At 29.8% G+C, this 144,179-nt stretch overlaps 12 protein-coding genes, 4 long non-coding RNA genes and 1 pseudogene across 17 annotated transcripts; 8 read left to right on the top strand and 9 right to left on the bottom strand.

Moving 5' to 3' along the window:
* The first annotated feature begins 11,081 nt into the window (after positions 1 to 11,081).
* Positions 11,082 to 14,403, top strand: LOC132935403 (uncharacterized). The gene is made up of 5 exons (XM_061001951.1): positions 11,082 to 11,197; positions 13,022 to 13,132; positions 13,336 to 13,592; positions 14,008 to 14,167; positions 14,285 to 14,403. Exons 1-5 carry the CDS (start codon positions 11,110 to 11,112, stop codon positions 14,401 to 14,403), a joined length of 735 nt encoding a protein of 244 aa, XP_060857934.1. The 5' UTR covers positions 11,082 to 11,109.
* Positions 14,404 to 26,984: 12,581 nt separating this feature from the next.
* LOC132932880 (uncharacterized) lies at positions 26,985 to 27,578 on the bottom strand. The gene has a single exon (XM_060999229.1). The coding sequence runs from the start codon at positions 27,576 to 27,578 to the stop codon at positions 26,985 to 26,987; it is 594 nt and encodes a 197-aa protein (XP_060855212.1).
* Positions 27,579 to 31,323: 3,745 nt separating this feature from the next.
* On the bottom strand, positions 31,324 to 32,338 carry LOC132932879 (uncharacterized). The gene is made up of 2 exons (XM_060999228.1): positions 31,861 to 32,338; positions 31,324 to 31,763 (listed from the first exon to the last, which is right to left on the bottom strand). Exons 1-2 carry the CDS (start codon positions 32,336 to 32,338, stop codon positions 31,324 to 31,326), a joined length of 918 nt encoding a protein of 305 aa, XP_060855211.1.
* A 36-nt stretch (positions 32,339 to 32,374) lies between these two features.
* LOC132932878 (uncharacterized) lies at positions 32,375 to 33,766 on the bottom strand. Its single transcript, XM_060999227.1, has one exon. The coding sequence runs from the start codon at positions 33,764 to 33,766 to the stop codon at positions 32,375 to 32,377; it is 1,392 nt and encodes a 463-aa protein (XP_060855210.1).
* Positions 33,767 to 39,263: 5,497 nt separating this feature from the next.
* LOC132932877 (uncharacterized) lies at positions 39,264 to 39,845 on the top strand. The gene has a single exon (XM_060999226.1). It carries the CDS (start codon positions 39,264 to 39,266, stop codon positions 39,843 to 39,845), a length of 582 nt encoding a protein of 193 aa, XP_060855209.1.
* Positions 39,846 to 53,867: 14,022 nt separating this feature from the next.
* Positions 53,868 to 54,938, top strand: LOC132932876 (uncharacterized). Its single transcript, XM_060999224.1, has one exon. It carries the CDS (start codon positions 53,868 to 53,870, stop codon positions 54,936 to 54,938), a length of 1,071 nt encoding a protein of 356 aa, XP_060855207.1.
* A 3,833-nt stretch (positions 54,939 to 58,771) lies between these two features.
* Positions 58,772 to 59,275, bottom strand: LOC132932875 (KRAB-A domain-containing protein 2-like). The gene has a single exon (XM_060999223.1). The coding sequence runs from the start codon at positions 59,273 to 59,275 to the stop codon at positions 58,772 to 58,774; it is 504 nt and encodes a 167-aa protein (XP_060855206.1).
* A 21,683-nt stretch (positions 59,276 to 80,958) lies between these two features.
* Positions 80,959 to 82,329, bottom strand: LOC132932874 (uncharacterized). The gene has a single exon (XM_060999222.1). The coding sequence runs from the start codon at positions 82,327 to 82,329 to the stop codon at positions 80,959 to 80,961; it is 1,371 nt and encodes a 456-aa protein (XP_060855205.1).
* Positions 82,330 to 84,428: 2,099 nt separating this feature from the next.
* LOC132935406 (uncharacterized) lies at positions 84,429 to 87,068 on the top strand. Of its 2 annotated transcripts, none has more exons than XR_009663235.1 (5): positions 84,429 to 84,578; positions 85,025 to 85,208; positions 85,285 to 85,433; positions 86,418 to 86,573; positions 86,932 to 87,068. It is a non-coding gene; the product is annotated as an uncharacterized LOC132935406 (long non-coding RNA). The 2 variants fall into 2 exon arrangements; XR_009663236.1 differs by having other exon boundaries at positions 85,025 to 85,212.
* On the bottom strand, positions 84,847 to 85,642 carry LOC132935407 (uncharacterized). Its single transcript, XR_009663237.1, has 3 exons — positions 85,354 to 85,642; positions 85,060 to 85,228; positions 84,847 to 84,976 (listed from the first exon to the last, which is right to left on the bottom strand). It is a non-coding gene; the product is annotated as an uncharacterized LOC132935407 (long non-coding RNA).
* Positions 85,741 to 88,475, bottom strand: LOC132935404 (uncharacterized). Its single transcript, XM_061001952.1, has 8 exons — positions 88,392 to 88,475; positions 88,099 to 88,326; positions 87,786 to 87,956; positions 87,614 to 87,710; positions 87,440 to 87,541; positions 86,953 to 87,153; positions 86,792 to 86,878; positions 85,741 to 86,595 (listed from the first exon to the last, which is right to left on the bottom strand). Exons 1-8 carry the CDS (start codon positions 88,424 to 88,426, stop codon positions 86,299 to 86,301), a joined length of 1,218 nt encoding a protein of 405 aa, XP_060857935.1. The 5' UTR covers positions 88,427 to 88,475; the 3' UTR covers positions 85,741 to 86,298.
* LOC132935408 (uncharacterized) lies at positions 87,092 to 88,327 on the top strand. The gene is made up of 3 exons (XR_009663238.1): positions 87,092 to 87,203; positions 87,793 to 88,086; positions 88,160 to 88,327. It is a non-coding gene; the product is annotated as an uncharacterized LOC132935408 (long non-coding RNA).
* Positions 88,476 to 98,884: 10,409 nt separating the features above from the next.
* On the top strand, positions 98,885 to 101,839 carry LOC132935402 (uncharacterized). The gene is made up of 9 exons (XM_061001949.1): positions 98,885 to 98,889; positions 99,658 to 99,714; positions 99,888 to 100,034; positions 100,116 to 100,265; positions 100,349 to 100,507; positions 100,595 to 100,642; positions 100,718 to 100,950; positions 101,367 to 101,526; positions 101,609 to 101,839. The coding sequence occupies exons 2-9, from the start codon at positions 99,705 to 99,707 to the stop codon at positions 101,740 to 101,742; spliced, it is 1,041 nt and encodes a 346-aa protein (XP_060857932.1). The 5' UTR covers positions 98,885 to 98,889; positions 99,658 to 99,704; the 3' UTR covers positions 101,743 to 101,839.
* Positions 101,840 to 105,403: 3,564 nt separating this feature from the next.
* LOC132935405 (uncharacterized) lies at positions 105,404 to 107,181 on the bottom strand. Its single transcript, XR_009663234.1, has 4 exons — positions 106,948 to 107,181; positions 106,667 to 106,855; positions 106,381 to 106,580; positions 105,404 to 106,314 (listed from the first exon to the last, which is right to left on the bottom strand). It is a non-coding gene; the product is annotated as an uncharacterized LOC132935405 (long non-coding RNA).
* Positions 107,182 to 110,011: 2,830 nt separating this feature from the next.
* Positions 110,012 to 112,821, top strand: LOC132935401 (uncharacterized; annotated as a pseudogene).
* Positions 112,822 to 114,040: 1,219 nt separating this feature from the next.
* LOC132932872 (uncharacterized) lies at positions 114,041 to 114,548 on the bottom strand (the record flags this gene model as incomplete). Its single annotated transcript, XM_060999221.1, has 2 exons — positions 114,041 to 114,247; positions 114,352 to 114,548. Coding segments are annotated over 2 exons (354 nt in total), but the record flags the coding sequence as incomplete, so codon positions are not given.
* A 28,421-nt stretch (positions 114,549 to 142,969) lies between these two features.
* On the top strand, positions 142,970 to 143,761 carry LOC132932871 (uncharacterized). The gene is made up of 2 exons (XM_060999220.1): positions 142,970 to 143,349; positions 143,419 to 143,761. The coding sequence occupies exons 1-2, from the start codon at positions 142,970 to 142,972 to the stop codon at positions 143,759 to 143,761; spliced, it is 723 nt and encodes a 240-aa protein (XP_060855203.1).
* Positions 143,762 to 144,179: the final 418 nt, after the last annotated feature.

Below are 144,179 nucleotides of genomic sequence, written 5' to 3'. Positions count from 1 at the left end.
TGGGAAGCAATAAAATACTATTTTAAAAGGGGCATTCGAGCATAAAATTTCGGAAAGGACTTTATCAATAGGTTTAAATACGGCACGTATGGCAGAAGGGGAAAGCGTAGCAAAATTCGCGAATAGAATCGAGGAATTATATTACAAATTATGGCACCCAGTACCGTAGGATTGAACAAAGCTGAGGAAACTATAGTGAAAAACCAAACGAAAAAACAGGCAATGATTATATTTATGACGGGGTTACCAAATCACTTATATATAGTACTGAAAGCAAGAAGTCCTAAGTCTTTGGAGGAGTGTATACAAATGGCTCTTGACGAAGAAATCGAATATAATTCTAGGATGAGTATAGAAAATTTGCAGAATAATGCGGAAAGTCAAAATTTTAGTAAAAACGAAAATAAGGGTGTAAATGGGGATAATACAAAGCAACAGAATAATAATGGTAAAAATAATACATTCTACCATTGGTAGTACTAAGTTGGTGGGCATTAACTTTTTAAAAAGTTAAAGTTAAGTTAAAAAGTTAAATTTTTTAACTAGTTAGTTTTTTTTGTTATTAACTTATTCAGTTAAATTTTGTATTGTTTTAACTTAAATTTTAAAGTTAATAATCATAATTGTACAGTTAAGTTAATTAAATTTTTTTTATCATGTGGAACCAAGAGACAAAACTTATTCTTAAATTTATTTTTCTAATAATATAATATCATCAATTCATAATAATCAAATTATATTATAATCTATAGGTAGGTACTATAAAGAGTAATAATTAGTATACTATCCATTGTATGGACTGGCTATTTTCACAAATTCTATTATTTAATGATGTACTCGGTATCTGAATAATCCGATTTTTGTTTTATCTAACTCTCCAATTCCTAAAAACAGGTTTAAAACTACATATCATAGTCTTTAAATGGATATCATTATATCAATAATATATACTGGTTACTGGTAAATACGACAATTCCAATGGACAAAACAAAAAGTCGTCCGAGATATTTATAAATTATAATTTATAAATACAAGCAAACGTATGAGATTAGAAAATAACATTACCGAAATAGATATGGAAACAATTGTTGGTTAGGTATTATACTATTATCATTATTCATTGATTTTATTTTAATAATAGACTATTATGGTACTAAATGACAAATATTTAAAAACAGCCTACCTGCATAATATACAACTGTCAATTGATAAGAAATATAAATAATATTGAAAAATTTATATTTAGTATTTACTATAATATTCATTAATCATTTGCGATTGCTGATTACTGATTATTGATTAGTCTATTCTCATTTCTCGGCGATTGTCTATTTGACTAGTTCTCGTCGGAGTATAGGCATAGAGTATTATAGAAGCGACAGCTAGCAAAATCTACTAATACTCAACTGAAGTAAAATCTTAAATCTTTAAATAATAAAATATTATTAATAGTTATTAAAATCTTATAGGTAAATTATACTCATCAACTGACAACTACTGTTAACTATGTCAGTCAATAATGATGTTCAAATTGAAAAATTGTCATGTATTAATTCTTTTTTCAACAACTTTTCGATGTTAAAGCTAAAAGTGAGACTGGCCTTTCGTTTAAATGTTTGTTATGTATACCCAAACGGAAAATTGTATCTGCATCTCAATCATCCAATGCATACCTCAGAACTCATATTAAGGTTGGTAATACTATGGTTATAATTATTATTTTTACATTTAATTCTAAGGGTAAGTCTACAGACCAGTATTTAACATAGAAGTGCAAAAAAGTTTTAATAAATCAATGAATGTAATTATTTAACTATATTTTATAAATTAAAAAAAAAAAGGCATACAAAACTCAAAAAAAAAAAAAAAAATTTTTATGCTTGGATTTTTTACTTAGTGGTATAAAAAAAAATATCATGAAAACAGAATGTGAAAAAAAAAATTATTTACAGAGTTACGGTGAAATCCAAATATACCTGTGACGTCATTGCATCGGACGTCTCCGCGCGGCACTGGCTGGCGGTCGCAGCAAACCGTATGAAGAATACGTATAATAATATTCTCGCCTGCCGATCGCTGGTTAAATATATATTTTTGATTTCCATAATATAAATTTAACACTATTTCTAAATACTTATAAAGTTATAAATAATACACGTCATTGCGTCGGCCGTTTTCGAGCGGCATAGGCAAACGTATAAAAATTATTATTATTATCGTCGAATGTCGAGTGTCGACACGTCGACTGTCATTATTTTGTCGCAGTTTTATGGTGTGTTTCATTTTTATATGATATAATTTAATTTCGTATATAATACCAAGTGAAATATATTAATAAATTTACATTATAAAACTCACTACTTAAAGGAACAATAGTAATAATATCTTTAATACCATTCAATTTTGATCCTGACATCGAAGGTATAGACCGTTACTTACAAGAAGATGATGACAATTCTGTGGCTGTTAATTATGAAGGTAGATTAAATAATTCCAATTGGTGTTTTTGTGGATACTGTAAAGGCATGCTTAGTGATATCGAGTGTTTATGCTGCAATGAGTTACCGAATTTAGAAGGAATACGAGAACAAGAAGGGAAATGTATTACTTTACATCAATCGTTTTCGAAACTAATATTGGATAAAGAAATACTAAATATTACTAGACACAATTTAATACTAAAAACAAAAAATAGAATTAATAAAAAAAAATTGGGTCAACATCATCCAGAAAATAAAATGTGGAGATTTATTAATATAAACAGTATACGTCTTGGGTCAATTCTTGGATTGCTATGGGAAAAGGAAACCGAGTGGTTTTGCCTGCATGTGTTGTACAGAAAATAAGAGAAGAATATCCAGAACCAAATGGAATATACGTAGGATTCAAAAATTCAAAAAAATTACCGGCTTAATCAAGTTGTATAACTAACAATATTGTGAATCAGAGTATAAAAATTATATATAATAAAAATATAATTATTTTAAACAAGTGAAATAATTTTTTTAATTTTTTTTTTCTTACGACATTGTTATTTATGAATTTTTATATAATAATTATAATGCTTTGTTAATATAACACAATTTAAACACATAAAATGGTTATTTAATAATTAATATATATTACATTAAAAAAGATATTCAACTAATATTAAGAAAACGTGAATGATGGGAATTTCGCATTATTTCCAATGCATGTCGATCAATAGGTGCGATGTTTTTAGGCAGAGTTACATTGAGTGGTGTTTTCAATGGTGACATTTCGACTCCGTTTAAATGATCCAGTATTGAGTTAATTATTTCATCTCTCCATTTATTTGTACCTTTTTCATAAATATTTTTAGTAACCCATTTTCCAGTAGGTTTAGAAAATAAATAATTTAAACCTATTTTTTTTTTATTTAAATTAGAATTATGATCAATTATAGCAATTATTGATTTTATGTACATCGCTTTAAAAGAAAAATGAACACGTTTTGGAACATATTTTAACCTTAAATTATGTTAACTCTAATCTTCCTGTATGTACATAATTTTTTGTTTGCTTTAAATCTGTCAAAAACTTTTTGTTTCAAATTATTTCTTTCAATAGTTCATAAGGTTTAGAATCAGGAAGTAACCATAGTTTTTGTTTTTTGTGATGCTTAATGGTGGATGTTCACAAGTTTTTTTTACTCCATCCTCTTCCCATTCATGAACGTTTTTAACATGTTTCAATTTAGATGTAAATTTTGAGACTAATACTTCAGAATCGCCATTGCATGTTTGTGCCGACCACCATAAATGATTACTTATGGATTGCTTTCATGCCAAATTTTCTTCGTATTTTTTATTAAAAGTTTTAAATTTTTTCATTAGGCTTTTAGATAAATTCCATAAATCAAATTCATGAGTGATTTCTGGGTAAGATGTTTTCAACAAATGCCTTATTCCTACATGGCGGTCGGTTAATAATAAATCAATTTTACATTTATCGGTACCTATTAGTTTATCAATTAATTGTTTACAAGCATTTTTTTCTAAATCTCCCGGCATTATTTTTTTTTTAATTAATTGAAAATCTACTATACAATCAGAATTAATGTCCATAAAAGTGTAAGTACAATATTTGGCACAAAAACCAGGTGAATCGTACTGACCATCTCCAGCATCCATAACCGTCCACTTTCCTTGACATAATTCATCTGTTCTGTTCTCTTTTTCTCCCATATTTTTTCAATAAGAGGGTAAGAATATTTATTCATAATTTTATCGTATGTTGTTCTACTAAACATTACAAGTTTTAAACTTGAACAAAATACTTTAAATGTAGCAAATAAAGTACCAGATAAAAGTATAGATGTAGCAATATGTACGTAACCCTTAGAAAATTGTTTATTAACAGGCTGTGAAAACCATTTTGATGAGTGACCTTCGCTACATTCTGATCTTACACATATTATTGTTGCACCAATTGCGTACCATTTTTTATTTATTATTTTACTTTTACAAATATTACAAACTGTAAACAGTGTTAGTAATGAATTAATAAATACTAAACAATATTTTATATCGGTATTTTCAACATTATCAAATTCTTCTGTGTAGTCTTCCTCTTCATTTTCACACTCAAAATCGGGATCATCATAAAAATCATTATCTGTAAATGACACGTTTTCTTCTACATCACTTATATTATCCTCCGTACAACTTAACTCTTCCTCATTTTTATTATGTTCATACGAATCAATATTTGATTTTTTAGCGATTAAACTCAACCATATCTTTTTTTTCTTGATTTTTTATCTTTTCAGAACGGAATTTTTTAGTTGTTGTACTACCATTGCTATTTTTATCATTATTTATTACAAATATTGTTGGTACCGTACATGATTTTAAGCGGAGTGCTCTTGACTTGTATTTGTCTCCTAATAATTTTTGTTTTAAAATGTCTGAGTCATCAAAATCTTGACTTTTAAAATGATGGGAACATATCACAGAATTATTAGTTGGTTTAAAATGTTTGCACTTGCAAACATTGGTCCATTTATTAAAACGCACAGGTGAATTATCGCGATTAGGAAATCTATGCGTTCCTTTATTGTTACTACATCCAAATACACTACAATACGGCATTATTTGCTTCGAATATTAGTATTTAAGTATATTATAATATTATTGAACACATACGGATCAAAAATAATATTACGCGACTCACTAGTGCACTACCCCACATAGCATTCTGTATGATGATGGCATTTTAAAAATATATTTTAATCATCGTAAGGAAAATATTTCCTTTAAAATATTTTAAAAACATCTTAAAAATATATTATATTTAATATCATTTTTAAATTATTTTTAAAATGCATTGAAAATGATTCTAGAAAATATTTTAAGATTATCACAAAATATAGGTTTTAATGATATTATTAATATATCTGAAGAAAATATTATCAAAAAGTTATTTCTAATTTATTTTAAAAATGTTTACCGGGTTTTCACATAAAAATCGCTTTTTTTTTTATTATGATTTTTGAGTAATTCTCTAATAAAAAATTATAAAATACATTATTTTTGAGGGTTTGATATATATATATCGGCTAGGTTGTATTTTATTTATATTATTTGACTTTGAATTCGACTTACAAAAAAAAAAAAAACTTTTTTTTGAGACATTATTTATGCGAAGCGATATTGTCATACATATACATACACACTCATACCTCAAAAATATATTATTACTCCCTATAATTTTTTTAATAGGTGATTTTACTCCATGATGATTACTCAAAAACATTTTTAAAAAAATGATTCTGCATAAATATGTACGTTTTATCGATATTGTTGCGCGTGAGCTGGAGGGAGAAAACAAAGAGTAGGCACTAGGCATCTTTTCTTAAGAGTTTTCATATTATTATAAAAGCGACAGTATAATAATGATCATACTATTACAATTTACAATATATAATAAAATATTATATTATTATTGGCAAGCTAATAACCTTATTTGTTGATGCTGTGCCAATAAAAATAAAATATATTACCTATATGATATAATATTACTGTTTTTATATTATATATTATATACATTTTATATACCTTATAGTGTGTCTTTAACTAATAATATAGGCATATTAGTTAAAATTATAATGCGTATTTATATATAATTATTAGCGGATTGGGAACTGGTAAGTACCAGTGGCGTATTTATGGGGGGGGGGGGTGATGGGGGTTTCCACCCCCCCCCCCCCCCAAAGGCCAAATTGAAGATGTCAAATTTTAAACATATTATCAATAATATAATAATAAAATTATTTCACTATTATGACACCCCCCCCCCAAAATTAGTTTGTAAATACGCCACTGGTAAGTACTAATAAGGATCGTTAGTACACAATTATTGCTATAATTTCTATAAACATTAAACACGCTATTCGTATTATTATTTATTAGCATAATTTACATAGGATTTGGCACTATATAATAATAATAATTGTATCTCTCGTTGATATTTTAAAGTACTTATTTTACAAATAATTTATAAAAATTAAAATGTATAATAATTATGAAGTAGGTACGTAAACAGTAAACACTTAGTGGAAATAAAATAGTGTACTATTATAAGAATTATCGGACGACCGCGGACCGCGGGCTTCAGACAAAGACGCACAAAGGTTTAGCCTGGTTATTAAACTTAATCGCAGATTTTCGCAGAATCAGTCATCCGCCAAGAACCAATCGCATATCAGAAGATATGCCTGCTAATACCGCGGTTAAGTGTGCACGATAGAATAGAATCTGCGCTGTTTCGCTCGAGGTTTTGCCTAGTTGTTCATTCCGCAAACCGCGACTACTTTATTAAAAGTTCACTGTTCACTCTCATAATATATTTCCTTTAGTGGTCTAAAACTAAAGACAAAAGCTGAAATATTGTTTTCCTGTTCGTTGTTTTGTTTGTAAATATAAATAAACCAATTTTAACAATTTACCAAATTGTTGGTGACCTACGTATAACATTTCTGTAAGTATAACATAATATAAATTTATTTATGTATGTTTTAATTAATTAAGTTCAAAAACGACTTATTAATATTATGTTAAATTATTATTTAATACTAATCACAACAAATTTTCAATTCAATGTAGTAATAGTGATTAATATTATTATATATTATTTTATTATATTGATTAATTAACCATTTGAGTGTCTAATTAATTTTTACCATTTTTAATTTTTTCCTCCTGGACTTAATTATTATTTTTTATTTTTCGTGTTTCATAATTTTATTATTATGGATTGCATAAATTACTAGGTAATTAGTGATTAAAAATAAATAAAAATGTATCCAATATTTGTCCAATATGTTAGATTTAAATATCAGCTATACTAAAATTAGCAGTCTGCAGATACTTAAATATAAAATGTAATTATTTAAGTAGAATAGTAAAATATTTTATGGTGTGCATTATTTTATTATACAACTAATATTTTATAATTTTTTTTCATTTCACTATGTGTACAATAAGTTATATAATATATATATTATACATACCTAGTTACTTACAACATTTAGATAATATTAGAGTTTTAAATTTATAAGTAGCTGATCATAATTTTTTTATAATAACTTTAACTAATAATCATAATAATAATTCTTTATTCGTGGAAAAAAAATTCCAAATACATAAAATAAAATATGACAGAACTGTATACATGTATATAAAACAAGTAATTTTATATTAGCAATATGTTTATAGAAAGAATAAGAGACAACTTAAAATAATAAATACATATTAAATAAATATGTTTATATTAAAATATAATGTGATAGGTATGAATAACATAATTAATTATGAGAACAATATAGAGTAATATATAGTAAGAGAAAGAAGAATAATATGTGTCAATATTAACATGAATAATTATATGAATCTATCAAATTCATTTTGAGGTACCTACATTGCCTTCATTAATAGTAATACTGATATTTTTCATTTTTATTTTTAAATTTAAACATGAAAATCAACATAGGAATTATGGCAAGTAAACGAACAATACAAAGGCGTGTTAAGGAAGAGCTAGACTCTATACTTGGATTTGACACTTATACTAATAAAGTAGTAAAATTTAGACCAGATGATATAATGCAAGTAGATAATAACAATACAGAAGAAACTATTCCTGAAAACTATGCTCAAGAACTTTTAAGTGATAGTCCTCAGTTAACTCCTGATCACACATTATTCAAAGTATAAATGCAGCATATTATTTAATAATTATTTATAAACATTAAAATTTATAAGGGCTTACATTATATATTTTAGGTTTCTGAAAATATATTGCCCATAACAAATAAACCAACTGATGTTCTTGATGAATTTAAACATAATTTAGTCAAATGGGTAACAGACTTTAATATTTGCCGAAATGCTTTGGATGGTTTATTGGAAGTTTTAAGAAAAGTGCCAGTATTATCAAAACTTCCCAAGGATTCTCGGACTATACTACAAACAAGAACAATGAATGAGACAGAAAATTTAACTACGATAAAACCCGGTCAATATTATCATTTTGGCTTGAGTAATGCAATTCAAAATCATTTCAAAATAAATTCCACAAGTAATATTGATATTATTAAAATTGTTATTGGAATTGACGGTTTACCAATCGCGAAAAGCAGTTCAAGCCAGTTATGGCCAATTTTAGGATACATACGCCCTAATCGCAACTCGGTGTTTCCCATTGGAATTTATTGGGGCTACCAGAAGCCAGATGATTCTAATGATTATCTAGATCAATTTGTGTCAGAAGCTAAGTTATTATTAACAAATGGTATCAATATAAATGGATTAATTATGAAAGTGATTATAGATGGGTTTTCTCTAGATTCTCCAGCAAAATCATTTATACTTAAAATAAAAGGTCATGCAGGTTTTGATTCATGTACGCGATGTTTGGAAGAAGGTGAATACCTGAAAAATCGAACATGCTTTCCATTTACTAATAGTAGTTTAATAAAACGTACACATAATGACTATGTCACCAGAAAATATGAAGAACATCATACTGGAAATATAATTTCTATATTATCTGGTCTACCAAATATTGATATTGTTGATACATTTGCACTGGACTATATGCATCTTGTTTGTCTTGGTATAGTGAAAAAGTTAATCCATTTATGGCTTGATAGAGGTCCTTTAAATGTAAGAATACAAAGTTCAGTATCAAAAAAAATATCAGAACAACTTATATCTTTGAAATCAAGTATACCTTGTGAATTTGCACGTAAGCCAAGATCTTTGAATGAATTAGCAAGATTCAAGGCCACTGAATTCAGACAAATTCTATTGTACACAGGGCAAATTATTTTCAAAGGTTGTATTAAAGATGAATGTTTCAAACACTTTATGTCACTAAATATTGCTATGACTATACTATTGAGTAATAATATGGAAATTAAGTACATAAATTATGCAAGAGATTTACTTAAATATTTTGTACAAAATTTTGAAATAATTTATGGAAAACATTTTATTTCTCATAACGTTCATGGCCTACTACATATTGCTGATGACTACATCAATTTTGGTTCTCTGGATAATATAAGTTCCTTCCCTTTTGAAAACTTCATGAAATCACTTAAAAAGATGATAAGAAAGTCAGATAAACCACTTCAACAAATCATAAAAAGGAATTATGAACACAACGAACATAATAATTTTCAGCATAAAAATATAAAAACAGAAATCACTTTAAAAAAAGAACACTCAAATGGACCTCTATTAGATGATTTGACATCACTACAATATAGAAATGTGCATTTCAAAAATATGAAAATTAAGACAATGTCCACAGCTGATCGCTTTATATTGACCAAAGACAATAATATTATGGAAGTTCTCAATATAGGACATACAATGAACACAAATGAAGTTGTTTTGATTGGAAAGTTATACTTAATTAAAATACCATTCTATGAAGAACCAATAAGCTCAACTATCTTAGATATATACATAGTTAAAAATTTATCAAATGAGCTAATTTGGATTCCTCTAAAAGATATTAAAAAAAAAGTAATGCTTATAGAAAAAGATGGCCAAAACATAGCTCTACCAATAATACATTCAGAATATTAAACTAATAAATAAAAATAATAATTATATAGGTACATTTATAAACTGTATTTAATAATAAAATATAATTTAAATAAAATATGATTACAAATTATATGGATTAAACATAAATATAATTATTTCTAACTTAAATTTTAGTGAAATATATTGAAAAATGACTTTTTCTGTCGTTGTATTTAAACATGAAAATGTTGTTGAGGCTGTTCCTTCCAATTGGCTATCAAAAGATGGCATTAAGTGTGCTTGGCCAAAATCAAATTTTAATCCTCAAAAACGGATTGAAAAAATGATGCATCCCAATACATATGAGTACAACTGGTATAATGTACGGGTTTTGGCAACAGATATTAGTAAGTAATAATGTTATAGTTAAACACATCAGTTTATTATACCTACATTTGTTTAGTGTTTTAAATATACAAATTTAAATTAATAGAATATTGATTATAATATAACAATTAATTACTAATCATTGACAAATATCTATATGAAAAATATTTTAAAGTTATACCTACCTAATTTTTAGTAAGTTTAAAAGAAGCTAAGATGAAAGCTACTAAAGCAACATTTACATCAGACTTGTCATCATCAAACGAAGGAAAAGAAACCAGAAAAGACAGGTACAAAAAACAATTTAACAGCGATAATTGTTTAAATACTTCAACACAAAAGACTAAAAAAAACAAAACGTTAGAGGCCGTTCAGCAGAAAGTACCAAATCCTCCCAAGTTTACAGAGAAAGCTGGTAATACAATGATAAACTTAGTTAATTATTTTATAAGTACTTATCCAATACAATACTCGTATTAGATGTTACAGATACTGATGATTTGGATACTGACATGATATATACTCCTCAAAAACTTAAAGGTAAGAAAAACTAGTGAAAAATGTAAGAAGATACTTTAAGTAAACTATGTCTTCAATAATATAATATGTACTAAAAATAGGCAAAAGAAAATTGCCAAATACGTCATTTGATGATGAATGGATGAGGGAAAAAAATTGCCGAATAAATGACAAACCAAATTTGTTATGTGAAGCAATTCAAAAATCATCTCAAAAACAAACTTTTAGTGGTATGAAAAATATAAATTTAAATCTGATAACTTACAAATATAAGTATTATAGACCTGAGTATAGATTAGTAGTTCAGGGGCGTTATTTGAAGTAAAAATAAAATAAATATGAAAATATTTAGTTTATATTAAGTATTTTATGAATAATTGAGGATTTCAAGATTTGTTTTATGTACTTGTACATTACATATTTACATACTATTAATATAATTTAGAATTCCTGGGCTCAATATTTTGAGAAAAAAAAATACAATATTTGTTTTTACAATTGTGTCTATATATAATAAGATTATTACATGGACAACATATAAAGATTTAAATAATTGTTTGTAATAAAAATTACAATACATAATATTGGTCTGCAGAAAATTATTTTGGCCTTCCTAGTTAGTAGCATACCTTTCAAAAAGTTGAAATAACACCCCTGTTGTAGGTACCTTAGTACCTATCGACTATTTTAGTACCTACTTAATATTTATACCTACTTTTTAATAACCTACTAAAATTAACATTAAATACTATGAGTCTTAAACAATATAATTTTGTTTAATAATATTTGATTCAGAAAATAATGTGACATTAATGAACTTACCCGCTGGCATGTGGAACATAACTGATGATGATGATAATGATGATGGCAAAAGCATGACAATAAATCATAACGAATCTTATTTCGACAACAAACTCGACAAAATACAAAAAGAACTTAACGGTAAAATTATTGTAAAATATTATAATATTTTATACACCTATCTACGGTATTAAATATTTATGTTTATAATTTGAATAGAAATATAGAAATACTCAAGTACTAACATAAGAAGTATAATATAATAATATAGAAATACGCTTTAGCCTTTAACGACCTAAACGGAACGCCAGACAACAACAATGACTAATGAGACACGTGCCCACGTGGGTTTGATGTTATCAATTGAATTGGCGGTTTTATTATCACAACTTAAATAATTTGTGAAAAACAATCGATTTCTATGACTTGATAGATAAATATTGTTATGTATTGTTATTATATAATTATAATATAATATAAATATATTATTATAGATAAATAATAGGTATATTACATATAATTATATAATATATTAATACATAGTAATGTAATTATAATAGTAAATTTTATCAAACATTAGGTAATACAATTGATGATTTGAATAAGAATATTCACATTTCTCTTTAATCTTTTACAAAAATAGAGTAGGTACCTACCTAGTTATTATGAATTAAATATACAGCTATTATAGTCGGTAGCAAATAATAAACGTTATGTTTAAAAAAAAAATATGAAACTATTGTTTTCAAATTTTCAATTTAATTTAGTTTTTGAACCACTATTTTTTTTTTTTAAATCGTATCAGTTACCGAGTACCAAGAAAACTTTGACGTGTTACCTATATTATACTTATACTGTTATACTATACAGCTATACTATACTGTACTATACCTATATTAGTATAATATGTAATAAGAAATACTATTTTAAAATGTACATACTACCTAAAGGTCATTACTATATTGAAATACTGTCAAAATATTACTTAAAAACTTAGAAAGTATTGAGTAGGTGGGTAAATTGAAAAATTGCTTATGAGTAGACTGAGATAAAATATTATGTGTTCCTCTCATATTATATTTTGAGAAAAATGTGCACTAATTTTATGCTTTCTCACTAATTATTGTTAATTTAATATTGTAGATTATATATATATATATACCTATATATCACAGCGTTAAATAGGTACCTATATTATGGTATACCTTGTGTCCTTGTATTATATTTTTGTGAACGTATGTTTTTTTTTTAAGATTCAATTAACGAAATTAGTATTGTTTCACCATCAAAATCAAAAGGTAAAAAACGATTACATTTTGATCATACACCAACTCAACCAACGCCTCATAATTTGAAAGATCGAGGTAATAATAGTAAAAATAGTTTGTTAAAATATCTATGAATTATAATTTACCATATACCTACCTAAAAACTATATAATTACCTATATGGCTATATCTAATACATTTTACATATTTATACATATTCCTAAATATTAAATAGGTACCTATAAATACTTTATACTTTATACGTTTTAAATAATATAAATGATGCACATATTTTTCAGAAATTGTCATCAATATTCTTCGAGGAATGACAAATATGAAGTATGAAATTAGGGAAAACACAAAAAAACTCGACAGGATTGAAAATATGTTAAATGATATTATGAAAAAATCAAATAATCTTTTATCTTCATCATTACTACAGACCAACAATGACTATTTAATCGATGAAGATTTTAATCAATTTCCATTAACCAATATTGACGAGTTAACTGTACTTGAAGAGAAGTTGAAGGATAATGACTTCCGACTAAAATTGGTAATACTTATGCAATGTGAATGGATTATACTTATTAGTTATTTACTATAATATTTTGTTTGTTATACTACTCTTATACAACCTATATCTACCTAATTTAAGTAAATGCATACTTACTACTTAGATATACGATGCATAAAAAACTTAAAATGTTTACGCCAATATCAATAAAAAATTCAAGTATCTACAACTATGTAGATATCTAATTTTTAATTATGTATAAAGTGTATAAAATGAATAATAATTGTGAAATTGATTGTTAAAAAATAGCAATTAATTCCTATACATCGAACATTATTCATTAACATTATCTTTACTCAAAATCGTCTGAATATAGTGTAAAAAAATAACTTTTTATAGCTATAATACAAAATAAATATTAAACAATAGACAATAATAAGTATTTGTTTTTCAGCAAACATATTTAGCAAGACTGGAACGGCCATCGGTGTCTGATATGACTCGTCAGATAATGGCGAAAATGTTCCACAACAACCTTTTAGCACAGTTTTCATACGCTGGCCAAAAAAAGAAAAATGTATTTTCTATACTTAATTCTTGTTCCATTATTTTTGGTAATTATACAATTCGTAAAATTTTTTAAAACCTAATACCTAGTACCTGCTAGAATAATTCTAAATAACAAAATAACATATCTACTATATCTTAAGTCTATTTTTTGAACGTTTCAGCTACTGTACGAAGTATACAAGCACACAGAAATTGTACGGATATGGAAATTTTGAAGCCGATGAAATTTTTTATGGCAAACGCGAAATTTAGAGAAGAAAAAAAAAAATCTAAACAATAGTTCATTCAATTAAATTTTTAATTCACAACTGTATTCTCATAATTATATATAAATAACTTAAAAATTCAGTATTACATAATTTAAAATCAATAATTTAAACTCATTAGGTACTCAATAATATTATACACTATCCCCTATATACATACCACACTTATATACATATAAAATAATATAAACACGTGTATGTAATGTATACTATGTATAATTCAAATACTACACTATTGTAGTATATTACACACACTAGCTATATTTCTATAGATACATTTTAAATGTGTTACCTATAATTATTAATATATTGTCTATAAAAATAAAAATAAAAATTACATTAGGTACCTACTAGTAATAACAAATGTGTTAATATTTATTAGTGAATATCAACTACCTTTTCCTATTTCCTATTATTATTTGTTTTTCTTTTTATATTTACAAAAAAAGTATATCTTACAGCAAGTATAAATATGGTAATATAAATCTTTTTATATAGGTACTATATAGGTATTTTTTTTTATTCAAGTTTGTAATTAGGTAATTATAATATAGTAGGAAATTTTAATTTTTGATCTTTTGTACATAATTTATTATACTTGTCATGGTATAATATAATATATATACATAATATATTATGCACTATAGCAGTTTTTGGGAAATAATTTTTTTTATGTATTTATCAAAATTATAATGGGTCCCTTTAAACGTTTAAACATAATATATAAGTTATATTATTATATTATATTGTCATATTGATTTATTTGATGGCCAGAATTAAACGGACTAATAAGAATATATTGCAAATATTTTTAAAAAATATTTTAGATACATACATTACATATGTTTTCAAAATATAATAGAAAATATTTTTGAAATGATTAAAAAACATTTTGATGATTTTTTTTTCGCGACAAAAAATGTTTTAAAAATATTTTTAAAACCTAGGTTGATGATTAGAAAATGATATTAAAATGTTTTTCGTTTTCTAAAAGATATTTTGAAAATGTTTTTAAAATGTAATTTTGCTATGTGGGACGTACCGACTAGGCGAAAAGTGAATACAGACGAATTTGTTATTGAAACACAATATTGTTGTTGTGGACTGTAACGCTTTTTCTTTGTTTTTGGTCCTCGGATAGGAATAATTAGTTTAATCAATATATTGTAACGCGTCTTATTTCGATCGCAAAAATATAATATACCTCTTTATTTATGGTTATTTATTACGACGACGCGAGACGGTGCCGATTACATCGATCGTACGCGACTGACTCAATAGTCACACAGTATAATATAAGTCTACAATAATGTGTTATCGGGATCAGCCCGCGTATCGTCTTTATCAAGACCGAACAATACCGATACAAATTATCGACTCTTAATATAAAATAATAATAATAAAATAGTACAATATAATAATATGATAGCACGCGTCAACACCGCCCGCCTTGAAATATTTTAATATTTAAACAATATATAATTCACATGAAAAATACATAATATAAGTGTAGATAATATAAATATATATATAAAACAAAAATTAATTTAAACAAAAAGTGTAAGTATACATTTGAATTTTACTCCTTACAATGCATGAGAAAATGTCCCTTTTTATTCTTATTGTTTTTTAATTGCAAAACTAACGAAATACAATATACTACAAATATACATAAACAAAACGTAGGAATATAAGTTATATTTAACCCCTTATTATACAAGCGTAAAAAAAAAATTTCCCTTTTTATCATATTCATTTTTATATATAATATACACAATTTTTTTACGATATTACCTTAACCCATGTTATCATCAAACGGAAGCGGGCACACATTTCGTACCGCTCGGTTGTACTCGCCCGTCATAGTTTTCACCAACGCCGTACGAATAAAGGATGATTCACACTGAACCGTGTAACGTCACAGCATTTTTTGCATTAATAATATTATATCACAAACATACCTGTACCCATATTGCCACTAATGAGCGTACCTTAGTTTTTTTTTTTTTTTTTAATTATATTAGCTTTTAGTCAAATACTATTACAGCTCAACAATTATTCGTAATATTATATAAAATTATAGATTAAACATTGTACATTATATATATAGTAACACCGATTAAGAGCCTTGTAAGGATTCGGCACGGCGTACGCCGTAGCCAATACAATAGAGATAAAAAAGCAATTAAGTTTGTTAGAAACATACAATTTAGACATAGAATAAAATACATTACTGTTATGTTAGATAAGAAAAAATTTTTACAGAAATAGCTATGGAGATAAGGAGGTTTTGGGCATTAATGAGTGTAGGACTGAAGAGAGGAGAGTAATTAGAGGACTGATTAGAGAGTTGAGGTTAGTTATAAAGTTAGATAATAGGACGGGGAAATTATCTGTGGAAAAATCTTTGGTCCGGGTAGCTTCAGCGTATGATTTTGGTCTGGAATGAGGATTTGGCGCCGGGACTTTGGTTGTAGAAGCCTTGAAAAGTCTTGGGTTTTTTTGAGCACTTATGAAGGTAGGTACCTTAGTTATATATTATTATGATTATCGCGCGCTAATGCAGAAGTGACCGCAGAATTACCTTATTATAATACAAATTATTAATTAAATTTATTTTTTGTGATCTTGTTTCACGACTGTTAAATTAAATTAACTCCATTATTATTATCTGTCTTAGGACATTTAGTTCACTCTTATATTAAAATATTATATTTCCTTTTTTATAACCCGTTATAGTTAAACATTATTGTGTTAAATTGAAATTGATTTCCCCCTATATTATTTATCTTGTAGTATAACAATTTATGTTACTTTATTATTCTTATTATATTAATCTTTCTGGTACGCTTAGTGCACAACTATTTAAAATATTTTCTTATTAGTAATTATCTTATTTCACTGTTACAGTAATTATATTTTAATTAATTTCCACCTTATTATTACTGTTATATTCTTATTTTGTTTATGAATTGGTGCTACGTATAAAGAGATTTATTGTATAGTATTATTTTAATACTTGGACCAGTATATCCACTTTGTTGCTTAGCAACAATTTTTCATTTTATAATAACTTTAATATAACTATTTACTATTTTCCCATATTTCCCCCTACTATTGTTACACTATTCAAGTTAATATTATTTAAAAATTTATTATTATTTTATTAAGTCACCTTTGCTTTGGTTTCTTGATATTCTCCCTATCATTAAATTATTTTATTAATACAATCTCTTAAAAGATTCTGTTGATTATTAAACAATTTAAAAGATTATTATTATAAAATATTTTAACTATTCTATTACTTTAACTATTATAAATAATTTTTTTTTGTGTGCTCTGCCCACTAAGTTAGCGGTTCTTAACCCAACGTCCCCAGTATTGAAATACTCTGGTATTTATTCGTGACTGATCCATGCATAGCGCTGGTCAACGCCGGACCCAACAGCCTGATAGGTTCAACCCTGCAAATTATTACCCCTCCCCCATACTTCCTGCCACTGATTTTGATATCACCATGTCAGGTACTGAAGAGGCCAATCAATCCCTAGTAGGAAACTCCCCCCTCTCTTTAGAGTCGCTAGCTCAATTAGTATCCAACATGTCTGATGCGTTTAACTCTCAGCTAGACAATGTCTCCCGGAAGTTCAGTGAACTCGACGCGCGCCTTGATGAACTGTGTATTAGAATCGATGACAACGACGCCGAAGTCAACGCTAAGTTCTCAAAGTTTCAATCCTCCGTTAATCAAGACCTCATTGCCATACAAAACGAAAATTCCCAACAACAACAGCGGACCCAAGAATCCCAAAAATGTGCAACCAATTCCCAACGCGCGCTTAGTGACACCATCAGAGCCCTCGGAGATAGGATCAGCCTTGTCGAAGGTCAAAGTGCCAGGCTAGCTGCTTTGGAAAATAAATTTCAAAATTCTGTCCCTCTAGTTTCCCCCCTAATAGTCCCCACCTGTTCTCAATCAATGCCTCAAGTTTCCTTTAGCAGCATCTTAACCTCCACTACTGTTGCTCATCCTATTCCAACACAATCCACTATCCCCTCCAATACTTCTAGTTTTTCCGCCCCTAATTATAACATATCATTCCCTAGTCAAACCACATCCACAATAAATAGTACCACCTTTTCCAACAGCACTGGCATTAGCCTCGATTCTGCAAAGCTTCCCCCCTATGATGGCCAACTTATTCCAGTTCACCCTGAGGAATTCATTGAACAGGCCGAACAATATTTTCTTACCCAGCCCCCAGTCCCAGATAATGTCAAAATTAATTATATAAAGTCTAAATTCGTCGTGGGTGCCCGTCTCTGGTATACCACTCTACTTCCCCCCCCCCCCCCAACAAATTATCAAGATTTCTTAATATTGTTCCGTAATCAGTTCTGGTCACCCAATCAACAGCGCGCTATCCGCAACGAACTCTATCGCCCCTACTTCCACAGAGACTCATCATCTCTGCAGAGGCATGCGATGGATTGGATCAGCAAGGCCCGGTTCTTGCAACCACCTATCGATCAGGCCGAAATGGTTGACCAGATCACTTCCCACTTCACCTTTAACATTTCCATTGCCCTCAGAGGTCTCCGTATCACCACCACTAATGAACTCGTTCAACAACTCTCCCACATTCAGCAAGCTCATTCCCCTCCAAACACTCAAAATAATCAAAATACCCCCTCTTATCAAAATCAAAATAATCAAAATCGAAATTCATTTAGCAATTCTCCTGGCCCCAATCAACAAAATAGGTATCCCCCTCGTCAAAATAACTATCAATGCCCCCAATATAATTCTCATAATCAATCCGCCCCAACTCCCCCTACCACTACCCCTCCTCCAGAAAACTAGGTCGGACCATGCCCGCGAGGATGTGCACTGTGTCCCCCTCTAATGTCAATCCTCATAATATGTTAATACTCACCCACCCATTAGCTTCTCCCCCCGATTTCGAACAAATACCTCCTCTAAATTACCGTCCCGAAATTCCCATCCTCCTCTTTAATAAATCTCACAATGCTCTCTTAGATTCTGGCGCAACTGTCTCTGCTATCTCTGAAGACCTTTTTAAAATATTAAATCAAAATTCTGACCCAAACATAATTCCCATCTTTCCCCTCACAGGCATTCTCTTGACCACGGCACTCAGTCACAAAACAATTAAAATCAAATCCCAAATCAATTTAAATTTTTATGTTCAAAATTACAAAACACACGGTATATTTCTAGTTGTTCCCCAATTGTCCACACCCTTAATTCTAGGTACCGACTGGCTACTTGAAAACGGGGTGACCATAGACTACAATAGCAAGGAAATCTCCCTCCCCTCTATCAAAGATAACATCCCCTTCAAATTAATTCAAGATAATGATCCAAATAGCTTGGTTAATTCGTTAAAAATATTATTGTTACTAATGATCCTTTCACCATGTACGAAGGTCCCTCCCACTTAATAAATCAAACCTACCCATACGAAACAGAAAAAAATATTGCCCTTAATGACATTCCCCTTAATGATTCTCAACACCAATTAATGACCTCTCTCCTTCAAAAGTATGATCACATTTTTAAAGACAAACCCGGCCTTCACACTTTCTTCTCTTATAGATTTAATAACAAACCTCATAATCCCTATAAAATTAAACCATACCTTGTACCCTTCTCTCGTCGTCCCGCCGTACAAAAAGAAATTGACAAGATGATTAAGTGGGGGGTGATCGAAAGATCGGATTCCCCGTACAATAATCCCCTCGTTACTGTAATAAAAGCTGACGGTACACTACGTTTGTGCTTGGACGCTGGCAAATTAAATACTATTATTCTTCCCACTCGAGACGCTTCCCCCCCAATCGATAATATCCTAGCAAAATTTAATAATAAATCTTTTTTTTCTTCTCTTGACTTTTCCTCTGGCTATTGGCAAATCCCACTCGACCCCTCGGTTCGTCAGTACACCAGTTTCCTCTACGACGGAAGGTCCTACCAATTTTGTGTAGTGCCTTTTGGGTTAAATATTTCCAATGCAGCCTTTGGGAAAGGATTAGAAGCCGCCCTCAATAATTACACTATGCCCTGTCCCTCCCCTAATGACATTCATACCTACGTCGACGACATATTATTATCTTCCCCTTCTTTCGATACACACCTTGAGACTCTAGAGTGGATTTTTCATCAAATCTCTCTAGCAGGCCTCACCCTAAAATTTAAAAAATGTCACTTCCATAAAAAACAAATTAAATTTCTCGGTCACTTTATATCCCCTACCGGTATGATCATGGACCCCGATAAAGTTAACGCCCTTCAACATTTTCCCGAACCTCGTAATAAAAAAGACCTCCAATCATTTTTTGGCTTTTGTAATTTCTACCGTAAGTTTTCCCAAAATCATTCTTCCCTATTACACCCCCTTTCTCATCTCATTTGTAAAGACACCCCCTGGATATTCACTGAACAAGATAAAATAGCCTTCCAAAAAATAAAAACTGCTTTCTCCCTTCAAATATCACTAACCCACCCCAATTTTAATATTCCCTTCTGTATCCAAACCGATGCCTCGTACATAGGACTTGGAGCAGAACTTTTCCAAATTGACGCTGCGGGCCAACGCAATACCCTGTCGTTCGCAAGTAGATCACTGTGTGGTGCCGAAAGGAACTACACAGTGACTGAACTAGAGCTGCTGGGTATTCTGTTTGCCTGTCAGAAATTCAAAATTTATATTCTCGGCCACCCAATTAATCTATATACTGACCACAAAGCTTTAACATTTCTCTTCTCTTGTAAATTCAAAAACTCCCGTCTCACCCGTTGGACTCTTGCACTCCAAGAGTTTGATCTTAAAATTATTCACTGTCCTGGGAAAGACAATCCCATAGATACCCTGTCTAGACACCCCCTTGGTCGCGACGATCAACCCACCAAAGACTCCCCCAGCATTCTACATTATACACTCCCTCCACCTATTCCTCCCGACATTATTTCAATATTTAACAATATCCCATCTGAACAACAAAAAGACCCCCAGTAATTTAAACTGTTCAAAATTAATAATTTTACCAAAGTAATGTTTTTTTTTATATCCTAAATTGTATACGAAATTGGTGACCCAACTTGTGCCTTCCGTACTCCATCTAAATGGGGGGGTTACCCAGGATATACTGTCGGTATCATCACCGTTACTATGTGTACATCGTGCTAAAGCACACAGATGTGCTGCGAACGTGATTGTGGAAACAATCAATCCCGGGTCATTTAATTCGTAACTCTCCGCGTTGTCTCCCCCTTATTTCCCCTTAACACCCCGCCTTTTTCTGTCTCTCTTATACCTTCTTTCGAATTCGTTGTCCCCCCAGCTCGGTAGGGCCCCCGTCGTACAGGGAGTACTGATACTACTCTCTGTCCGGCAAAGAGTCTGCGACACTCTTCTTTTAATTAAACCGGTGTTGTAGGGACATCCTAAGCCAGGGAGGATCCGACTTGGGCCGACCAAGTGTGGCAACCTTCGGGTCTTTGCGGTTCATGCTCTACCCACACCCGGGGCGGTCGGTGTAAAAACTGGCTTCCCTGGGAGTGATTGTGTAGGGGTGACCGGGTTGCACTCAGCGGTTCACAGTCGGGTATATCTATGATCTGGAGGGACGACTCTCATTTGGGAGAAAAGGGGCCACAGACCCCGCCTCTTGACCGCCCTTTTCCTATAACATGCAGGAACTTTCTTGATAGCCCCCCGTAATAATTGTTAGGTCCCACCATGGCTTGCCATGTGTGTAAAATTAAAATGTCCAGAGTAACCTACGCAGTGCAAGGTCCGTGTTATCTTGCCTGTACACAATAGTTTTATTTTTATTTTTTTTGTCTTCTCCCTTCCATACTAAGTCCCCATAGTATGGTCGTACCTGTGACAGTCGTGACCCCAGTAAAGGCATAGACTGTCTCAGAGTCCCTTCTCCCTTCCCCATTTAGGTCCCTCGGTATTATAGTGTTCCCCGTTAGGAATATAGTGGTTAGTGGTATCATCATCACTCCCTGAACTAGTCAGGCAATTATATTTGGTAGGTTTTTTATTATTATAATGTGTTCGCACTAATGTGCTGGTTTTTTATTATTATTATATACTGTGTGCGCTCAGATGTGTAGGTTTTTATTATATTATTATTGTGATGCTAGTACCCTTACCACTCATACCCCCTAACCCAACTTTTATTATTCTTTTATGGTTGCAAGTTAAATTTTATTATTATGTATTTGATTATTATTATAATGTCCCTAACTAAAATGCTATATTCCCTCAAATTGCTAGTCTATGGTCATTCCCAAAAAATTCTGCTCTCTTACTCTACAACAAATGGTTTTCAGGTATTCTTGCAGACACCTTCAACAATTTGTTGGGGGGGTTCTGTAACGTCACAGCATTTTTTGCATTAATAATATTATATCACAAACATACCTGTACCCATATTGCCACTAATGAGCGTACCTTAGTTATATATTATTATGATTATCGCGTGCTAATGCAGAAGTGACCGCAGTATTATGTAATAATTGTCCCCTGGCCCCCACAAACCCGCAGTGTACGGTGACCACATGTCGCCACACACGGCCGCCGTTGCTGTCGGCGCTTTCGTCGCGTCCGGCGGCACCGCACCGGCGGAACAATACTGTACACCCCGAAAATCTGATGTATTCCCGCAATATGACGACACTGACCTGCCCCACTCAACACAAAAAAGCTCCGCCGCCGGCATAAGACCACCGCCGGCATAAGACCACCGCCGTCGCCGGGTCTCCGTTTCAACGGGAGGAATACGATTCCGCACGTTTTTTTTTTTTTTGAACACGATTCCGCACACTTTATTGTTCATAGGAATACAATAGGAATTGGGTGCAACGTTGTCAAATTTATTACAAACGGTTTATTATATATATTTATTATATAAATATTATGATGTAAAAAATATATAATAAAAATAGTTATCCCTAGTAAATAGATATACCTAGTGAGCCGTCATTACAATTTAATAAAAAAAATAGTTATCTCATATACCTATAGTGAGCCGTCATTACAAAACAAAAATATGATGTAAAATAATTTAAAATAATTTTTTCCCTTGATACATAAAGCCAATAGATGTTAAATATTTTGTAATATTTTTATGCGTTTTATAATTATTAAAATGTCCTATAACGTTACATATACATTTTAAATCGGATGATCCCATTTTACTGTGCATGTTTCTAGCAATTGAATTGATTTTTGTCATAGTTTCAGCTTGTATTTCCATTAGTACAGATATTACTACATGCGTTGGTGGGTGAGCACTGTGAAATTGTCCGTTGTACATTTTATGAAAACTTTCTGCTCCGTTTGTGGTTCTAACAATACAATTTTTGTCAGTATCCCTAAATAAAATGTATTATAAAAAATAAAATGTAAGTTACCTTGGACTAATTGAAGGTTCACTTGCCCATAATTCAGGGGGGAATAGACAACCAGATTCTATGTACGACTGAAGTATGTAATCAGAAAATATATAGCCATTTTCGTTTGGACACGTACTCATGAGTTCTAAAAAGCCTTCTTCAACCTTTTCCACTGGGAGAAACGGTAATCCAAAAAATGATTTTAACCAAATGCCTAATTCATCTCCATCTATCAAATATGAAGTTCTTAAAATATTGTGTTCTTGTATCTAAATATAAAATATAAAATATAAATATAAAAATTAAGTAACAATATTATTTAATTACCTTACGCCACCATGCCTGACCTAAATGGAACCTACATCCAATGATAGCTATTCCAGGAAACATAGTTTTTGCGGCTTCATGTGCGGCTTTTTCAAAATCCACATGTAATTTGTGGATACATAGTATGGTGGATAAATATTCAAAACATATGTTTTTTAAAAATGTCCACATTTGAATGTAAGTTTCTTCACATTTATCGGGTAAAAAGAAGTATACAAGTGGTATATAAAAACCATTTTTAAATCCATGGATTGTATAAAGTTGTAAAAAATACTTAGGAGCGTATTCAAATGTGCCATCTATAAATATATCATCACACTGTGTGAGTAAATTAATATTTGTTCTCGTCGTAATACAAATGAAGTTTTGATTTTCAGAAACATGAATAAACTTTTCATTTTTAAATCTAAAGCGATCTTCGTTTTGCATTTCTATAAGTTGTGTGATAGCATTATTTAATGACTGTGGAAATGTTGGGTAATCTTTTCGACGTAAATCATACATACTTTTTCGAACTGATTTAATATAATTATGAGGTACTTCATAATCCGATTTTAAAAGCTCGGTTCTTATAATTTTTGAAGGTCTTACTGAAATCGTGTCATTAGCTTTTCTTTTACAATTTTCTCGCAAAGTTTGACGCTGGATTTTTTCTACAGTATCTAATGTATGCTTGTGTTCTCCCAGTATTTCCAATAGAATTGTATGTTTTGAGTCAGTTAAAATACTTGCAGTACATGTTTTATTTACGCACCTCCATTTCACTTTTCCGTCATTTCGTTGACGAATATGCCGATATTTACATGTATTTACCAACGCTAAATCGTTGCCCTTTTCAGATTTTATTATCTCCAATTGATTCTCCATGCCTATCAATATAAATTTTAACACTGTAAAAAATTCGTACACACGCGCTGCGTTTTAACTAGACAGTTCTGACTAGACTAGTATACTTTACCATCGCCATACTGACAACATCAACCAACAACTATATTATGGGTAATTTATCAAAATAATCTCGTCATTACGAGATTATCGTTATAATGTTAGGTCGCATAACAAATATTAATCAAATCATATAGACTCGGATGCTCGGTAAATTATAATGGTTGACATATAGAACACATGTAATTTAATGTATATTGTTATCTTTATCGACTTAATCAAAAGACCCGACCTATCTTATTTTCAATTAGTTTGAACTTGAAATGTCGTGGTAAATATGGAAAAGTTCAGGTCCCTAAATAATATGCACTAATTGTATCAATCTCATGTTACAAGAATAAACGTGTGGAATCGCATTCGTTACATGGCAACGTCGCATTCGAATACAATACGGAGTTGGGTAGAAAAAAAAAGGTAATATAGAACAATGAACGTGCGGAATCGTGTTCTACCCGTTTCAACACACTTTTTCACCTGCGGTCTACCTGACTGGTTCTGTTGGCTCCACACCTGCCCGGTCGAGACCATCCACCCGTCTGTTCGACGACCATCACACAACCACCCAGGAACCACTCGGCACACAGGCCTTTTCGACTCACCAACAGACTTCGTTGAATACACACCAACTGCCGTCAACATTTTTCGACGCCTGTAGTCAACCACGATGATGGGCTAAGTCCGCCATGAGGGCCCGGGCGGCGGCCGACAGCTCCTATCAACATCGACCATGCATGCTGCATGCTCATCACGTCAAAGTCGTAATATACCTAATTTCCCCTGTCCCCCCTTTACCAGCACGTTTTCCCGGTAACCCTGCGAGGACACACCATGAGTGATATGGTGCGTCGCCTCCCGTGGGCCGGGAAAGCATGCGACAAATTATATGATTTTGTATTTGCCATGTGTCAATATATCTTGTTCATAACCTTAATGTCATTCTTATTATTATTTTAATGTTATTTCCCCTAACTAAATAAATCCTCGGCATTCAATTGTCGTTGCATGTACAAAGCCTGTGAGCTCCACCGACTTGGCCCTCGGGTCACCACGCGGTGCGGCTCACAGGTCGCGACAAAAGTGTTCCCCTTTTGTCGTGGGTGGTTTACGGAGCCCTAAAAAGCTCCGAATTCTCTCAACCGACACTCGCAGACCGGCACCGGACCGCACAGACGCGTACCGGACCGACAAATTATTAATTAATATAAAATAATGCTCTAATTTACATCTAACAAACCGTCAGCGCGCAGACACTAACCGCACCGTGCCGTACCGACAAACATTCTATCAAATAATGTTATGTCGGTCGACACGGTTGTCGTCAGGGTGAGGGGGTTGGGGTATGAACGCGATAACGACGTTCATATTCTAAAATAGAATATAGAAAAATATATTTATCACAATATTGATTCAGTATGTTAACATTGTTAACAACCTAGTACGTATTTTATTAGTCAAGTCTACAGATATTTTCTTAAAATGAACAACGAAATTTTAATTGAGCTAGTTAGAGCTAGGAATCGTTTATATGATTTAAGTCACAAAAAGTATAGTGACTATTCGTTTAAGGAATCACTATGGAAGGAAATTGGACAATAAATGAATCAACCACGTAAGTAACACTCTTATATTACTACGGAATATTACTAAAGTTGACTAACATTTCATATTAATATTTATAACAACACGTAATAATAATAACACGTCATTATTAAAAGTTCTATTATTATATATTTTGAGTATTTTTATAATGAAAAAACTTAAAACCAATGAACCTATAGATAAATATTTATGACAATGCATTTAAATTTAAGTATAAAAAAAATCCTTAATAATAATATTTATTTTAATTCCTTACTAAACGGATTTGCATTCAACGATTTTTTAAATATCTTATTCCCACGGCAGTTGTCCTAAACAAATGAAGTCTTTAACTTTTTCTCTAACTTCAAACGCATCTCTATTAGCACTCCCTCCTTGTCTTGGAATTGGAGTTATATTATGAACTGTATTTATCAATATAGAGTTTGATAATTGAGTGCTATTTCCAATATTTCCATGTTGTTTTATAAAATTATGTAAAATACAAGTAGTCATGATAATTTTGTCAGCATTTTTGGGTAATATTTTCCTTCTTCTTGAATAAATACGAAATTTTTGAGTAAGCTGTCCAAAAGTATCTTCTACCACTTTTCTTGCTCTAGAGAGACGGTCATTACATTTTCTTTTAGTATTATCAGCATACGATTGAGGACCCGGGTATGGTCTCAATAAATATGTTTTTAGGGGAAATGCTTTGTCACCAATCATTGTAAACGGGCTTTTTTCACTAGTTCCCGGAAGTGGTTTTCCATCAGGAATATTTAACTTGTTTCGTTCAAGTGCTTTTCCGAAATTAGAATTTGAAAAAATACCTCCATCACTATTTCTTCCGTAAGCCCCGATATCTACGGCAATAAATTTATAGTGTGCATCAACTAATGCCATTAAAACTATGGAAAATGTTTTTTAATAATTATAATACATAGATCCGCTATTTGGAGGTGCTTCTATAACAACGTGTATACCATCTACGCTCCTATACAGTTTGGGAAGTTCCAAATTTCCCAGAAATCATTAGATATCTGCTCCCGATTTTCTTTTTTTAGTTCTGGTATGTATTCTTTTAATAATTATTTTATGATGGCTGTACACACTTCTACTACAATTGAATGAACTGTCGAATGCCCCAATCGAAAACTAAAAGCAATGGTTTGGTAGGAATCTCCAGTCGCTAAAAATCTATGAAAAACAAATTATGAAATATATTTTATTGATTTTATTAAGTTATTATTAGTAGTATTATTTTTTATGAGTTTTATAAAAATTTTAACTTATAACGTCCGTAGAAAATATTTACTGTTTATCGTTCGACATTTTTTTATATTTATATTAATCTCAATAACTCAATAACCCATGTTGTAATTTTGTATTTAATGTTCAAAAGAGTTTACAATGATATGTGGTTTTTTTAAATTTTCTTTTTTTTTGTGTCACGTTTTGGAACAGTAATAGTGCTTCAATTTTTGGACTCGGAAACAAAAATAAAAAAAAATTGAATCAAAAACACACAGCATTGCAAAATCAATATATTCATCACTCTGATCAGAATCTAAAAAATAAAAATAATGTTTTTTTTTGTAGCACAAGAATGTAAAAAGGCATGGGCAAATTTAAGAGACGCTTACAGAAGAGCTATTAAAAAAAGTGCAACAGTGTCGGGTCAAAAAGCCAAGATTTTTAAAAAATGGAAATACGAATCGGAGATGGAATTTTTGAAACCTTATATGATGGAAAGGGAAACAGTATCTTCAGTTGATACTAAAAGTGACGTAGAAGAAAGTAGCTCCGATTCAGAAAACGAAATAAATAAATCTAGCAACATCACAGTGGACAGTATTAATTCACCTGAAAAAAATATTACAAATAGTACACCATCGGAACTATCTCCAAAATTTTCTAAGCCTCAACCAAAGAAAATTATAACTCCCAAAAAAAGAAAGAAAAATGAAGGCCATGCAAGTTCAGAATCTGCGTCCTCGCATTTAATGAGATACATCATAGAAAAAGAAAAGAAAGAAGAAATTAAGGCAAATACAGAAAAAAATGAAATTAATGTGATTGATCAATTTTTTCAAAATATGGGTTCGACGGTGAAAAAATTTTCTCCTTATCACCAGCATTTGGCTAAAACAAGAGTTTTTTCTGTGATTTCCGAGTTGGAACTACATCACATAAATTCTCAAAACCTGCATGAACAACAGTATCGACAACAAGATCAACAACAAAATATATCGGCGTTGCAACCAATATTTCATTCCCCACAAGATACTGATGGTTTAATAAGTCACCACTCAGATTCAGAAACATCATCACAATTAGGTAACTTTTTAACAACATTCAGACCTTAATTAATACCTTTAAAATTACCATTATTTTTTTTAATATTTATAAATATAAAATTGTAATTTTTTAAAAAAAAAGTTGTATTAATAATAAACTCAGTTTCAGGTATGTTTTATTTTAATTGAATTTAATTTTCACGATTGTTAAAATATATTATTTTATATTAATATTTATGAGTCGAAAAAAATATAATGAACAATGTACATTGTCTCACCTTAAACATACTGCCAATTTCTGTTTAGCTGTTATCGCTTCTCTAAAATGAGTGTTTTGTTTAGTGATGTCATTTTTTATTTTTGATAAAAGTATATTAAACTGATATGAACACATTCTAAAATAAATAAAAAATTTTTCTTCGTGATCTTGAAGGGTCTTACATAATGTATAAAATTCACCCTCTACTTTTCTCCGTTTTAAAATGTCATGCACCCAAACACGTTTTGTACCTTTTGTTGTTTCTTGTTCTTCTTCATCTAAAGCTATTGCCATCATGGCCAGATGCTTAGTAGACAAGTGTTTAAACATAGTCTTAGACAACGAAGGCAATAAATATTAAAGAAATTAGTTAATTAAATAATATATAATATATATATATATATATATATATATATATATATATATTTATTTAACTTATATTTAATATATTAGTCCGGTCTGGAATAATTGCACTTGCACTACTTGCACTACTACTAACTGTTGTCTGTCTGTGCACGACGGTATGATGTGAATACTCTATCAAAATGTCGGTCCGGTACGCGTCTGTGCGGTCCGGTGCCGGTCTGCGAGTGTCGGTTCAGTGTGAATCATCCTTAACTCCGTCCGCTCCGTGGCTGACCGACAATACCCGTCCTAGCTTCCAATTACTGGCTTAATATTTTCATCACGCATCAAAACGATTGTTCCGATAGCCAAGGTGGGACCTCTCTCCACTGACCATTTTTCTTACTTGCAATTGATTTAAATATTCGTTGCTCCATCGTTTCCACAAAATTTGCGTGTATTGTCTAACACGACGCCACCGGTCTAATCGATTCGCCGGGATTGTACTTTCATCCCTCTCCGGTATGGCCATCAGAGATTCTCCAATTAGGAAATGTGCAGGAGTAAGATATGTTAAGTCGGAAGGATCGGATGACATTTCGGTTAAAGGGCGGGAATTAAGGCATGCTTCTACCCGGGTAAGTATAGTATTTAGTTCTTCGTACGTTAAATGCGACTCGCTTAGCACTCTACCTATCAGATTTTTCATCGATTTCACTGAGGCCTCCCACAGACCCCCAAAGTGCGGTGATCGCGGGGGAATGAACCGCCATTCTACCCCATCATTGGCCGTTTGTTTTTGTATTTCATTATTATGCTCCGTAGATTTAAATAAATCATAAATTTCTTTTAAATATCGATTCGCGCCCACAAAGTTCGTGATAAGTTCGTAGCGTTATCTGAATAGATTACCGCACTTTTACCTCTTCTATCAAAAAATCTATTTAAAGCATTTAAGAATGATTTTGTGATCAGGTCAATTACTAATTCTATGTGAATCGCTTTAGTCGCAAAACACACGAAAATGCACACGTAGCTTTTTGTAAGTGATGCTCGCTTTTTTAAGCTGTCTTTGATTAACAACGGTCCCGCGAAACCAATACTGATTTTAAAAGGACGTGATGGTTCTATACGTTCACGAGGTAAATCACCCATTATGGGTTCAACGAACACCGGTTTTTGCCTGAAACATGTAACACATTTATGAACCGTCGCTCGAGCGATATTTCGTGCTTTCAACGGCCAATAGTATAATCGCACTAAGGCTAATATCGCCAATGGGCCTCCGTGCGTACACCTTATATGCTCACGCTTAAATAACAATTTCGTGTAAATACTGTCACCTGGTAAAATAATAGGTTGTCATTGAAATACCTCTATTGTACTTGCATTTTTTAATCGACCTCCAACTCTCAATATATCTTTATCGTCTATAAACGGTCGCAATAAAACTATTTTACTTTTTGGTATCGATTTTTTATTTTTTAAATTTTCTATTTCCAATTTAAAAAAATTATTTTGTACATTTTTAATTAGACCAATATTTGCACGTTCTAAGTCTCCTGCACTCAGTGGTCCGACTGAGGCACTAGATTTTTTCACTAAAAAATCTCTAAAGCGTAACCAATACGCCGCAATACGCAATATTTTATTTAACGACGAATATCTTTTGAATAATATAAATTCGTCAGTCACCACAAGAGCTATATTTCGTATTGTTTTCGCTTCGGGTAGCATTTCTATGTTATCATTTTGGCTGGTTTTTTCTGTTATTGGCCACTCCTCGATATTGTTTTTTTAACCATTCCGGTCCGTTCCACCACAAATTAATACTTGATATTTGCTCTGCGTCGCACCCGCGTGATACTATATCAGCCGGGTTTTCCGATGACTTAACATATGCCCAAACTGTTATGTTGGACAGATCCTGTATCTCCCCGATACGGTGTGCCACGAATGTCTTCCATTTTGTCGATGGAGACGCTATCCATGATAGTACTATTTTTGAATCGGACCAAAAATATTTTTTCGCGATATTTAATTTTAACTTCGGAACAATACGGCTCACTAAATGCGCCAATAAAAGTGCTGCACATAGTTCTAACCTTGGCAATGATATAACTTTAAGTGGGGCGACTTTTGATTTTGCACATATTAATTTGGCTGTGTTCTCCTTGTTCATTGGTACTACGTAAAAAAATGCACGCTCCGTAACATTTAATACTTGCGTCTGCGAATCCGTGTATTTGTATATTTGTTAATATTTTATTGCACCCGATATTACGTGGTATGGCCAGCTTGTTTAACATCGATAAACCTTTTCTATATTTGATCCATTCTCTACGTATGTTATCTGGTAATGGCTCGTCCCAACTAATACGAATTTGCCATAAGCTCTGTATTATTAATTTTGCTTGTACTATAATTGGACCGACCAGTCCCATCGGGTCGAATATCGCCGCGGTCTCGGCTAAAATGTGTCTTTTACTTATTGTAGTATTTTCGTCATGATATTCTTTTACCTTGTATTGTAATACATCACCATCCGCATTCCAATACAGTCCGAGTATTTTCGTTATTGATTCTTCTTCAAAAATACACTCGTTCGCATTTTCTTTTTCTGACATACAACTAACTATACTTGGTTCATTTGATGACCACTTTTTTAACGTCATGCCTGCTTTTTTCATTATTAAAATTACTTCGTCACGTAACTTTATCGCTTCTTCCTTCGTTTCCACGCCACTTAGGAAATCGTCCATATAAAAATCGTTTCTAATTGCCTCACAAGCTTTTACTTATGACGATTCTAGTTCAGATATTTTCCTTAAACATGCTGTTGCCAAAAATGACGCCGGTGCTGTTCCATAAGTAAGTGTTGTTAAACGATAAATTTGTATTGGCAATGAGGGGTCCGCGCGCCATAAAATTCGTTGTTTCTCGCTATCTTGCTTCGTCACCAATACTTGGCGGTACATCTTTTGTACATCGGCCGTTAATACAAATTTATGTGTTCTAAATCTTGATATTATATATAGCAGTTCGTCCTGTATAACCGGCCCTTTCAATAGTGTATCGTTTAAACTATATCCGGATTCCGTTTTACAGGACGCATCAAACACTACTCGCAACTTCGTTGTTTTACTGTTCTCATTTTTTACCGCATGATGCGGTAAATAACACGTTTCACCTAACTTTTCTTCATTTTTTACGAGTTCCATATGACCTAACGTTTCATATTCGCTCATAAACGTAATATAATCTTTTTTTAATTTTTCGTCATTTTGTAATCGGCGCTCTAATGCTAAAAATCGACGTTGCGCTATCTCGTATGACGGTCCGATTTTTATATTAACGTCATTTTTTAACGGTAAATGTACGATAAACCTACCGTTTTCATTTCGATTAACCGTCCTTTCGAAGTGATCGACACATTTTTTTTCTTCCGTAGTATATGGTACTGCCGCTTCAAACTCCTCTGTACGCCAACATTTTGATACCATAATTTCCAAATTAGTACTTCTGTTTTCCTCTACTAACGCGGTATGGCAATTTACATTATTTGGTTTGCCATTCGTATATTTTGATGTTACTAAACCGGAAACAATCCAGCCCAATTGAGTTTCTTGAAATATTGGTCCATTTATTGTCAGTTTAATTTTTTGTTTACCCAATATTTCGAAAAAATGACACGCGCCTAACAACAAATCAATTTTTTTTGGAATTTTGAATGAAGTATCCGCTAATTCTATATGCGAGGGTACTATGCATTCACCTCCGATATTTTCTGACGGTAATATATTTGTAATTTTAGGCACAACTAAACAAGAACACGTTAAATTATAATTATTAATGCGCGAACGAATCGTCACTACGACAGCCGCCTTCACGTTTTGACTTTTGCCGTCAATGCCCAATACGGTATGCTGTACGCGCGTCTTTTTTAATTTTAATATTTGTGCCATACTTTCGGTTATAAAATTGCATTGTGAACCTGAATCCAACAATACACGTCCGATTTGCGATTCGCCACTCTCGTTTTGAACTCGTACCTCCGCCGTTGACAATAATACCTGGTCACTCGAGCTAGCCGCTACGTGTACACTAACCGCTACTGTCGTTTCTTGATCTTCAGACAGTTTTTCTGCTTCCGACTTTCTTAACTCTGAACTATTACCAAGATGTAGCATTGTGTTATGCGGTTTAGAACAAGTAAAACAATTCTTACCGTTACACTTTTTCGGTGCGTGCTATCGTAAACACACTTTACATAATTTCATTTCGGCTACTCTTTTTATTCTTTCTGTAACTGGTAACGCGATAAATATCGGACATTTGTAAATGGTATGGGGCGCTTGACAAATATAGCAACCTTTATTATTTCCTATAACTAGTGACGACGACTTTTCATTCAATTGTTTATTATGATTATTAAATTTGTACGCACCTTGTCGAATATTTATATTTTTGCACGTCTCGATTGCTTCTAATATTTTAAATCGCAATTCTAAAAATTCAATTAATACTTCGACCGGTGCTACTTCTTCTTTAGCTGTAATCGTCTCCCACTCACGTCTACTATTTTTATCTAATTTTGTTACTATTAAATGCACTAGTAAGGGCCCCCAACTATTAGGTGTGTGACCTAACGTTTCTAGTGCGCTCATATGACCGGTTAACGCATCCGTAAACTGTCGCAATTTTGCCGACGATTCGGATGTGACTGGTTCTAATTCAAACATTGCCTTTACATGTGTTTGTACCAATACCTTTTTATTGCTATATCTTTTTTTTAATTTATTCCATGCCATTTCATAATTGCTTGATGTAGTCTCTATACATCGAATACAATTTTGCGCGTCACCTGTCACCGCGGAACGTAAATAAAAAAACTTTTCAACTGGAGGTAAATCCTCGTTATTATGGATTAACGATGTAAATATATCGTGGAATGTTGCCCACTCGTTATATTCGCCAGAAAACGTCGGCACATTCAACGCCGATAATCTTATCGGTGGACGCGAGATTTTTCGACCACTATCTTTAATATCGGTCGTCGTTTCTATTGACCGGTAATTTCTTTCGCACGTTCCGTCTTCATCAGTACCACGGTATGGTTGCACTTTTTTTTCATTGAACACTGGTTCCGTCAATTTTTTGGCTATTCCTACTGCCTTAGAAAACATTTTTTCGAACTCTTCTCGATATTTCTCTTGTACGTCCATCTCTACGCCCCCAGTCTCTTCTATTTCAGATTGGATTCGCTCGTATTCGCTCCAGGTTTCTTCTATTTTCTCTTTTCTTATTTATATCTCATCTACGTCTACGTTCTCTTTCGTTACAAAATTTAAAAATCTTTTTACGGCCGCCTTCAGCTGTCCGCGGCACTAAATCAAACTTGATATGTCGCTCATTATTTGTATTATCTTCTATTCGTATAATATTTCTTATTTTATACGACAATAAGAATAATAACTTTTATAATATCGACGCAACGCAATCGCCAACTATAAATTTGATTGTCGACTATTACTTATCTTATATCTCCTTTGCACAACCCGCACTAATTGGTTTACGATGTGAAGCATATACGTTCACTATTTTATCGCAAATAAAATACTGATAGTGACGTGCTAATCGATTATATTGTCGCCTATACTATACTATCTCCCCGGGTATAGCCCAAATATAAGGAATTTTTACCACGAGAAAATATAAATTTTCAAGTACTATGCATTAAGGAAATTGGAAATCTCTTACCTTTTCTGAATTTGACGACGGTGCACGCTCTTTGTCCCAATCAGCCAACATCCAACTCCAATGCTCTAATAACTCGCTTTATTATTAAATCGTTTCTTAACTTTTTGAGTTCGCGTACACGTGGCTTCGCACTTTTTTAAGCCTTTTCACTCCAAATTAATCTAAATTACTCGCTATCCGGCCCGAAGGACCATGTTGTGGACTGTAACACTTTTTCTTTGTTTTTGGTTCTCGGTTAGGAATAATTAGTTTAATCAATATATTGTAACGCACCTTATTTCGATCGAAAAAATATAATATACCTCTTTATTTATGGTTATTTATTACGACGACGCGAGACGGTGCCGATTACATCGATCGTACGCGACTGACTCAATAGTCACACAGTATAATATAAGTCTACAATAATGTGTTATCGGGATCAGCCCGCGTATCGTCTTTATCAAGACCGAACGATACCGATACAAATTATCGACTCTTAATATAAAATAATAATAATAAAATAGTACAATATAATAATATTATAGCACGCGTCAACAATTATTGTAATAATGCATTTTTCGGTCAACAGTAAGTCTTGGGTATCATTTATAAGTATTTATAAATAATTAATGGACATATTTATGGAAATCAAAAATAAATATTTAATCAGCGATTAGCGATCGGCAGGCGACGAGAATATTATTATACGTATTCTTCATAGGCCCATTTCACACAGGACGGTTTCGTCCGTGCGGATTTTATTCGTACGATTTTTCTCCGCACGGACGTTGTTTTCACACAAGACGGTTTTTCCCCCGTGAATCGTCTACGTTTAGTTATATTTTATCTGTTTTAACTCAGTTGGATTTTAACATGAGTCGAAAACACATCATTGCCATGTGGCTTTTGTACCGTCGTTTGCGATTACGTAGAAAACAACGTGTTCGTAAGTACTGGGTGCACCCAATTAATGAACGAAGAAATGTCATGGGCACATTTAACTCGCTATTTGAAGATTTACTTGCAGATGAAAATAAATTTTTCAACTATTTCCGCATGTCTATTTCATCCTTTGACGAACTCCATAACCGGCTGAAATGTAGTATTCAGCGGCAGAATACTAAAATGAGGGACTGAATTCAACCTAAGGAAATGTTAGCTGTGATACTGAGGTAAGTTAAAATGTTTTTTGTTACAACTCGTTTATTGAATAAAAATAAAATAATAACTTTTACAATAAAAAAAAACATATTAGTAAGAAATAACTAAAAATGAAATATTTCCTAATACAACTCATTTAAAAATAACTTAATAACTTTCCTGTGTAAAAACCATTTTATTAAGAAATAAAAATAATGTTTTAAGCTTCTTGCTTAGGTCAAATTTTAAAACTTTAAAACTTTAAAAATTTAAACGTAAAACATAGATTAAGTCTGGCTGTAATTGGTTGAAAAATCTATTTCACTATAACAGGAAGAACTTGACTGGGCTGGAGATATACTTTGAAATGGTCGATTTAGCGGTGTAATAGTATTTGAATTGGAGGGTTGACCATAGTTTGGGGAACACTGGGTGGCAGTTTGTGGAGATTGATAACTAACAGGCATCATGTAATGGTATGGTTGAGAAGTTGACGCATGTTGTTGAGGAAATAAAGGTAGAGAAACTCTTTGTTTTTCATCGTTGATTTGCGAAATGAGTCGTAAAACCCCCATTTGGAACTTCAAAACCTCGTTTTCGTCAAATTTGTCCAATGCTGGCAAAACTCCACGAAAGAAAGACAGATGTCTGTTTGGATTAACATCATTTTCTAAAGCTTTCAGCATCTTCATCTCGATTTCATCAGGCTTATGTTTTTTTGAGCGAGAACCCAAATCTTGACCAGCACGTCTAGTGGGAGTGGCTTGAGTTGAAACTTCATCATCCAAAGTTTTCGACTGTTTGTTAATATTAGTATCAATATCAATATTAGAATTCAGGGTATCATTGTTATCGTTTTCGAAGTTTTCAACTACATCTCGTTCTATATATAATTTTTTTAAAAACAACAGTTGATCATTGTAAACGTATTTTTTGTGTTTGAATGCACCAGAACCGGATTTTTTATTTTCTTTTTCTTTTTTGCAAAACTTTGCAAAGGCATCCCGTACATTAGTCCATCTTCTAATTACTTCTTTACCTATATAATTATAGGAAAACATTTATTAAAAAGGTGGGTAAGTGGATGTCGCTTTGCTGTACTGTAGGTTACAAGTGGGTCACTGTATAATGGATGGTATTAAATTTGAATTCAATGATATAATATCATTGTATAAGAAAAACGATTCTGAGTGGAGACGGTATGTCAGTCTAGGTATAAGACATATTATATACTTATGTATGGTATTAAAAAAAAATTGACCTATAATAGGTACCTATAATAAATTCCAAATTAATCATTAGGTACTTATAACGCGTTATACATCAACAACAAACCCTGATACTATCATAGATATATAATTGTGTACTTAAGAAGTTTCAAGTACCCACAAATAATATTATTCTACAATAAAATAACTAAAATAGTTATTCTAGGTTTTTTATTATGTAATTTTGTCCAAATTTGAACTTAAAAAGACTATAAAAATAAACTGTGTTTCTGTATTTTTTAGATTTTTTAGTAACAGAATTAACTACTTACATGGAATCTTTTTTTAAATTTTCAATCCTTAGATATAGAAGTTGAACATTTTATAAACTTTTAACTACAAAATAATTATTCAATTTTAAATTTGATAAATTTTGTCAAAATTCGATCTTTAAATGCTTATAAAAAAAAACTGTGCCTTTGTATTTTTAATATTTTTCATCTGCCATTGTAACAATATAGTAGGCGCCTTGTATTAAATTTTCAAGTATTTCTACTCAACAAACAAAGTTTTATTGATATTTTTAGAAAAAAAACTAAAAAAAAATGGAAAATGAAAATGAAAATGTTCCTAAACAGTTCAAAACAAATCGTAATATTTTGAAAATTTTATCGTGTATAGAAAATGCAAATATAAACAACCAGTGAAAATTTCAAGAATCTACGGTTATTTGTTTTAAAGTTACACCAAAAACCAAAATCGATTTTCTCGAAAACTACTGGGAAATTTAAATTTTGACCTCCCCAATGCACCAACGATATTCACTTTCTGATTGAACAAGATACTGAAGTTGAAAATCGTAGCATTATTTCAACTACTTATCGTGTACACAGACACAAAAATAAAAAAAAAAATTTTAAAAAAAATAAAAAAACCCACATCATTGTAAAATAAATACATTCATCGTTCCACTCAGAATCTAAAATAAGTGTTACGATTTAATTTAATTTTATGTTCTACATAAGTTGATATTAAGGGGGTGTTTTTGAGAAAAAAAATAGGTCGGGAGCAGGCCCCTTAATATAAATATAAACATTAGTTGAACGATATCCCGTAAATATATTTTATTAGCGTTTGAAGTTCGAATTTGTATAAAACTCAACACAATTATATTATATTATATTGTGTTAGCTCCTCCGGTGGCAACACTGGGCCACGAGACGGTCGCTCCGGGCGGCTCGACCCGACTCGGCCATACCCTCGCGTTTTTTCGCCGTTACCGCCGGACACGACGCGTGTGTCCGCAGACGAACTGCCGTTATCCGTAGTCACGCGTTTTTCGCTTCGGCGACGTTTGTATTTTAAGTTTAATAAATCGCACTGATACTGTAAACCGTGTTATTGTCTTTTAACGACTGTATCCTGACACCTCCCGTAAGCTTAATTCATAACGCTTTCAATTGTATTTATATTATTAATTTTGCATGTAATGCAGGTTAATAAAACTTAATAATTTTCGTTTTTTAGATATCTTGCAAGTGGATGCACTTTCACAGATCTTCACTATACATATAGAATTGGTATTTCAACAGCAAGCATGATAGTAAAAGAAGTATGCAATGCTATTTGGTCAGTAATGAAATCGGAATTTCTATCCACACCTTCAAAAGAAAACTGGGAAACAATCGAATTGGATTTTGAAAGAAATGCTAATTTTCCCCATTGCATAGGAGCAGTAGATGGGAAGCACATTCGGATAATTTGCCCATCTGGTAGTGGGTCCATGTATTATAACTACAAGCAATATAATTCACTGGTATTGATGGCAATAGCTGATTCAAATTACCGGTTTGTATATGTTAATATTGGAAGTTATGGGAAAGATTGCGATTTTGCTATTTTTAAGCGAAGTGAGATATGGAAATCTATTACAATGGGAACGCACCAGCTTCCAGAACCGAAAGGTCTGCCGGGTACTGATAGTCCTAATGTGCCTTATTTCTTCGTTGGAGACGAAGCCTTCGCATTACACAAACATTTATTACGGCCGTTTGGAGGATCAAACCTCTCAATAGAAAAAAAAATATTCAACTATCGCTTAAGTAGAGCGAGGCGATATATTGAATGTGCATTTGGAATTTTAAGCAATAAGTGGCGAATGGACCTAACCGACCAATAAACGTGGAACCAGATTTTGCAGTTGATATCGTCAAGGCTTGTGTTGTTCTGCATAATTTTGTGAGAGTGAGGGATGGAATATTGTTTGAAGATAGTACAACAATTACAGGGTTGGAGGATTTACCACCAGAATATTCATCTCGTGGAGGTTTATCAGCAAACAATATACGACAAACATTATGCGACTATTTTGTAAACGTTGGATCAGTCTCGTGGCAAATGTCAAAAGTGTAAATATTTTAAATGTCATAATATTATAATATTTTAATATCATAAATATCATAAGTATTTTAAATTTAAATTAAATATAATATACTACTCAAAAATAAATAAATATACAAACTCACCAAATTCGTTTTTTTCACTATTTTGTAAGCTGTTGAAATTTGATTTTAGTGCAACACAGACTTCTTCCCAAGCGTTTTTTGTTCCATTCCTATCCCTATACAGTTCTTGGGATTTATCCCATAAGATGGGTCTGCATTCCACAGCAAAGATTAAAATGTCTGTATCGATATCCATGTTTTTTTTATTAATTATTTCTAAAAAAATAGACAAGAAGTACCTTTGACAACAGACGGTAGACGACTAAAAACCGTGAAGTATGAATACGCGTGTCTGGTCACGTAGGCCACTGATAAGACGGCGACGGCACGGCGCCGTGATTTTCAGTCGTTGCACGGCTGTATCACGGCGACCGTACGGATAAAATTCGCCCACCGTCCCGTGCGAAAGCCACAACTAATTTTATTTGTTTACTGCCAAATAAAATACGTACGATTAAAATCCGCACGGACGAAACCGTCCTGTGTGAAATGGGCCATACGGTTTGCTACGGCCGCCTGCCAGTGCCGCGCGGAGACGTCCGACGCAATGACGTCACAAGTATATTTGGATTTCACCGTAACTCTGTAAATAATTTTTTTTTTCACATTCTGTTTTCAAGATATTTTTTTTTATACCACTATGTATAAAAACCAAGCATAAACAATTTTTTTTTTTTTTTGGTTGTGTATGCCTTTAAATACATTTTTAGACTTTAACTCCTTAAATAATTAATATTATATTTTAATGCTACTTACTTAGTTAATTAGCTTTATAATACTATCCATAATCTATATGCGACATATTATAAATGTGTGTGCCTATAAATTATAATACCTACTATAATAGTATAATAGCCAATAGGTATAATAATATAATATAATATATTATAATATGTTTATATATACCTAGTTGTATAGATGTACCTATGTATAAACATTTTTATATAAATATTAAATAAGTTATACTACTATTTAATATTCAGTCTATTCTTACTTCTTACATAGTTGTATGTTTAAAAACCTAATTCTTAATATTTTAATTGTATTATGAACTTTAAATAATTCATTCATTGTTATAATAATATAATTGGTATTTACTTTACCAATGTTTATTTTTTATTTGTTTGGATAAATATATTATTAATTTCATTCAGTTTTGAGAAACAATATGATAATTAAGGGTGGGCGGGAATAACGTGCTATGTAGCAATTCGTAAATGTTCAGGAACAACTAAAAACGAAAACTGTATTATACATTTTTTTTTAATGTTATTTGGAACGCACGTAGAACGTTCTTCCATATTCGACTATAACACTCTACAATATTTTATTATTTTTTTTATTTGTGTAGGTACTGTATTCATTTCACTCAAACAAAATTATATCATAAATACTAATATTAATAAAACATATTATTTTATTACTAAAAATCACATTATTTTTTTTTACATATTTTAAAATTAATACAATATAATATTACCCTGGTATTTTCTTACCCTTTAAAAAACCACATAATTATTTTTACATATTTTAAAATGATTTGGGTCGTGTACCACGGGCTCACGGTGGGCCCTAACCAGTAGCGCTCGCCGCCGGCGCGGTGGCCGCGACCCCCGAGTTAGAGGCTCGGTAGCCTCTACCACGCCTCCCAGAGGCATCACCGAGGTGATCGACCCGCTCTTCTCGAGGTCGCGGTCAGAAACCTCCAACACCCTAGTCCCCGGAGGTTTCGGTGTGTCCGCGCCCCAGGCGCCGGCCCCGACTGGCCAGGTTCCCTTTCAGTCGCCTTTTACGACAAGCAGCGAAAACTGATGCTGCATTCTGGACGGCCCCAGCAACAGCGCCGAAACTCCTCGCCCCAGGCGCATGAGCACGCCCCTGGTCAGGACACGCTCGAGCGTGTCCCGCCGCTTGTGCCGCTTACACCGTGCGTGCTCATTCGGGACACCCCGAGACTGTGCACTACACCGCCTGGTGTGGCTGCGTCCTGACCTCTATAGGTCCTACCTATCAGTTCTGTTTTGCAGACTCTTTTTGCTAAACTTTTTGAGTGCCTCAAACGTTTTCCTGGTGCTGAGGAAGGCACCTCTTCCCGGGGGCCAGGCCACCCCTTCACTTGTCAAAGTTGTCATTAGTTCTTCGCGGTACCTTTGCGTCCTTGTACATGACATGAGTACGTGCCTTACTGTCTCCGCCCCGTTTCCGCAGGCGCAGTTGGGGCTGTTCTGGAGCTTGAAACTGTAAAGCTTGCTGCGGAAGTCTCCGTGCCCGGTCAGGAACTGGGTCGTGTAATGGTCTAACTCCAGTGGCAATCCGTACCGTATTGCCACGTCCGGGATCATGAACTTGGTCCATTCACCCTTGTCTACTGTGTCATATCTGTTTTGCCACTCCTCTTGGAGCGCCCTAAGTCCTTGTTCGTATTCTTCGTATGTTATCGCACCGGCTCGCAACTTGCACTTCTGAGTTACTCTCCTGACCTCAAGGTCTAGTGGGAGAACACCCGCCACTGCCGAAAGGCAGTTGGTTGACGCGGTGTTGTAACTGCTCGATATTGCCTTGAGCGGCTCCCTTTGTATGCTTCCCAGAGTTTTAATTCCCTTCTTTAGGGTGCACCCTCCTTCGGCCCAGATTTCAGTCGTGTATGTGATGCGCGGGAGGAAGACAGCTTCATAGATGATTTTTGCAGCTACTCGGCCCATGCCCCAATTCGCTGACGTCATTCGTCTCAGTCTCTTATACATATCCTCTGATTTCTTTTTAAGGGACGATACATGGTCCCAGTAACTTTCCCTGGGATCCAAAATGACCCCCAGATACTGTGCCGTCGCTTCGGCCACGATCCTTGGGTCGTTTTCACCAGACCCAAAGCCGACTGAATAGCCAGGCTTCAGTCCTCCTTTTAGGCTGATTAGTTGACTCTTGGTCGGTGAAAACTCTAACTCATATGCGTTTGCCCACGCTTTAAGGCTGTCCAGGTGTTTTTCAATTCTGCTATGCGCTGTATGGGGTCTCGCCGCTGCCACCGTGAGGGTGATATCGTCTGCGTACAGCACTATGTTGGCCGTGCTTTCCAGATGTATGTTGCTGATGTCCGTCATGGCGACTTTCCACAGCGTTGGGCCCAGCTGGGACCCCTGTGGGTGTGTATATTGTTTTCCTTCTATCACAAGGCTAGCTGATCTATTTCCCAGGTAGCTTTGGATCATTCTAGTTGTCCTAAGCGAGGCGCCAAGTGCATCGAGTCTGGTCAACAGCGGGCACCAGCCGACGTTGTCGAAGGCCCCGGTGATGTCCAGAAACACTCCGAACACGTGCCTGCCGTTACTGCCTTTAACCCAGTCGTAAAAGGACTTTATTGCCGTGATGGTCGATCTACCAGGCACAAAGCCATGTTGCTGGTTGTAAGTATTTAAGTCTGTTTCATTTACTAGATCTTGAATGATTAACGTCTCGAGCGCTTTCGCCATTGTAGGCAGCAGGCTGATTGGCCTATATGATTTTGGGTTTGTGGTATCCTTTTTACCCTGTTTTTTCAGCACAACTAGTTTGGCACCTTTCCAATCTTGAGGGAAGGCAGCTTCTGTGATACATGACCTGAAGAGGTCTACTATCTCTTCACCTAAGACCGGCCATGTTTTTCTCAGCATCCCGGCCGTGACGCCGTCGGCTCCAGGTGCCTTTCCAGGGCTTATCCACCATATCGCCGCCTTGACTCTTTCAGAGTCTATCGTGCCATCATAGATCTCTAGGGGCCCGCTTTTCATGAGGTCTCTTTTATGCCTCTCTCTTGGGAAGAAAGACCCTAAGAGCACCTCTGCTGTCTCGTCGATCGTTTCCGTCATCACTCCATCTGGACGGACCATGGTGGAGGGGACCTTTTTTGACCTAGAGCCGTTTTTGGCCCAGCTGAACGCTTTTCCCCACGTGTTGGCGTTGATGTCGCCAGCAAAGCAACGCCACGCTTCGAGTTTGGCCGTTCTTATTTGGGCGACGTACGCGTTACGTGCCCGATTATACACTGGTCTGTTTGTTCTATGGAGGCCCAGTCTCCTCATACGGTCTAAGGCGTTTTTGGTCGTGGTGAGGTCGGCCGTCCACCAAGGCTGTTTTCCTGTCCTCCTGCCTGCTGTGCTCATTCTTGGCATAGAGTCCGTGGCTGCACTTTGTATTATGTTGACTATTGTCCGTGCATGTGTGTGTATAGTGGACCTGTCAATTTCGGCCCTTCGGTCCCATAGGCGTGTGACGAACTTGGCCCAGTCCGCTCGTTCGGTATTATACCTGGGTGATACCTCTCTCGGCTCTCTGTTGGCCCTGAGGTCTACGGTGTACGTTAAAACGTTGTGGTCGCTGTGGGTTACATCCTTTACTGACCAGCCCCGCACTAGGTTTGCAGTTCTCGGTGTCGCGAGGGTTACATCGATGTTTGATGACCCCATTCCTTCACGGTCATACGTTTTCAGTGGGCTTTCCCGATTGATGACCGTAAGATCGAAGTCCTCAAAATATACAAGGACAGTTATTCTGTGAACCATGCATCTATGGCAAACAGCGTAAGGAGACGTTCACTCAGAGCGAAACAATAACTATTGAACCAGGGCAAATAATACACAGCGACGTATGTGGACCCATGGAAGAGAGAATTCATTAGGAGGTAAAAGATATTTCATTATTTTTAAAGACGATTATTCTAAATATACTTATGTTTATTTTATGAAACATAAATCTGAGGTTAAAGAAAAACTTAATTGTTTTCTGAGTATGGTTAAAACTCAAACTAAAAATGTTATTAAAACTATTAGAAGTGACTGTGGATTAGAATATAAGAATTCTGAAGTTCAATCAATTCTAAATATTTTTGGAATAAAGCATGAAACAAGTGTACCTTATACTCCTGAACAAAATGGAAGAGCTGAACGTTCAATGAGGACTATTTGTGAGGCAGCCAGAACAATGATCTATGCCAAGAATTTTCCAAAATCACTGTGGGCAGAAGAAGTCAATACAGTAGTGTTCTCATTCAATTATACTGGTAATTCAGGGAAAGTATGTAAAACTCCATATGAGTTATGGTTTGATAAACTTCCTAAAATAGAAAAGTTCGTAGAATTTGGAATAAATGCATATAGTTTAGTTCCAAAACAACGACGAAAGAAGTGGGATGCAAAAAGTCGAAAAGGATATTTTGTTGGATATTCAGAAACTTCAAAAGGGTATCGTATTTGGTATAAAGAAAATAACGAGGTGTCACTTAGTAGAGACGTTATTTTCAAGGATGAAAGTGTTGTAATTGACCAACGTGTAGAATGTTCTAATAATTTAAATGATAGTAATAACATTGATGTTCATAGCTTACACAAAGACGGCTCTTTAGAACACAGCAATACATCAGAAGGAGATGAAGTCATGGAAAATAAATTTGGGTCAATAAGCGTAGATGACAATGAAAAACAAGAACATGAACAAGAAAATGGATCAAATGTCAACGTGTACAACTTGCGAGACAGAAGTAATATTAAGAAACCATTACGTTATGATAATTCAGCCTTTTTCGTAGTCGAATCCGATCCAGTGAATTTCAAGGAAGCTGTGGAGTCACAAAATTCAGAAAAATGGATAGAAGCCATGAACAATGAAATGGAATCTCTTGAACAAAACGGAACATAGTTGCTCGTGAGTTTACCTAAGGACAGAACTATTGTAAATTGTGGTTGGGTGTATAAAACAAAATACAATGTTCATGGACATGTTGATCGATACAAGGCTAGGCTAGTAGCAAAAGGGTATAGTCAAATGTTCGGTATTGATTTTAATGAAATCTTTAGTCCTGTAGTAAAGTTCGATTCAATTCGGTCTATATTAGCTATATCAGCAGCAGAACAATTACAACTTCGACAATTTGACGTTCAAACAGCCTTTCTATATGGAGATTTGGACGAAGAAATTTACATGAGACAACCAGAAGGGTTCAACGATGGTACCGAAATGGTGTGCAGACTTCAACGCAGTTTATATGGCCTAAAGCAGTCACCACGATGTTGGAACATAAAGTTCAAAACATTTCTTCTTAACTTTAATCTATTAGAAACAAAAGCCGATCCCTGCGTTTTTGTTAATAGAGAAAATAACAAAGTATTAATCGTCGCTATATTTATTGATGATGGTCTAGTTGCAGCTACATCGAGTCAGGATGTACATGCATTAATGGAATATTTGAGACAACATTTCAATATTACCGAAGGAGAATTGAATCAATTTTTAGGTACAGAAATTGAGCGAAAATCTGATGGATCAATTGTAATGCACCAAGGGTTGTATTGTAAAAGAGTATTGGAGAAGTTCAATATGACTGAAGCAAAATCAGTTCAAATACCAGCAGACCCTCAACATTCATTAGATGACAAGCAACAAAATACTAATTTAACTAGTAAAGTCCCATATCGTGAAGCAGTCGGAAGCTTATTATATCTCAGTCAGATTACAAGACCGGACATAACTTTTTCAGTAAATATAGTTAGTAGATACATCGAGGATTCAAAGGAACAACACTGGACAGCAGTGAAACAAATTTTAAAATATTTAAAGGGAACTATTAATTTTGGATTGGTATTTAGTTCTAGACAAAAACTCATGTTAAAAGGATACAGTGATGCTGACTATGCAGGTGACTTGGATACAAGAAGATCAACATCAGGGTCAGTATTTACATCAGGATCTGGAAGTATAGCATGGAGTTCACGTCGTCAACAGTGTGTTAGCCTTAGCACAACTGAATCAGAGTACATAGCTTTAAGTCAAGCAGTACAAGAATTAACTTGGTTAAAATTGTTTTTAGGTGAATTGCTGGACCAGCCAAAAACGGTGCCAACAATGTATGGAGACAATCAAAGTGTGATTAAACTCGTAAAAAATCCAGAGTTTCATAGAAGAACGAAGCACATAGATGTTCGCTACCACTATATAAGAGAAAAGTTCAATGAGGGATTGTTTTCATTGGAGTACATATCCAGCAAGGAGCAGATTGCGGACATTATGACAAAACCAACTCCACGAACGCGGTTCAATGAGCTAAGGGAGATGTTAGGAGTTATAAATATTGATGTATAAGGGTATATTGTTTAAGGGAAAGTGTTGGAATTATAAACAAAACACCCTATATAATGTAGTGTATAAGTAATATATTCACACTGTAGTTCATCAGACGCTGACTATACATTTTTATATACTACAGCATATATGTCCTGTGTAGTGTAGCCAGGTATACATAGTTAGTCGTTGATTTATATTACGCCTCGTAACACTATTGTACATCGTATCATTATACTTATTATTATATTATATATATCCGATTATATTATTATTTACCTTTTAACTTCTGTATATCTGTGTACTTCAACACTTTTTTTACAAAGCCCCAAGATGTCGATTTTTTAAATGAATATTGTAAGGTAATAGTTATTATATATCCCATATAATATGAGTAGGTAATGTATTGCATTTATTTCAATAATGTTTAAAATATTTAAGTGTATTTTCATTTTTCAGGTAATGAAACCTATTGCTCGAGGTTTAGATGTCTTTATAACTCCTAATGACTTACCAATACAGTTGAAAAAAGCATATTTAAAGTTTAATACAGCCATTCCATCATCAGCTCCAGTGGAAAGACTTTTTAGTGGTGGAGGGCATTTGATGGATAAAAAAAGAGGCAAAATGGCTGACAAGAATTTTGAGATGACGCTTTTACTTAAACATAACAAATATCTTAATTGTTAATTGTTAATTTTTATAACTTTGAAATTCTTATAGCTTATTTTATTTTACCAAAAGTATGGTATTTTCCTGTTTGTAAGTGTTAAGTTGACAATTTTAAATTATAAATTCTTTTTGTTGTGAGCATAATTATTATATTATATATATTATTATTATTACAGTTAGTAAGTGCCTGACTGAATAATGCTATAAATAAATCATAAAATTTAAATATCAAATATTATTTATTTTTGGTATTATAATATTTTAAAAACATTTTTATTTTGGTTTGTTGCTACTTAAGGTACTAGGTATTTTTTATGTTTCTATTGTTTAATAGGTACTTATGAATAATTTTTCTTATAAAAGTGTATAGTAATTAGTAATTCAGTGTATTTTCACTTTATAGGGTTTTCAGAATTTATGATTTGATTATTAATTATACTAGTTTTTTTAGATTTTTAAGGATAATTATCATTATGGTAGTTTTTTAGTTTTAAACTTCTCTAAAACTTAATATATATTATAAAATATAATAAGTCTAACTAGGATAGTAGACTTACAGTAAAATGTATACTACTACTAATAATTAATATCTTCTCTAGACTCTAACAAGTTTAGTATAATTTAAAGTTTATAAGTTAACCTATAACTTATAAGTTTCTGCTAACAATGAAATATAATAATAATTTTAAGTTGTATGTTTGCACAGTGCTAAGCGTCTTGGTAAATGTCCGTACAAATCAAAATACTAGGGCAATTGATGACTTATGAATATTATGACTTAAAAAAAAAATTAACTTTTTTTTAACCTAGTTAAGTGAATTTTATTTTCCATCTTAACTTTTAACTTAACTAGTTAATTTTTATTTTGTTGTTAACTTTTAACTTAACTGAAGGTAATTTAATTAAATTAACTTAACTTTCCACAGTTAATTATTTTCATTAACTTGCACACCATTGAATAACGGGCATATGAATCAAAACGGCAGGCATAATAATTTTAATAATCGAAATGGTTATAGTAACGGATACAATAAATTCAATAAAAATGTTAATCGTGGAGATATTTCCAACATGATGTTCTTCCTGAGTTTGCATTATGTAATTTCTATGAGTTCTCTTTGGGGGGCAATTTGTATCTGAAGTATATGGAAAACAAATTCATCGAGAGCAAGAATAAAATCCAGAATGCCCTTTAATTTTTAAGACAAACGACTTTGCCGGAGCATCACAAGAAAAAGCATCTATAGAAAATGTATAAAGTGTATTGTTAATGCAAATACCATTTTCTATTAATTATTTAGCTTCTTCAACAAATTCTTTTAAGAAATCGTTACTGTCAGTAAGCTTTTCTCTACCACAGTAAATTCCAATAGGAAATACTTTATTGATATTTGAACGGATATATGCAAGAATTGGCCAAAATTGATCTGAGCTAGATTTAAAAAGTGGTAAGCCATTAATTCCTACAACAAGCTGAATAATTTTATTTACATCTAAAGGTCTGGTTATATTCTGTTTCACTCCATTTAATATACCAAAATGATGATATTTTCCAGGCTCCACGATTCGATAATTTGAATTAGATATTTGTTTTGTTTTTAAAACTGTCCTTGAATCTTTTGGTAAGGTTTCAAAACATTTATGCTGTTTGAGTATTGTTAACCCTACGTTAGGCGCGCGGTTGACAGATGTCACCCAGTATATTTTAAAATTAGGTTATTCTTATCGAATGCAATTTACGACTTTGTTATATTTAGTACCTCTCATTTAGACATACGTGAAACGTTTTCTGACTCATTTACCGATGTGCTGTTGTTTGGAACTGTTATATAAATTTATTTATCGTTTTGGGTGACAAGTGTCCACCACGCGACTTTCTTTGCAATAAAATATTCGGAATCTCTCGGGTAAAAATATATAATAAATAACAATATAAAATCAATAGTTGGGTAATATTTTTTCACAATTTTATTTATTTAGTTTAATATGTCAAATAATAAAAGACTGAGACTTGAGAGGACGTTAGACGAAAATATAATTCAAAATTGGTTCGATGATTTTAGTAGTGACGAAGAATCTTTTGGAGAGGATAGTGATTCAGATGAGGATATTGTACTTAGAAGTGATCACGATACCAATTCTGAAGAAGAGGCAACTGATTCCAAGATAGACGAGGTCCGTGAAAATGCCGATAATTTTTACATAGGAAAAGATGGAAAAACAAAGTGGTGTAAAATAAAACCTCCTGTAAATGTTCGTACACGTGCACATAATATTATAACCCATCTTCCTGGCCCTAAAAGAGAAGCACGTGGAAAAAAGTCTCAAATTGAAATTTTAAATTTATTTATTGACGATAATATTACTAGAATTATAACACATTGTACAAATATTTATATTGAATCAATCCGTGACAAATTTCAGCGAAGTAGAGACGCGAGACTTACATGCGTAACAGAAATTAGAGCCTTTATTGGACTATTATACCAAATAGGATCCTTTAGGTGCTCCCGTAAAAATATACATCAACTTTGGGACAATTCAAAAGGAAATGGAATGTTATTTGACTATGAGTGAAAAGAGATTTCGTTTTCTTGTAAGATGTTTACGGTTTGATGATGTGCATGATCGAGTGGTTCGTAAACAATTTGACAAATTAGCTCCTATTAGAGATATTTTTACATTGATGGTTGATAATTTTCAAAAATATTACTGCCCCAGTGAATATAGGCCCACCACTAGTCGGCTGGGGAGCCAAAATAGTGGTAGGGGCTACGCCCCGGGTTGATCCACTGACATCAACTAAAAACTCAGTCAGTACCACGGGAGAGGGGAGCCCCACTGCGCTCAGATACGGCTAGCCGGAGCTGTGCGTGGTGCCCCTCAAGGTTGAGGAGCCTACCTCGGCTGAAACGTGGTGGCTGTGGGACAGGCGCCAGATAGTAGTACATAAACCACAACACCTAGTGGGAGGTCCGGTACCCAAGGTGGCACTTAACTGAGTCATCCCGGCCCTCAGAAAAGGTACGGGCCCCCCGGGGCCCGGTGCTGGTGGTCCACAGACGACCCTAGGTCGTAGGCGGTTAGCCGTCGACGTCCTAGCTCCACCTCCGCCCGTAAGTAGCGCCCAGCGCTAAGGCACGGACGGACGGCGGTAGGCGAGAGCCACAAAACCCGGAGACTCCTGCCCCAGTGAATATGTGACCATAGATGAGCAGCTATTAGCTTTTCGAGGAAAATGTCCATTTAGGCAATATATTCCGAGTAAACCGGCCAAATATGGCATAAAAACATTTGCTCTAGTTGATCCTAAAACTGTCTATACTTTAAATTTAGAGACCTATCTTGGTGTACAACCCGACGGACCATACAAAATTAGTAATGCTTCTCAAGATGTAGTTTTGCGATTAGTTGAACCTATTTTTGGAACAAATAGAAATATTACGGGTGACAACTGGTTTACCAGTATGCCTTTGATTATCAGTTTGAAAGAAAAAAAACTTACATATGTAGGTACAATTCGTAAAAATAAACGTGAAATTCCAAAAGAATTTTTACCAAACAAACAACGAGTTGAAACGTCTTCAGTATTTGGATTTCAAAAAGAATGTACATTGGTTTCATATTGTCCAAAAAAAAATAAAACGGTTTTAGTAATCTCGTCTATGCATCATGATGATGCAATAGACGAAGAAACAGGTGACAAAAAAAAACCAGATATAATTACATTCTACAATAGGACTAAAACTGGTGTTGATTTGGTTGATCAATATTGTCAAAATTATAATATAGCACGTAACACTAAACGCTGGCCAATGGTTATATTTTATAATCTTTTGAACGTGGCTGCAATAAATGCACTATGTATTTATAAAGCTAATCACACGGAAAATATAAAAATAAAAAGGATCGACTTTTTACAAGACTTGTCGTGGGAACTAATAAAACCACAAATTCAATTTAGATCTACAATACAAACACTTCCAATTGAACTTCGAAGACGTGCTAAAATTCTGTTAGGAGAAAAGGATACGGTAGATATAGAGACAGAAAGACCAGATGGATCCAGAGGTCGATGTTATGATTGTGGACGAGCGCGTGATAAAACTACCAGAAGGTGGTGTTGTAAGTGTAAGAAGTGGATGTGCGGTGACCATTTAAAAGACATATGTAAAAATTGTGTACTATAAAAAAAAATGTATAAGCCAATTATATCTTTCTAATCATAAGTAATAAAATAATTATAAATAAATAATGTAAATTTTAACGTTTAATAATAAAAAAAGTAATAAATTATAAATATTTCTAATTTTAATCAATAATTTATTTATGGTTGACAACTGTCCCCAACGCGCCCAATCACAAAACAAATGTCGACGCGCCTAACGTAGGGTTAATAATCTGTTAAGGGCATTTTGGGATATGTTAAATGAAACAGCCCATTCAGAAATTAACGAACTAAATAATGATACTTGATCAAAAACATCATTCCAATTAGTTAAGTCATCGTCATCATCACCCAGATCATCTTCTGAGGAAGATGATGTTAATGATAATGAATGTATCAATTCACTATCTTCTACATCATTAGTAATGTGATTGTTTGTTATTAATTGTTGGTTGGAGTCAATATTTTCAATAGTTTTTGTTATGGGAGGTTCAATAAAGATACGTGAAGTTGATGCAATATTATTTGAATTTTCAACAAACTTTTCCACTTCTTCTTGAACTCTCCTTCGTTTGGACCGGCTACTAAAATTAATTGTTTTTTTTCGGTATGACATCCTAAATGATAAGGAAAGGTTTCTTAGTTTATGAACTTTTTTCAAACATAAAATTGGTGATAAAAAAGAAACAGCTACTAAATAAGTTACCTAATACTCATAAAATAATAAAAATAATTACAACATATCTACATAGATATATTATGTAATTTAATTAAAAAACACATAGGTATACTAACATATTGTCTACATGTTATTTTAATTGAAAAATAAATAATATTCTTTATATACAAAAATGTGCCTAATAATACGTAGGTATCTTAGATTTTACTTAACATTTTAAACACTATAGGTAGGTTATAGGTACATGGAAACTTGAATAAATAAAAAATTGTTTTTTTACCCATTTGGAACCAACCCTTGTTCATACAAATAAATACTTAATATTACTCTATATTTTGCATATTTTTATGGTTTTTTATTAAATAATATAACAAATATTTATTATTTTTAATACGTATGTCATATTCATATTGTTTGTATACTCTTTTTCAAATGAGAACGCACCGGGCGCGGACGAAAACCGGTCGAAACGCGCGCATGGCCTCCCCACTCCCGACAGTTTCAGCTGTCGTAGGTGGTGCCACCTTGTATACGTAGTGAGTTGTATTTCCACAACATTGAACGGCCGTTCGCACATGTGAAACGATATCTACTGTTTTGTTTACGCGCGCTCAGTAAATATATTGAATTTTGGTTTGGATTTGTGCGTTTAAATTATTTTTTTTATCGTGTCCAGCTTATTGGACAAAATTATGGATGACGAAATAATTGTTACACCAACAAAAAAAAATCCAAAGGGAAAGGTTTGTATTATTGTGATTAATTTATATTATAGAATAGTGTATATGTTATTTGCAATGTATACAATAATATTATTATCATACATTTATTTATTCCAGTTTGTTTCATCAAGTCAAAAAGTGATGATTATCAATGCGTACAAAATGGAGTTGAAAAACAATCCGAAAATCACTATAAGGGAATGTCGGATAGTTCTATCCAAACGCCTAGGCATTGGGCAAAGAACAATTTCAAACACTATTAGTGAGTACAATACCTCAAAGACTGTGATGTCTCCAAACATAAAACTATGTAAGAAATCGTTTAAAGACGATTTCGATGATTTACATCGTAACACTGTGCGTCGTCATGTACGTTCATGTACATTTTTGGTACAACAAAACCATTCCTACATTGGCCAAAATATACGCAGTTATTAAGGACGACGATAGTTTACCGTATGTATCAGAAACCAATTTATATCGTCTTTTAAAAACCATGGATTTCGAATACACCAAACGAAGCCGCAATAGTGCTCTCGTCGAAAGAGACGAATTAGTTGTATGGCGTCAATATTACTTGGAGGATATAAAGAAATACCGGGAAGAAGGGAGACACGTGTACTACCTGGACGAAACGTGGGTCAATGCAAGAGAATGTACCAACAAAACATGGGTAGACAAAACCGTCAAATCGTGCCATGATGCATTTGTTCGAGGCCTCACAACAGGGCTGAAAAATCCAACAGGGAAAGGCAAACGACTGATCATTTTACACATAGGGTCGGAAGACGGGTTTGTACCAGGTGGACTCCTATGTTTTGAGTCGAAAAAAAACACGAATGATTATCATGACGAGATGAACGGTGACACATTTTTTGAATGGATGCAAAATATATTACTAAAACTAAAAGAAAACTGTGTCATCGTTATGGATAACGCATCATACCATTCAGTAAAGGCAGACAAAATACCTACTACATCAACAAAAAAGGCGGACATAATTAAATGGTTGGAAGAAAAAGGTGAAGTTATCGACAAGCCTATGGTAATTCCTCGACTACTTGAAATAGTACGCAGAATTAAACCAATGCACGAGAAATATGTAATTGACGAACTGGCCAAAGAACACAACCGCACCATCTTAAGACTCCCACCGTACCATTGTGAGTTAAATCGGATAGAGCACGCTTGGTCATCAGTCAAACATCACGTCAAAATAAACAATACCAGCTACAAATTACCTGATGTGAAAAATTTGTTGTTGGAAGGTATCGAACGGGTGAATTCCGTTATGTGGAAAAATTTCATAAGTCATACCGAAAAAATCGAAAAAAAATTCTACGAAATGGATTTCATCGTTGACCAAATGCTGTCTGCAGAAGTAGAACCTTTTGTCATCAATGTAAGTAATTCCTCTTCCGAGTCTGAGTCTGACTAAATGTATTTTTATTTTTTATATTTGTAATTTTTATTTATTTTTTTTATGTGTAATAAAAAAAGAAATATTAAACAAATGGTTTTTTGTACTTGTTAAAATACCATCCATAAACCTATCCATCGTGTTTCTGTGTATAATATAATCAAATAAAATAATGAAGTATATATATTTATATACATTTATATATATAAAAAAAAAAATGTTTAAATGTTTTTTTGTTATAAGTGATATACAATTATAAACTAACTACCTATCTGATCGAAATCAATTTAATAAACCGTTTGATTAATTTAAATACATAATATCTAATAATTATACAATCATGAAGAGCCAAAAAAAATCTTTAAATTCAATATTATATAGGTACGATTAGTGTCGTACTTATATAAATGCGAATTATATATGAGTTGATATACATCATATCGATACATCCAACGAAAAAGGTTTTAACTCCATTATGTCAATTGTTCAGGAGAAGCAAAACAAAAGTCAGTTTATTTTGTAATTCTATTTTTTTTTTGATAATTTTGAAAATCACTATTCATCTAGCCTATATGACCATAAATGAATTTTAGAACTTTTCTAATAAATCATTTTTATTTCTAAATATTTTTGAAAACTTACAATGTTTTTCCGACTTAAGACACTTTTTGTCGGAAATTTAAAGTCGTATCTCAACTTACGACTTTTTTCGTGGGAAAATATAAACTTTAATCTTACACCTTTTTTTAGAAAATTAAAGAGTTATCATTATAAACAGTAATTATTAATGTTTATTAAAAAAAAATATTTAAAATACTGTATACAAAATTATTGTATTGTCTTAAATAAAAATAAATGCAACAAAATAAATTGAAACTTTTTAAATATAGTACCTATTGATAAAATTAGAACAAAAATAATCAAAAATAAAATTATGTTGAATTAAAATTATTGTTTGACCAACGTCACAAAATACAATGAACTGTTTTATACCTAATAATAATATTATAATTATAATAATTAATAAAACAAAGTTATCCATCAATATTAAATAAAATTACTACTTAGAACTAAGAGATTTATAAAAATCATGGTAAGTTAATGGGACAAGACCCATTTCACACAATGATAACAAATCTCTGACCTTGGCTTTTTCTATAGGTAGTTTTTCAGTGTAAGCTTGTGTTGGTGTACTTCGAGTCTGATGTCTGCCAATTTGCTTTTTATTTTTTAAATTCATTGTAATAAAATGACTTGATGTTAGGTTATATTTTATATTTAAGATAAAGGGTTTTTCAGAGGTGACCATTAACTCTTTGATTTGATTCCATTTAATCAGGCTTCCATCAACTGCAGTTTTCCAATTGTAAGTTTTGTCTTGAACAACTGGTTTAAAGTTTAAAAACTCTTCATTTGCAATTTCTATTACCTGTAACTTTAGCGCACCTGATTAATGTGACCCATTGCATAGGGGCATAAATCATTTTTCCCTTTTTTGACTTCTCTATGCAAGCATGCATACTATCTCCTTCTGTCTGAGTATGTCCTCTCTCAAGAAATCTATGAGTAATTTTCACTTTTAAAGAGAATGAAGCATACTCCCACATATCAAACATGTATCTATTTCGATTTTGCCCACCGCAATTGTCGGAGTAAAAAATAAATTCTGTTGTACCATATTTGTGTTTTGATAAAGTCATAAATTTAAATAAGCAAGTGGCAATTTCGTTTGCCTCAGATTCATTCCACATGCAACAATACCCTAACTTTTTTCCTATGTCATATACAGTTAGATTATAGGTAGCAAATTTTCTTTTATAATAAAAACTGCTAGACTCTCCTTGCGGTGCAGTTAAAACCTTTTGCAAATCAAAAGAAGCTACACACAATTTAGAATCAAGTATTCCACGTTCCTTATCTTCATTTTTAATTTTCCTAACTATGTTTTTATTAATTAAATGCAGGTCATAACTTGTTTGCTTTGCAACTTTTTCTTCGGTTGTTGATAGCTTATACTTTTCACACTGATCACATAAATCACTCTTAGGCTTAAAGAAACTGATATTACTGTGATTATTAAAAATGTCATTATACTGTCTAAAAGTTGCATTTTTTGCATCTTCACAAACTACTTTTTCTGTCACCCATTCTTTATACAAACGATACATCTTGGAAATATTAAGATCTGAGTCCAAGTATTTTTTCTTTGTGCGTTCCCTAGTATAATGAGATTCAACTAGTGGAAATGATGAGATATGGTCATTTATACATTCTTTTACTTCGTCACTAATTCTAGCAGGTCTGCTTGTGTGTTTACCTCTTCTATCAGCCATAAAAGCTGGCGAATTTTGAAGTTTTAAGCTAACTGTTTGAACAACCTTTTCTAGATTTTTATCTAAACATACTACCTTCTTCGGCGGAAAATATTTTTTCAAAGAGGTCGTAACAAGAGATACGACTTTACTCGTTGGAAACTGTCATATTGGGAGATTATAAAATATTATTTTATAATTTCTTTGGTATAGATAGAGATATGATCATTTTCGTGATCGATAGAGAAAATTATTTTTTATAGGAATACAGTCGTAACTCAAAAACGAAAAAAATCGAGTTAATACCTTTTTCGTTGGATGTATCGATATATTATATATTAGGTATAATAGGTGTGTGTGTGTGTATATATATATAAGTATATATAATTATCCCATTTAGACCCTAACACATGGATGTACTAAAAAAAATATATATATAAGTATAGCATTTATATACACTCGTTAATATTGTGTACGTATAACATAATATAATATAATGGTCCCCACGATGCTATACTTTATATATACATATATATATATATATATATATATATATATGTTACCGTTAAAGTATTAAACCAGTTATTTTATAATTTAACGTAACATTCTAGTTAAAGTGTTTACATTCAAATTATATAAAGACTTTATCTAGAAAATGCATAAAATAACTAGTTATATTATAGAATTACAGATAATGAATCGTTAAAGTGTTTACATTTTAAATTGATAACTAGTTAAAGTGGATAAACGAATATTATTAATATTAATTGATATTATAAATTATTCTAAAAAAATCTAATAAATCATAAAAATGAATAAACATTTAAAAAAAATATTTTATACAAGATTGGTTTTGGATCTATCTTATAGTCATATTTACAATTTTTTTTTATATTACGTTACAATGAATAACAATTATATTATCTACACTATTTGTCAAAATTATTACACGATTGATTTTGGTGACATTTTGAATTGCACAAAACACCATTTTTACGGCATATACATCGATTAGTGGTGCATTTAGTGATACAAGTACATTTAAAAAAACCTTGTCCATTTTCAATTGATTGTTCTGTAGCTGCAGATCGTAGAGAAATTTGTTTTTCTTGAGGAATATCACTTAATGATATAAGATTTTCGGAACACGTAGTGAATTGGGAACGTGCATATAGCTGTTTTAAAATACCTATAATTTTAAAAATAAAGGTATAATTTAAATGTATAAATTTAAAAAAATTTATAAATCTTATACATACCACTTTTACATCCAAGTTGATAGAACCCGTCTTCAGTAATTTTGAGAACCACAGCAATTACCGATCGAGGATCTCCCCTCCCTCTATCAACATCAGGAATTTTAAGTTGAACTGTTGAACCTTCTTTTGCTTCTGGAAATTTAGCATTTGATAAATTCTTCATTTTTTTCGCTTGTATTTCTAAGTTGTCGCTTGCATTTTGTCGTTCTTCTGTTTGTTTGCGTTTTCTATTTTCGGTTGATGGTATTTCTTGTAATATAGTGTGTGGCAATATACTTGACTATAGGCCAGTTTTAGGGTCAGTTCCAAACATCGCATTGTATGGGCTTCGTTTAATTCCAGAATGATAGGCTTTATTTTTCATAAATTGAACGAATCTGAGTCCTTCACTCCATTTATTGGTGTTATTATCTTGCATCCAAGTTGTCAATATATTTTCAATATCTTGATTGGCCCGTTCAACACTGCCCTGCGACTGACTATGCCGTGGTTTCCCGTGAACGATATTTAAATCAGGCCACATCTCACGCAATGAATTAATTAGTTCATTACAAAATTCCCTGCCATTGTCAGATTGAAGAGAAGCGGGCGCACCAAATAAACAAAAAATATCTAATAACACACATGCGACTTGTTCTGCTCGTTTTGAAGTTAAAGGTTTTAAAATACAAAATTTTGTTAAATGATCTTGATAGACACATATAAATTTTAAATCTCTATCAGGTTGTGATTGAAAATCTATAAGATCAATTTGACAGCGACTATTAAAATCGTTAAAAACCATTGGTTTGACTACAATACCTTTTTTTTGTGATTTTTTTTTCTGTTGACATGGAATACACAAATTTAAATACAACTTCACATCAGCTTGGGTAATATTTTTATATTTTTTATGAAGTTCAAATAACATTCGGTCCCTTCCTCCGTGTCCAATTGACTTATGAACAAAAAAAAATTAAAACACGTGTAGGTAATACAGCTGTATAATGCGTTAAATGTATAACTATGGTGTACTGCAAACAACTGGTTGAGAAACAAACATATTATATGTTCTACCACAACGAAATAATAAACTGATCGGAACGTTGGGTTAGATTTAACCGTCACTTATTATTGACGTTATCTCGCCTTATCTTAACGAAATCTAATATATAAACTATAACTGAGCAATCACGGGAAATTCATAAAATACCTAGTTAAATTTAATATTATATATTGATTTGGTTAATGTATGTAATAGCTAGGTATTTCATGAAATATTGCCATTAAATACTTTAACGCTAACATATATATATAATAATTAATAACACACCAAGTATATTATCGCCAAAAATGTGTACGAAATCTTCGCCGACCTGCTATGAATGTTCGAATTTCAAAACGTACATTCTCATCACAATAACCTCGTGCGGCCCGCCGCCGGACGTACACAATATATATTATACTATAGGTCAGAGTTGGGCCAAATTTTATCTAGATATTTATTCGAATAAAATGTTATCTCAATAATCATCTAAATAAAATTTCATTCGAATAACGCCCTACTCTGCTATAGGTAAATACGATGGACTCAACAAGTCCCTGTGGTGAACTGGCACCACAGCCTGCTAGGACTGCTATGGACGATTTAATAATTTTGTTTTAAGAATTAAAATAGATAGGTATTATTATAGATACCATATTACCACGATGCCATAATATCGACAATATGTATACTATAAGAAATACATCAATAAATAATGAATAATAATAATCCGTAAGTGTTTACGTATTTGAGTATAAAAATAATAATATTCTGTGGCGTGCAACAGCATGATGCGGTAGATAATAATTATAATAATAATTGAACATTCTGTATGCCTGGCGGCGTCGAAAGTAGCCGATCATTGGCGACTAATCAGAAATTAATTACTAATTTTGTGGGAGGGGCTTGTGGTTCCGCCTCTGATAACGATGCGCGACCCGGTGCGTTCTCATTTGAAAAAGAGTATAAATATTACACAATATAACTGTTGGCGCTACCCAAGTAGCAAAAAAATATTTTTTAAATGATTAGAAAAAGGTTAGAAAAATTTTTATAAGTTATGTTTTAATCATTTTTAAAATGTTCAAATGGCCAGATTTCCATTCAAAATAAAATGTGAAATCAATATTTTAAATATATTAAAAAAATGTTTTTTTAAAAATATTTTTCAAATATTTTAAAATTATGAAAGAAACATTTTTTAAATATTTTTAAATAGTGAAAAATTATTTTTTTAATATTATTAAATTATTTTAAATATAATTTTTTATTCATTTATTTTTTTTTTTTTGTAATACGATTTCAGATGAAAAACATATGTGTGTTTCTATTTTACTATTTAAATAATTAGAAAATAAGTCATAGTATTTAAATAAACTTTGTTCTTTTATTAATTATAATATTAAAATTACAAAAAAAAAAATGGTTCCTGTGAATATAATGTGTTATAAAAAAATAAGAAAAATTAAAATTAATTTTGAGGTGATGGTGATCTTTTGTCCATGATGACTCCAGTGTTTACTGGTTTTTTTTTTGTTTTTAATACTGCTTCAGTCCTTTAAAAAATATATTTTTGTATATTAGTTACAATATTAATTGGTTTGATATACTTTTTAAAATTATTCAAGTTATAATATTATGTTTGCATTTATTAGGATTTAGAATTAAAACAGAACTTAATTATTCAATGACTACTTGTATATGTGAAAGTAATATATTTTTTTAATTAATTAAAACTTAAAAGTATTTTTGGATACAGTTATTTACAGACATATCAGAATATTGTTGCATGGTCCAACAGCTTCAAAGTGTATGTTCTCCATCTCTCATTGTATCACGTTTACATTAGCCCAATAAGAGATATTGTAATTAATTATTAATTTATGGAAGTTATTTTAACCAATTCAATATTCATATATTATCTTATTACGGTATTTATAAGAGTAAACAGATTAAATATTTGAGATTCGGGCCCATTTTCCTGACATTACGTTTTGTGGTTAAATAATGATAATTTAGATTTTTCTGTAGTTTTGTTAGAAGTGTCTATAAAAAATGGTGATTTAGTGCGAGCGAAATACTCGTGTCCGCCGATATTCATAGACATTAACAAGTGTAATGCAGTAAAACCTATCTATAGTATAACTTTACTATTGGAACCAACTAACTTTTCCTAGTATATAGTTTTTCATATAGTTTTATGTATGGAGATGTAGAAATGTTCTATTATAAGAAGGTTTCAATCTTAAAGAGACTTTGAAGGAGGTTTTACTGAGCATATAATAACAATAATAAATATAATAATATAAAACACTTACTGATAGGGCGCTCGAGCAAACCATGTTTGAATCGATTGAATAACTGAACATTTCAGACTCATTTCGTTGGGAAACTTTTTGCCGACTGCTTCTAATATACATCAGTAAAATATGTATCTTAAGTATATTTTTAAAAAATAACAAAAAACCCTTAGTGGTATGAAGCTAGGTGGTAACTAATAATTATACATCTTGGAGTTTTATGATGAAAATGTTATAAATATTAGAATTTGTTTTAAATAAAACTAAAACTGTAAGTATTAACCACCAAAAACATATATGACATGTTTATGTGGAATAGTTGTTTAGTTATGAGGGGGTCAAAAGTGGCTCCAAATGGTTCGTGTAATATTACACACGGTGCTGCTCGCCAGTTCTGTTGGCTAGAACTTTGCTTGACACGCTACCACGTGTATAGATAAATTATGCTATATACTATTATTGATCCAGATATTTATAAATTTAAAATGTAGGTATTTTCAAGATCTTTAACTGATAAGAGCAACAACAAATTAAAAAAATAATTTATAAATGAGAAAAGTTAACCCTCATCTTACTAAACGAAATTAAGTAATTTATATTTACCTATAATGACTTTAAATATGTTCAAGGTATGTAATTTTTTTTTGTTCTTCTGGCCTTTCCAACTATATTGTGAAGCTAATTCATTAGAAAATATAGTTTTAAGCATATTTGTAGTGACTTTTTGGACAGATTTTCCTTCCGAAGCAAAAACAAACGAAGTTACCTATAAAATATATGTGTAAAATAATTATAGAGGAAATGTTAAATTTTTTAATACATAAATGATTATTGTTTGTTTTCATAAACTTTAAAAATGTTTCAAGTTATGGGTTTAATTGGTCAAAGGATATTTAAGAATAATACACATATACACTAATATTATAATAATACTGTATATAAATACTTAATAATATATATTATATTATAGATTATTAAATATTATATGGTATTTCTCCATATACCTACATAAGATAATTTAATTACTTTATATTAGCTAAAAATATAAAAATGTGTAATATAATAAAATAATAATAAAATATGTACAATAATGGTATAATAAATATAAAATTGTATACTTATTAGAATATATGGAGACCATAAAAATGATTTTTTTAAATAATTTCAAATTTTATTGACCTACCAATTTATTTGTGAATGATAAATCTTCAGATTTTAATTTCGATTCAATTAACATGAGCTCATCTTCATTTTTCAAAGGGAATGGTGCTAGTACATTTTCTTTGGAACTGGTTGGCTCATACTCATCACAATGGCTTGATTTTTTTACTCTCAATAAATGAATTTAATTCTTGTTTAATATAAAACATGTTTGACGTTAATTTCTTATTTTCAGCTATGATTAAAATGAAAATATATTAAAGCATTAATTAGCATTAATTTCTCCATTTATTAAGACAATAGAGCTAATTTACATAACTCATTATTATGATTATGGCATCTGAGTTACACTATACTCTAATAGACTAAATAAGAAACACCAACTTTTACTTAGCAAACCGATGGCTGCCGTGGTGTTTCTTATTTGGAATAAAGTATAATTGATAATTATTATTATAACTACATATATTACTATACTACTGTTATAACTATTTAATGATTAACCAATTATCTTTGTTTGTATGTTGATTTTTTTTTTAATTTTAAAGAGATTTAAAATTAATATTTTGAATAACTAACAAACACATACAGCTGTGAACACTAGTATTTTCATCTTCAAATTTAAGAGTTTAAATTCTTAATCGAACAACCATAACTCCACAATTTAAATTTTGCATAGTAATAGGTGTTAGTGTACTTATTGTATATGATGGATGGAGATAACAAACAAGGTGTGTAGCATAATATTAAGGGTCGGGGGCAGTTGTACGAAAAATGATAAGGACCCGGATCGAAAGACGGCGGCATAAAATGTGTTGCCAACATTGAATTTCTAAAAATTATACTATAAAATTATATTTTTGTTTGTGGGGTTTTACTGTTCCACTGAATGATAATTATTATATTTTTTGATAATAATTATATTTTATTTAATCTATATACCACGGTTGTGCATAGAACAGATTTACAGATTTTGATAACAGACAAATTTCCCGCTTAAAAAATATTTAAAAATTAAATAACAGCGTTTCCAACATACAAATACAAAAATCTTAATTTAAAATATCTTAAAACCTAACTACCACTTAAAAATAAAAAGTTATAAAAAGCATATATTTAAATATAATAATTGTTTAAGATGTATACAACCGACCATTAGTACCTACCTAATACCAATTAATTGTTATCACCTAACTTAAAATGTAATAATTTAATTATTGCGTTACCACGCCAAAATGTATTACCTTTCTTCATTTCTAGGTATAGATAGCGAAAGCTAGGAGTACCTTATTGTAAATAAATTATAAAAAAAAAAAAAAAAAATACCTATTAGTTGTAACATCTTATAATAAGTGTTTTGGGTATAACATTTAATTTTACACTTTTAATTTAATTCTGATTGTATCAAATTTGTAATATTTGTGTTTTTAGACGGGTTATTATGCATAGATTACTAATACCACTACACTACCACCACACTCATTTGCAGACCGTACTTAAAAATATTTTTTACATGATCTATGATGATGATGATGATGTATTTAACATTCACCTTATTGTTGAACATCAATATATTATAATATTATAACAAAATACAATTAGTTATAATCATTTTCGAGACGTATACATCATAAACTTTGATGATTGAAATTTAAAGTTCATCAATTATATAAACAATTGTTCATGTTTAACACTCTTAAATAGATTAATTTTACTATCGCTGTGATTATATGAATAGGTAACTACTTCTAAGAAAACTACTGACATAGAAATTTGCATGTTGCTGGCGTAATTACCAACTAATGTATAAATATGTAATAGTTTTTAAAGTTCAATAAATCTATAAGTTGTAGATAACGTTCACATAAGATAATATTATACTTTTAAGTTACCAAACTTTCGGTTTAGGCCCTTCTAAAACGTACTCCCGGAATTGGGGGTCCTCGAATCCCCCCCCCCCTAGGTGTATTTTGGAAAAGGTTTAGTTTTTGTACGACGTTTCTGAAACTCGAGATTCCTAAAGTTTGGAAGTTGGTGATCAAATTCGGTGTCTTGAGTCGAGACCATAGGAGCCGTTTTTCTCCGTCTTTTAGGGCTTCGAAATTTTTAAATTTGCGTTTATCGGGGTTTTCGGTACGAACACTTAGATTTTGGGCACGGCGAACCATTTTTTGTAGTTGGACGTTATAGAGGACTTTGCGACGTATCGATGGGTACCAAGATTGAGGTTATCTGACTTTCGGTTCGGGAGTTATGATTTTTTGAGTGTTTTTTGTAATGAGAAAATTACGTAGTTACGTGCATTTTGGATTTTGGGTTTTCGTTTGATCACTATGAAACTCGAGATTCTGGTATTTTGGTGTACGTAGATTCAAAAAGGCTCTATGGTTGAAGTACGTACGACCATTATTTCGCCCGTTATCGTAGTAGAAAAATGTTGAAAAACGCAATATGTGATTATTTGTATAACCAGACGTTCCCTTATGGTATACGTCTATATAACGTTTTAAGTAATAATTATTTTGAACTTTTTTTTCACACTTATTTTAGTAAGCGTGTAGCTCATTATTTATTTATGTAAATCGATAGACAAATAAGAATATTATATTAAAACCTATAAAATAATAGGTCAATTCACTCTAATACATATTATATTTGACCTAATAACACAAAATTGTATGTATATTTTGAAATACTAGCTCCTTAAATATGGGTTGTATACTTGTATCGTCTTGAAATCTTTGAGGTTCAATGCAGTGACATCTCTAGATCAAATTTCTGTTATTAAAAAAGCCGCGTCTCGTATTAAAGTTTGAGAAATTGGCAAAACAAAATTTCCCGCCAAATTTTTTTTTTGAATAGTTCAAATTTTGAACATGCAACGTACCCCCTTAATAATTGAGTTTAACAACTTTTACCAAATGGAAAATTATCTACGTACGCTTCTGCTTCGATCCTCGAAGGTTTCATAACGATAGGCGACTTACATTGAATGATGTAGGTTTTCAATATAATACGAATTTGAAAAACATAATATCAAACAATTGTAACGAGCTGTGACTATGTATATAATAATAATAATGATTAATGATATATTCAATAATAGACATAAATGCTGCAGGGAGCACGTAACCCCGGGCGGCATACATCGATAAAACTAATAGTAGTAATATCAGTAATCCCGGAAAGCCTAATAGTAATAACATCAACGGTACCGCACAACACGTGATAAGTACATGCACGCATTATCCGTATTCTAGGAAAAACGAATATTATAATAAGCGTAAAAGATCATGACTTTGTACAAAATATATACTCCTAAAATAACATAATTATACGAATGACGTCTAAAGGTGACCTCAGGAGTACGCAGAGATATACCGTTTTATACTAAAAATGCCATAGGAGGGAGCTATTAGGAATAACCGACGAGGTACGTCGATGGACAAGTGTCCATCAGACGAGCACCAGCAGAGAAACCACCAAGTCAATTATTAAGTCACATCTCGTTTACCAAGTTATTAGTTAATTATTTTGGACTTAGAATATTTACGTTTAAATTACAAATAAATCTACATAACTCATACAGTCAACTTGTTAATTTATTTCAAAACACTTCCATTATTTGAGCTGAAGTAGTTGGTTCGTTACAAAATTGGCGCTGTGGACAGGGTGTCTCAAAAGATACTAAGAAGAAAAGAAAAACAATTACAACATTTTTGAAATTTTTCGAAAATTTTGAAAATTTTTCCAATCTTCTTAATTCAATCAAGGAGGAAAAATTCTTCACTGGATCACCGTTGGGAGAATTGATCACTTTCCAGCAACTCCGAGAAAGAATCCTGTACAACTACGTAATATAGCCAACTACAATCAACAGTAACCAAATGGAAGCACCCGCTGTACCAGCTGCGTTGTTGTGAGTATGCAGTATACTGCAATATAATTAATATCGGTGTTCGTCTCCTATGGTATAGTACTTGACCATAGTATATAATAATAAGTGAATAAAAATTAGTCGTGTTATATTATATACGAAATTTAGGAATTTGAACTTTCGTTTCAATAAAACAAATTGTGTGAAATTTTACAATTGTTTAAATAAAATAAATCAATAGTTTTCGAAGATTAAATTAAAATTACTTTTGAATAAAATAATAATTTATTTTGAAATAACGTAAATAATTATTTTAAATAAATTAAAAGTTATTCAAACCTTTAAATAAAATAAAATAATAATTTTATTTTCAGGAATTTTATGTTTCAATCAGTTTTAATAGAGTAAGCTAGATATTGTTCAGTACTTTAAGTTAATTCAAATAAAATAAAATAATAATTTTTTTTACAATAAATTATTCAATCATTTAAATAATTTAAAATAATAATTTAATTTAACTCAATATTTTTTTTCATTCTAATAAAATAAAATAAAATTTTTATTTTACAATAAAATTATTCAATCATTTAAATAATTTAAAATAATAAATTAATTTAACTTAGAATTTTTAATCATTAAATAAAATAAAATAATAATTTTATTTTACAATAAAATTATTCGATCATTTAAATAATTTAAAATAATAAATTAATTTAACTTAGAATTTTCAATCATTAAATAAAATAAAATAATAACTTTATTTTACAATAAAATTATTCAATCATTTAAATAATTTAAAATAATAAATTGTTTTAACTTAGAATTTCAAATCATTAAATAAAATAAAATTTTACAATAAAAATTATTCAATCATTTAAATAATTTAAATTAATAAATTAATTTAACTTAGAATTTTTAATCATTAAATAAAATAAAATAATAACTTTATTTTACAATAAAATTATTCAATCATTTAAATAATTTAAAATAATAAATTGTTTTAACTTAGAATTTCAAATCATTAAATAAAATAAAATTTTACAATAAAAATTATTCAATCATTTAAATAATTTAAATTAATAAATTAATTTAACTTAGAATTTTTAATCATTAAATAAAATAAAATAATAACTTTATTTTACAATAAAATTATTCAATCATTTAAATAATTTAAAATAATAAATTGTTTTAACTTAGAATTTCAAATCATTAAATAAAATAAAATTTTACAATAAAAATTATTCAATCATTTAAATAATTTAAATTAATAAATTAATTTAACTTAGAATTTTTAATCATTAAAATAAAATAAAATAATAACTTTATTTTCAATAAAATTATTCAATCATTTAAATAATTTAAATAATAATTTTATAGATTAAATGAAATACTTTTTAAAAAAAAAAAAAATAGATATTGAAGTACAACGGAAATTCAAATTAATTATTTAGTGAACAAATAAAGAAAAGAATTGTTTTATTTTATTAATTATTTCAGAGAATAATTATTTTGAGAAACATTTTTATTTTTATTTTACTATATTAATTAATGTTTATGAATAAATAGTTGAATTTATTTAAGAAGTTATTAGGTAACAATTTCCAATTTAGAGGTAATTAATTGAAATAATTCGTGCTAGTCATTATAATAACTTAGGAATTATTATTAAATTTTATTTTAATAAAAGGGGGTTAAGTATTATTGTTGAATATATTGGGGAATATATTGAGAATTTATTTGGAAGTTTTATTTAAAGGCCGTGAAGTAAGTCCTTATATTTTGTGATTTTATTAAGACAATTGATGTCTGTATTTAGAAATTTTATTTAAAGGCCGAGAAGTAAGTCCTTATATTTTGTGAATTTATTTAGACAATTGTTGTCTGTGTTAAGATTTTATTGATTTTATATAGGCCGTGTTGTAAGTCCTTTTGCGTTATTTGATTTTTACGACAATTGATGTCGAGTGATTTTATTGATTTTATATAGGCCGTGTTGTAAGTCCTTCTGTGTTATTTGAATTTTACGACAGTTGATGTCGAGTTATTTTGTTGATTTTATATAGGCCGTGTTGTAAGTCCTTACGTGTTTTTGAGTTATTACGACAATGGAAGTCGATATTATTGAATTTTATAGGCCGTGCAGTAAGTCCTGATATTTGTGAATTATTTGAAGACAGTGAGTCTATATTTTGAATTTTATTTTACAAGGCCGAAATAAGTCCTTACGTGTTGAAAAGAGTAGGTTAAATTATAAAAAAAAAAAAAAAAAAAATATAATTAATTCAATTAGTACAGTTAATAAGAGTTACTATTTTTGAATAGATGTCGTATTGGCTAATTAATCTGAATTAATGCAAAAAAAAAAATTTTTAAGAGTAACTATTTAAATTAAAGTTAATTTTAAATCGTATTAATTAATTAAATTAAATTAATTCTAAGTTAGACAAGTTAAGTCAAAATTCTTATTATTAATTAATTTACTTTAAATAAATTATTAAATAAGTAGATTTGAATTAAATTATTGAAGCGATCGGATTGATTGTGGATAACTAATAACAATTGTTGTTCATTATCCATAGTTAATTGTTGCTGATTTATTTGATTATTGTTTATTTATTTAATAACTTAATTGTTATTATATGTACTGTAGATGTTATTTATTTGATTAAATTTCATTAGCGAATTAATTATTACGTACGATTTAAATAATTTTATACTAGCGTGTCAGTTACATTTCAATTCTGTTTTCGTTTAAGTTTGTTTAATTAAATGATTATGACTATTGATTAATGAGTCAAAAGGATAATAATACTAGTTTAACCGATAGTGAAACTGAAAGTGTACAATTAATAAATCAAGAAAGTAGAGAAGTCGTATTAATTAAATCAACGAGTTCTGAGACAATTAATAATAAAGATAGTGAATTAAGTAACCCAACATCTAGCCCTAAAGAAACCAAGAACGATACAAATAACGATATAACTATTATTGCTGATAATAAGGAACTATTAATTGACTTAAGTACAGAAGAAGGTTATCAATATTCCATAGATTTTGATAGGGAAAAATATTTAGGGGCTATCAGGGAAAAGAATTTATTAAATACAAGTATACGACCGATAATAGTCAGTGAAACTGAACTAAGACAAATAGGTACTCGTACTCAGAAAGGAATTATACACACACAGTTAGAACCAGTTAAACGAACTAGAAAACCCAAAATGCCTAACAAAATTCCGTTAGACAAAGCCACCCTTATGATCCCCACCTGTACCGGTGAAAGGGACGTGTACCAATTTATTAAAGCTTGCGATTTGGCTTGTTCAGCCGTGGAAAAAGATGACCTACCCATACTTATGAAATTTATTAACACCAAGTTATTCGATCAGGCGTTAAATGTATGTCGATATAGGGACACCAGTGATTGGGAGGGTATTAAGTTAATTCTGTTAGATGCATTTGAACCACAACAATCGACATCTTCATTGCAAGTAGCATTAAATTCCGTACGAATGAGAAACAATGAGGACGTAGGTGCATACGCGCGTAGAGTAGAACAATTATATTTCAATCTATGTGTAGCAAGCACTAAGGGAAGAACTACAGACCAAGCTGATACAATTCGCGATCAATTAAAAGAACAGACGCTGGTAGTTTTTATTAAGGGGTTAATACCTAGTTTAAAGACCATCGTAAAATCCCAAAAACCACCCACTTTGGAGTTAGCAATCCAGGTTGCTAAGGACGAAGAGACCGAGATTAAGTCTGAGACCGATGCATATCAATATTATGGAGGCAATAGTTCAGGTAGACAAGTAAACAACTCCACCGCGAATACCAGAAATTCTAACGGGCAAAATAATAATTACAATGCTCCGAATAATAATAGACCTAATTATAATTTATCTAGACAAAATTACAATCCGAGAGGAAATTTTAATCCAAATTCAAATTTTAATCGATCACAATATACTCGAAATACGAATTTTAATAGACCTGATATAAATCACGGTAATAGGAATAATGTTAATAGTAGTAATCAATATCAGCCTCGAGGTAATAATAACTTTAATCGCAATAATAATTATACACGTAATTATCAGAATAATAACCACGCAATGGCCACTATACAATGTTACCAATGCGGAGGAAACCATTTCGCTCGAGACTGTGTTCAAAATCGTCATACTAATAACAATAGTAATTCGCGTCCAACTAACAACAATTTCACGCGACAGCCTACTAATTACAACGCTCCGGTGAACATTATATGCACGTATTGTAAAAAATCTGGACATGACGTCTCTAAGTGTTTCAGGAAACAAAATAATGATAGGTATAATAATGATTCGGGAAACTCGCAAAGATCGGGGGACATGAGTGGCGCTCGCCCGATAAATTTAATAGCCACAGTCGAGGAAGATTTCGACGATGTTTACACATCGTATCAGTCTTAAACAACAATCACGTCACTTGTCAGTCTGTCAATATAAGAAAAGAATTTATAGAATTACTCATAGATACTGGAAGCGATGTTAACTTAATAAAATTTAGTGCTTTGACAGGTGACACATTAGTACAAGAAAACAGAAAAATATATTTAAAGGGAATTAATGATAAGATAGTGTCAACAATAGGACAAATTAAGATAACTTTAAGATTTAATAATGTTAATATAGAAACAGAATTTCAAGTAGTACGTAATTCGTTTCCTATACCTAAGGATGGTATTTTAGGACAACAATTTTTAATGAAAAATAAGGCAGTAATTGATGTAGCTAATAATTCGTTAATAATAAATAATAAGATAGTCAATAATGTAATTAAGGATGATTTATGTTTTAAGTTGAATCCACGGACAGAAACATTGGTCTCCGTACCAATTGCCGATCCGGCTATGGAGAATAAGAATATTATAGTATATAAACAGGAATTAATTAAGGATGTTTACTGTGCCAATGTGGTAGGAACAGTAAAATCAGGCAATGTTATAGTTAGTATACTAAATGTTTCCGAAGTAACCAAGGAAATAAATGAAAGTGTTATGAATCGAATATTATATGATACCGCGACAAGTTATGATATACATACGGTACATACTGAAATTAACAACGATAATCGTGTAAATAGGATATTTAATTTAATACGAAGTGACCATATGAGCATTGATGAGAAACAATCCATCTTTGAAATATGCGAACAATATTCCGAAATATTCCATTTAGAAGGCGATCGACTCACTTTTACAAATGCAGCCGAGCATGTTATTAATTTAAATGTTAACCAACAACCTATTTATCAAAGACCCTATAGATTGCCACATTCACAACAAGCTGAAATTAAACAACAGTTAGATAAAATGGAGCAGGATGGAATTATAGAACCTTCCAGTTCACCTTGGAACGCTCCGCTCTTGCTAGTTAAGAAAAAGATAGATGCAAGTGGTAAGGAAAAGTTCCGTATCGTAATAGACTTTAGAGCTTTAAATCAAGTAACTTTAAACGAATTTCATCCCTTACCTAACATTACGGAAATATACGATCATTTAGGACAATGCCAATTGTTCAGCGTGATTGACCTTGCTTCAGGTTTTTACCAAATTCCGTTATCTGAATCTTCACGAGAACTTACAGCTTTTTCTGCTAACAATGCACACTACCACTTTATACGAATGGCGATGGGGATGAAAACTAGTCCCTCGACATTCCAGAGACTTATGGATAACGTATTATCTGGAATCATTGGAATTAAGTGTCTAGTATATCTTGATGACATAATTATCTATGGGAAAAATTTGATAGACCACAATAATAAGTTAATAGATGTATTCGAGCGATTACGAACGCATAATTTAAAGATTCAGCCAGATAAATGTGAATTTGTCAAACGAGAATGTATATATTTAGGACATGTTATATCTGAAACTGGAATAAGACCAGATCCAAAGAAAATTCAAGCTGTTCTTGATTTCCCTGAACCAAAGAATGTAAAACAAATTAAATCTTTTCTAGGATTATCTGGATACTATCGGAAGTTTATTGAGAATTATAGTTCAATAGCTAGGCCTATAACAAACCTATTAAAGAAAGACGTACCGTTTATTTGGAGTGAAGACTGTGATAGGGCTTTTGGAAAATTAAAACACGCTTTATGTACTGAACCCGTATTACAATACCCAGATTTCACGAAAGAGTTTATCTTAACAACCGATGCTAGTGGAAAGGCGTTAGGTGCAATATTATCGCAGGGAGAAATAGGAAAGGATTTGCCCATAGCATATGCCTCAAGGACTTTAAGTCCAAGTGAATTTAATTACTCCACAACAGAATTAGAATGTTTAGCTATCGTTTATGGAATTAAGCAATTTCGACCTTACCTTTATGGAAGAAAATTTACTATCTTAAGCGATCACAGACCATTAGCCTGGTTATTTAATTTAAAAGACCCTTTATCAAAATTGGCTAGATGGCGAATACAATTAGAACAATACGAATATGTCATTAAATACAAACCCGGAATTCAGAATGCTAATGTAGATGCCTTGTCACGAATGTATAGTATACAGGACATAAAGGAGGAGAGCTATAACCAATTTCTCGTAAAATTCGAAACCACATTGATAACCAATGGAAACGTTAAGGAAGTACATGGAGAATTGTTAGAATCACCTTCCGAATATCACATAGTTACTGAGATAGAAAAGTATTATAACTTTAGGACAGGAATTAACTACGAAATAAAGCAGAAATTCGGAGACACCGTTATTTTGAAATCTAATAAACAAGTAGGCGAAGTAACAAAAGTTAAACACGAAGATAGGTATATAATATTTCTAATAACTAAAAGTAAGGCTAGACAGATCACTACGTACGAAAACTTATATACTACTCTATTAAATTTAAAACATTTTAGTGAGAAACATTCCTTAAATAAGCTTATAATGAAACAGTTAGGCCGAAAGGATGGTTTAGAATGGGACAAAGTCAGAGCTATGATTAGATATATATTCAGAAACACTGGAATAGAAATCCTAATTTGTTCAAAAATGGAATATACAGAGGTAGAAAAGTTAACAATATTCAAACAATTTCATGACTCAATACTTGGAGGACATGCAGGGATAGGCAAAACCGTTAGGAAGATAAAACGTCAGTTTAATTGGCCAGGACTCAAATCTGATGTTAAGGATTACATTAAGAAATGTGAGTCCTGCCAAAAGAACAAGGTCACCAATAGGAAAGTTAAGCAACCCATGGTCATAACCACTACAAGTTCAAAGCCATTCGAAAAAATATTCTTAGATATAGTAGGACCATTAGTAACTACTGCTTCTGGAAATACTTATATTCTAACAATGCAGGATGATTTAACTAAATTCTCTTTGGGAGTACCATTACCAAATCACGCAGCCAATACCGTCGCTGAGGCTTTTGTCGTACATTTTGTTTGTATTCATGGAATACCAGAGACCATACTTACTGATCAAGGGACAGATTTTCTAAGTAAAACATTTACCGAAGTATGCAGATTACTAAAAATTAATAAGATAAACACTAGTCCATACCACCCGCAATCCAATGGGGGATTGGAAAGATCGCACCGAACCTTAGCTGAATATCTTAGACATTACGTAGACAAAGATTTAAACACCTGGGATCAATTATTACCTTATGCGTTATTCGTTTACAATTCGACAGAACATTCGTCTACAAACTATCAACCATATACATTGTTGTATGGAAAAGAACTAAATATTCCAGTAAATTTGAAAAGTAATCCAGAACCTAGGTACAATTATGATGATTATTTATATGAATTGAAGCAAAGAATGCAGGAATCTCATAAAATCGCTAGGGAAAGGTTAATTAAAAAGAAAATCAAATCGAAAGCTAATTATGATAGTAATGCGCATAGTGTAGAATTACATGTAAAGGATACTATATTGTTACGAGATAATACTCAACGGAACAAACTAACACCTTTATGGAAGGGACCTTTTGAAATTTTAGAAATATTAGATACTGAAAACATTATTATTCAAAGAGGAAGAAGAAAGGTTACAGTACACAAAAATGATGTAAAAAAGTATCACGAAAATCCAAGTTAAGGAATTATTAGAATTATACAAAGAAATTATTATTAAGAAATAATTAAATTAATAAAAAAAAAAAAATTATAAAAAAAAAAAAAAAAAACGTATATTATTAAGAACGTTGTTGTGTCAACAGACAAGCGGCCGAAAAGGGAGTACCAATAGGTACGGCGACCATTATTTATAGGGAACTCAGGCCACCGACCATTACAGGCCACGAAAGTGTAGAAGAATTAAAGACCGGGTGGGCACTATCGAAACGAGTGGCCAGAAACTTTTACGAAAACAATCCAAAGATCGACCGTCAAGCATGGACCGACTACGGAGTGTGGTGTATGAAGAAAGTAAAGGGTAAACCCATGCAAATGGCCGAGGAAAGGCGTAGGGGAAATTGAATTGCTGATAAACTATTAAATATATATATATTATTACTATAGACACATATTGTTTCATTTATTGAATTCTAATGACCCAATTACCTTAGGTAAAACAGAGGAATCTGTTATTGCACGAGTCTAACATGATATGACCGACAATAGGGAATGGTTAGGTGAATGTTTTTGTGAATTATTGTTAGATTCCATGGAGTGTATACCAGAACCAGAAGACCTACTGGAATACAAAGAATAACCAGTTAATTATATTATAGATTATTCGGTATACTGGCGATTCATGGACAAGCAGGGGTTACAGATGATGGAACAAAGGATAATAGAATATTGCTTAATGAAAAGACACCACTAGGAGACCTTGTGGTACAAAGCATAACTGGTATTCAGAACAAAGTGATAAGGTTACCAGACATATATAAACAAAATTGTAATTTACAATACATACGTATAAAATGCAATGGAATAATTGACGATGACAAACTATATCAGCAAAATGAGATATATCTATCCGTGTACGTAGGCAAACATTGTTCAATGCACTTACTGGGAGCAGAAGGAGAAGAAAACGAAGGAACAGCTGTAATACAATTCGGGTTGACAGGAGAAAGGATAGTAATTAAACAAACTCTATTTTTAGAACCTACCAGAAATCCAGAACATCAAATCAATAACTATTCAGTAAATACGGAAAATTTAGAAAAGGAGACCAAGAAACGATCGCTACCCAACATTTTAGAAACAACCACCCAGTTGAACACTGCTGAACAAACAATGAAACAACCACCGGAACAATTGAAATCAAATGCAATTATCACTACGTCTACTACAGTCACCCAGTTACAAGATGAAGAAATTACCACGGAACAATTGAGCACAACAACAACCGAATCCAATCTTGTCGCCACTGACAGTGAATCGCGCGTAACTACCACAACTAGAGAAGAACTCACCGAAGCCAATAATCTAAGGGATGTAACCGAATCCAGTGAATCAATAAGGTCTACTACAATATGCAAGGAACCAGCTAACAAAAACGGGTCAGAATCAAAATATATACATGTGTTAAGTTTTATAATGGGAATAATAATAATTACCATAATTATATCAGTAATTATGATAGCACGTTATTACAAATTGGTAGAAAGAAATCGATTAAATTATTTAAATACAATGAATCTTACTTCATATAAATCTTATGATGATGTAGACCTCGCAGATACCCAATTATAATTAAAAATATTCTACAAATTCCAGTGCTTCGAAGTTAATGTGAATCATGGTACACGACCTTTAGTAAAAATGTAGCCATGTGACACAGAAATGGAGAATGGACTGGGGAATTATAATATTAAGTATAGAAAGGGAAAACATAAGTATAGGTATGAGAATAGTTATAAGTATAGTAAAATTGTACTCAACAGAGGTACATGTAGCTAATTAAGATAGAGTTATTGAATTAAGTATATCAACAATTATTAGAACATGAATATATATTAACAATAGATATTACGATTTATTATTATTGGTTTGATACATTGAAGTTGACATGGAACATGGTTACATGACCTTTAGTAAGACTGTAATCATGTAACATGAAAACAGAAATTAAAAACAAGCATTTAACATAATTATAGAAAAGTTCATAACAATATATTGTTATGATGAATTTGAATTATTTTCTTATATAGGTTGTTATGCATCCCTATCATTCAAGGGCAACTACCGTACATTAATGAAGAATTTAAAAATGAGACAGCTATATTTTTCGAAAATCAGGGCGAATTAAGAATTGTAGGAGCACACTGGGAACTTGTAACTTATGTACCTTTAATTAATTACGATATACGTTATGATCAATTATCAAATGAAATTACTAATATGTCCCACCATTGTAAGGATATAATGTCTGAATATGAAGTATGCACTAGACTCGCACATGTAGTAAAAACTGTGTTTAAAGAAATAGCGACACAACGAGAACAAATGTATGAATCCATTGGTAGATATGTAGGTACTGACAACAAAATGTCTGCAGTTGACAGAAATAGGAGAGGGCTCATAAACATTATAGGTAGTGCTATGAAAACACTATTTGGAGTATGCGACGATGATTGCACCAAAGAAACTAATAATAATATTGAAAAAATTGAAAATAGTAATGAAAACGTGTTACACATTTTAAAAAGTCAGACCACTGTTGTAAAAGCAGCAGTACAAGGAATAGGGAACACGACCACTGAAATGAATAAACTACATGAGGAATTAGTAGAAAAACAAGGTGAAATTTATAAAAATTTAAAGGCAGCAGTTAATCATACATATACTATGGAAACAATGATACTTAGTAATAGGATACATAACATTTTTACTGCACTAATCACACAATTTTCTTATGAAACTACGACTATAAGTGCCATAATAACAGCTGCTAGAACAGGGATCTTACACCCGAGTTTAGTAACTCCTAGAGAACTGGCTAGACAATTAACCCAAATCAAATTAAATTTACCCGTTAATCTAAATTTACCCGTGGGGTCAAAACCAAATGAAATTTATGAATTAAGTAAGATAACTAAAATGGCCGTATATTATAGTAGAAACCAAATCGTTTTCCTAATTAAAATACCTTTAGTAATCGAACTAGAGCTAACATTATTCAAAATAATACCTATTCCACACAAATTTGACTTCCATCATAGTATAATTTTAAAACCAGAGTTCCAATATGTAGGAATAACCAGAAATAGAAAACAGTTTACAACTTTCACTGAAACTCAATTACTAAGTTGTACAGAGACTGAAATTTTCAATATATGTCCAGAATTTCAACCCATACAACATGAATCAATTATGCAACCTTGTGAAGTTTCATTATTCAAAAATCCGGATGAGCTACCCAGTACCTGCGAAGCAGGAATTATAGTAATTACCAAAAATATTTATCATAAACTAAAGTATGCCAATACATGGATTTATACCACTACTAGTGACACATTAACTATAACGTGTCAGGGCGAACAAGAACCATACATAGTAAAATTACAAAATCAAGGGTTAATCAATTTAAAGCAGGAGTGTAGAGCTTACGCCAACGATATAGTTTTAAATCCCACCAGAGAGGTTAAGTCAAAATATTATGTAAATTTCATACCCAAATTAGGAATAGGAAGCTTGACATTAAGAATTCCACAACTCGAAGCCATAACAATACCAAAATACACACAGAAACATGATGTACTAAAATTAGATAATGTACATGAGTTAGCCCATTCTTTGAGTGACATCCAATCAATGATAGATAAGGAAACGGATAGGCAGAATGGAAACGTAGAAGACACTAAATATTATATGTCTTATGTTTTGTTAGGATTGATTTTATTTATATTAATTTTAATACTAGTAATATATATAATGTATCGTTACACTAATGTGTTGAAGAAACCCCGTACTAGTAGGGCAATACAAATAGGTGAACCTATTAGTAAAAGTAAATTTTATACACAACAAATGTATGAAACAATAAACAAAGATAACCCACATTCATACGAGTTACAAGGACCAGTAGTACAATGTAAGTCGTATGAAGATAACGAGATAATTGAAAACAAAATTATGCTAAGTAAAGAAATGGCAAGTACAAGTAAATTAAATACAGGTACTAAATTGCCGTCAATAATAAATAATTGAAATTATCGATTTGAACAAGTATAACAAGTTAAATATTATTAAATTTACAATAAGTACAATTGAAGTTTGATTGAAGCATGGTTACTCGACCTTTAGTAAAACGGTAACCATGTGACATAAAAATGGAAATTACTTATTGTTGTTATAGTAAAAGCACACTTATTATTATATTGGTCTATAATGCTATAGGAGATTTTAAATATTATATCATTTGTGAAATATTATGATTAACAAACATTATTGTAATTAATGAGAATCTAATCATAAACAATTTACTAATCATATATTATTGTATTAAATTAAAAAAAAAAAAAAAAATGTATTAAAGAAATTTTATATTAAAATTATTATACTATGAAAAATGTACATTACTATATTATATAAATGAAACAGTTATATTATATAAGATGAAAAATATATATTGTTATGTAATTGAAAATTGTTATGTTATGAAAACAAGAATACTGTTATGTTATGAAAAACAAAATATTGTTATGTAATGAAAATGTAATATGTAAAAAAAAAAAAAAGAAATTATGTAAATTGTCGTTATGACAATAATTAATAATTTATATATAATATTATTGTAAACTTATGAACTATGTAATTATGTATGTTGTCCATTGTTTTATGTAAACTTTCTTTCATGTACACATTTAAAGATTTTTGTAGTTCTACAAATTGTAGCCCTACAAAAACCTTTGAAAGGGCGATGAGGTGTAACGAGCTGTGACTATGTATATAATAATAATAATGATTAATGATATATTCAATAATAGACATAAATGCTGCAGGGAGCACGTAACCCCGGGCGGCATACATCGATAAAACTAATAGTAGTAATATCAGTAATCCCGGAAAGCCTAATAGTAATAACATCAACGGTACCGCACAACACGTGATAAGTACATGCACGCATTATCCGTATTCTAGGAAAAACGAATATTATAATAAGCGTAAAAGATCATGACTTTGTACAAAATATATACTCCTAAAATAACATAATTATACGAATGACGTCTAAAGGTGACCTCAGGAGTACGCAGAGATATACCGTTTTATACTAAAAATGCCATAGGAGGGAGCTATTAGGAATAACCGACGAGGTACGTCGATGGACAAGTGTCCATCAGACGAGCACCAGCAGAGAAACCACCAAGTCAATTATTAAGTCACATCTCGTTTACCAAGTTATTAGTTAATTATTTTGGACTTAGAATATTTACGTTTAAATTACAAATAAATCTACATAACTCATACAGTCAACTTGTTAATTTATTTCAAAACACTTCCATTATTTGAGCTGAAGTAGTTGGTTCGTTACACAATTTAAAACCTTTAATATTGGTCATATCGTCTTGAAATTTTCAAGGATCAAAGCATATGAGTCTCTTGATTATTTCCCAGATAGTAAAAGTTTTTTAATTCAATTACCTATTATGAAGGTAGATTAAGTGTTCATAATTTGAATTATTCAAAAATAAATTTGGAGGGAAATGTTGTTTTGTCAATTTGTCAACCTTAAGATCGACACGCGACTTTTAACTATACATTAATACATAAATTTGATCTCGAAGCTTCTGTGCGTTGTATCTTGAAGACTTCAAGTCGATACGATCAATATTGAAGAAGTTAGGATTTCAAGTCATATTTAAAAAACTATAAATCTAAAATTCAATTTTTGGACTCAGCTGATAAAATCTATAGTACGCGAGGCGAAAAGTGAGCCGCGATCGTCGCGCGCCAAGCGGCTATTTTTCGTCAGGGTTACTCCGCCTATTCTTACTGTTTTCCCGCCTATAAAGTAATTTCAAACGACGTAATGTAGATTTTTTTAATAAATTATAATAAAAAATAAAAATAAAATACAAATAACACAAGTAATACATAAAATACAAATAACACGATTAATACATATTATAATACATTTTTTTTTAATTAATCATATCGTCTTCATCATCGTCTTCGTCAGTAGAACTGTCGCCGGGATTAATTGTCATTATAATAGGCTCCAAAATTTCATCTCTTAATCCTTCTTTCACCAAATCGTCTTCTTGAATTTTATCGCAGTGGTCGCCACATTTTGCCCAATCTTCTGCTGTGACTGCATCTAAAGCACTATTTACTAACACTTCTATATCTGCCATTTTGAAGGTGTTATTTTTTTCCGCGACTTTACCCTTAACTTGCGCCCAGATTAATTCGATTGGGTTATATTGGCAGTGGTAAGGAGGAAGTCTTACCACTTCATGGCCCATTTGAAGTGCAATTTCGTCCAATTTATATTTTTTTTCTTTTGGAATCGTCAATTTGACTTTTTCCCGTAGTTCGCTTAATGTCTCTACTGGAGAAAAGTCTACAGATTTGTCTTGTAACCATTTTTGTACATCTGCCTTTCGAGTATTTGCCTTAGGATATTCTTCTGTTAAGGTAGAATGGTATGAGGCATTGTCCATTACAATTATACAAGGTTCTTCTAAATTGCCCAACATATCTATAAACCATTTTTGAAAAATGGTGGCGTTCATTTGAGAATGATAGTCTGCCTGCGATCCCGACTTGCAACGAAAAACCAGTTTTGAATTTTTGACAAAACCAAATGAAGGTGACCCAGCATGACACACAATAAGCCGACCGCCCTTTCCAATAGGTACTTTTAATCCTTCGGTGTTGTCGGAGTTTTGCCATATGTGTCCTCGCGTATGATTTTGGTTTACCCATGTTTCGTCTAAGTAAACTATTGGCCTTGTATCGTTATTACGTCTGAACTCGTTCATTTTTCTCAAAAACTTAACCCGAGAACAAATAATATCATTTCTTTCCATTAGAAATTTACGCCCATCATTACATTTTTTGTATTTGAAATTTAAACTACGCAAAATATGTCGCACGGACCATTGTGAACCCGAATAATTAATTTTTTCATGCAACGCTCTCAATATTTTTGCACTAGTTGGATACTGACCATTATCATAAAAACTATGAACTGTTCTTCTGACAACTTCATTGTCAAAATCGTCTAAGTTGGTCATAGGTTTGGCACGTTTATAAGATTTCCTTGGAGACTTAAATGAAGAAGGTTCGGCAGCTAGTTGATTTTCACCCACAGTCATTTTTTTCCCTTCAGCACAAACTCGTTTAACACAAGCAAGACTTACGCCACACGCTTCAGCAGTCATTTCACGAGTTTGACGAAAAAAATTACTAATTTCTGGCTTACCTTTGTCACCAGCCAATGTTTTGAAATAATTATAAACATGAAAAATAACTTTCTTCGTTTGAGAATGTGTGTCTTGATATGCCATTTTAAAACTATTTTTGTATACGAGTAATTATTAAAGAAATAATTAAAAATACTATTAACATTCAAACTTTAAAAGCGCGCACTTTAAAAACCAACCATGTAAGAACGCGGGAAATATGATTACAAACGTAGATAATAAACGAATAAAAACACGTGTAAACTCGTATCTCGAATGTCGAATGACTAACCAAACCTTAACAAAATATTGTGGTATGCAACAGCTGCAGCACTACCCCCTACTGCTAAAAGAAAATAAATTGGTCTCCAAAATACAATCAATTGTACAATAAATTACCACCTGCCGTTTTTAAAATGCGCGCCAGCTGTTTCCATTGCACACAAACGTAGAACCCCTGAAACCAGAAAAAATGACCGCTTGACGCGCAACGATCGCGGCTCACTTTTCGCCTCGCGTACTATAGGTATAACAATATATATAATATAATACTGTCATTTCATGAATATTGTTATTACTTATTAATATAACATAATAATACAACAACAATTAATAATAATAAATATTTTACGTTATACCTATATAGTATATTAATGTACATTCGTTTTTTTTCTCCCCGGTAATTGCACTATGTCACGGGGATATTACATAGTCATTTGTTCTACACTTGTGACATTATAACTCAATATTTTTTTGATATAAAAGATATTTTAAAATACGGTCTGCAAATGAGTAGGTATGGTATATCTAGTAGGAAAAGTTGTTATACATATATTATTGTAATAATCTATGCATAACAACTTTAATAAGCAGACTAAAAACACAAATATTACAAACTGTGTGTCATTGTTCACCTATTTGCCCTCACACGAAAATATTTTCAGTATTGCATCGTGCCTTACACAAAATGTTTACCTTATTTTATTATTACAGGGAGATTATACACTCAAAATCGGTTTTGCGAAAAACGAACGCACTGTGAAAGTGTAAACATAGTAACATACATATATATATATATATAGAGAGAGCCAGAAGGGCAAAGAAAAGTTGGCATATAAAAAGTTTATGTATGTTGTACACAAAGAGTGTATACATTTTATAAGGTGGAAATGCTGCAAAAAAAATAGCCACAAATGTCCATGCAATTTATACTTAATTACCAAATTATTATATTATTGAAACTGAAATTGAAAAATTGTATTGTACTCCACATTTATGGTGTGTATTTTTTATTTATATATTATTGACATTGTATTACAAATTTATACTTTATTATATTTATACTTACAAATCATTTTTAAAGGTAGGGTTATTTTTTCCGTGGTTATTTTTTCGGGGTTCTTTTTTTCAGGGTTATTTTTTCCGGGGTTATTTTTTAGGCAAATCGTACTACGCGGAGATATAATAGTAAATTTAGTTGACTTAGTTATACAACTATCATAGACTATTATACCTAACTGATACAACAAGAAGTTTAAAGCTAACTTGGTATTTTTTCTTTGTATATAATTCACAAATTGGTCTCTCCACAACAGTTATTTAATTTAGATTGAGAATTATATTTAGTATTCATTTAATTGATTAGTTATTCATCAAATATTCACTAAATACAAGTCTAAGGTCAAAAAAACTTCTCTAAAGTTGAACGGAAATATTGTGGATGTCTGTAAGAAGATAAGATTTTATATTTTAATAATTATTAAATTCAAACGTAAACGAGATGTTATGAAATGTATGATGTATCGATAGGAAATTGTATGTAGATTTCATTAAAATTGTCAGTTTAACGAATATTCAAATAATTGCCCTAATAAATTTAAAAACAGCAAAAAAATAAAATACCATATGGAAATTGCCTTTATCATCAATTATGAATAAATCATGATTTGTTAAATTTGATAACAAATTATTAATTTTAACCATGGTTCAGGTTTCAGAAGTTACCATTTGAATTTCTGTTATATATTTGAGGTTATGTTTTTAATTTGAAGTTAGAAGTTTAGAACTTTAAAAGCCATATAATGCATAAAGTAAATATTTAAAATTTTATAATTTCAAACTTTCAAGTTTCAAAGTTTAATTGTACATTATTGCGGATTTAAATTATAAGTTATATCCACTGCATATAGGTTGTGGTGGGTAACCTTTTATTGTTATATTGTTTTTATTGTATTTTGTGATTGTGCAATTATTATTTGTAAAGACACAATATTGACAATAATTGAACAAAAAAATGTACTGAAAAATATAATGCACTATGACAATAACTGATAGTCAAGTTTTAATAAATCAACGTAAGGTGTAACATCAATTTTATGAAAATTACCTACTGTACACTAATAAATAACCAATATTATGTAAATTTTGATTATCCAATTATAAATTTCATGAAGTTTGACGAATTTTTACTAAGTTATTGAATATTTTTACTCAAATACTTTACAAAACTGTACATACATAACATATATACAAATTACAAACTATACAAAATATTACAAATTTACAGTATTTACAAACTATACATAATATTACAAATTTACAGAATTTACAATTTACAAACTATACATAATATTACAAATTTACAGTATTTACAATTTACAAACTATACAAAATATTACAAATTAACAGTATTTACAAACATAATATTTATACATTTATTGCACAGCCTCAAATAAAAGAAGCTCTTCTTCGCCTGTAAGTAAACATGTTTATTATTATAATTTTTTTGATGTTTTTTTAGAGATAAAATGGTAATTCAAAAACTGAAAAACGTACCAGGATGTGGTCCAATTTCTTGGGCTATATACCCATCCACCCTATGACCAGCAGGCCTTAAAAATGTAAATATTCGAGTAGGGCTCATATCTGTAGCAAGTTCCTGAAGGAAGTTCCTAATTGCATCAGAGTTCTGTATTCTTGCTCTAGTTGGTACTCCATTTCGAATCTGTATAAAACAAATATTAAATATTGAAAAAAAAATAACCTATATTTTTATTTTAGGTAAATAAATCCATGAGAAGTAGTTGTATAACGGAATATGGTAAATTATGCTATTATAGATACACCTACATTTAAATTGTTCTTAGCCTGACGAAATTCAATATACTGCTGGTTTTCCAGAAATTGTAACTGAACTGTAATAAATTAAAGTAAGTTGTTTATTAGAAGTACTTACTAATAATATTATAATGTTATAGTATCTACATTGTGATTTATAGTTATTAGTTTATAGTATTGAGTATTAGTTGATACTAAGGTCTAAGATAAAAGCTTCTAAGGTTATCTAGGATCCATATACATGTACTCTAAACATAAAATCTAGTTATTTTTATAACTTACCAAATTAAATCTTACTAAAACATAAAATAACAATAATTATTAAGATTAAAAATAAAATTTTTCTTGAGGTCTAAAATGTTCTCAGTAATGATTAATAACACTTACCTAACACGCTTACCTGTATCTGTATTCTGTGTATATAATATACTTACCTGAGACACTAACATAAAGTTTTGTTTTATGTTAAACATATAACAACTCATACAAGTAACAATGCACAATTTATCCTTTTTTTTATTTTCTATAAAATAAAAAAATGTATAAATTAGGGATTACTCCTATATATTTTAAAACTGTTACTACTTACTAAGCCAAATATTTTTATTCTTTATTGATTATTTCTAAAATTTTCTCAATACTGATACTTAAGTGTTGGTGGTTAACACAAACAGCATACACATATATAGTGCTTACCTGTATCTGTATTTTATAATGTATATATACTTACCTGAGACACAAACATATAGATTTGGTTAGAGTTAAACATGAATTGAATCGTGCAACATTAAGAAATAACAACATAATATACAAGCTTCAATGTATAACTTTTCTCTACTTTTCTATAAAATAAAAAATAAAAAATTACTTAGGTTTTGTTAGTCACTCAAATAAATAATACTAATATAATATTATTATGAAACAATTCACTGCACCAAATTAATTAACTTAAAAATATTAAATTATACTTAGAAACTCCCAAACTTTGGGATGAGGCTTTATCAGTCTAAGCAGTGATGCATGGTAGCTTTCTACAAAGTTGTTAGTCCTAATATCTTCGTTGAATACTGTTACAGCTGCTGGTCCCATTGTTATGAACCAATATCCCCAAATGTAATTGAACATAAATGGGTTTAATTGCAATGCCAAATATGGGAATTGGTTTACATACTCAACAATGCTATGAAACCCATCCTCCATTGAAGGCAAAACATCACCAATTTGTGTAGCTGGTAAGTATGGTAATGCTAAAATCTAAATGTAAAAATAAAATAAAAATGGATTAATTAATTTCTATAACTTGTATATTGATAATGTGATTAGGGTAAGGCTTAAAGATTGAATTAAAAATAATGAATGATGTTTAAAACTATATTTAACTATGTTTATGCTATAGTCAAATTTCAGTTATTATAAATTATAATAATATTTATTAATTTTTACAAATTACCATTCGAAGCACACGAGCAGCATTATTGTCAGCTTTGAATAATTGAAATATGTTGCTCCTCTTATTTCTGACATATCTTATTACTGCCTAACATAAATTATTAATTATTAATTATCTACTATTAATTTCATTAATTTCAGTGGAAGGTATTTGCTATTTACTTGACAGTAATGAAAGTAACACCCTTGGTGTTTACTTTCCGGAAAAACTAAATTGACTGCATTGATTAGCCCTAGCTCAAAATCAGTAATAATTTTTAGCTGATCATAACATAATGGAAGCACATTTCTTATGTATTGTAGTAATTCAACATAAATTTGTTGAGTTTTTCCAATCAAAATGGCATGAACTAAAGGGAAGCTCTGGAACAACATATTGTATTACATTATTCTATAGAATTTATTATGTCCTTGTAAGTATTTACCATATTCTATTTCCATATAATAATTTTCATTGAATATATTAGTATTTGTTGAACTAACAGGGTATACTATAAAGTTTTAACAATGGGTTGTGGAATAAATTATTAATTTAAATAATATAGATATTAGTATTACTTAATGTGTGTTATACTGAAATTTTGAGGTACGCTAGTCATAATAAATTAATATACAACCTACTTTACTACACAGATATATTGAAACTTACTACATCCTTAAATACCACTTGGAAAGAAAACAACTGATAGGCGTCATTTTCTAAAAACTTTGGTACAGTTTTAAACGTGCCATCACACCCTGCTACACGGACCTAAAAATCCATAAAAATAATTCATTAAATTACCTTTGTATAAATTATTTATTTATTGTGAAATGGACCTACACTTCTCAAATCTGGTGCAATTATATTTATATTGGCGACGTTACAAAAAATGACTCCACTGACGATTCCCTCTACCATCAATGGACCTTGATAAAACCTATTGAAATGATGTATTTAAATACTTTTTGTATGTTTTGTGTTTAATAAATGAGACAAATTAATATATTTTAACCTGTTAGGAGGGTTTTGCAGTGTCATTGCAAAATGTTCATTATCAGCAGCTGTCAACAAATCGTGCAAATGTGCCATGTTTCGTGGAGTCTGCGGGAAAAACTTACGTCTTATACGCCGCATCCTCTCTACACTCTGTAGAAAGGTATAATTTTCTGCAGCTTCTGGAAAACTAATTCATACATCATATCAAACTTAAGTAATCAAGGATATCAAAACTAACCATCACCTATGCATAGTTACATACCTTATGTACAATATGTATTGTTATTTACAAAATAAGCAAAAATTCAAGTTTATAGGTAGGTACTAACTTAGCAATTGCTTGCATATAAATTCCACGTGGAGTATACGAGTTTATGGTTCTCTCTAAAGCCCTTTCAGTTATCTCCTGTCGAAGCAGTGGAACATTGAGATTAAGTTCCCTGACATGATGAAAATGTTGCTTCGACAGTGTAAACCTATCATCATTGCGGTCCGGAGATATGTGAGCAGTTGCCCGGCACTGTCCTTCCAATTTCTTTTCGTAACATGCCAAGTAACTAAAAAGTATGTTCATAATTTAAAATACTTTTGTTTAATAAGAAATTGTACAGTTAATACTCACATTTTATTCTCTGTTACTTTGTTTTTATAGTACATGAACCCAAGATTGTCTCTTATAATTTCTGTGCCCCTTTGAACTCCTAAAACTACGGTGTAGGAGTGTGGTCTTTCTACAGCAACCGGAAGCAGAGGTTCTATCGATTAAAAATAAAGTGTTACCTTAGAAGCATATTAAATGGCAATCCGGAATCCAGAACGTCAATAGATTATAAAACTTCTGTATCTGTGATTTAAATTAGTAAAGAAAAACACTCACAATCAAGGCCGTATTTAAGCTTTTGTCACTCGTGGGCAACATAATTTTGGCGCCACTGGCTTTGGATATAATTAATTTTTCTTATTTCAGTATTTTTACACAATATTTATTATTCACACAAAATCAAAAATAAGTGTCTTATGATTAACTAAATATAGTTATAAATTATAATATAATATAACAAACTTTTATAGAAGACTAAATTGTATTATTACTTTATTTTTCTAGCTATTTTGCCCATAAATTATATTTGAAAAAAATGTATATACCATATTTCTACTAATTTTATTATAGTAGTAATATATGATGTAGCCAATGGCATTTTTAAAAAAAAAAAAAAAAACAATTTTTCGCTTCACTTTAAAAATATTTCACAGTTGTTGATTGTGAACCAATATTACACAATTTATTTATATATTTATTAATAATTAATAATTTTCCATTGCGTGTTTGAAAACATAATTTTATTTTATTATAATCGCTGTAAAAATACTGTTGCCCCCTAACATAAACCAGCTAGGGTAGCTGACCCTGGCTATTGCCCTCCCAAACCACCCCTTAATTATGGCCCTGCTTACAATCATGAGTAATAATCAATATAAATAATACATGCAATACTTTCAGGGGAAGAAGGATGTACATTTAATATATTTTATTTACAATTAAAAATTTTGTATATTGCATACATACCATTATATTTGACAACAGGCTCATCTTGTACACTAAAATAATTATGATCATGATTGATGATGTCTAGACAGTTAACAGAGACAATTATTGTGAATACATTCAGAAATGAAGCTGCTTATCATTTAGTACCAATTAATAAATAAATAACTCAATAATTCATCTAAATCAAATTGTATTTGACAATTGACAAGCGGATTTAGGAATATCATCAAGTAAATATTAGTAAAATGTTGTTTGGTTATTGTTAATTTATTGTTGAAATGTTGACAATGTTTAACTCTTAATTTAAAATTTTAAATATAAAAAATGAAATAAATATTTTTTATGTTATATTTAAATAATTGTAATTATTGTTATATCATTGCCTGTATAATATAGTGGAATAAGTTGTATAAAATCGATGTATTTATTTATTATTTATCAACAAAAAAAAAATGTTATTTATAATGTTCTTTTAATTCTTGCGTAAATAAAAATTGAATATTTCCAATGGCGAAGCCAGGGGGGTTTTGGGTGTTCCATCGAATTTTTTTCCCCTAATATATGTATTATTTATAAACGAAAACGGTGAAAAACTTGGTTTAATTTATACTTAAACCTTCCATTCCATAACCCTGGCTACGCCACTGAGTATCTCTACTACTATCATAAATCATAATAAATAATTACCAAAATCCATTTTTTTTGTATTGTGTAAAAAGTAAAAACCTTATAGGTACCTACTTAAAAAATACTACCAAATACTGAAATCGTTAACTACAAAATACGCGGGAATTGTATAACTTTTATCATAGTATAATTTTTATCATAGTATAACTTTTATCAACAGAAATATAATAATAATAATAATAATTTATATTACAACATTTCGATTACAATGGTTGGCAGTACTTTTTCGATTTTCGATTTTCGGGTCCTTATCATTTTTCGGACAGCTGCCAGCCACCGTAATATTAAATCACCTTTTATGTTTGAAGGAAAAACAGGGAATGATACGGACTTTTTTTGCTACTTCTTAATGGTTCAAAGTCTTCATCTAAATTGTCAAATAAGCGCTTTGATGACTTAGTTCTTTTTCCTCGTCCCCTCTGCTCATAATCAGAATGTAAATTTTGAGCATTTTTTGCCAACTTCACCATCATTTTAAGACCAATTTGAAAATCACCTATAATTAATACATTATATTAAATAGGTAAAGCTAGCTAAGAATCAAGAAAAAAATTCTTAATTCAATAAAGGTAACTTTAATTTATTGCAGAATAATTTGAAGTCATAATATATTATATATATATATATTATATTACGATCTTTTAAAAGTTTTCCTTCAAATACCGGCCAGAATAAGTACAAGCTCTCAGAATGTGGATTTTACTATATCAATCTCGATGACGCAGTTCAATGTCATTGGTGTGGAGTAATTCTACATAGTTTTGAAATCGATGATAATTGTTTTATAGAACATACCCGATTCTCACCAAAATGTTTATATGTATTATTAATGAAAGGTAATCAGTTTGTTCAAAAAGTCTTAAGTAAATATTGTAAAACCGAAGTTATTTGTAATTGTGAAACCGGTTCGTACGACACCATTTGTTAAATCATGTTTTTTTTTATATAATATACTGTTTATAATATTTGCTGTATTGAATAAAAAAAAAAATAAAAAAAAAATTGAATGTTTTATTATTCGATTTATTATCTCGTGGACGTATAGCCTAGCGGGTTAGTGCGTATATAATAATTTAAAATGTTTTTCAGGTATCAGGTTAGTAAGTATATGTAAATTCCCTCTCTAGTATGCACTAATTGGCTAACTGTACGTTCACATTTTTTGCATTTTTTTTTTTATCCGAGTTTTTAGTATATAATATGACTGCAAAGGAAAAAACTAACAGTCCAATGTATAAATCCTAACAGTTATATCCTACTTTTTATTGTGTACTTTTTTAGCAAAAAAAAACTTCATTATGAGTCCACCAATAATTGTCTGTAAGTCTACATTCGACATCCGAGCTTTTAACAAGAAAAGTATTACAGTTGGATTACTAATTAATAAGCAGATTTCAATTATTTTATTATTAGAATGTAAACTTTCAAAGAAAATTATTACATTAAGTTTAGAAGAATGGTTCACACTGATGTCTGAATCTAATTACAATTCAATTATTAATAACCTAAATACCAGGGTGAGGCGTGTAAAGATTACCGATTCCTTTTCATATTCAATTAATGTCAAACAGAGTTCAATTACCCTACATCTAAACGAGGAATATATTACCTTGACACACGTAGATTTGTACCGGCTTCGTCAATTACAGAATTTGATTGATTTGTATGTGGTAGACAAGCAAAAACGTTTAGCAAATTATCAAATTACTTTCAACACTGCATATGACCTAATTAAAAATGATGTCCGCGGTCTGCCATCCACTTGCCAAAGGAACGAATTTACCAACCAATATATTCAAAACTATGATTTTAATTATTATAATCATTTACAGAACGATGACACATCATTTTTATATGAAATATTACAATTTCATTTTAACACATTGTCCGATATGATTTTACAAGATCTAATAATATAAAATATATAAATATGTTTAATAATTATTTATTTAAAAAATAAAAACTTTTTTATTCAATAATAAACTTGCTTTTTTTTTCTTAAATTACATGTCACCTTTAATCATACCCACACAGCAATTCGAAAACATTAATATTTTCACAATATTTGAATTAGGTTATACCGCAAATATTTATTTTTGAACATTATACAGTTATTTTGAAAATATTTGATCTCCAAATATTTAAACACTAATATAGTCACAACATTTTCAAACTATTACATATCAAATATTATATATAAATTGTTCATCCTATATTTTGAAAATATTTGATCTCTCAATATTTAAACAGCAATATAGCCACAACATTTTCAAACTATTACATATCAAATATTATACATCAATTTTCCATCTTATGTTTTGAAAATATTAAAAAATTATATTTATACAATTTTTATCGTTATCATATTATATTTAAGTTTATGCTGTCCCACACAGCATTTAGGTTATGATTATATTTTCAAAATATTCTCTCGTCATCAACACGAAAATATTCTTACTAATTTATTTTAAAAATCTTTTCTAATAGCTTCAATGAAAATATTTTAAGTAATTTATTTTAGAAATAGTTTCTCATAGTATCCTCTAAAATGTTTTCAGTAATTTATCTTAGAAATATTTTCTAATAGTTCATATCTGAAATATTTAAGTAACTTATTTTAGAAATATTTTTTTATCATACTGACTGAGATATTATTTTAGATATTCTGATAATGCGAGCGTGCTCATACGTGGGGAGGGGTCTCGTGGCTTAACAACCCTCCCACTACCTGCTGTCCGTTTCTCACGTTCCCGTTTTTAAGCCCCCTTATAATATATGTTCCTAGTAATTATTATCCCCCCCTCTTGAAAATTCCTGAGAACACCATTGTTATCATCATTATATAAGTTCCAATTATAGTGTTAAAATAAAATTGTATTTATTCACAAAAAAAAAATAATTAGCTGTTCATGAAATGTTTTTATTAAAATTTATTATATCATTATAATGATACAATTTTCAAAATATTTTGACTGTTTTTGATATTTATATTACAAACATAAGATATTTTTAGTTTTTTTTTTATAAAAGCTGTTAAAAAAATTATCACTGTGTTCAAACATTTGAAAATTAAAAACAAATCGAAAATCTAAGCTAAATATTTTTTTATGTGCGTTTGAAATTAGGATGTTGACAAAAATTCAAAAATTTACAAATTATTTTGTATAGTTATACATTTTTATAAAAATGTTTTTATATAATATAATATATAAAGAAAATTATTATTTTCTATAAATGTCGATAAAAAATTATTCCTTTGGTCAAAATTGTTGTAAATTGTATATAATATCACCCATTATTATCACGTACCTAATATAATAGTTGTTTTTGTATATCTGTAGGTATTAAATTAGTAATATTATTATAGGTCAATTAAAATTGCCAATAAATAGACAAAATTATGTTTTATATGCATTAGAAGTGCAAGAAATTATATATTACCTATGTAATATGTTAATGTCGTTAATGATGAATATTGAATAACAATGTTATCATAGTTATTGTTCTATGATAATATCGGCAACACAAAAATACGCCGTAGCAGCTGAGCTACTCTATCCATAGTATGTGATCCAAGGTATGAACCATGACTTAATAATTTAGTCATGCTATGAACCACAATTTAAGATAGTACTATCGTGGTATGAACAGAATATTATTATCAGCATTATAATTTATAATGTGTGCCCAGTTATTTTTAGATTCATTGTCCCAAACGCGAGAGTTGTAGGTATACCTACTCAATTATTGTGATAATGCTGTCCGGCGTCCGTCACCGCGCACTGCGCCACAAGCATAACCAAAGAATAATAATATAACAACAAGACCCCTAACCTAACAATGAGCACAACTGACCGTTTTCAAGTTCCAAGTCACGTTGTTACTTGTTAGCAGTTTTCAAAGTACACAGGCTATAAGATGTCCGACTGGTCCAAGTGATACTTTAAACAATTTACAGTTTACATAGTAGTACCGTCTATACGTGTGTGATCAAAATAATACATTTTATAGTAGATCCCATAGTATTAAATATTATTATATAATTGTCCGCTTATTCGTTATTTCGTTCGTGTTCCCGGTACCGTCGATATAATATAGCGAGTGACCGTTGTTCGTAATAGCCAATAGGCCATAGCTGTCGTACGTGAGAAGTCTAGAGTCTCTATTTTTCTCTTGCAAATTGCAGCAGTCTTGCTAGATAGTAGATGCAGCCACGCGGTTTAATGCTGCAGTAGTACGAGTACGAGTTACAATATTATTCGTAAGTTTAGATTTATACGTTATACCATTATTTAACATCAGGTTTAATACTGTTGGGATACTGCAGGACTTGAGAACTATAGGAGTATCAGTAGACAATACGATTAAAGATGTTTAATTTTGGTAAACAGTAGTGCCTAATTCGAACATGTTCACAAAGACCGCTGAGTCGGGCCTTTTCCTTAATACCTTCTTTGTAAGAGTTGTTTTTTCAACAAAATAAATCAAGCTATATTCCTATCTATATATTCTGCCATATTACCGAGCATGTTAGGTATACTAAGTATTAATTTTACATATTGTGTTATTCAATACCTACCTAGGTATGAGGTAGGTACCTACTACCTACAATAGTACAAATTATTAAATTACCTATACTTTCAATTTAATATTTTAGAAAAAATTAGTTTTCATTTTTATATGACAAATTCCGATGTATTTATTATAGTTACTTATAACCTGTATAATATATTAAGTTGTATACCAACTACCAAGTGTAGATACCTTCTCTTATTATATTGTCTACTTTCCTACCTTATTAATATAATAATTAGTATAATAATGATTAGGTACCTATATTATTATTACATTCGAGATAATATATCAGTATAATGTACTGAATAAATTTGGTGGATAGGTAAGTATAGGTATATTTAAATATACCTTATTATAAAAATGTAAGTACCTACCTACCTACCTACCTACCTACCTATTACCTAGTTGAATTACATTTATTAACATTTTTCTCTTGTGAACTAAAAACCAAGTGTGTTGCTAGTACACATCCCCTTGTATTATGTATGTGACTGCATTTAGGTACCTCTTGAATTGAGCGACATTGTTTTTTATTTAGGAACAAATTGTAACATATTATAATAAATAATTAATAGATATAGTTGTCTATTTAATTATTAACCATGACAAGCACCAGGACTAAGCAACGGAGAATAATGGAAGAACTAGATTCATACAACTTTCAGCAATTACATGAATCTCCTGTTAGACTAAATAACACTGTCAATGAAAAGTTATTAGAAGTAGATAGTTTAGCTTTAAATAAAAATGATTTTAAGACTCAACACATAACATCTAAGGTCAGTTAAAACAAAAACAAAAACTACTGTAGAAACAAAATAATTTAACCTGTTTTTAGTTTATGTATAATAAATTAAAATTATTAAAATTTTTGTATTCAATTATATAATACAATAGTTCACTAAATGTACCTATACCTGTTTTAAATATTCTAAAAATTGCATTGCCAAATAATAATTGATCTATTCTATTTTGTATATGTATATAGAAGTGGAATACATGGGTATTTATGATTAACAGTTAAATAATATTACCTACCTATTATCATATTAGGCATAGTTTAATTTATAGTATAATTATCTATGCATATATCAGAATGTCTATTTTATATGTAGTAGAGCTCAGATTTAAAGTGTTAAATAGGCAGATATTTTTACTGTGATTTGATCAATTATTTGTTTCATGTGATTTTAAATTAAATGTGTTGTATTTTACATGTATTTATGTTCTTCACAATAATTCTGTTTTTCTCATATTTTGTCAATTTATAGACCAATTTCCGCCAATTTCCTAACTATTATAGGTAGTTAAAATTAATTGTTATTACTGATATGGTTCATGGTTGTTTGGTCTATGTTTGTTCATTGTTTACGAGTCATATTAAACTACCTAATTTTTTAAATTTTAGTTTTGAAGACACTGTATTCTACCAGTTTCTAATAGAATTTCCTAATGTAAGTTGGTACCTTTACCCATAAGGCCATAACTCATCAGCCAACAACATTGATAAATAAATTGTATTACTAAATAATATATTTTAAGTTCTTATCACATACCTATTTGTATACATTTTTTGATTGTATAAATATATATCTTAATAGTATACTACCTATACAACTACTATTATATGTACATTAAAATCTAAGCCTTACCTATCTAATATTTTGAACTAAATTATTCTAAAAACAGGTAACATTTTAAATTGTTAGTGCTATAATATTTAGGTAGGCATCTAAAAAATAATATTATTTTTTGTTTAATTTATAGGCTGTAGATCAATGTCCAGTATTGTCATTAGAGTTTACACCCAATGCTTCTCTAAATTCAAACAATATATCAAGCTTAGTTGAAACACTAAAACATGAATTGGCAAGTTGGGCAATTAACTTCAATATCCCGCGTAATGCTCTTAACGAATTATTGCTAATACTTAAAAAAGTACCCGGTTTAACTGAACTTTCTAAGGATTCTCGTAGTGTATTAAGAACTAGAAAAATAAATGAAACTTCTAACCTAACTATGGTTGATCCTGGTGTATACCATCATTTTGGTTTAAGTTTGGCTATTAGAAGACATTTTAATATAACTCCAATAAATAATGTAGACTTGGTAAAAATAGTGGTTGGCATTGATGGTCTGCCTATTTCAAAAAGCAGTTCAAGTCAATTTTGGCCAATTCTTGGCTATATACGTCCTTTAAATAATGTCTTTCTTATTGGGATTTATTGGGGCCACGAAAAACCAAAATGCTCAAATGATTATCTTGACCAATTTATTTTAGAAGCTAGAGAATTGTTGTTAAATGGAATTAATATAAATTCAACTATAATTAAAGTTCAAATAGATGGTTTTTGTCTAGATGCTCCGGCCAGATCTTTTGTATTAAAAATTAAAGGTCATACAGGGTTTGACTCCTGTACACGTTGTACAGAAGAAGGAGAATACCTTCAAAACCGAACTTGTTTTCCACTAACACCTGCGAGTTTAATCAAACGAACACACAATGATTACATTACAAGAAAACACGATGAGCATCATGTTGGCAGTTCCATTTCAAATTTGTGTAATCTACCAAATATTAATATTGTGACACATTTTGCACTGGATTACATGCATTTGACGTGTCTGGGGGTTATGAAGAAGTTGATTGGTTTATGGATCGATAAGGGACCCTTAAGTGTACGAATTCCAAGTATGGTTTGTAAAGAATTATCTGCATTACTGTTATCATTAAAACCATTCATACCTTGTGAGTTTGCACGAAAACCCAGGGGCTTAAATGAACTATGCAGATTCAAAGCTACTGAACTACGACAGTTATTAATTTACACGGGTCAAATATGTTTTAAAAACTATTTGAGTGAAGACTGCTATAAACATTTTATGACGTTAAGCATTTCTATGAGAATACTATTGAGTAATGAGTTCACTGATTACGTAGAATACGCTCAGGAACTCCTAAATTATTTTGTTGTCAACTTCGAATTGCTATATGGTAAGCACTTTGTGTCCCATAATGTTCATGGTCTAACACATATAGTGGATGACTATAAGCATTTTGGACCTCTTGACAATATAAGTGCTTTCCCATTCGAAAATTATATGAAGACATTAAAGAAAATGGTCAGAAAGCATGAGTTGCCATTTCAGCAAGTAATTAAACGCCACCATGAAAAAATAGATTGTAATATGGATGATAATAATAGAAACAAAACTAATGTTCCAATATGTAAAAATGAACATTCAAAAGGACCACTATTACAAGACTTAACAGGATCTCAGTACAAAACTTTATATTTGGACAATTTTACAATAAAAACCAATAATATTGCAGACTGTTATGTGTTGTGTAAAAACCATAATGTTTATCAAGTAAAAAACATAGTGAATGTTAATGGCATGGACAAAATAGTCATATTGGGCAACGTTTTTTTATTTAAAAAACCTTTTTATGAAACACCTATTAATTCAAATATTTTTAATATTTATGAAGTTGATAATTTGTCAGATGAATTAACATTAATTAATTTAGATGAAATTAAAAGAAAAATTATGCTTATAAAATTAAATGATAGTCAAAAAATATCTGTGCCTATACTACATTCCCATAATTGTTAATTTTAAATAAAGTATTTAATGAATGTATATAATATGTAAATTAATAAAAAAAATGAAAAAAATTTGTGAATATTAAATAATAATATGAATGATATTTGGGTTAGTTATTATTCTTTAGATTATATAAATTATAAACTCATTTTAAGCTATGTATTATATTATAAACATTACATTTATAGGTTTTGCAAAATGTGGATAGTAGTGAGCTTTGATGATGATAACACAGTGGAGTGTGTACCAAACTTTTGGTATAAAAATAATGTATGTTCTTGGCCGAACAAAACTGTAAGAAACCACACAAAAATGATAGAACGTCGTTGTAATCCAAATAATCTGGAATTTGATTTTTTCAAAGCAAGAATATTAGCAAAAAATATTGGTAGGTACAGTAAATCATTCTGCAATTACCTATTTACTATTTATATATTTTATCAAAAAAAAATGATTATCTATTCAGATACTTTGTCTGAAGCCAGAAAAAAGGCTAAACGTGCTGAAGAAACGTCCGAACTATCCTCTGCTAATGATGATAAGGAATCCAGAAAAATCAGACATAAAAAATTGAATTCAAGTACCGAGGAAATCTCTTGTAATGAAATCCACGAAAAAAACTATGGTTTAAGTAAAAAAATAACTAGAAGTTTTTCAATTCTTGATAATCCCCCCATTTTTAATGTGAACATTGATGAAGGTATGATATAATCTTTGATTATTTATGATTTCATTTAATATAATACATTCTGGGTGATTCACCAATAAAGAAGCTTGCTCAACTTTTTTTTCTTAAATAATACAGTTAAACAAATCTAAAGGTACATTAAGACCATATCTTTAAATTCATGAATTTTTTTTTGTAGGAACCTCCTTATATTAGTACCGATTACAAGTTCTTTTTTAATGTACCTTGTTTAGTAGGTTATTTTTGAAGATATTGATATATTTAAATCTGAATTCGAACGAGTTATGAGTTATTTAACCTTGTTTTCTATGTATAATAGATCCATATTAATGGGTTTGGGTAATTAAATAAAAATCTCAAAATTTATAATTCGTAAAAATAGCTAAGTAAAATAAATACTAGAGCCATTATTCAATCTATTTTATATATTTTTCTTTTAAAACTGATTTTGAGGTCTTACCTTAATATATAGGTCTTAACCTTAATATATAAATTTTGATAATTTAGAAACTAATCATTCAAATTTTGATGAAGATACTTCAACATTTTGAATAATAAATAAATAAATAAATAATTACAGTCAAAAACTAGGGTACTCATTTGAAAAACAGAAATTTTGTATTGCTACTCTCCTTAATAAGTGTTGAATAAAAAACTCTAGAATTTTTATAATATTTTTTAAATATTATATGTTAGACTTTGAATAACTTTAAGTTTGGGTAAACATGCTATTATGGTGAATCGTCCTGTATAATAGTCTTATTTACTTGGTTTTTATAGATAGTAGTTATGAAAAACATAATAATCCAATTAAACGAAAAACTTCAATGCATTCAGGTACTTTATTTTATTATTATTATTTTTTTTTGATCCTAATAATAATATTGGTAGTAAGACCAAATTTATTTTACTTCAGTACAGAATTGATCTTTTTACATATACAACACTTTTTTATGTCAATTGTTGTATATAAGCATTGTTTGTCAGAATAATTCTCTTTATTGTATTAGTTTTAGGTTCACCAAAAAAAACGAATAAGAATTTAGTAGATGATTTGACTACACCAACAAAAAATTTGAACTTAAGGCAAAAGGAAATACATTCAAACAATTCTAATGATAGACAATTTGGCTTAAACTCTATGGCAAATACCCCAGGTATTATATTATTTAATAATTACTGACATTCAATACTTATATTGCCTATTTAAAAAAAAAAAAAATATATTTAAATTATAGGTTCAACTAAAATATCCAAAAAAGGTTATGATAATAGTTCAGAATCTTGGTTGAGTTCACCATTAGAAAATTGGAATACTAGTCAAACAATTAATATACATTCAAAAAGTTCTAATGAAAGACAATTGGCCTTTATAGCAAATACTCCAGGTATAATGTTATTTACTGAATTACAATAAAATATTTATATTTTATATTGCCTATTTTAATAAAACTTTAAATTTCTATCATAGGTTCTTCTAAAATACCCGAGAAAATTGTAAATTCAGTATCTTGTTTGAGTTCACCATCAGGAAATTGGAATGTTACTCAGGATAATAGTGATATTTTAGTAAAATCAAACAGATGTAAGAGGCGTATAGATTTCAATTCAATAGTAAACACTACTCCAGGTACATTTAAATTTAAATAAATTAATATAGGTATTTTTGATTACTGTTACTTAGTATACCTAATAAAATGTTACATCTTTATTTTAGATTCTTTTAAGGTATCTAATGGCAGAAATGTTAGAACCACATCTGATGGTAAATTTTAATATTATTCTTTGTATATGTGTTATATTATAGTTTTTAAATCTTAATTGCATTACATTTGTTTAGAAAAAATAGATTTACTTCTTCGTGCTGTTACCAATTTAAAATATGAAATGAGAGAACATGGTATTAAAATAGAAAGACTAGAACAAACCATAGTTAATAACTGTTTAAGCAAGAAGATAGTTGAATACAATGATAATACCACAGATGATATATTTGATTTTCCAATAAAAACTTTGGAAGAATTAAGTATATTTGAAGACAAATTATTAGATAATACTTTTCGACTTCAAATGGTAAGTATATTATCATAATTATTTTAATTTAATAAACATCTCATAAAAAAAATAAGTATATAGACGGGTGAATTGGGAGATATTGTATACTTGTTGTGTTACATTATACAGTGATACACACGTAAAGATCTTTAACTACAATTTTCATTATTTTTTTTAAAATTAAATTTATTGATTTTTTTTTTTATTATTATTATTTTAAATATTATTAGTTTTACAGCTTTATTACCAAATAGTAACTCATCAAATATTTGCTTTATTTAAATTTTCACTATACATTGTTTAACAAATTACTAGGGGAATAGATTTAAATACCCTTAGAGCTGACTAAAATATTTATCAACTAAACAACCAAGTTAATGATATATTTTATTAAAGTAAATATTAATACCTACATACTTTTAAACCATTTTCAGATAAATTATCTATCCAGATTGGAACGTCCAAAGGTTGCTGATATGACAAGACAGATAATGGCCAAAATTTTTCATAATAATATACTCTCTGTGCATTCTTATGTTGGGCAAAAAAAGAAAAATGTGTTTTCTGTGCTGAATTCTTGTTCATTAATATTTGGTAGACTATTTTAAAATAAAATAATTCATGTTCTCTTGAAGTTATACAATTAAAAAAATTAATGTTTTATATATTATTTCAGCAACAATAAGAAGCATACCAAAACATAAAAATTGTACTGATCTTGAAATTGTTGGTCCATTAAAAATGTTCATGGCTAATGCAAAGTTCCGTGAAGAAAAAAAGCAGCAAAAACACGAATCCATCTCTAAATAGCATAACTATATAAATACTATTATAATATTGTTATTAGGTTATTATGGTATAATATTAAAAACATATAAGACTATGTAATTTAAAGTAGATATATGTGTCAAAGAAGACATTATTTCAGTATTATATTTATTATAATAAATAGACATGTTTTGTTATTTTGATATGGTTTGAGTTGATTTCTTTTTATTCATATAAACCTTTTGAAGACTTAATTTATTTGATTGTTTGAATTTCTTATTCAATAACCTATATTCATTTGACATGATGAATAATTTTATTTTATTTAATATAATATATTATACTATGTGTTAGTATTAATAATAAGTATAATGTTAGTTAATAAAGCAAAATATTTTAAAAACAATTAAGAATATATTTTTAAAATATAATTAAAATATATTGTTTTCACAAAAAAACTCATAAAAAGTCACTAAAACATTTTAAGGTTATATAATTATATTTCCTGAAAAATATTTTAAATATAAATTATAAATTACGAGTGAAAATATTTTTAAAATAGTTAAGAATATTTTTTAAAAATGTCTTTGAAATATTTTGAAAGTGTTTTTAAGACGACAAAAAATCTTTTGAAAATGTCATTAAAATATTTTGTTATAATAAAATTATATTTTTAAAATTATACATATTTTCTGTAAGATATTTTTAAAATAATTTGAAAATATAAAATTGCTGTGTGGGGTGTAGTATAGTATTATAATAGTTATATAATTAGCTATATATATAAAAGTTATAAATTAGAACTATAATATAATAATATCAATAAAGTATACCAATAATTATTTTACTAGGTACCTAAGGAATTATATTAATTTGATGAGCGAGGTAGGTACATTCAATTTTCCAGAACTGATGATTTTAATTGATTAACAAGTGTACCGATAGTTCCTATAGAGGTCTCTGAAGTCAGTATAATATTTGTAATAATCATAGACGAAAGGAGTTCTCAACATTTATGAATGAACAAATATTATAAATAAAATACTATAATATAATTATTATCAAAAAAAAAAATCTGACGCCTGCAGGTTAGGCCATGATGACGACTGACGAATAATTGTTTTAAATTTTTAAAGTTTTTGTATAGGTATTACACTTGTTTAATTTGTTAATGCTCTCATTTGGTAAATAACAATACATTATAGGCATAACCTACACTAAAGGTATAACCTATATATAATAGGTATTAATAGTATTTTACATATGCATTGCATTAAAATGGTTATTTCTGTGGGTGGTGTAGACATATTAAGTGCGAGTTAAAACTTATATAGGTACTGCAGTTTAAGTGAGTAGCTAATAAAAAGTTAAATAACATAATATAATAAAAGGAATAAAAGCTAGCAATTACTACAATATTGCTAGCAATATTATATTGAAGTTCCAGCTGATGCATCTGATTCTGTATACAAAATAATACTGGAGTATTTTAACTTTAATATTATCATCTAAAAAGTAAGTAATAAAATAATATGAACTTCATTTTTTTATACAGCAATTAATGATAAAATAGAAATTGTGGGCAATTCAATATAGCTATACGTAATTGATGTTCCATATGTTTGTAATCATTTTAGGTAGGTACCTACTTGCAACAATATGTTTAGCAACACCATTTATTTTAACTTCTGTTGCTTTTTATAAGCGACAATATTGGACATATACATACAATTGTAGTACACATAATTTTGCTACAGGTCAAGCCAATTGTTACTTATGACTATGAAAATATTGCTCAAAAAGCTGCCAATGAGATAGGATCCTGTATTTTCAAAGAACTGAGAAACTTGCCAGAAAGTATTACAACTGTTACTCTATATTCAGATTCTTGAGGAGAACTAAACAAGAATTCTCATATTGCAGCCATGTTTATTGCTTTATTTAAAAAAAAACCTTCAATAAAAATAATCAATCATAATTTAACTTAAGTTCCATGTGCCTGGTCACACTCGTATGGAATGTGACAGTGACCATTCCCAAATTTAAAAAAAAAGTCAGAGATTTCTATGTCATCCCAGAGACTGGGCAACTCTCATAAGATGTACTAACAAAAGAAAGCCATTTATTGTTCAACTTTACAAATTTATTTTTATGATTTTGCATCATTAGTTAAAGGACCATAATGATTATAAGTAACAAAGATGAAGAATAGGTACCTAATACATTTTTATGGCATGATTGTGTTATGAGCAATAATTATCTCATGATCTAAAATAATGAGAACTAATATGTGGAGAAAATCATAAAGAGATTATTATTTAATAATAAAAATAAGCAATTTTTGGCTAAAATATTTAATCATTAGAAAATTAATTTTTTAAACATTCAATTACTCGCCTTGAAAACTTAATAATTATGTGACTTATGCTCTTTTTTCTTGACACCAAAGGTATAATATATAGCCTGTATTATAGCCACAAGACACGTCACACGTATAAGTACCATAATATAGGTATATATATATACAGGGTGTAACCGATAGAACTGACTTTTGGAATAACTTTTTTTCTGATCAATTTTTTCTTATTTTTTTTTTTATTTATCATTTATAGACCCTAGCGCTACATATATAATTTATTTTTTCTTTTGTTTATTTTTTAGTACTGAAAATAAAAAAATTTAAATTAAATTAAATATTTTTATAACATATTCAGAATTGTCATTTTTTAAGAATATTATTTTTAAGGATTGCAGCGTTTAAATTTTTTATTTTCATTCAGTCGTTGATCCAATATACCCAATTAAAAACTGAATTATACGAGGCGCTTGTTGTGTACTTGTACACTTGCACTTATATGATAAAAAATATCAAGGACATTGATTGATAACAGGTACTACACTAGTAACAATAACAAGCTGTTACGGTTATTCTGATAATTTGGTCTTACTGATTAGCGACTGGTTCGTTGGTTATAAACTGTTACAGGTTACTGGCGTTATTCTCTGTTACCCTGTTATCAATAGTATTGCTTTGTTGTTAGCAAGCTGTTACTGGTCATGTTATTGATATTTTTTAATTGTTCTATTTGTTCTTTTCTAATAACACTAATAAGTCTACAACAGTAGGTAACTGTTATTTTCACCATAAATATTTATGATTTTAACTGTTATTTTTTGAGAACAGTTTGTAACAGTTGCCGTAATTGATAACAAGTTGCCATCACTAACTTATTAAGCGTTGGACGTTGGCAATATAAATATATAAAATATAACACTTAAAATTAAAAAATATATTTGTCAAAATTATAAGTCAATAGTACATACACAATCACAATCAACATTAAAAAAAATTAAATTCTCTTATTTTTAACTCTAGGTAGCTTTCCAAATGGTCTTCATAAATCAAAAAATAATGTCACATCTGATGAGCGACATTCGGTTAGTATCTTGGCTGCGTTTAGTGTTGATCCGCATGCTTCTACAAGGTCAATATCCAGGCAAACAAACATAGGCCATACCTCTGTACACCGTATTTTAAAGACAAATTTGTATCACCCGTATAAAATACACTATGTACAAGGTTTAAAACCTTCTGACCCAGAGAGGCGATTAGAGTTTATAGCGAATATGGTACTGCTAACTAATTCCATTATGACGAGGCATGAGAAATGTGTAGCGAGAAATTGAGGACATTTTGAAAATTATGAATAAATGTTTACATTAAAAAATTTTAATAAAAGTTATAAAATAATTTTATTCATTTGTCTAAAAGTCCATAACCCAACATAATTCTAAGAGTAGTTATAAGTCAAATCACACACAAGGCCGTTTGTAGGGGAGAAGCTAGAAATTAATAACATTTTTTTTACATAACAGTATTTAGAATAGAGCAGCCATACATTTATTTCAAGTCGTTTACAATACAACATTTTTATTAAAACATGTTTTTAAATATTTTTTATCCATAAGAATTTTATATTCCAAAACAGAATGTGATTATAATAATTAATACTAAAAATATGAAATAAAATAATTTTTTAAGAAATGTATGCTTGTAATAAATAATTGCTATTGTATTAAAACCTAATACACATAATATGCATTTAATGTAAAAACTATCTTGTGTGTGAATAAGCCACATAATGGACACTAATTTAATATTAAATTATCAAAAATAATAAGTGCATTAGTTATCAATAATTCTACTGGAGTATGGCCTAATTTCCGTAATGCAAGTTTTTGCAGAATTTGGGTAAGGTCATAAACCAACAAAAAATATTAACACTTGACACACACACTACACTTGATAAAATTATAAAAATTAAATGTACATAATATATTAACTACTCTACATTTAAACTTATTAAAGGGCTACGGACTTCAAATACAACAAATACAATTAGTACAAACATAGTTAATTTTTCATCTTACATTTTTTGAAAATAAGTTAATTAAAAATTGGAAATGTCTGATTAATTTTTTTTAAAAATGTAAAATTTTCTATTTTAACAACCTCATAATGCTACTTATGAGGAATTGTATTACAAATTAATAACATAACATTTAAGTAGGCTGACTTAATATTTCCCTCTTCGTAAAAATTAACTTTACAATCTGGAAATAAAATAAAATAATTTAAAAAAATGTATTTATTTAATAATTCAAAATATTCATACATACACAATTAATTGAGTAGTTTGTTCAGAGACTATATTATATTACAGAAATATATTTGATTCCATAATAATTTACATAAATATCAAATATCAGTGTACTGGTACAGTTATGAAACATTTGCTAGTCAAATCAAATTGTATTGTCTAGTCATAGATATAGTTTCTCATAGTTCAGTGTAATTTATTATGAATTACTAATTTTTACTGAAATCAAAGTCAAATTTTTTTACACAAAGTTATTAATAAGTATTATTTAGTAAAAAAAAAAAAAAAATGTTAGGTGAACTTACCAATTAACTATACAAATTAAATAGTCACCAAATAAAGAATTTGTAGATGAATTTAAAAGTTTTGACTTGGTGTTTGTATAGTATTGTATTGTTTTATTATAATATGATATCCTATGAGACAATGTAAGTGGTCCATTTGTATACAATGTTTAAATAAAAATTGTAAACTATGCAGAATAACATGTTTGACTAAAATAAAAAAAATAAAAACATTAAAAAATAATTTAAAAATTTAAAAACTTCTATTGATTTTTAACTGTTTAATTAGAAGAAAAACTTACCAAACAATTTGAAAATGAAGTTTCCAAGTTGGTATCCAATTATCATGCATTATATTAGTTTCAGTTAATAAAACACCTATTTTGAATTGAATTATTTTTACATTGCAAATTAAAGTATTATAAAAAAGCACATTGTGAAGTATTATTATTTAAAATTGAAGTACCTAAGTAGGTACCTACTTGTTTTAATTAACATTCATAATTTATTTTGTTTACCATTATGACATTGTACTAGTAAAGTAGTTAGTCAACAGAAAACAACATTAATATTAATCAATATTCAATAATCATATCATCAAAATTTAAAATACGTTTAAGGTTAACTTAGTTCAACAGTGTGCGTACACTACAATAATAAAATTATATATTTATAATATGATATTTTCTTCTGTGGCATACTGTGATTGTATGATATCGAATTAAGATACGGCATAATTTTTACTTATCAATTGAAATGTATGTAATCTAGGTCCTTGCTTATCTGTTATAATTAATTGTGTTTCAATTATTATTATGAGTGTGATAATATTGACAATAAATAACCTATCTGTCAGTAATAATTGTGGGCTGTGGTTACTATGGTATATCGTTATCGTTACACTGAGTCAAATATGTACAGAGTTTTGAACTACCTACTGGTCTTTACAAACAAAAAATATAGCACCTCCAAAAAATAATATAACTTTGAGGACTTATATCTCATTTATGGATTATTCAATAATAACAATTTGAACATCAAAATTTTTCTAATAATTAGTTTTACAAAATGGCTATTTTGAAAATTTTTAAAACAAATTAAATCAAATTAAATTTTTTTTTATTCTCAGTACTTAAATTAAAGATAAAAATAAAATTATTGTACATGTAGCGCTAGGGTTTATAAATGATAAATAAAAAAAAAAATTAAAAAATATTGATTGGAACAAAAGTTATTCCAAAAGTCAGTTCTATCTGTTACACCCTGTATATAGTAATACTACTAATACTGAATTAATATATACGTATTATATCGGCTACATGCACAGAATAAACATGTGTATATGGAACATGATTTATATATATCAGGTATAGTGATATTGATTTTATTGACTAAAATAATATTTGTGACAGTTGTTGTTTTTATATAATATTATATTATGAACTCATAATATAACACAATATATTAAAAAATTATTATCTACTATACATATATGTATAATGTATATATATACTATATATATAATAGGTATGTATATTGTATCTATATATTAAAGTGGATAAGATAAAAACATAGATTATATTATATAAATAATATAATTATTTTTATTTTTATTCTTAAAACCATCATTTAATAAACTTATTATTTATTATATATCATGCTTAAAACAACTAACGTCAATCCAAAATTGTTATTAAGTTTTATTGGAATTCGATGCTTAAAAACAAAATATGATCATTGAATATTGATGATCTTATCAGTTACATATTATGTTCATATTTATCACATAATTGGGAAAAATATGCGACTAGTCGTTAGCGCATTGAAGGTTACATAACTGGAGACTTGTCGCTAACATGTTCATCAAAGTATTGAGTTGTGGCTCCATCCATTGTATATTATATTATTATATTGATCTATTATAATTAGTAACTACTAATTAAATTATCTTAGTCCGAGTTATTATATTATAACAACAATCTTTGCCGAAAAATATTTCAGCGGAAAACCGTTACGAAACGTTTCGTATTTTTTCTTATCACTATACGTTGTTATCACATTATTTTGAAATGGAATTTATGTTTTTTTTTTATATTACACTACGTCACTTACCTACTGCAATAATTTGAACTTTCAAGTGACTTACAACTCGTGTCTCGTGTAGTCGTATAGTTGTGTTTAGTTCTCAGTGTACTTATTTTGTACTTACAGCATACAGGTATGTATTCGTGCAAATAGTAAATACCAATATATTATTAATCCACAACTGGTGTACCTAAGTATACTTATTAACTGATTTAGCATTGGTTAATACCATGAAATAAGAAAATCTTCTTAGTTCATGGTTAATACGTACTTAAAATACACAATAACAGCCTCGATAACAGTTTAGGTACCAAATAAATATCGGCACCTATATTTTATTATATTAATTTTTTTGTGCCTATAAATAGATATCCATTTTTTCAATTAGGTATTTTAGTTAATTTTTGCATTCTAATTAAATATCATAAGAAAACACTCAAATATAACATAATATATACCTAATATTGTATAACAATGAATAGGTAGTTTTAAATTTTTTTAATGTTAATAACAATATGTCTATACCTATTCTAAACAATTTTCACAATCAAATTTATTATATTTAAACTATTTTCTTTAAATAATCTAAGTATTTTATAAGACTTAACCTAATAATATATATAATATATGCAGATTAACATAATTATATCTCCATTTATACTTTAATTAATCATCAATAGGTAATATTATTAGTTAGTATTTAGGTACCTATAGGTACTAAGGGTATTATATAGGTATTAAGTATACTTTATATAAATATTAAAAATAAATATAATGTTTCATTTCTACATAATTTTTTTTACCTATGTTGTTAGGAATATACAGATGTATAGGTACTAGTGTTCAACAATTTTGGACATGGTCATTGGACTAATTGGCACTGATAATTATCTCAGACATCTCCTGCATGGGCTTATATTGATATTTTCATTTTAAAGCGAGCTATGAGTATTTTAAAGTTTTAATATTGTACTTTGTTATAACTAATTTTAATTTAAAATTAAAATTAAAATAAAGGCCCATGAGATGCCTTAGTTAATATTTTAATCTTAATATATTTTGGTAATAGGTAAGGTTAGCGGGTGTAGCATCCTATTTTAGCATTTCCAAACTTTTTGAATACCTTTGTACATATAATAATACTTAGTGATAAATATAAGACAAATGGTTGTGTACCTTTGCATTAAATATTAATTATTAAACATATATATTTTTTGTATATATGTAATACTCATGATTAAGTTTGTAAAAAAAATTGTATTTTAATTATATCTTAGAAATATGTGGAGTGTAGTGTGCTTTACCGAGGACAACACGGTAGCAGCTGTGCCAAAGTTTTGGTTTCGAGATGGATATTGTGCGTGGCCAAATAAATCTGTCCGAAAAAATGTTGAGCGCCGTATCAATCCAAATGAATTGGATTTTACTCATTTTAGAGCAAAGATTCTACAGGCAGATATAGGTAATGATTTATATTTTCATTGTATATAATTGATTTATAAAATTAAGTTACTATATAATATCTACTAGATATAGTAGAGATAAATATTAACTTATTAACTAAACTTCAACTGTATGTTTTTTTATAGCTAATCTTTTAGAAGCTCGATCAATTGCACAAGATAACTCTGGGGTATCATCCAATGAAAAGTATGACGATGTTAACTCAAAAAGGATTCGAAAATCAATATATAAAAAAAATGAACCTCTTCATATTCCAAGTCCCCCTGGCCATGTATCTGAAGGTAATATTAAACATTTATATTTATTAATTTTTATGTACGCTTTATATGTGTGTATATATATATTTCATACATGGGTTTCATTTAAAATTAAAAATGATGGGTACCTATATTCATAGTAAAGTTATTTGTTTTATAATTTTATTTATTTCTAATTCTATTATTATTTTTAAAATGGATGTGTAATCTTTTACTAATTAGGTTTATATAAAGCAAATAAAACTGCACTATAGTAAACTTAATTAACTATAGTTATAAATAACCAGATTACAATAATAATATTATGTAAGTACTAAATATATATAATTATTTATACAAAAATGTTGATTTAGTATTGTATATCCAATAAAAATTGTTTTTAAGATAGCAAAAAAAAAAAAATATTAATATTTAATAACAGATGAATATATAGTGAATAATAATATCATTTATTAATTTATGTTCTTATTTTATTATTTGGATAATTTCAAATTATATTCTTAAGTATTAAATTATAATTATAATATTTATAATAATATAGTTATATTAATTAATTTTATAATATATACTTATAATTGTATTATGTATGACAATAAGCTATTAATACAGCGTATATACTTAATAGTTTAAAATAATAAGTTTTTCAAGATTTATGAACATATTATAATATAGATTATATGTATTGAAATCGTTCTACATCTCTTGATCAAGTCTTAAAGGTTTAAAAAAATATGTTGTACTCTACTCAAGATAATAGTATATATATTCGTTAATTTCTCTTAACCTACCTATAACCTATTTTACAGGATCTGAAGACTCAGCTAAAACATTATTCAATATTAATGATGATTCTGATAAAGATAAGTCATACACCATGGTAAGAAATTAATTCAGCCCAAGTTCTGATGAAGATAACGGTTTATTAAACAATAGTATAACATTAAAATCAAAATTAAACGTCAAAACTCCTCCATTCAAACAAAGAAAGAAAACAACCACTGAGGTAACTTCTGAAATATCAGGAACTGCCAATAAAAAATTGAAAATATTTCATCCTAACATTTCCACCAATTCAATTCACCAATCATCAGCACCTGAAGTACCAACCAACAAAATATCTGCTTGCAAATCATCAATATCCCCTTCTATTGAACTCGAGAGTGATAAAGGTAAAATTAATTTTAACAGTTTCACTGCGATATTTATTTATACATAGATCATTTTCAAAAATTATTGTAGGTATTGTATGTGGTGTTTTATAATTTCTAAACAATAAATAAAACATTTTACAATATGAAAAACACCAGCTAAAAAAAATGAGTAAATTTCATACACATTTTTAGATTTTAAAATAAAAGCAACTTTTTTTTTAATAATAATCCTTGTGCAAAATTCTTTGACTTATTTTTTAAATAAATTATATAATTTTGAACTAAAATTTTAGTGATTCAAAAATTAAAAATTGAAGTTCAAGAAACAAGAATATGATTGTTTTATTTTTACTTTCATTGATCACTTATTAAGAAATAATTAAGAAAAAACCATGTATATTTCCATTTTTTTTTACCATTATTCTATATACATATGCATATATGACTATATATATGAGTTACATATATTTATATAGTATACATTTACATATGTGTTTATTATACTTTATAGCATTCAAAAAATTTGTAACCAGAAGCCTAACCAATATTAAGTATGAAATTGAGTCCATTCAAAAAAGACAAGATTCTTTTCGTGAACTATTAGAAATCTACTTTGAAAAATTATCACATCCATTTACCCATCACTCATCAATCTGGGATTCAGATATATTTCATGAGATTATCTGCATTGAAAATGATTATGAACTGGAAATTATGGAAGAAAAGCTGAACACGGATAAATCTTATAAAAACCAAGTTGTATGTACCTACATTTATTTATTTTAACTGAAATATATTATTTTTATAATAATAATAACTGGCATTGAACCAATATTTCAGATTGTATCATTAAATCGACTAGTTGGAGATTCCTTATCAGAAACAATTAGAAAAATTATGCAGAAGTTATTTTCTGATAAGTTTCTTTCTAAATACTCGTACATAGGATTTAAAGGAAAACATCAGTTTTCCACTCTGCAATGTTGTAGTTTAATATTTGGTAAGTCATTTTTAAAGTCCATATTTTATTCTTTATAAGTAAACAAAGCTTTGACATCTTGTAATTTTGTTGACAGAGTCCATAAATAAGATGAAAAAATTTCGGAATACTCCATTAAAAGAAATAAAAAAATCAATAGAACTTAGGTTAGCTCAAGCTTCATCTCGTTTAAAAAAACAAGCTGCTAAAAATATTGGTTCTACTAGTGACCATATATAAAATTAACTTTAAATAGTTACCTACTCACTTTTCATTAATAACTCATCTTCAAACGTAAATATATAAAAGTATGTATATTTATTATTATTTTGTATTTTTTTTTTCTTTGTACATATATATTTAATGTGGGACACGCAGTTTATTAAAATTAATTATTATTTTGAACATACATATTTTGATTGTATTTATTTTATAATTTGTTTCAATAACAACAAATCTCTAATATGCGGAGATTATTATTATTATGTATTATTTTTCTTTAAACTTTCTTATTTTATTTATGTATACGCACAAATTTAATCCCACTGTGTCGAAACAGTTTACTAATTAAAATTTATTTTGAATATTTGATTGTATTTATTTCAAATAGATTATTATTTTGTATTTTTTTTTCTTTAGTACTTTATTATTTTATAACTTATATCCAAACGTAAATATAAAAGTATGCATTTATTATTAAAATTTATTTTATATTTTATTTTTATTTTAAAATTGTTCAATTGGTATATCACGCTATAATTATTTTTATAATTATTAAAAAGTTTATTAGAAAAAATCTGTTAGTAATTTATTTATTTATGTATTTATTTATAATGCACTATAATTTAGGTATCAATGAAAATAAATGCTTGTTTGAAGTAATGTTTAGGTGAATAATAATACAAAGTGAAGGTGAAATATTTTGACAATATTTAAATAGAAAGATAATACAATATTGTTGTGATAATATTGTAGAAATAGAAACATTATATATTGTTACAACATATTAGTGAAATATTTTGACAATTTTCAAATAGAAAGATGGTACAATATTGTTGTGATAATATTGTAGAAATAAAAACTCATTTATATTGTGACAATATATGAGTAAAATATTCAAGCAATGTTTGATCTTCTGCCAAAAAGTGTACTAATAATATTGTGACAATATTTAAAAATTTTCTGACAACCACGTATGAATGTTCTGATAATAATAACATTTGTCCAGAAATATTCATACAATATTATGTAAATATTATTTTGCCATCTGGGTAAAGAATAGTTTTAATGCGTTTTAGTTTCAAATTTTATGTTTTCAGTAAATAAGTAGATTAAATTTTGATAGTACAGAATTGATAGCAATGTTTCAATTAGAAATTTTTTTCTCAGACATACTATATAGTTTATAGGTTTATGTTTTCCAAGACCTTTGAGTATTGAACAAATAAAAACATACATGTATAATAATATTTTGTTTTATTAAATGAAACTCATTTTTCCGTATAATAATCAAACAACCGTCTTGCTTTTAATAGTTTGACGCTTTGGATCGGTTAGTAATTTATCAAATATAATTTGCATTGTCTCATTAAGACCAGTATGAAGTGTTTGATCTTTTGATTCGTCGGTCGTGTACAATCTAACAGTAGCTTCACTGAACTTCCATCTATTACAACAAATTATTTTATTTAAAAACAAAAGAAGTAAATAAAATCAGTAAAAAAAAAACAGATTCAGCAATAGTTTTTAAATTTAAACCAATGTATTTACCTGTCCTTTACTGGTACATTCTCGATGTTAGTAACCTTATAATGACTTAGCACCCAAAGATCCTTTCCTTTTTCTTCAAAAGGCGTCTTTATTGTCACAACGCCATCTCCTTGTCTGAATGTTAGCGAATTAAATACTTCAACATCAAAATCTTCTGATCTCAAGCGTTCGCTGATATTATCTCTGTATGATGCATTCTATAAAAAAAAATAAATTATTTATGCTATCATTAGGAAAAAATATTATTTTTATTTCCATTTTATTCTGCTTCTTTTTCATAGGTTTTTTAACACTTGTTTTTTCTGCAGAACGTTTTGATCCAGGTTTTGTTTTTGAAAAAGACGGTCTTATATCAATTGATTCGCTAAAATGTTCATTCTGTGAAACATAAAACATAGTATATTATTTTTTACTGTTTTTTTTCCATTATATATTTTTTCTATGTCCCAAGAATTATACCCAAAGCGTTGAGTAATGTTACGACGCACTTCCAATATACTATGTTATAATCAGTCATTTAATATTATTTTAAGAATTATAACCATAGCGTTGAGTGGTGTTACGACCGGCCTCCAATTTGCTATGGTTATAAGATATTTACTAAGTAGTTACTAACCTCTGAATCAGTTGAAGCAATTGTACGGTACGACATTTTATTTTGGTAGTATTTCTGTTGAACTGAGCTTCTTGTCCTGGGATGAAATCTTGAAGACTGGTGAATATTAAAGAATTCCCTCTGTCTTTTATACACAGATTTTTACCACTACTTCAATAATTAAGTATACAAATGGTCATAGCCTTACATTATAGAAACCTGCTAAAACATGAACATACAGGTACAACAGCAAAATCACATTACATGACTTTAAATTGACGCTAACATAACCTATCCCAGCCAAATGTTTATGACATTCACGTTTTACCATGGTCAATACCTTCCTTGAATAAATTTCTACAATAACCTTACCTTAGATGGGTGCTGAAACATGTTCATATACAACAGCAAATTACATTACATGAATTTAAATTATTACAAACAGGATTTAAAATAAATTAGAATGTATACATTCATTCTCAAAAACCAATTACATTATATGAATTTTAATTGTTGCTAACATAACCTGTCCAGCCAAATGTCTTCACATTTACTAAATGTCAATGCTTAGAATGTATACATTCATTCTCAAAAACCAATTATATTATATGAATCTAAATTGCTGCTAATATAACCTGCTCAGTCAAATGTTTTCACATTTACTTAATGTCAATGCCATTATAATATTAAAACAGGATGTAAAATAAGTTGAAATGTTTAAATCCATCACAAAAAAATTCTAATGAGAGAAGAGAGGGTTATTTTCGGGTATAAAACCCAAAATTTCTTAGCTTATCGTCATCAGTTCAAGCAACAGCAGTTCCAAGAGCAGCCAGCAGCAGAACAGTCTTCTTCGCCAAAACAACAGCCAGCCAGCAGTTTACCAAACATCTTCAACAGCCAGTCAAAAGATTGTCAAAACAACTCTAACAAATAGACCAGCCATCATACTTAGAAAAAGTACCTCAATTTCTACAAGCTATGTAAGTACTATTTTTTTTTTATTGTTATTTATTAAATTTAACATCATACTTCTTTTTTTTTAAAAATAAAATAGAATAATAACAATTTATTGTTGTAATGATAATACAGTTTTATAATATTACGATGGGTATTGAGTGTTTAGACTTAAAGATTTTTTTTCATAGATTATTTAAAATAAAAACATTAAAATAGAAGTAGTTGAAAGACGGTTTCTCAACTCTCACTTTTAGTCACTTCTATAATATAAGCTGTTTTCTTTTTTTTTGTTAAGTTATGATCAAGTAACAATAATACGTTATAATTACACCACGTCCACAGTATAGAAGATAACTGATGTACCATACTATCATAGATTTACATAGATAAGATAGAACATCGGGCTTATCATTCATCAATAATATTGATAATTATTACCTAACCTCAAAAATCTTTAATAGTCAATCTCTTTCATGATAATAACTATAGATACCGTTATCTAGTAGTTGTTGCACGATACCTTGTTTTTATCAATGTTAAAATACTACAGCTGATTATAAATATTTGTTATAGATAACGTGATTGTTGTATTACACGTGTAATATTATCTTACGTAAAATGTTTTAATATAAAAAATTTTTTTTATTATATTAAAATATTCAATAATGTTTAATGACTGTATAAAATATATCCTAAAACGTATATTATATACATATATAAATTTAAATTATTTTTTCTATAATGTTTTTTTTTATTGCTTTTACGTTAAGATTATTCGAAAGCTGCTGTCGCACGTTGATAGTAAACACGTAGTTGCTTTCGTGACAACGTAATGTTACCGTACGAACTCTACGATAGTTACAATCGCCCTATCTACTATTAACTAACATATAAACTATCACGTTTTTTTCTATTATCGTGTGACGTAGCTTCACTAGCAACTAAAATTTTATTTTTTATGATATAAATGCTATATTGTCTAATTTTTAAAGTTTTTTTATTTAGCTTTGAATAATATAATTAGTTATTATTATATATACGTATATACGTACATTCGTTGTTTTATAAATAATCGCTTTAATAATTAGATTTATATAATATTATATATTTTATACTAATGTATTTAGTCAAAAATTACAGATAATGAATTTTTGGCATTCATATGATTTTTGTAATGAACAAATTCAATATTATGGAGAACAAATTGTAACCTTAACGAAGATGATTGATGAAAATAAGATTAAAGAAAGATATGAATATAAAGATCTCAAAAAAAAAATTAAAAACCTGAAATTCATTATTTATTTAAGTAGAACAAACTCTAACCCAAATTTTTCTTATATAAAAGATTTAAACGCAAAATTAGTTTTATTAAGAGAAGAAAAAATGGATATATGTAAAAAATATAGTGATTTATATGTTACAAATTTTCGTAAGCGAGAACACTGTTTCGGTAAAAGGTTAGATTTTATTACAATAGCAGAATCTAAGCGCGAAAGATTTAGATCAGGTTAAATTTTTTTTTTTTAAATTTGTTATGAATAATTAGTAATAATATTATAAGTTTAACCGAAAATTATATCCCTAAGGAAAACTGTAGTTCTTAAGTATTAATAAATTATGATTAATACATACAAATTTTTAATATAAAAGTTAAAAAACATAAAAAAATAGAAATATGTTGGAAATAAATTATTGTCATTAATATGCATTATTTTTTTTTATCTGGCAGATAGTTTACAAATTCTATATAATTTTTCCAGATTTTTTTTTAAAAAAAGAAAAAACATGGAAATCAAATCGTTAATTCACGAGCAAATCATTCAAATATTGGAACAGCAAAAAGAAGAAAAACAGAATTTAATAAACGAATTTAAACATTTAACATATATAAATTATTTATGCGAGAAAAATATTCAAAAAGGTGTAAATGATTTATATAGTAAATTAGATAATGTCGAATAATATTCTGTTTTTCAATAAATAATTAAAATATTATTTTTTTTTTCGTTATTATTTATTATTTTATCATATAATTATTATTGCGTATATAAGATCTTCTGGTATGATAAATGTTTTCAAATAAAACTAATTTAATAAAAATGTTAGGAAAAGTGGTTTAGATTTAAAAAACGTATCAATTAGTTAGTTTTTGAAATTCTATGTAATTTTCAGAATCATGAACCCAGAAATAAACGTAATTAAAAGCAGAATTCTAGCAGCAGTGAATGTAAAGCAGATCTTCAGTGTCGGTTAACAGAACTAAACAATCGGTTAAGAGAATTAGAATCTGAGTAATTTCTTATTATATTAACCAATTATTTTTTTCTTTGTAATAATTTAGAATTAATACTTTTATTATATTTTGAAAACAATATTCTGAATTGCTTGCATAAGATTTAAAAAAAAAGAAGTTGATGTTATAATACATTTTACAATATTATGATTGCTTATATCTGTGTTTTTTTTTATTTAATCTATTTTTTCAGTTTCATAATGAAAAGAAAAACGGTTACAAAACACGAGCGGATGTCATCTTCAGATGAAGGTTTATTTGAAATCGAGGGATTTAAGAAATGTTCAAAAACATTTTTGATTAAGAATACTTTAAATTTTATAGACTACACGCTTTTTTTTAACTATGTTAGAGATAAATTAATTTTAAAGTTAAAAGAATCATGTTTACAATCATCTATAAAATTTAATTTACATGTGGATAGCGTATACGAAAGAATACTTACTCAAGAAGTTCGGGACATAGCTTTCAAAACTTCTAATACACTTGCATGTAATTTATCCGATTTCAATAAATTACTAAATGGAATGTTCAATAAATTATTATCTGAACAAGACCAGTTTTTAGCGAAAGGATCTGGGTGGTCCCTTAAAACTATAGATGTATTACAATTGAGAATTAATACAGTGAATCCTGTCAGAGGAGGAACGTATCTAGATCTACCTGAATATATAAAAGATAAAAGAGCAATTATAAATGTAAAAAATAACGATGCTAAATGTTTTAAATATTCAATACTATCTAAGTTTGATAATCGATCGAATAAAACTTATTTGAATAAGAAATATTTTAAAATGTTAGAAACAAAAAGTGGTTTAGATTTTAAATGTATTGATTTTCCAACACCAATCAGTCAGATGAAAAAATTTGAACGTACAAACGATGTATCAATTAATATTTATAGTTTAAATGATAAAAAAATTATTTTCCTTTGTATATTTGTAATACTGAAAGAAAAAAACATTTCGATCTTTTTCTGTTCAATAGTGATGAAACATCACATTAATGTTATATAAAAAATTTTTCAAGATTCGTTAGAAGTCAGAAAACTAAAAATTGTGCTAAGCTAATTATCTGTAAAAGATGTTTTACTACTTTTGGGAACAAACCGTGTAAAAGCAAACTTTGGGGTATGAAAGGATTGATTGAACATCAACATAATTGTAGAAAGAACCAATTAGGGAAACCTATAATGTTTGAAGAGGGAGATGATGATTTTATTTATTTTAAAAGTTATAAAAAAACTCAAAGGATACCAATTGTTATTTATGCAGACTTCGAATGTATTTTAACTCCTAAAAAACCTGATGAATTCATTCAGAGTTGTAAAAAAAAAAAAACATATATTACACATTTACATGAAATTATGAGTTATGGGTTTTATGTAAAAGTCGACTATGATATTATACCAAAAGAGTTAGTAAAACAGTTGAAGATTCCTAGAAAGGTGGTTATTTATAGAGGTGAAAATGCAGCAAAAAAATTTATGAAAAATATGATTGATATCGGAAATAATATCAAAACAATTTACGAAACTGCTACACCAATGGGTAAATTAACTGAAAAAGAAGAAAAACATTTTCAAAGAATTAAAAGATGTGAAAAATGTTCAAAACATTTAAAAAAAAATAATTTAATTAAAGTTCGAGATCACTGTCATTTTACTGGTAAATATAGACAATGTCTTTGTCTCGAATGTAATTTTCAAATAACTAATCCATCATTCATTCCAATTTTCTTTCATAATTTATCGTACGATAGCCATTTCATAATTCGAGAGCTCGGTTGCGATGATCAAAATATTCACGTTATTCCTAATTCATCAGAAAATATATATCCTTCAGCAAGGAAATCGCACCTAAATTTAGTATAAAATTTGTTGATACATTCCGTTTTATGAGCGAGTCATTAAGTAAACTTGCGGAAAATTTATCTGAAGATCAGTCGAGATTTAGAGAAACTCTTAAAATATTTTCTGCGGAAGCACTAGATTTAGTTACACGAAAAGGAGTCTTCCCTTATGAATATGTCGATAATTGGAGTAAATTAGATGATACATTTCTGCCATCAAAGCTAGAATTTTATAACTCTTTAACAGACGAGAAAATTAGTGATGAAGATTATATGCATGCTAAAAATGTATGGCATACATTTGATATAAAGACTTTAGGTGAATATAGCGATCTTTATTTAAAAACTGATGTTAGCATACTAGCCGATGTGTTCGAAAATTTTAGAGACTTATGTTTATCTACGCTCGAACTAGATCCTGCTCATTATATGACTGCTCCCGGGTTTGCTTTTGACTGTATGCTGAAGTATACCAAGGTCAAATTATCAAGGTTAAAGGAGTATAACATGTTGCTTTTCTTCGAAAAATCAATTAGAGGCGGGATATCGTTGGTGACACGGTAATACAACGTATCTCGATTTTGGCTATTGTTCAGGAGAGACTGGTAACTGATTTATTCAAACACCAACCATGATTACCAACATATTTTAGTATTATTATTTAGTATTATCCAACACACACTTTATAATCATAGTATTTCACATTGAAAAGTCGTTACAGCATTGATATTTAAGATATTTGCATCGTATTCTTTTAGATAAGTTTTGTTGATACGGCTTATTGAAATTTCAACATAGACAGATACGTGGTATTTTGTGAAAACCTTTTTATTTTAAATAATAAATTATTATTACTTTCTATAAAAACATTATTATAAACTTTTAATAACAGCTATAAATAACAGTCTCGTTTTTTATCAATACAATTAAAAGTACTCTAAATAGTCTAAATTATACATTAGTTAACTTTACTAATAATAATAAAACTAATATTTAAAATAATTTCACATGTGTTAATAATTAAAAATTGTGATAACAATTACACAAGACTTATACATTTTTCTTTTTAAGATTAAATAACTATAAATAACAATATTAAAAATAACAGCCTCTTATGTTATCAATTTAAATTTGTGATTACAAATAGGTACACAAAAAATATCATACTTTGATTTTCTTTCTTAGATGTAATGTAGTCTCATGTTTCAGCCCATCATAAAAAGTATGTGTATCACTTGGCAAATATGGTTTTAAACGTTGAAGATCATTCCATTTTGAGAGTGTCAACAATATTGGACTTGAGTATAATTTTGGATACTCAATGTTTTGATCATTTTGAACTCTAAGTACTTTATGTGGAATTTCCAAATACTCATTATCAAATGAAAGCTTGTAAAATATTTTTTCTGTTGTTGGACAATATTTCAGTGATCGAATATCCTTGACTTCCGGATCTCCTTTAGAACTACCAGGCCTAATGGACTTATATCTTTGATTAGATGATTTATAATTTAAAAAATCATTATAATTTAGTTGATATGGTTTAGCTGGTGGTTTTCGTGATTCTTTAGTCAACCTTACAAATTCTGATGGTAAATATACTTCTTTGTCTTTCAAATGCCGTTCTATTGTACTATGCACACTATCGCACTCCATCTGTGTGTGGCCTTTAATAAGATATTTCTGTTCAATTTCAATTTTATGAATGATTGAATAATGTAATAATGCATTAGACAATATTATATTTCTGTTTCGATATCCACATCCATCTGAAAATAGAACAATTTTTTTTGTTGCTGGTTTTAAAGTACACAAATTAGAAATATGTTTTATAAGAATTGAGCAAAATATTGATGCTTCTGTCTCTCCGTCCCCTTCATGCCACCAATAGTTCATGGATTCTCGATTCCCAATTACTTTCCCAAAATGTATTAAATAAAGCAAGTCTCTGAACCTCATCAAACAAACCACAAAATCTTTTGCTTGACTTTTTACAAACGACTGATTGACAAGTTTCTGACATTTGTCTTTCCTGTCTTTGTATACCATATGAAACTTGCATCATCTCATTTCTTTGGTAGCCTAAGTAGTTCTTACCGGACATTCTATTTCTTTTTGTCTCTTCTCTTTGCCACTCATTTTGTCTTTTTCTGTTGAGACTTAAATCATGTTTATCAACTAAAATAAAATACAAACATAATAATAAAATAATGTTATTAACTCAAAAATATTGCTGTTTTATTGTTAATATAAGTACCAATATCAGATTGAAATGTATCTACATTTTCTGTGTCATTACTACTGTGTAATATAAAATTATTGTGTTCAGCATTATCAGATGGAATATCAGTTTCAGTTATCAATTCCTCATAATTATTGTTAATTAATTGCACAAATTTGCATGTTGAAATATCAATGTCAACTAAAAAAAATATTAAAACATAAAATATATAATACTAAAATTATATTAATCTAATAAAAACTACTCATAAAAATCATTATTATTATTAATTATAATATATTATATGCCTACCAATTTCAGATGTGAATGTATCTACATATTATTTTTCTATACCATTACTATTGTTAAATGAAATATTATACATTGGATCAATATTGTCAGATTGCATATTATTATCATAACTAGTTTCAGTAATCAATTCTGCACAACTATCTTCATTAGATTTCACAAATTCACATGATGAACTAATGCCACTGTCAACTATAAAAACATAAAAGTATAAAATATATAATACTGAAATAATATTATTCTGATAAAAACTACTCATAAAAATCTCTATTATTATTATAAATTATAATATATTATATGCCTACCAATTTCAGATGTGAATGTATCTACATTTTCTGTACCATTACTATTGTTAAATAAAGTATTATACGTCATTGGATCAACATTGTCAGATTGCATATTATTATAACTAGTTTCAGTAATCAATTCTGCATAACTATTTTCATTTGATTTCACAAATTCACATGATGAACTAATGCCAATGTCAACTATAAAAACATAAAAGTATAAAATATATAATACTGAAATAATATTATTCTGATAAAAACTACTCATCAAAATCAATATTTTTATTATTATTAATTATAATAAATTATAATATGCCTACCAATTTCAGATGTGAATGTATCTAAATTTTCAGTACCATTGCTATTAGTAATCACATTATACTTTGGTTCAACATTGTTAGATGACATGTTAATTTCAGTAATAAATTCTTCATAATTATGATTCAATTGCACACATTTACATGATGAAAACATATTATCATCGTCAACTAAAATAAAGTGATATTACAATATAAACATTGCCTTATTATTACCTGGCTAATAAAATAATGAATTAGTATTTTTTTAAATTCTTACCTGTTTTAGATGCGAATGACTCAAATTGTCTTTTTTTTCTGTAATTTATCTTGTTAGGAATACTTGCAAGGTTCGCTATTTTTTTAGCACGATTATGAGATGCCATTGTCTTATGTATATTATTTAATAGTATTATATTAAATAATATAATTAATTATAGTGTATTAAGTTGAATTATATTAAATAATATAATTAATTATAGTGTATTAAGTTGAATTATAAAAAATAAACAACGATATTATTATAAAACAACATGGATACTTAATAAAAATCAACAACAACGATTAATCATATTAATTGTAATGCTGAGTCAGGACGTTATAATAATATTAGTCCGAAACCAATAATATTATTTATGATAATATAATATTGCTATTAATAAACTATGAATTTTGAGATACGTGATATTAGTGTCAAATTTCAGATACGATGTATTACAATAACGACGATAACACGCGAATTAACCTCTAAATCATTAATGTTGTTTAATATATAATATGACCACAAAGAGGTTATAAAACTTTTGGTACCAAAGTCTCATTTTCATCAAAAATCGAGATACGTGGTATTACCGTGTCACCAACGAATTATGCCAATCAACCAAAAGATATGTTAAGGCAAACATACCAAATATCGAAGGATTGGACTATAATGCAAATGAACCGATCACATGGATTACATATCTCGATTGTGTGAATTTATATGGGAAGTCTATGTTAACAGAATTACCTTTTAAAGATTTTGAATGGGTTGACGATCTCAACATAGATGTAACTAAAATTGCTGATGATTCAGAAGTCGGATATGTATTAGAAGTTGATATTGAGTATCCTAAACATCTACATAAATATCATAATGATTTCCCATTTTTACCGTTTAACGAATGTCCACCAAATTTGAAAGTTGAGAAATTGTTAACTACTTTATCACCGAAAAAAAACTATATTGTACATTACAAAAATTTAAAACAAGCAATTTCTCACGGTCTTAAAGTAGTAAAAATTCATCGAGCTATCCGTTTTTCTCAAAGTAAATGGATGGCATCATACATAAAATTATGTACATCTATGAGAGTACAAGCTAAAAACGAGTTTGAGAAGGATTTCTGGAAGTTGCTAATTAATAGCGTTTTTGGTAAATGTATGGAGAATGTTCGAGCAAGAACTTCTATAAAACTGGTTTCTTCAGAACAAAAAGCAAGGAAATTAATGGCGAAAACTAGTTTTAAAGACAGAACTATATATTCTAAGAATCTCATGGCCATTCATCAGCATAAGGAAACAATTAAATTCGACAAGGCAATTTATGTAGGATTTGCAATTTTAGACGTTTCGAAAACATTTATGTATGACTTCCATTATAATGTAATGAAGAAAAGGTATGGTACTAAAATTAGTTCTTTATATTCGGATACTGATTCCCTGATATATGCTATCCAAACAACAAATTTTTTTGACGATTTAAAAAATAGTTTATTACCATATTTTGACACATCTAATTATCCTAAAGACCATTGTTGCTTTAGTGAAATTCATAAAAATCAACCAGGGTTCTTTAAAGATGAAATGAAAGGAATTATAATTAAAGAATTCGTTTCATTAAGACCGAAATTATATGCTTATAAAACTATAGATGGCGCTGAGAAAAAAAAAGCAAAAGGCGTAAAGAAATATATAATTAAAAATCACATGCAATTTAACAATTATATGAATATACTAAACGCTTTTATAAACCATAAAACTCTCAAGGATGAACTAACTCATAGAAAAATGAATTTTATCCAATCAAATAAACATGTTGTTCATTCGAAAACAATGAGCAAACTTGTTCTAAGTGCAAACGATGATAAACGTTATATAATGGATGACGGGATAAATACTTTAGCTTATGGTCACTTTAAACTTAATGACTCAGTTTAAAAGCGTTATCTAGCGGAACAAAATACAGATCATTAATGAGGATCAGGAAATCATGTGAAATAATTAATTCGACTTAGTAAAAAAAAACTGATATTTTATTTTATTAAAAAATAAATAAATAAATAAATATTATACATAAGAAAAACATTATTTTAAAATATCTGATGATGTTATCCACGAATTTTGACTTGAATCAAAACCTAACCATTTAACAAACATTTTATTCCCAACTTTTTTTACAATACGTTCAATGAGAAAGGTGTTTGGAAAATCAGTTAATTTAATTTCCTGTTCATAAAAACCACCTAAAATTATACTGCCTGATTCATCCTTTAGTTGATAAGTTACTGGATTTGTCTGTAAAACTTTTGAAACTGTAAATATTTCCGTTGTCCAATTTGGTGTATATCCTTTAGTAAATATATGTTTATACTTAGATATTCGTACTTTATCGTTAACTTTAAATTTTGGTTTATACAATGTTTCAGAAATTATATATGTGTTAAATTTAATTCTGTTTGTATCCATTCGAGCTTCACTAGGTGTACATTTGATTGTTCTGTGTTTTGTGTTATTATAGTTATGTATAATTTTTGATATTGTATTGTACCAATTCCATGTGCCTGTTGCAGTAAAATGTCTATATATATTATTTTTAAGAGTTCGAATCACACGTTCCGCGATTGAACATTTGATAACACTGTATGAACTGTAATGTTTAATTTTATTTTTTTTCATTAAATCTTGGAATTGGACATTGTAAAATTCTGTACCATTATCTGTCTGTAAAAATTTTGGTTTAGCTTTTTTCAATATATTAAACATTCCTTTTGTACATTCTTTACCTGATTTATTTTTCAGCGGTTCCACAAATACATATTTGCTATATGTGTCTATAACAATTAATATGAATTTAAAACCATAATTTTTTTTAGAATGAGATTGCATATCCATTAAATCAGCTTGCCAGAGGTCGTCAATAAACCGTGTTACCACACTACGTCTAGGAAATATTTTTCTCGCTGGTCGATGTAGCTCGTTAGCTATACTCTCTAAGGTTGTCATTATACTATAATATTTCTCTCATGCAGTTCTTCTAAAATAGATATAATTTCATTATTGACACCAGTATTACCAACACTTCGTGATGATGTCAGAAGATTTAATCTAGAAACTAGCTCATTCGGATCGTCATAATAAACTAATTGTGTTTGAGGTAATACATCTTTATATAAACCTCTGCCTGTCTTAGGATCAGGTGATGAAGTAAAATTAATCATATCTGTAGACATGTGATCTGCAGGTGAAAAACTGCTTGCTGATTGATTAAAATCAAATGGTTCAATTTCTTGTGTTATTTTTCTACGTTTAGCGTTAAATAATCCAAAAGGAGTAGAAGGTAAAGTATTGTTAAATGATTTTAAGCTAATTCGAGGAGTTGTATTCTCATTAATTTTAGCTATTTCTTCGTTAAACTGTTTTTCCTCCATTTTCATTCGATCATACAACGGTTTTACAACAGTCATCCATTTATGGTACCTCGAGGTTCTAGGTTTTCCATCTGCTTTTAAATGGACTCCAGAAGTTTTCAAAATATTGTAATAAGATTCTATATCTTCTATAGTTTTTTTTTTTGGTTCCTTCTCACATAATAAAGACCATAGTCCTGGTGTAAATTTATAATATTTATTAAGCAGCAATAATTTACCGTGACTAAAAGTTGCAGAGTGTTTTCCTATTTTATACGAATCACTATCTTTATCATAATGCAAACCATAGGATTTATCATAACGTGTTGATTTAGGACGGTTATTTAAAAAATTTTCAAATGGTGAATTTAATTCGTTATCATCATCATCTTCACTAGTACATGAGGTTTCTGATTTATTTTCTAGCTCAGTTGACTGTGTGTTCCATATTTCATTTTGTTTTGTATGTGTACTCAATGGTTCAATTATTGGCTTAAATGCTTCACGGAAATAGTTTTCAGAATCTATAACACCGCGTTTCATTTCCATTATTTTTTGTTGAATATTTTTTTTTGATGTTATTAAATTTTCCAACAAGACTTTTTCTTTGTTCATTGTAAATAATAAATGTAATATACCTGTATCGTGTGACTACCGATAACACTATGCAGATAATTACTTTGTGACGGTATATTTATATATGAGTATAAGCATATAAAATTATCTTATTTTAATGAACGTATGAAAACCACATCTATACCTTCCTTCATTCATTTCCCGAGTTTTATCGATGACCATAAACCCATCACTATGATTCCAACATAAATGAGAAATTTTGCGAAATTCTGAGAATTCCATATCTGTAGATGAATGATCGTTGAATATATGTCGTAAATTTGTATCATCTTGTTTCAGTATTATTAAGAAGTTTGCGTTATCTCTTACTAGCTGTTTGGTTATTTTAGAATATGTCTGTGCTAAATAAAATACAGAGCTAGTACCCGAATGTCTACCCATACTAAAGTATTCTCTAATTACGGACTGTGGACCACATATCACATCGTCAAAAATGATGATGGAATTTTTCTTGGTTAAGTTTGGTTTTATAACCTTATCAGCGCTTGTAAATATGAAAAAATTAGCACCCTTTATATCATCTATTATTTTTTTCAATAAAACATATTTTTCCTGATTAGAGGTTTTTGAGTATAAATAAATATTTTCAAATCTTAACCCGTTTGCATGTGTGATCAGATTATACATTATATTTGTTTTTCCTGAACCACTGGGGCCAACTAGTATAGCACGTATAGTATCGGGTAATAACGAACCATGTCTTGATGGTTTTTTTACTACCTGAACATCTACATTTATAACATCTAATTTATCTTTCTGCTCAATCAAATTCATATTATTTTCATATAAATACTCTAGATTTTTTAAATTTATAGCCAGTTATAGATGGCGTGTTCAACTCGCAAGTGTAAGTCAGACAAGACTGGAAAAGGATTAGTAAACTCTCTTATAAATAGTCTCCCGTTCGAAGCCCATGTTTCAGGCTATCAGTATTGCGGTCCTGGTACAAAATTAAAAAAAAGACTAGATCGTGGTGATAAAGGAATAAACCCATTGGATGCTGCTTGTCTGATCACGATATTGTGTATGCAGCGAGTAAAAATTTAGACGATAGACATAAAGCTGATAAAGTGCTAGAAAATCGTGCTTGGGAGAGATTTTTATCAAAAGATACACCTAGAAAAGAGAAATTAGTTGCGTACTCAGTAACAAACGCAATGAAAGCTAAAAGAAAAATAGGTATGGGCTGTAAACGGAAACGTGCTATAAAAATAAATGGTATACTAGCAGCGAAAAAAAAAAGAATCTCAAAGAAAAAGAATGGTGGTAAAAGGCTGATTTTAGCACCGAGACAGTCAGGAGGTGTAATTCCCTTAATACCTATATTTGCAGGATTGTCGGCACTTGGTAGTTTGATGTCTGGAGGTGCTAGTGTGTATAATGCTGTTCAAAATTCAAAAAGAAAAAAAGGCAGTGGTTTGAAATCAAACAAAAATAGGTTAAGAAAAAAAAACTGATGATCACGCTACCTAACAGACCGCTTTCGTCTCAAGATATTATAAAATATGTCGGGAAGTTGAAAATCAATCATTTCCGTGGAGTCTTTTCACGTGATAACTTACCTAAAAAACCGCATACGATTGAATGTGGTGTATTAAACTTGGATATATCTTCAGGCGACGGAAGTCATTGGGTAGCGTTTTATAAAAATAAGGACAAAGTTGTTTATTTCGATAGAATTGGTGATTTACCACCACCAACTGAATTACAACATTATTTTCATGAGTTTAAAATAGTATACAACTATTCTAACAATCAAGATTTCAATACATTTAACTGCGGTCATTTATGTCTTGAATTTTTACAATGTATGAATCTGTTACATTAAGTTTGACTGGAAATACAACTATATTATCAATGAATTATTTTCCGTCCCTAAATGTTTACGAGGATTCAGAAATAGCTTTGTTATGTTTACAAACACGTAATTTATTTCTAAACATAAATTCTACTAATAACCGGCTGGAGATAGAGGTAATTCCTTCAACAAGTAATAGATTTATTCTAAAAACGTTTATCTTTATTTTGGAAGAAGGGTGTTATGAAATTGAAGATATTAACAACAAAATTAAAAAAAAGTTATTTCACTTTAATAATGAATTTAGAACACAGCTAACATTCAACGTATCTATTGATCCTGTTGATTTTAGAACATACATTAAATGCAATGGAATACTAATGTTGGATATTCCAAACAGTATAGCATCTGTTTTTGGGTTTGAAAAGAGAACTTATAAACCAATGTATGAAGCACATCGATCGGGAAAAGCTGCTAATTTAAACACAATTTACTCTATAAAAGTAATGTGTAATATAGCACATGGATCATTCAACAACCAACTTCTAAGTCATTCAATATATGAGTTTTTCCTTAGTGGGAGAACTGGATCGAAAGTAGTTCAGTCACCACCAAATTTGATATATTACAGATTAAACAAAACAGACATTAATTCAATAACTGTGCAGCTAGTTGATCAAAACAATAATCCGATCGACAACTTTAATGAGACATTGTCAGTTGTTCTGCATATTAAACGTTACGAGTCTCATTATTAAATTTGTATCTCAGATATCAGGATGTACGAGTCAGTTACTTTAAGTTTAACCGGGAACACAACCATATTATCTACAAATTATTTTCCGTCTATAAACCTTTACGAAGACTCAGAAATTGCTTTGTTATGTTTACAGACATTTAATTTATTCCCGAATATTAACAAAGATAATAATAAATTTGCTATACAAGTAGTTGACTATAATAATAATAATAATGATGATCGTATGTGTTGTTATATTAAACTGGAAGAGGGATGTTATGAAATTAAAGATATTAAGCATCGAGTTATGGAACAAATAAATATTTATAATGAAAAATTCAAAACTAATTTAACATTTGACATTTCGGTTGATCCTAACGATTTTAGATCATATATAAAATGTAATGGAATACTACACTTTGAAATTTTACATAGCATGGCACCTGTATTGGGTTTTGAAAAACGAAAATATAAGCCAGAATATGAAACTCATAGATCAGAAAAAGCTGTGAATTTAAACACAATTAATTCTATAAAAGTAATGTGCAATATAGCTCAAGGATCATTCAACAACCATCTTCAAAGTCATTCGATTTATGAGTTTTTCCCTCCCTAGTGAAACGACAGGATCGAAAGTAGTACAGTCACCATCAAATTTAATATATTACAAATTGAATAAAACAAATATTGATACGATAACCGTTCAGTTAGTTGATCAAGATCATAATCTGATTGATAATTTTGGTGAGACATTGACAATTGTGTTACACATTAAACGTTGCGGGTCTTGCAGAGATGGGATTAAAATTCAATATAAGCCCACTACATCGGATCAGTACAACTAGTCATAAGACTAAAGTGCTACCAGTAACATCAAATAAAATAAAAAAATTGACAGTGAAGAATAAAAAAATTTTGCAAGCTCTGGGCTATCAATTAAAGCAAAATGCCTGAAAGTGATATTTTGGATATAACTTCACAGTACGAAACGGATTCTAAGATTACAAAAATTGAATATCATTCATACACACCGTATACAGCATCATTTAATAATAATGACGAAATACGTATATCAATCCAGCAAACAGATGTTTATCTATATCTACATGAAAGCTTTATTTTTTTGGAAGGAAAAATTACTGATGCCACCAAAGTGAAACTATCTAATAATGGTTACTCTTACCTCTTCGAGCAAATACGATTGGAAATCAATGGGATAGAAGTAGATAGTACACGTGTTCTTGGAATCACTAGCTCGTTGAAAGGTTACTTATCTGGTACACCAGACAACTACAATTGTTATGAAAATTCTGGATGGAATTTTAAAAATGCAACGCAATCGGAAAATGATAAAGGTGAATTTAGTGCTTGCATTCTATTGAAATATTGGTTAGGTTTGTTTGAAGATTATAAAAGAATATTAGTGAATTCTAGATTGGAATTAATATTAACTCGAAGTCATAGCGATTTAAATGCTTTAAGTTTAAAAACTGGTGTAACTGCTTCTGAAGGTAAAGTCGTTTTAAATAAAATAGCCTGGATGGTTCTACATATAACTGTTGACGATGAAGAAAGGTTAAAATTATTGAAACTTTTGAATATTCTGAACTCGGAACCGCTAAAAAAGTTGTATGGAATTTGAAAACTGCTTCGAAATTAGAAAAACCACGATTTATCATAATTGGATTGCAAAAAGGACGCAAAAATATGTTATCGAAAGATTGTAGTATATTTGACCATTGTAATTTAACAAACGTTAAAGTATTTCTGAACTCGATAGCTTATCCATACAATAATTTGAATTTAGATTTTACTAAAAATAATTTCACTTTATTATATAATATGTATACATCGTTTCAAGAATCGTACTATGAAAAAAGTATTCGTAACCCGATATTGAGTCCTTCTACTTTTCTGACAAACGCTCCAATTATAGTCATCGATACTTCGAAACAGAACGATTCAGCTACTGCCTCGGCAGTGGATGTTCAATTGGAAATTGAAGCTTCAGAATCGCTTGCAGGTGTAACTGCTTACTGTTTATTAATTCATGATCGTATTGTAGAATATGTACCTTTTACTAGAGAAGTAAGGAAACTTGTGTAAATATAATTAAGAATTAATTTTTAACAATAAAAACTATTATTTAATAATTTGTGTTCTTTACTTGAAATAATTATTTTAGTTTTAAGATTTGCTAAAAAATTTGCTACACGAAGACAAAATTTGGTAGAAAATCTCTGTTTTGTGTTACACGGTAAATCTGAGGGCTCCAAGGGGGACATTTTTACCGTGGAAAAGCTGGCTGTGAACATACAAATATATACTACTAAATCAACCAACTCATTAATAAATGGATTAAGAAAATCGAATATATTATTAGGCTTTTGCATACCATAATAAATGCCTACAGGAAACACTATATTTTTTAATTGAGGAACATTCATTATTGCAATTAATATAGGGTACACTTGACCGGCTGAACTTTTGAATAATGGTAAGTCATCAATATTAAGTAAAAGTTTTAGGTCCTGTATATTGTTAACTGATGGAATATTAGAGATTAAACGTATTAACTGCATTTCCAGACCAAAATGAATATAGCTACCGGGTTCAACAACACTTTTCTCAAAAACTATATTTGTTTTCAACAGTGTCCTAGCATCAGATGGTAACTTAGATAAGCCATCAACATTATTTTTTAGGCCAACCAATAAATCTGAAAGACACACTTCTGTTACATTATGTTTTATAGCCCAATTTTTAAGAAAATGTTTAATGCCTGTGGGAGATTCATTTTCATGGCTTGTCTGAAAATATGGTTCATGAATAGATTCATCGCTACTTTTATCACTGTTACTAAAACTACTATAACTACTACTAATAAAATCATTGTTAATATTCCCAAACTGATATTGATCATCATTAGGAAAATCATCATTATAAGAATGATCTGAATTTACATTTATTTGGTCGTTTGAAACAATTGGAGGGATTTGGATATTTCTATCGAGTAATGGGGAGACTGCAGTTATTTCAATATCTGATGAAGATATATTGTAAGAAAAGTGAGAGCATCCAGCTTCATCAGCCCGCCTTCGTTTACTTCTGTCAGATAATTCATGAAATTTTGATAATTTTCTGGACATATTTCAATATTTGTAATCTGTTTTAAAAAGTTTGAAGTAACAGTAAGATTGAATAACAGGTGATACACCTACAACATAAGTTGATAACGCCTCAACAAATATGTATTAAATATAAATGATGGTTAAAAAAAAATTAAGTTTAAATGAAAAAAAAATGAGGCGAGTAGGTACCTACATTATGCCGCGTATTATCAACAACTATCACTGAATATAATATATTATTGATACAGATTATAATTATTATAATTACCTATCACGATTCAATAGTAATAGACGTTATAGTAGGTAATTGTTATATTGTAAATATCTTAAATATTAGGTAGGTACCTATATTATAATGTATAGGTAATAGGTATTATATTATATAAACCTAATAGTACTACATAGTAGTAGGTACCTGCTATTTCAGTTTATTATTAAGCGTGTTTACCTAGAATAAGTTCACAATTTTTAAATTGTCATTAACTAAAAATTGATGAAGGTACCTAACGTAACAAGTTTTGTGCTATTATATTTAAAACTTAAAACCTCATTTCATTTCATTAAGAAAAAATATAAATTGAAAAATGTCAGAAAAAAATTGTAGAACGTTAAAAGCATCACCCGGAATTAAAAATTATATACCTACCTAACATTATTTATACAAATGTATAATTAATATCATTATTTACTATTATAATTATTATTATAATAAGTAGGTAGGTACTTACTTGTACTGACAAAGCGCGTTGATGTTGATCTGAATAAACAGCGAGAGCGAGTAGCAACTATAGCGAGTGACCGAAATGTTCGACGAATTATTAATTATTAATTATTATAAGACAAACCACTTCCACACCGACGGGCTATACGATCGATATTCCCTTCAAATATGATATTATATAATACTAGCTCTAAGTGAAACTCTGGGAAAGTTGGACTCACTGAGAGTGGGTACCAATTTTGGAGACAATGTCGTTGGAATTATAAAAGTCGCAAAAGCTGTAAGACGAAAGTTTAGGATTTCTGATAAGGATTAGTGATATGGATTGGAGATAAGGCTTGGCGCTTTGGCGAAAATGTTTAAAAGTTTGAGCGTCTAGCAATCCGTCACGAACGTTGTAAATGGATAGGCTGGATACGATCTCCAGGATCATCTCCCATTTCTCCGCTGCTTTTGGTTGTTAACATTGTTAAAAAGTGTAGAGTCGATAGGTTTATCAATGTCTAGCTATCAGTTATAAAATCACATAGGTAGGCTATCCGACTGCGTCGGATCGCGGACTATATGCGAAGCGTATATCACCAGGTATGCAATCCACCTGCGGTGGATTGCGGACCCCGTTAGTTGCGTAGATAGGTGAATAATCGAAAAAATAGTTGGACCCCTTGACCGTGTTAGTTGTAAGTGAGTACCGATTTTGGAGACACACTCGAATTATAAATGTCGCACTTACACATTAGAAGGTGATAAGAATTTCTGATATGGCCTGGCTCTTTGGCGGTCTCGTTTCGAAGGTGGGAACGTTTGAAAGTCAAGATTCAGTGTTTAGAAATCTCCCATGACCCATGAAAACCGGCAATTCAATGATGATACTACCCCCCAGCGTATGTCCGGTGCTTTTTTTGTACGTGTAAGAAAATGTTAATTCGAAAATCTGCATGTTAGAGTGTCCAGCAAATCAGTCATTACCCATCTAAGACAAAACAAAAATAAGCAATCCACCTGCGGCGGATAGAGTGGTATGTGCCGTCGCATGTCCGGTGGCTCTTTCTTATGTAAAAAGTGTAAAGTCAAAACCCGAGTTGGATTGTCTAGCAAGTCAGCCATCTCAAGTCAAAATCGATTAACATCCAATTAGCCACCTAGGTAGGCAATCCGAATTCGTCGGATCGCGGACAATGTGCTACAGCATATCAAGTAGACCTGACGTTGGGCGGCTATAAGTGAAAACCCTATCATACAACTTACGAAATAATTTAGGAAAAATACAAACTATAACTATAATATATTGTACCTATTTATTATAATTCATAAAAAAAATAACATATAGATACATAATATCATATTAACCAATACAATACATATATAAACATGTACCTGTAATGTATATATAATTATATCAAAAAAAAAAAAAATGCAAAAACCTGCATGTTTAAGTGTTAAGGAAATCAGTCATCACCGTCTAAGACGAAACCAAAATGAGCAATCCGTCTACGGCGGATTGAATGGTAGGTATGTGCCGTCGCATGTCCGGTAGTTTTTCTTATGTAAAAAGTGTAAAGTCGAAACCGTGTTGGAGTGTCTAGAAAGTCAGTCATATCAAGTCAAAATCTATTAACTTTAAAGTTCGTCAGCTAGGTTGGCTATCCGACTTAGTCGGATAGCGAACAATGTGCTGCAGAAAATAAGTCTAGTATGTATAGCTTCTATAAGTGAAGAGAAAAAATAGTATTTTCCAAAAACCCAATCACACAACATTCGAAATAACTTACGAAAAATAAAGACAATTTAAAGAAAATAATATGTGTTGAATTCCTAATAATTTAAATAACATATAGGTACATAATATATAATATACAGTCATATAATGTAAAATTAACATGTATATTATTATATTATTTATGAAATTATAACGTGAAAAAAAATGCAAAAAAGTCAATTTACGGGCGGCCGTGCATTTGAATACACGATACAGTCGGTTGCCGCCCGAACAGAGCTACGACGGTTTCGAACCCGGACCTACCTATCATCCTAAGTTTTGGGAACCTACGCCTAACCTATCGAGCCACAGTTTGTGATGCAAATCACGGTCAAAACTTCAACAATTAAGCTGTGTGTCTACGGAGCGACGTAAACCAATATATTCGATATACATCGATGTAATCGTATATAATTCTATGTATCATAATTCTACACACTGTTTAAACTTTAATTGTATTTTATTCACTTATCTGACCGTTATTATGTATGCTTGAATAATACATTTAATTGTGTTTACGTTAAGCAATATACCAGCTACGTTATTAAGGACCAAACAATACGTCTACAATCACATAATGCAATATTTATTGAATCAAAAACAAAACAAAAAAAACAGTATATATTTATTGTGCACTTGTGCGTTGGAACGAAGACCGACTGACATTTCGTGAACGCGAATTTTTAAGTGTACAAACCGCATATTCACGGGGTTCAAAAGAAATAAACTCAACAAATAGAGCACAAACGGCAATTGAAAAGACGAAACGAAAAGCGATAATAACGACCTACGCTGGCGTCGATTGCGATGGCTATGGACCGATATCGCGTACAAACCACGCGGCTTTTAAAAGAAACCAACTATATGTGAAAATGTCTAAAAGTCGAAAAACAGCGTAAAAAGCGTAACGTTTTTCGAAAACGTTTAAAAACCGACCGCCGCCGCCGCTGCGAAGGTACGCGATTGGTCGCGCTATAGGGAATCGACGGGATGGGTCCGGCGGACTGGGGAAACGGAGCGGTGTTTAATTTTTTCAACCATGAGATCCTCCATGAATTCCCTATAGATCAGCTGTTTTTCTTGCGATTTTATAGAATAAGATTATTATCATTATTATTATTATTATCACATAATATCAAACTATGTGGTATTATTAATAGATTTGTGTTATTTTTTTTGTCTGCAATTACCCAGTTCCAGTAACGCTGCCGCGCCAACGCTGACAAGTTTATATATAAACATACAATCAGACAAAACGGTAAACAACTTTTATCTATGGTGTGTGTGTGAGTGTGACGCGTTCCTGCGTGTCCATACTCCGTAGGAGACCGTAAAGACTGCTGTTGTCGTAGCCTCGTCGAAGCACACTGGCAAATAATCTAGGGACTGGGATTGATAACGTACTATATAGGTTCCAATAAGTAAAATTATTTTATTTTTAAGTTTCAAAAGAAATATAGAAATACAATACAATATTATGTTTCATATTATTTGTAGGTACATGAAAAATATTTGATAAAAGAAGCCACCCATTGATGATATAACACTTTCTAAAATATATAATATAAAGTACAGGCATTTTTTACTCAAAACCTGGTACGTTTTGAATTATTTGACCTAAAAATGATTAGTCTACCAATATATTCACAATGATAAAGTCGAAAATAGGCCGATCACTGGTCAACCAAAACCGAAAACAAACGAAAACATAATTTAAAAAAAAAAAACACGAACAAATGGCTCATATTATTAAAAAAGGTTCACACTTTAAAAATGACTTGGGGCTATAGAATCAAACACATTAACAGCACGGACCTAAGAGTAAAACCTTAAAATATAACTAAATACCTATACGAAAAAAAAATTCAAAATAATTATTACTCAAAACTTAAGACGGACGTATATCATAATAGGAATATAGGTGTACAAAAAATCACGTAATGCGTTTTTCAACTTTTTTTCTACCCCGATTACAGGCGAAATAATGGTCGTACGCATTTCAACCATAGATCTTTTCTGAATCGTCGAACGCCGAAAAACCAGGATTTTGAGTTTCATAGTGATTTAAATCGAAAATGAATCCAAAAAAACACGTAACTACGTAATTTTCTAAGTACAACGACCACACGAAAAATCATAACTCATCACGAACCAAATATCGGATAACCTCGATCTTGTATTTATGATTCTTAATATGTTTTGTATTTTTTAATATTGCGCGGCTTTAACAATGTGAATCCATGTGAATAGTGTTATAAGATTATAATAATTTTACATCATTCAACTACAATCAACATTAAAGGAATTTCTTATTGCTACATGAATATGTAAATTATTATTTATTTATAAATTTTATATGAAAAATATTTGTGTATAATTTTTCATAAATTTACTTTTCAGGTAAAATATCTGAAGGAGTTACAATGGAAAAAATATTAGATGACATAAGGGATAATGTTCATGACATTCTTAAAGTTCAAACTTTAATAACAAAAAAGGATCTGTATATATTAAAAGAGATTTTAATTTGTACGAAGGTCGTCAGCACTTATCTGACTATATCAGTGTAAATATATGGATTAATCGAATGATAGAATTGCCAGTGGAAGAAAATCCTGTTATACAATACAACCAGGATAAAGAAAATTTTATATTGTTAATATCTACAAGTTTTCAACTCCAAATGCTTCAACGTTTTGGAACCTCTTTAAATTCGAAAATATGTATCGATAGTACACATTGTACCAATGAATATGGCCTTCAATTAACAACAATTGTGGTGACGAATTTGGAAACGGATTTCCATGAGCATATTGTATATCGAAAAAAACTGATGCAGCGACGTGGAAAATATTTTTTCAACAGCTTAAAAGTAAAATTGGAATTATTAGTACCCAAATTTTTATGAGTGATGATGATCCATCATACTACAACGCTTGGGAACAAATAATGTTACCTGTAGAGCATCGACTTTTGTGTACCTGGCATGTGGATCAATCTTGGAGAAGAAATATTCAGTCAAAAATACGAGGAACTCCTGAAAAAAAATGCTTAGTTTATAAATCATTAAGAGTGATACATCAAGAGCCAAATGAAAATATATTTACCGAACTTCTAAATGGATTTATGGCTGAAATAATGAATGACGATGGTACTATTCAATTTGGTGAATATTTCAATAGTTATTACTTGAATAGAATCAAACTGTGGGCATACTGTCACCGAAGAAACTGTGGTATTAACACAAACATGTATTTAGAGTCAGTGCATAAGTGCCTGAAATATTATTATTTACATGGTAAGAAAAATAAGCGTTTAGATACCTGCATAAATGCGCTTATGAAATTCACTAGAAACAAGATTTTTGAGAGATTCATTAAATTGGTAAAAAATAAATATACTGATAAAGAAGAAAATATAATTAAGAGCCATAATATTGGAGTACAAATAAATCCTGAAACTATTAAAGTAATTGGGGATAATCGATGGGAGATATCTGCTAAAGAAGCAAACATGGCATATGAAGTAATCTATTCTACAGATGTGTGTAACACTGAAGACTGTCGCTTGGTTTGTCGCAAGTGTAATATATGCATTCATAATTATACTTGTGAATGTAGTGATTACATGATTAAATTAAATATATGCAAGCTTATAGAAAAACAAAATATTTCAAGTAAAATAAAAATTCAGTAAATCACATTTACCATTAAGAGTTGCAAATGTTTTTTGTTCATTTTGTAACTCCACACCATGGTCTGCCACTATATGCAATTTTAACATTTTTTTGTTTGTAAATGACATATTACAAGACAAATCAGGACATTTTACACAATTCAAATTTTTTGATTCCTTAGATCCACAAGTAATTAGATGTCGCTTCAAGGTTCTTTATAACTAAAATATTTATTACACACCATGCACTTTAGCTCTTCCATGTTACTGGATTCAAATTCTTCCATATTAATATATTAATATATATTTTATATATTATAATTCAAAATATATATTAAGTTTGAAACACCGGTAACACAAAGTCCAAAAAATAATAGAACAGAAAAAAGTGTAGACTTGAAGATAACGTAGACACAACTCATCAATTTAGATCACTTTTAGCGCTTTCATAGTTCATACTATTAAAACCAGTTTACAGTTCATTGGCGATTGGGTGCATCTATTGTCATTGATGCTATTAAAATAAGACTAGAGAATATATGACATAATTAGGGTTCAAAATAATATGTAACTATATATTATAGTACTCTAGTACTGTAGTACTAACTAAACTAATTTAGTAAATGAAAAATGTTGCAAAACTGGTATTGTATATTTTCCAAATAAATTTACCAAAAGATATTCTGTCTTCAATCTCATTTTAGTACTCAACAAATCCTACTGTTGTTTGGTTTTATGATTTTATAAATAATAAAAAATAAATAAATAATCGTTTTTGGTATAATAATTATTAAATATAACTAAAGGCAAAAAACCACAACATATTAAACATTTTATGTTTTGTATTTTCAATGTAAATAAATATAACATATTAACACATAAATAATACAGAGTGACAGTGATTCATTTTTCATTTAATATTATACTTTACGTTTGTCAATTTGATTTTATATGATTTTATAATTATATATAAATAATTATTAGCCCCTAGGTTTAAAATATTAGTCACAATTATAAAATGTAAATATAATGAATTGATTCAGTGATTCAATGACATTTTAATGAGTTGAATCACATGAATCAGTTCACTAAAATTAATTGAAAGTACCCATCATTAACCTGTATGATTGATGATTATTATATTATCACGTTATAATTTTTATAAAGGATGATAAGAAACGTGATTTCCACAAATAGTGATAACAAATGTGAACGATTCTGATTGGTGGCGCAATTTTGCTCCCGAGACGCTCGTGTTATGGTGCGACGGCACTGTTATGAACACAGCTGTTCGTCGGCCGTCCTGTATCACCGTTATAAATTTGTGATAGCTGGTGTGTTTGAATTTGTTGTTTGTGTGTATTATAAAGTTGATATTATTACTTTGTATTTTTATGAATAAGTGCAAATCATGCAGTCAGTGGCACCTTGTTTATGTCAACAATTATATTTTGAAGTGCAATTGTGGTACACAACAATGTTTAAGTAATTTTTGTGTTGGTGTTCATCAGTTTTTTTTGTGGTTATATACTTTTGTCATAGTTGTTTTTTCGTTGGTACACGGCAGATGCCCGTTACCTGCAAGTTTTATGTTTAAGTGTTTTTTCTTTAATTTGAATTCACGTTCTCGACTGTCATCGAGGCCAGATGGTTAATTGTTCGTCCAGCTCAGTGTAATATGTTTCAGTGTGGACTCTACGAGTGATATCGTCAATAAGGTTAATTTGATTGTTAGTAAAGTTTATTCTTTTTGTAGAGCATTGTGAGTTGGACAGGCACGACCTCGTGGCCAATTTCCAGTGTCCGTTCTGGACCCACAGGTGTTTTGGTGTATATGTTCTTTGGCGGCAACAAGGTGGGAACAGACTATTGTCACGTCACGTGAGCTCACGTGCTGTCACGTTGACACATTTAATCCGTGATATCACGCTTAGAAATAAACTATCGTCACATTATAATGTCACAATTTAGTACCAAGTCAGTAGTCACTGTGTTGGTGTGAACTTACGCAAGTTTTTTTTTCTTAAGAAAAATTATAATAGAAATATTAACTTCAAGTAGTTTAGAGTGGGAAGAGGAATTAGAAACTGCAGCTGTTTTTGCAGTTTTAGACGAAGAAAATAAAACCCGATCGTGCTGGGTACACGATATTAATAAAAAAAGGTCAAAATTGGGAGAATTCCATCGTCTAGTTCAAGAACTACGAAACGATCCAAGACGATTTCATAAGTATTTCCGTATGACGAAAGAAGATTTTGATTATGTACACGACCTTATTAAAAAAGACATACAAAAACAAAGCACACAATTTCGAAAACCTATTAGTACCGAAGAAAGGTTAGCTGTTTGTTTGAGGTAAGTAATAAAAAATAAAATATTTCTCGATATATAAATTATTTTATTATTTTTAAATTATTACAAAATTTTAATAAAGAATATTAACATATTAATTACCACCAAGTATTGAGATTATGAATTATTAGTATACAATTTTAGATTATTAATTAAGCTAATATTAATTCACTCGTATTGATTATGAGGAATGGACATCATTTGAAGTAATGTTGGTCTGGTAGGAGTCTGGTCTTGTGCTGGAAATTATTGCTCCACTGATCTTTGATAATTTTGTTCAGTAGTTAAAGAATAATTGTTGGGTGAGTCTATAGGCGATGGCATTGCATGTAAACTACTCGTACTAAGTGCTGAGGATTGACTTGAAACTGATGGCATTGTCTGCAAGCTACTCATACTAGGTGCCGGAGAATGAGTTGAAACATATAGTTGTTGTGTAGGATAACTGGGATAAATAACTGAAGAACTCTGTTCTCGATTACACTTTATTTCAGCAGATAATACTGAGTTACTTAATGCAAGTTTAATTTGAGCCTGTTCAAATTTTGGTAATTGTTTTGTCATTCTTGACATACTCAGGAAAAACATGTCCATATCATCCAGATTTCCAAATTGGTTAGTTATTTTATGTCCTTGGCTGATACACTTTTCTTCATACTGACGTTTTCTACGAATAGCATTTTCTTTTAGAATTTCAACTAGCTGTTGTGATGGATTGTTAATTTTTTGTTTTTGTTTTTTGTTACGTTTTATGTCTTCGTAATATGTTTCATCTGCAGCAGCATTGCTGAATGTTGCCTCATCTTGATTATCTTAAATATTTTGTTCATTTTGCGTTTCTCTGTGTTTCTGTGCTTGTTCGGACTGTATATTTTCTTCTTCAGACCCCTCTGACAAATTATCTGGCTCACTGAACAAATTTGCAGATGTCTGAGATTCGTTTAAGTTACTATGCGTCCTTTAATTGAATAAAAAAACATTAGGAATATAATAAGATATAAAATAATAATTTAATAATTTAATTTTTACTTTCTGCTTTCTAAATATGGTATAATAAATGACATTTGTGGTTCGTATTTCCACACAGACTTCTTTTTGGAAGCCATGCCACTTTTTGTTTCTTCTCTACGTCTGTTCCGAGCATTGCAGAAACATCTCCTTAAATTTTCCCATTTTTGTTTAGCAATATTCCCTAAAAAGGAAATTAACATTAAATTTTTTTTTTTTTTTAAATTTTTAGCGTTAGGAAACTCCTTTAGAAGTATTGATTTCAATTACAGAATGGGTTTCAGTACAGTTAGAGAAATAGTTAAAGAAGTTTGTTATGCCAGAACCCACAGAGGAAATGTGGAAAAAAGTTGCAGAAAGATATAAAACCATGTGGCATTTTCCAAACTGTATTGGGGCTATAGACGGTAAGCACATCAATATACAATGCCCTATTAATGCCGGATCTACGTATTACAATTACAAGGGAAGTCACTCTATTGTTCTATTAGTGATAGTAGATGCAGACTACAAGTTCATTACAATTGATGTCGGATCGTACGGAAGGAACAGTGACGGAGGAATTTTTTCTAACTCAATTATTGGTAAAAAGTTGCACAACAATACACTCAATATACTGAAACCTAATCCTTTATTAGAAAATGGAGATCCGTTACCATATGTCTTTGTCGGAGATGAAGCGTTTCCATTAAAACTGTATTTGCTGCGTCCATACAGCTAAAATAGTTTAGGAGACAATGAACCTAATAAAATATTTAATTATAGATTATCGCGGGGACGACGTGTCGTTGAAAATGCCTTTGGAATTCTAGCTGCAAGATGGAGATGTTTCCGAGGTCACATTGAAGTACAACCAGAATTCGTTGATAAAATTGTTCTCGCATCTTGTTGTTTACATAATATGTTGTGCACAGACAATGAGTTTGAACCCGACTTAGACACAAATCAAGTTCCAGAAAATGCTTTTTTAAATATAGATGCTCTACGTAGAAATAGCACTCGAGAAGCAACTCAAATTCGAGACGCATTTAAAGATTATTTCAATTCTGATGCTGGTAGTGTAGTATGGCAAGTCGATAGTGTTAGAAAAGGAAGAATACATACTTAGTTAATTCTTACTACTTATATTTTTATTATAATTGTATATAATGCAATATGCATATTAATAAACGACTTTGTTTATTTATTAATTTTAAAATTTAAATAAAATGAAAAGTATTGAATATAATGTATTGTAATTTGTATTTGAAGATTTGTATATTAGAAAAAAATACGTATACAAATGTGTGTCTACTGATAAGTGAAAGTTAATAATATTGTTATTATTAATATTGTTAATATAAAAAGTATATACAAATATTAGTAGAACGATATCTACATAATAGTTGAACTACTAGGAGGTACGAGATATCTATTTTAGTTATTTGGTTATCGCGTTTATGAGTGGACTGTGAATTTTTCCTAAATAAAAATAATCTAATAACATAATAAATGGTATTGCTATTTTCATTTTACAAATAAAACAA

The sequence above is a fragment of the Metopolophium dirhodum genome, chromosome 1 (assembly GCF_019925205.1).
Source record: "Metopolophium dirhodum isolate CAU chromosome 1, ASM1992520v1, whole genome shotgun sequence".
NCBI classification, from domain to species: domain Eukaryota; kingdom Metazoa; phylum Arthropoda; class Insecta; order Hemiptera; family Aphididae; genus Metopolophium; species Metopolophium dirhodum.
Note: the sequence above shows the minus strand (reverse complement) of the source record. Positions and strands in the feature narration are given on the sequence as shown.

Coding starts and splice junctions, on each gene's coding strand:
- LOC132932877 (XM_060999226.1), top strand. CDS start 39,264: ATGATAGTAAAAGAAGTATGCAATGCTATTTGGTCAGTAATGAAATCG.
- LOC132932878 (XM_060999227.1), bottom strand. CDS start 33,766: ATGCTACATCTTGGTAATAGTTCAGAGTTAAGAAAGTCGGAAGCAGAA.
- LOC132932874 (XM_060999222.1), bottom strand. CDS start 82,329: ATGGCATATCAAGACACACATTCTCAAACGAAGAAAGTTATTTTTCAT.
- LOC132935402 (XM_061001949.1), top strand. Junction 100,643..100,717: donor TGTTAGAACCACATCTGATG/GTAAATTTTAAT, acceptor ACATTTGTTTAG/AAAAAATAGATTTACTTCTT. Junction 100,951..101,366: donor ATACTTTTCGACTTCAAATG/GTAAGTATATTA, acceptor AACCATTTTCAG/ATAAATTATCTATCCAGATT.
- LOC132935404 (XM_061001952.1), bottom strand. CDS start 88,426: ATGTACTATAAAAACAAAGTAACAGAGAATAAAAT. Junction 87,711..87,785: donor CTGCAAAACCCTCCTAACAG/GTTAAAATATAT, acceptor TCATTTCAATAG/GTTTTATCAAGGTCCATTGA. Junction 87,154..87,439: donor AAGTGGTATTTAAGGATGTA/GTAAGTTTCAAT, acceptor ATGTTGTTCCAG/AGCTTCCCTTTAGTTCATGC.
- LOC132932871 (XM_060999220.1), top strand. CDS start 142,970: ATGCCAGAACCCACAGAGGAAATGTGGAAAAAAGTTGCAGAAAGATAT. Junction 143,350..143,418: donor GAAGCGTTTCCATTAAAACT/GTATTTGCTGCG, acceptor ATTTAATTATAG/ATTATCGCGGGGACGACGTG.
- LOC132932876 (XM_060999224.1), top strand. CDS start 53,868: ATGTACGTTCATGTACATTTTTGGTACAACAAAACCATTCCTACATTG.
- LOC132932879 (XM_060999228.1), bottom strand. CDS start 32,338: ATGGACGATTTCCTAAGTGGCGTGGAAACGAAGGAAGAAGCGATAAAG. Junction 31,764..31,860: donor AAACAAGCTGGCCATACCAC/GTAATATCGGGT, acceptor TTTTTTACGTAG/TACCAATGAACAAGGAGAAC.
- LOC132932880 (XM_060999229.1), bottom strand. CDS start 27,578: ATGGCATTAGTTGATGCACACTATAAATTTATTGCCGTAGATATCGGG.
- LOC132932875 (XM_060999223.1), bottom strand. CDS start 59,275: ATGGTTTTTAACGATTTTAATAGTCGCTGTCAAATTGATCTTATAGAT.
- LOC132935403 (XM_061001951.1), top strand. CDS start 11,110: ATGAGGGAAAAAAATTGCCGAATAAATGACAAACCAAATTTGTTATGT. Junction 13,133..13,335: donor TCATAATTTGAAAGATCGAG/GTAATAATAGTA, acceptor CATATTTTTCAG/AAATTGTCATCAATATTCTT. Junction 13,593..14,007: donor ATGACTTCCGACTAAAATTG/GTAATACTTATG, acceptor TTTGTTTTTCAG/CAAACATATTTAGCAAGACT.